The sequence below is a fragment of the Lotus japonicus genome, chromosome 2 (assembly GCF_012489685.1).
Source record: "Lotus japonicus ecotype B-129 chromosome 2, LjGifu_v1.2".
Classification (NCBI taxonomy): domain Eukaryota; kingdom Viridiplantae; phylum Streptophyta; class Magnoliopsida; order Fabales; family Fabaceae; genus Lotus; species Lotus japonicus.
Window position 1 is genome coordinate 20,407,158 of NC_080042.1, and position 121,487 is coordinate 20,528,644.

At 42.0% G+C, this 121,487-nt stretch overlaps 6 protein-coding genes across 6 annotated transcripts; 1 reads left to right on the forward strand and 5 right to left on the reverse strand.

Moving 5' to 3' along the window:
• Nucleotides 1-20,182: 20,182 nt before the first annotated feature.
• LOC130736202 (uncharacterized) lies at nt 20,183-23,400 on the reverse strand. Its single transcript, XM_057588047.1, has 2 exons — nt 21,596-23,400; nt 20,183-20,207 (listed from the first exon to the last, which is right to left on the reverse strand). The coding sequence occupies exons 1-2, from the start codon at nt 23,398-23,400 to the stop codon at nt 20,183-20,185; spliced, it is 1,830 nt and encodes a 609-aa protein (XP_057444030.1).
• A 6,917-nt stretch (nt 23,401-30,317) lies between these two features.
• LOC130737754 (probable beta-1,4-xylosyltransferase IRX10) lies at nt 30,318-37,655 on the reverse strand. Its single transcript, XM_057589604.1, has 8 exons — nt 37,247-37,655; nt 37,014-37,160; nt 36,849-36,913; nt 35,750-35,819; nt 31,756-31,974; nt 31,151-31,294; nt 30,939-31,074; nt 30,318-30,842 (listed from the first exon to the last, which is right to left on the reverse strand). The coding sequence occupies exons 1-8, from the start codon at nt 37,571-37,573 to the stop codon at nt 30,613-30,615; spliced, it is 1,338 nt and encodes a 445-aa protein (XP_057445587.1). The 5' UTR covers nt 37,574-37,655; the 3' UTR covers nt 30,318-30,612.
• Nucleotides 37,656-58,511: 20,856 nt separating this feature from the next.
• Nucleotides 58,512-58,967, forward strand: LOC130736203 (uncharacterized). Its single transcript, XM_057588048.1, has 2 exons — nt 58,512-58,673; nt 58,755-58,967. Exons 1-2 carry the CDS (start codon nt 58,512-58,514, stop codon nt 58,965-58,967), a joined length of 375 nt encoding a protein of 124 aa, XP_057444031.1.
• A 390-nt stretch (nt 58,968-59,357) lies between these two features.
• Nucleotides 59,358-86,441, reverse strand: LOC130736204 (uncharacterized). Its single transcript, XM_057588049.1, has 8 exons — nt 86,427-86,441; nt 84,846-86,324; nt 63,190-63,203; nt 62,080-63,097; nt 61,200-61,979; nt 60,455-61,125; nt 60,073-60,361; nt 59,358-59,974 (listed from the first exon to the last, which is right to left on the reverse strand). The coding sequence occupies exons 1-8, from the start codon at nt 86,439-86,441 to the stop codon at nt 59,558-59,560; spliced, it is 4,683 nt and encodes a 1,560-aa protein (XP_057444032.1). The 3' UTR covers nt 59,358-59,557.
• Nucleotides 86,442-90,474: 4,033 nt separating this feature from the next.
• On the reverse strand, nt 90,475-91,785 carry LOC130736205 (uncharacterized). Its single transcript, XM_057588050.1, has 2 exons — nt 90,999-91,785; nt 90,475-90,899 (listed from the first exon to the last, which is right to left on the reverse strand). Exons 1-2 carry the CDS (start codon nt 91,783-91,785, stop codon nt 90,475-90,477), a joined length of 1,212 nt encoding a protein of 403 aa, XP_057444033.1.
• Nucleotides 91,786-93,061: 1,276 nt separating this feature from the next.
• On the reverse strand, nt 93,062-94,069 carry LOC130736206 (uncharacterized). The gene is made up of 3 exons (XM_057588051.1): nt 93,706-94,069; nt 93,473-93,619; nt 93,062-93,079 (listed from the first exon to the last, which is right to left on the reverse strand). Exons 1-3 carry the CDS (start codon nt 94,021-94,023, stop codon nt 93,062-93,064), a joined length of 483 nt encoding a protein of 160 aa, XP_057444034.1. The 5' UTR covers nt 94,024-94,069.
• Nucleotides 94,070-121,487: the final 27,418 nt, after the last annotated feature.

Consider the following 121,487-nt stretch of genomic DNA (forward strand, 5'->3'; position numbering starts at 1 on the left):
AAATCATTTTTATTAACGTTTAAGCATAGGAGAACTGAAGGGGAAAAATATTTACGAAAGGCGGGGAAAAGTCGACCTTTGTTGTGGGTTTGGAGAGTTATCGGAATTGGGAAAGCCACTAAGGTGAGCTATGGTGATGATTGAAAGTCACCGAGTACGTTAGTACTCTTGGGGAGTGTTGTGGAGCCGTGTTGTATTGACCGACACCTAGTGATCTTGTTGTTTGGGCTGTGTTGTATTGACCGACACTAGACCCTCGTGTAATCTTGTTGGTGGAGTTGTGTTGTATAGACCGACACTAACTCTTGGGTTGTTTTGAGTTTGGGTCGGAGCAGTTTTTGACCATCGAGATTTGATGAGTCAGATGACTCAAGAAGTCATCAAGGGTGATCGCACTCCTTTCATAATTAATTGTCTTTTGTCGCCGAATCGACATATACCTTCGGGTACAGTATATCTATATACCTTCGGGTACAGTATATACCTTCGGGTACAGTATATCTATATACCTTCGGGTACAGTATATACCTTCGGGTACAGTATATCTATATACCTTCGGGTACAGTATATACCTTCGGGTACAGTATATCTATATACCTTCGGGTACAGTATATACCTTCGGGTACAGTATATGCCTTCGGGTACAGTATATCTATATACCTTCGGGTACAGTATATACCTTCGGGTACAGTATATACCTTCGGGTACAGTATATGCCTTCGGGTACAGTATATCTATATACCTTCGGGTACAGTATATGCCTTCGGGTACAGTATATCTATATACCTTCGGGTACAGTATATACCTTCGGGTACAGTATATACCTTCGGGTACAGTATATGCCTTCGGGTACAGTATATCTATATACCTTCGGGTACAGTATATACCTTCGGAGCTTCTCTGAGGCGTGAGACTTCGTGAAAGCATGGAACTTCACTGAAGCGTGAGACTTCGTGAAAGTGAGTAAGCTGCACTGAGGCGTGAGACTTCGTGAAAGCAGAAACTTCACTGAGGCGGGAGACCTCGTGGAGACGGGAACCTTCGCTGAAGCGGGAGACTTTGCGGAGGCGTGCAACTTCACTGAAGCGTGAGACTTCGTGAAGGCGCGAAACTTCACTGAAGCGTGAGACTTCGTGAATGTGTGAGATTTCACTGAAGCGTGAGACTTCGTGAAAGCGTAAGACCCCATTGAAGCGTGAGACTTCATGGAAGCGTGAGATTTCATCGTCGTTTACCCTAGGGCAACGACAGGGAACATTGGTTTAGTTGGATACGTGTGTGTTGGGAGGACGATACATTGTTTGACTAACCTTATCACCTAACTTCATATGTTGAGATTATGATGATTTGATGTTGATGAACATCGTTAGGTATTAATGATTGAACTGTGTAGGAGATTCGAGAACATGCTATGTATATACCTTAGAGTAGGCAATACATAACCTATATGTATATATATACAACATATGTATATATCCCCTTTATCACAAGTTGATTGTATATCTATTGTATTCTGTAAGTTGACCCTAGCGCCTTGGCTTTGTTTGTATGTTTGTGTTTGGGCGGTCGGTCTGCTGCCAGGCGTCTGTCAGCCGGTTCGTGATGATTCGTTGTGCGGGAAAGACCCGGAGCGGAACGATTATTACTGAAGCTTTCGACGAGGACCCGGACTTCATGCCTGATCGAGGGAGGGTCGATGATAGTAGTGTGGGGTATGGGTGGTTAGAGTCTTTTGGAGTTGGTTGTTACTGTAATAGCTCTGATTCGTTTTGCTTTTGGGATCGGGTAGGTTTCCGACGCATGACTTTTCGTGTGGTTCTCTTACTGAGGGATCACAGTGAGTCAGTTGGACCATAGGGGTCTTTGCTTAGGCCATATTGAGGCCGACTCTCTCCTAGTGGTTTGTAATCATAATTTTCTCACTTACACTTCTGGGTCTGTATATATTTGCCTACGGGCACACTACTTTGGAGTCACTGTGAGTGTGTGGGACGTGGAAGTGCAGCTGAGGCTGTACATGTTTATATTTGTTGTATATCGGTTAGTTGAGTAGTTGGGTTTTGTCTTTACTTCCTTATCGTTTTGATTTAAAGGAAAGAAAACGAAAAAAAATTACCTGTTTTCCGCGTAAAGATTATTTTTGGTTACTAAAGTGACACCTGGAAATCGGGGTGTTACAGATCAAGTCTAAGAAGCTTACTCCAAAGTTCATTGGACCGTACCAGATAACAGAACGAGTTGGGCCAGTGGCATATAGGATTGCGTTGCCGCCTTTCCTATCCAATATCCATGATGTACTTCATGTGTCACAGTTGCGGGAGTACATGGCTGATGATTCTCGTGTTCTTGAACCTGACGACATTCAGCTAAAGGATGATCTGACGATGGTGATGCCACCCATCAAGATCGTCGACAGGAGCACGAAGCGTTTAAGGAACAAGGAGGTGTCCTTGGTGAAGGTCGTTTGGAATCAAGCGACAGGCGATGCTACATGGGAACTAGAGAATAAGATGCGGGAGTCACATCCCGATTTGTTTGTAAACCATTAAGTTTCGAGGGCGAAACTATTTTTAAGGGGGGTGGTATTGTAAGACCCTACTTTGATGAATAAAATTATTTATTTTGGAATAAATGATAAAATGTGTCTTGCTGTGAATTGTGAATTTTCCTAGATGCATTGGAGTGTATAGTATTATTAATATTGAAGTGATAATACTCAGGGGTTAGGAAATAATTATTTATAAGGTCAAGGACTTCAAGATAAGTGATTTTGGGTTGCTTGAGGGCCAAGGAGGAGAGCCATACTCGAGTATGTGAAGAGGAGAGAAGAGGAGACTTGTTTTTGACTAGGAATGCAAGAGTTAAGGGGAATATTGAGGGATTATTGCTCATATTCATGGCTGATCAGTTTTGGTCAAGAGAATAATGGAGAATGATGAGCCATTAATACCTTGTCTCTTTTCAAATTGGTGGAAATTTTGTGAAGGCTTACGAGGGGTGTGTATAGCCGCGGGTTTGAGGGTAAAAGGGGGAGAGTTTTCTGATTTTTGAGAGACAAAATGAGCTGAGTGAGAAACCCAAACACAAACCCTCATTTTCCCACACACATTCAGAAGAAAAAAAGAAAGAGTAAGAGAGTGAGAGAGGGTGGCGACTAGAGGAGAGAAAGAAGAAGAAGAAGGAGTGAAAGCAAGAGAGATCAAGAGAGAAAGGAGAGGATCAAGTCAAGGCTGAAGCTGCAGCAAGGAGAGGGCTTCTCCATTCATCTATTCCATCACCATTCTTTCATCTTTTTACCATATTAGTGATGCTTGTATGATGACAAGATCAGTACGTTGATGCTTGGTAAATGACCCTATATTTTATGCATGGAAACCATGAATTTTATGCTAGATTTGACTAGGATTTCACATGATTGTGACGTGATAATTGTGACATGATCAATTCTGGATTTTTGGAGAGTATATGCTTATTGTTTTTGGCTGGACATTGACTTGTGAAGTTGAGATGGAAGGAAGGAAGAGATTTAGAAAACCTTGGACCCTTCAGGGTTCGGCTAAGCCACTTTTGTGGTTGTTGGCAAGTTTTCTTCCTTCCGATTCATGCACAAGTTTATGTGATGGCTTGATTGATGAGGTTGTCATGACTTAAGTGTTGATATGCATGAGAATATGACTATGTGCTTGATATTGCTTATTTGATGCCTGATTTGGATATTGTCAAAAGGTCGCTCATCCAGCTGTAATTCCTTTTGGTGCTGTGATTATTACTGTCATTTAAGTTGCATTATCCGCTGTTGAAAATGTTAAGACTCTAGGTTGACTAATAGAGCCCTAACAAAGAGAATTGAGACTTAATCGCTTGCAAGTAAAATGTGATGTAATTGGAACATAGGTCTAGTGAGGACTATGGACCATGAGAACGATGGTACCGTTAGAGACAAACGGTTACTTGCACGCGAGGGCGTTTTGTGGGTTGTACGGTGTGTCCCCACGTGATTTGGTTGACTGTGGTCACCTTGTGATTCTGTGGGCGGACGGTGTGTCCCCCCATATGATTGAGGGTTGTACGGTGTGTCCCCTCTGAGAATTGTTCATCTGCGGATGATCGTGAATATGGCCATTGGTGTTGAGGTGGTTGTGTGAATGGTGAGGTCGCTAGCCTAACTGAACTTAGGTGACTGACTGAGATGTAACCTAAAAACTATGCTTATTATACCTTGTTATTTATGAGAGTTACATGATTATGTGAATGTTTATATGAGAATATGAGATCTGACCCTGTTATTTGTTTATGTGTTATTCTAGGGGGGGGGGCAGATGGTGAAGGTCAAGAGTACAGTGGTCTCGTGGACGATAGACTTACATGATCAGCATAAGGACAAAGCCTGGCAGACCGACTCTGCCAAGGTACGTCGCCTCTATGTCGGCAGCGCTACGATCACGGGACGTGACCGGCACGGGAACGTCGTCGAGACACAGATCATGGAGTGGGGCAAGGTCAAGATGCCCTTCGCACCATGTCGCTTCTTGCATCCAGGAGATGAGGGTTCTTGCTCGAACTGTCCACAGAGGGTTGCAGGAGGGGAGGTTTCTTCACGGGCGTTCGGGGCACCAGATTGGTGGGCACGCATTGGCGACTTTCCAGCTCCGCCTCTAGAGTCCCTACCAGTTCCTGCTGAGCCTATGGAGGGCTTTGCTCCACGGTACGATGCAGTAGCTGATGCACCTGGGGTTGTCGAGACGGAGGGACATGGAGACGCACCAGAGGTCAGGGCTCCTGTGAAGAAGCGCCAGAGACAGTGCGGTTGGCTCGACGAGTGACTGATGTTGCCATGCTGGGGGTTGAGTGTTTCGTAGTGTTGAACTATCATTTATCAGTCTTTATTTTCAGGGATTTCATTTGATGTAGGGCTTTAGCCCAAGGTTTAATTTATGTACTTGAATTATGGTTTCTTTTACTTACGAGTTATTTTATTCAGTAATGCATTTCTTATTATTTCCGCAAACTTATTTCGTAAAGTTTCAAGAGTTTCGTAATTAATGAACTTTTGTCATTAAAACAAGATTAATAATTGAACGGCGAAAATTCTTTACGAAAATGGTGATGTTTGGTTTACTGTGTGACACTCGAGAAATCGGGGCGTTACACTTCACATCCATTTTCTTTTCTTCTCCTGCAGCACTAAAGTTCTTCTTCTTCTCTTTGCTGCATCAAGCCCTCAACTTGCAGCACATACACTCACCAACATCACCACTCCTTCATGTTCAAATTCTTTGCATTTTGCTGCAGCACAAGCTCACCATCATCACCTTTGTTTCTCCCATTTTCTTCTTCACGTCCCTTTTCCTTCTCTGCAACAAAACACCACCATCTTGGCTCTTCATGTCTCCTCCCACGCGTGACAACAACGCCACCGAGGCCACCCACAACCCCATCATGGACGCACCACATGAACCACACCATAAACCCTTTTCAGCCAAAACAGAGGAACCACGACAATCACCATGGACGGCCACAAGCTCTTCGCCGCCTCAAGCAACCACACCCATGGCCACAAAGAGCCCCTCTGTTTGAGCAATCACCGCCGCTCCGAACAGCCACCAACAACAACCACAGCGAGTTTCAGCAAGCCACCACCATGAGCTCAAAGACCATGAAAAACTCGAGCAAAACAGAGGAGAAGGAACGTGAAAACAGAGGCGAAGTTACGCCGCCGACCCGCCAACTTGTCTCTTCGATTCCGGTGTACTCGGACCTCCATTCACAGCGAGGTTAGTATCGTTGGAACCCTTGCAACGTCCACAACAAAACCCATGTTCCGGATCATCGTTCCGTCGCCGTTGACCGCCGCCGCTGCCGCCTTCGGGAGCTCTTTCCGGTCAACTACGGCGACCGATGAAAAGACGGAGGATACTGCTACGATCCTTGCCGTGAGGAGAGCAAAACCCTATTTTTAATTTCATATTTGGGTCATTTTATTCGACGACTCCGATGACCACCGTCGACCTTCGGCTGAACTTTCTGGGCAAACCGTCGACTCTTTGGGGAAACGGACAGCGGCGTTGAGTTTCTGGCCTTGAAAGGATGAAGGAACAACCTTCCTTTGTGTCTCCGGCGACAGTTTCTCCATCAACCCCGTGAGCCGCAACTTTCTCTCACGACCCTTCGCAGACAAGTTTCTGAAACTTAATTTTCGTAAGCCTTCAACTCTTGTATATGTTTTATCATCGAGTAAGCAAGTTTTAAAGAAAAATAAATATTTTCATTGTTATTGTGAAAATTGAAGTTTAACAGTTGATTAGGGAGGAGTTGCGATTTGTTTTATAAAATAATTTTCGTTTCAAAAGGAGATAAGTACTCTACTAATTGATGTAGCTGTGGACTGAGAAAGAGTCGTTTAACATGCGTTCGCTTTGAGTCAATTGCCTGAAGTCGTAGCTTTAGACCTTCAGTTAGTAGGTTAACTCAAATAGTAATTACGTTATGTGTACTTATGAAGGGTACGAATAGCGGGAGCGCTTGACGACGAAGCTAAAGAATAAAAGGAAGCGAACCGACACGGGAAAGCAAAGATGTGTTGAGATTGGAATTGCAGTTAGTATGGGAATTGGCTAAGGTGATGGCTACTCACTGAGTACTAGCTAATGCTTTAGGTGTCGACGAATTCGACTTTATATATTGTTTATGCACTTGATTGTGATTGACTGGGAAATTTTTTCTGGAGGCTTTGGCCGAGTGAACTAATTAAGACGTGTGTCTCCGATTTCTGAGGCTTCGGCCGACATTGTTGATTATTTATCGCTTGATTTGTTGTTGATTGATTCACATGCTATGTGCTAAATGGTTAATCTAGGATGTGTTGATATATGTGTCATGACTGTTGGATTGTGCTAATTTGATTATGCAATTACACATATATCTGTTGTACGTCAGAGTGAGGATAACGGGCAGTTATGCCACACTCATCATGAGATTTTGGGAAAGTTTGACGGGACGAACGGAGGTTCGGGCCTTGTTATTGTTTTAGTGGATCGAGACCTTCTCTGGGAATTACTTTGGATGATGGGATCTTTTAAACTTATAAGATTAGAGATAAAACTAAATGGAAACTATTTTACAAGGAAAATTCATAATATACTGAACAACCTCTGAACCCTTTAAATAATGATAACAGTCTCAGATAAAAGCTTAGGGTTTGGATATTAGTTTTGGAAAATGAGAAGTGTCGCCGAATCCAAGTTTCGGGAAAACTAACAAGTTTCTGAGTATGTTGATACTCTTTTGCTCGATGAGCAGTTTTATTGTTTGGCTATCTAAAAGATAAGCCGGGAAATTAATAAGTTTCTGAGTACGTTAATGCTCTTTTGCTCGATGAGCAGTTTATTTGTTTGGCTATCTAAAGGATAAGTCGGGAAACTATAAGTCCCAAGTACATTGGTACTCTTTGCTCGCTGAGCAGTTTTTGACCATCGGAATTAGATGAGTCGGATGACTCGAGAAGTCATCACGAGTGATTACACTCTTTTCATATTTAATTGTCTTTTGTCGCAGAATCGACATTTACCTTAGGGTATTCTTTTTAGAGACAATAAGTTAGCTAGAACACGTGACGACGTGACGAGTAAGGTCGGAGACGTTGTTTGGCTAATCACGTTGCATTCATTCACACATTTTGAGGTTTATACACGGTGGGATGCCGGACCTCGGTGGATTCTAAAATGGTCATAAGACCCGGATTTCCACATAAGAACACTGCGGTGATTCTTAGTAGCAGACGGAAATGACAGGCTTGCGGGTATACTGCTGATCTGACTACATTTTGTTTGGTGTAAGAGGCGCCCGAGCGGAAATGGTCCCACTGTGGCCGGTGCTAGGATTGACTCGTTGGTGCCCATCCTTCCGGATTGCATCTTGTTCCTCGTCATCTCATTCATGTACCATGCATACTGACTTAGTTGTCGAGTGTGATTGATACTTGTTAATCTTACCTGATATATGTTAATTGTCAATAATTATAATTTATATTCGATTGGAAGATATACAATTTATAATGCTATCACAAACCTCTAAGCCTAAGTAGCTATCCCTTAAACTTTATCTACTGGGTGTATTATTTATGTAATTCTTTGAGTTGACCCTTGCACCTGTTGTTTGTGTTTTGGCGGACTACGCCCATTGTCAGACGGCGATAGGTGGCGATGTGAGCAGATGCTACTCCATGTCGAAGAACTATAGAAGACTCGAAGAATAGATTCGGGTGTAAGGCTAGAGCCTTTTGGGTAAAGAGCTTATCATTGTTGGTTAAAGCTTATAGGATTATTTTATAAATATTGTTTGAAGTATTGGGTAGGTTCCGGTGCATTGCTATCTTGCGATTCCCCGATGTGGAAATCGTAGGGAGTATATCGGATTTGTGAGTCTTTGCATAATAGATTCCTCGTTGAATCTAATTCTATTCGTTAGGTTTGTAAGTTGGGTTCATCTGTTGTTACCTCCGGGTACTTGCCTTGTTTAAGGCTGGATGTAAATTTATATACAGTTGGGAGTATGCATTTCATGATTTAGAAATACTTTGAAAATGAAAAAAAAAAATACTCGCATTTATAAATCCCTTTTAGAAAATATTGCATATTTACTTTAATAGGTTACTAAAGTGACCCCCGAAAATCGGGGTGTTACACTTCTGCGGAGGGGCCGATGTTAGTAACCATAGTGATGGCTGATAGCTTCCGCAGACGAAAGAACAATGAGTGATGTGGTTGAGAGAGACTCACACTTGAGGGGGAGATTGTTGGAATCAAGTGTTAGAGTCAAGTCCCACATCGGAGATGTAACACCCCGATTTCGGTGGCGTCACTTTAGTAACCAAAATAAACTTAATGCGGAAAAACGTAAATATTTTTTTTTTGATAATAACTAAGACAAGACTGAATTAAATAAAACCCAAATGCGAAAGGCAACAGAACTAATATACAATATATATAGTATCCCCCGCTGTAAATAGCGACCTCGTCACGAGTAACCTCCAATGACGGAAAGTAGAAAAGTGTAACGCCCGTAGGCAAAATGTACAATCCCAAAATGTTAGGTCAAGTGTCAGCAACACAAGCCCTCAAAAATAAGAATAAGTCAGAGCTAGGACACTAACACCCAACCTTAATAGACTCTAATCACCCATCCCCCATACTTCCATCATCGACTCCCATCTGGTCATGCATGAAGTCCGGGTCCACGTCGAAGGCTCAATAGTAGTCATTTCGCTCCGGGTCTTCCCCGAACGACGAGGAATCACGGAAGAATCCACCAACGACATCTGACAAAAAGGGCATACATAGCCCCCCAAACACAGGTAGCACGTGCAAGGGTCAACTTACGGAATATAGGATAGAGAATACAAGACACCAGATAAAGTATAAGGGGTATATATATATATGTTGTCTATATACATATAAGTTCTGCATTGTCTACCCTAAGGTTTAAACATAGCATGTTATCAAATCTCTAGTACAATTCAATCATCAAAGTACATACGATATCTATCAGCATCTACTCATCAAAACACATAACGATGTTTATCAACATCAACTCATCAAAACACATAACGATACAATTAGAGTGCATGATATGTCAATGCAACGTCACTCTCGACGGTTCCAGAAAGAGTAGGCTGGGCACGTTTGAGTCGGTCCTAACACTGGCATTGTGTCGACCATAACTCCCGAGTGTCACTTACAACCTTGACATAGCCGGATCAGTCCTAACCCTGCGGGTCGACTTTTCCCTCCGCTATGCCCGACAATCAACAGGTCGATCCTAACCTCACGGTCGATCATATCCCCCGTCGATGTCCGAATTACCCGAAGGTATAAACTGTACCCGAAGGCATAAACTGTACCCGAAGGCATAAAGAATAGGCTGGGCACGTTTGAGTCGGTCCTAACACTGGCATTGTGTCGACCATAACCCCCGAGTGTCACTTACAACCTTGACATAGCCGGATCAGTCCTAACCCTACGGGTCGACTTTTCCCTCCGCTATGCCCGACAATCAACAGGTCGATCCTAACCTCACGGTCGATCATATCCCCCGTCGATGTCCGAATTACCCGAAGGTATAAACTGTACCCGAAGGCATAAACTGTACCCGAAGGCATAAAGAATAGGCTGGGCACGTTTGAGTCGGTCCTAACACTGGCATTGTGTCGACCATAACCCTCGAGTGTCACTTACAACCTTGACATAGCCGGATCAGTCCTAACCCTGCGGGTCGACTTTTCCCTCCGCTATGCCCGACAATCAACAGGTCGATCCTAACCTCACGGTCGATCATATCCCCCGTCGATGTCCGAATTACCCGAAGGTATAAACTGTACCCGAAGGCATAAACTGTACCCGAAGGCATAAACTGTACCCGAAGGTATAAACTTAACTCGTGATGATTCCTCGAATCATCCGACTCATCTCCATCCGATGGTCAAAACTGCTCAGCGAGCAAAGAGTATCGACATACTCGAAAACTATCAGTCTCCCGGCTTATCCCTCGGATAGCCCAACGACATAACTGCTCCCACAGCACAAGAGTATCAACATACTCAAAACTTCTCAACTTTCTCAACACTTGGATCCGACGACACTTCTCGTTTTCAAAACTAAGATCATCATCCTAAGCTTCCTTTCGAGTTTATTATCATTATTTGAAGATTTTAGAGGTTGTTTAATGTCTTATGGGTTTTCTTTACAAAATGAGATCCTTTTAATCTTATCGCGAATCTTATAAGTTCCCGGGATCTCCAAATCCCAAATGACTCCAGAGAATGTCTCGATCCATAAACACCATAACAAGGCCCGAATCTCATTCGTCCTATCGAACTTTCTCAAAACTCTCAAAATAAAATCGGCATGACCTGCCCGCTATTCTCACTATTCAGAAACTCAGATTTCTTTGCTAAAGCATAAATAACTCAGCACCATCAATCAACATGTCATATATCAACATAATAAGCAATAACCACATAGCACTTAGCATATAAGGCATGCACCACACATCCTAGATTACCCACATAGCACATAGCATGTAAGTCAATCTCCAAAAACATTCAGTAGATGAATCATCTACATTGTCAGCCGAAGCCTTAGAAAACTTTTCCCAGTCAATCACAAACAAGTGCATAAACAATAAATCAAGTCGAATTCGTTGACACCTAAAGCATTAGCTAGTAAGGTAAGTTGCCCTTACCTCTAGTTATTCCAGCGTTCTCCTCAAACGTTCCTTCACAATGAGCTCCTTGATCTTCAGGAAATTCTTCAAAAGAACCTTTAAAGTAAAACCACATAATTCTATCAAAATCTATCGGAAACTAAGCTATCAATGCTCACTAAGGTTACACGAAGTAGTTCATACTCCGAGGTACGATAATCTAGCGCGAAAGGACAAGTTTTCGGAAAAGGAATTTTCCCCCTCCTCCTCTATAGGGCTCGGCCACTTTTCACAATTGTGGGGCTCGATTTTTCTTCGATCAAACTTGGTTCCTATGCTTTCATTAGCCGTAACTAAGGGTATTCTGAACTCGGAAAAATTATCGGATCAAAAACTGTCGCAGGGGTATTTTGGTCATGATTTTTAACTTAGAAATTTCAAAACTGAAATCCCAAAAACCAAATTTTGCAGGGACGTTACTAACGACGTTTATGACAACTAATCCTACTAACACTAAGCTAAGGCGATAGTTTTTAGCCTAAAGGTTGAAGCTTTACCTCAAAAACTCCAAAAATGGGTATTTAAGGCTAAAATTGATTCCGGCGGAATTCCGGCGACATAACAGAAAATCTAATCCGGCAGAAGTGATCTTGGGCGCATAAGGAAGAGGTTTAGAATCAGAAATGAAAGATTCAGGATAGTTTTGCAAAAACCCATAAACTATCGGCTTAGAAAAGTCTATAGAAAAGCTATGGAAAAAGCGATCAGAGGTAAGGATTAGCGACTATACCTCGAAACCTTGAAGCAGCAACTAACGGATCAACGATCAAGCAAGTAATGAAGAAAATTCTTCTTCCTTCTTCCTTGGATGAACTCGCGGCCTTGAGGAGAGAAAATGGAGGAAAATTTGAGTTTTTCTTCCTTTCTTTGCTATATATAAAGGTTGGAAATTCGCGGGAAAATGAAAGTTTCGCGAATCTGATTTTTTCGGCGTCATTCTCCGTGAATTAATAGATATGTTTTGGCAAAAGAATTCCAAAACTATAAAGAGGTCTCCTTGTATTTTTGGCAACTAATGCATAGTCGGTATAAAACTATTTTACCCGATAAGTTGCTTTTTGCATCGAATGTCGGAATAGAAAACTTCCTTCGAAAGAAAGATTGAAATCATCAAGAGAAATGGGTGTACGCGTGTAGAATATTCATTTGAAGCTCTGAATAGAAAAAGTCTTCATCGTCGAGAAATTCTAGGGTTTTGAAATACCAGGGATTCGGTTTCGGCAAACTTCCGATGATTGGAATCGGACGTTCGTAGATCCTAGAGTTTCGCCTTGAAACGATTGTGATATATGGAAAAAGAGAAGTTCTAACATTTCTCTGAAGATTTTTGGAATTAACTTCCATCGTGCCTAAAAGTGAAAATTAGCTATATACTAGGGTTTCTGACCTAGGTTTAAGCGTATATCGATCGTGCTATAACTTTTATCGACTTCGGTACGATCCTTTGACTTTTCCTGAACTTTCTCCTTCATAAATTTATTTCATTTGGTAAACTCTTGTTCAGGTTTCCTTTCACGATACATCAACCCTAATCGTAAATGGAAATCTCTTCCACTGATCCTAAGCTTAAAATCTTGGGTCTTACATTACTACCCTCCAAAAAGAAAGTTTCGTCCTCGAAACTTAGGGTTCAGTAAAAGCTCTGACTATTGTTCTTGATCTTTTCCTCTAACTCCCATATGGCATCGTCTGTGTCTTTGTTCCAAATAACTCTTACTAAAGCACTCTGCTTTCCCTTCGATTGTTTCACTCTTCTAGTCCCAATGTTGACCAACGGCGTCTCAACAGACATATCATCTTTCAACTTGCCGAGGTTTAACTACAATCATCAATGATAACACCACTAAAACTCTTACTCGAATATGATCTCCAGCTTCTGAAGTCAATCTTTACCCTAAGATTCTCATTCCACTTAGCAAAATTCACTCGCTAATCTCTAGCTTGTATCACCGAAATCCATAACAAGTTTCACTCACTCTTAGACTTTAAGCAACTTGTCCAAATATGACAACCTCAAGTGTTCATCTTAATACTAACACTTCCCTTTTCTGTAACTTGATCACCACCTCGTCAATCAACTTCTTAATCTCTCTATCAAATTCTAACCAACTTCGAGTCCTAGAAACTTAAGACAACAATTCATAGACTTAAAACCTGAACCTTCACCAAGTTTGGACCTCTAATGTCCGTTAATTCTTCAATGCTTCCTAAATGAATATCCATTTCTTCAAACTATATCTCCTTCGCAAGAGAACTTATACTTAATGCGAACTTTTTCCTCCCAGCTCGACTAATCCTCGATCCAATCAAGTTAATCTTACCAATCCTTCTATCAAAGTCCATAGCCAGCTCTGATTCCGAATATCACCCCCTCAATATTAAGTTGATCAAGCCTAATACATCGAAGGTGAAATTTAGAAATACCCACTGAAACAGTCAATGAGTTCCTATCATCCAATAGTCACAAATATCCTGACCTCACATCCTCAACGATTCCGCTACGGAACTACACGCCCTTGACATCATACGTATACTATCCATAAGAAATCTCTATGAGATTCATTCTTCAGCTTCTAGCTTCCTTTTAAACGCATCGGTAGAAGACTACTTTCTAAGCTTAGCGTGTCATTCTAAACCTCGTATAACTTCTATAGCTAAAATACGAGCTACGGTCAAATAAGGTATTAATAGGCGTAATAACTATAAGGTCAAAGCTTAGACAGTATAAGTAAGTTAGGTGTGTTTGCACACGCTACGCGAGTAATGGAACATATTATACTGAAATGAGAAAGAATGGTTAGAAGGTTACCGTCGTTCTTGCGCTCTCCTCTGGCTAACTTCTTCGATCCTCCTCCGTCCATGATATAAACTCTTCCCCTAGTAGTGAGGCGCTTTCCCCTTGCAGTGTTAACAGATGGCTCCTTCTTAGGCGCCTTACAATCCACAGCTCGATGTCCCACTCGGTTGCAATTAAAGCATCTTGGTCCAGTCACTGGGCACTTGTCAGCAAAATGTCCAGTCTTCCCACACCTGAAACATGTCACGTCCGTGTTGCCGACTTGATTCCCTGCACCTCCAGTAGCAAGGGTCATCGGTTTGTACTGTCCTAGGGTATAACCTTCCCCCATAGGGCGCTGATAAGGCTTCTTCATCTGAAACCTTCCTTTTCCAAGATTGTCTTGGGAACTCGACCTCATCGGTCCCCCAGTTCCAGCTCCATTCATCCTTCTATTTTTCATCAGCTCCACCTCTGTGGCCTTCTCCACCAAAGCTTGAAATCGTATAATCCCCAAAGGCCTCACTGAATCTTCGATGTCTGCTCTCAGCCCATTCAGAAACCGCTTACACATGTAGCGTTCATCAACATGGTTGTTGAAAAACTGGAAGTGCTTAGCCAATGATTCCAGCTTGGAAGCATACTCAGGTACGGTCATGCTCCCTTGACCCAGGGTAAGAAATTGTGCCTCCCGCTCGTCTCGAGCGCTAGTTGGAAAGTACTTCTCTAGAAACGCAGTACGAAAGGAGTTCCAATTCACCTCTTCGTGGTTAGCCCTCATAATTCCTCTGGTACCCTTCCACCAGTACTCAGCGTCGCCCAGCAGCAGATAAGTTGCCAGGCCCACCTTAGCCCCTTCAGCAGTCTGCAGTACTTCGAAAATCTTCTCAATTTCTTGGATCCACAAATCCGCATTGTCCGGGTCAGTCCCACCCGTGAACTTGGGTGGATCCTGCCTTCTGAAATCATTCAGTCCTCTGTTCTGGTCCAGGGCTACTTCTCTCTGAAGCCGGTGTAGCTCGCGTGTATCCTCAGTAGCACGCCTATGTGCATTGTCATTCGTCTGTACAGTCATTGCTTGGACCAAAGTGGCCACCATCTCAGCAAGTTGGTTAGAGTTCACCATGTTCTGTTAAGTTAAGCAAACAGTTAGTACTCATCATAAGATAGCATCTAGCATGACTATACAATATGATTAAGCAATAACTTCAATCAATTTTTAAGCGAAAAATCGCTTGCAGACAATCAATTTTCACTCTTTGCAGAGTCACACAACCTAGCACAGAAGACCTATTCCCCAACAACTCCCGAAAGACTCGACCGTGCTCTGATACCACAATGTAACACCCCGATTTCGATGGCGTCACTTTAGTAACCAAAATAAACTTAATGCGGAAAAACGTAAATATTTTTTTTTGATAATAACTAAGACAAGACTGAATTAAATAAAACCCAAATGCGAAAGGCAACAGAACTAATATACAATATATATAGTATCCCCCGCTGTAAATAGCGACCTCGTCACGAGTAACCTCCAATGACGGAAAGTAGAAAAGTGTAACGCCCGTAGGCAAAATGTACAATCCCAAAATGTTAGGTCAAGTGTCAGCAACACAAGCCCTCAAAAATAAGAATAAGTCAGAGCTAGGACACTAACACCCAACCTTAATAGACTCTAATCACCCATCCCCCATACTTCCATCATCGACTCCCATCTGGTCATGCATGAAGTCCGGGTCCACGTCGAAGGCTCAATAGTAGTCATTTCGCTCCGGGTCTTCCCCGAACGACGAGAAATCACGGAAGAATCCACCAACGACATCTGACAAAAAGGGCATACATAGCCCCCCAAACACAGGTAGCACGTGCAAGGGTCAACTTACGGAATATAGGATAGAGAATACAAGACACCAGATAAAGTATAAGGGGTATATATATATATGTTGTCTATATACATATAAGTTCTGCATTGTCTACCCTAAGGTTTAAACATAGCATGTTATCAAATCTCTAGTACAATTCAATCATCAAAGTACATACGATATCTATCAACATCTACTCATCAAAACACATAACGATGTTTATCAACATCAACTCATCAAAACACATAACGATACAATTAGAGTGCATGATATGTCAATGCAACGTCACTCTCGACGGTTCCAGAAAGAGTAGGCTGGGCACGTTTGAGTCGGTCCTAACACTGGCATTGTGTCGACCATAACTCCCGAGTGTCACTTACAACCTTGACATAGCCGGATCAGTCCTAACCCTACGGGTTGTAACGCCCCGATTTCTCGAGTGTTACACAGTAACTAATTAACCAATTTTCGTAAAGAGTTTTCGTCGATTCACTTATTAATCTTCAATTAATGACAAACCTTTCATTTTACAAAAACTCTTGAAACATAACCTTTCCAAAAAACACGCGGAAGTAACCAACTTCGTAAAACTTTTTAAATAACCAACTGTAAAAAGTACGAAACAAAGGCCTGAATGAAAATAAAGATTACATCAAAACTTGTTCATTCGAATTTAAGCAATAAAATTGTTCGATACCAACACTTCGGAAACTCTCAACCCCAACAGAAAACAAAAGACTCTCAACCCAAACCCTATTCCTTAGCCTCTTCCTCTTCCTCTAAAGTGTAGTCGTCCTCCAGTATTGGCACGTCACGTAGCATCAACTCCCAAGAATGAGTCATCGCCATTATCTTCACGACCATCTACCCCCCCCAAACAAACACATAGCAAACAAGCAGGGTCAGGTCCAACAAAAGAATGATAATGACAAAATCAACAACAACATATATAATATAAGTACATTATATGTCTTTTATGGGAAAGAGTCAGTTACTAACGGAATCTCACTTCACACAACCCACCAAAACTTCCATGGCCATAATCACGATCATCCGCAGATGAAGAAATCTCGGAGGGGACTCACCGTACAACCCTCAATCATGTGGGGGGACTCACCGTCCGCCAGACTCACCGTCCGTCCACAGAATCACAAGGCGACCGCAGTCAGCCAATCACGTGGGGACTCACCGTACAACCCACAAAACACCCTCGCGTGCAAGGTACCATCGTTCTCATGGTCCATAGTCCTCACCAGACCTATGTCCAATTATTCACATTTACTTGCAAGCGAGTTTATTACACTTTTCTCTTTGTTAAGTCTCTAAAATCAATCCTAGAGTCTTATCATACTCTTTATACAACAACCTTCACAACACAACATTCACGGGTTACAAGGGAATTACGGCTAGGTGAGCGACCCTTGAACCATTAACTCAGAAAATAAATATAATCCACGTAAAGGAACGCAAGAACATTCACTCATGCATAATATATCATCGCAACTTCAACATATTGACAGCAGAAACAACTTTCACAAAAATAGAGCCACAGAATGCATCTTTCAACCAAAAATCACGTATGATACCTTTCTAGAAAGCTATTTTAAATATCTACAACTCTCTAGTTACACACTTGTTCATTTGAGTCCCAGAATTAGGTGATATTAGGCCTTAAAGCAAACTGTCCGGAACAGGAAGACAGCAGGTGTGACAGTTACTAAACACGACCCCCAGATCACATTACTAAACCAAAAATTATGATTTTTATATGTCTGGAAAGATATTTCGAAAATCTACAACTTTCATTTTAATCACTTTTTCATTTGATGACCATAAACAGGTAAAAAGGGGCTCTGAAGTCCGCTGTCCAGTACAGGAAACTGGCAGCGAAACTCCCATGGCTCTATGGTTTTCAAAAATAATTTTCCTTCCTTCCCCTTTGATCATGGCAATCTTGGTACAGCCCCAACAACCCAAATATCTACTCAAAATTTCAGAACCAAACATTTAGCAAGGATCATGTTATAACAAGTGTAAAATAGCACAAAACTTAACAAATACCATGGCAACTCGCATAAAATCATAGATTCAGATCATAAACAACGTTTGAGGATCATATTCATGGCTTTTCAAGAGAAAAATTCCAGCAAGCAAGCATGTACAGGAAATCATGCAAAAACAGTCCAAAACTCAAGTTGTTTCTCATGGCAATTCATGGCATATTCCCTAAAGAACCTACCCATTCCTAGAACCAGCCCTTACCTTTGTCCTTAGGCTTGAAGAAAAGATGAAAGTGAAGAGCAAGGTTCTGGTTTCTCTCCTCTTCTCCCACGCGTGACCTTCCTCTCTCCCTCTCACTCGCAAACTCCTTCTCTCCCTTGCGCGAACACGTCGACGGTGGTGGGGCTTGGGACGATGACGGCTAGGGTGCAAGGGGAAAGTTTCTCTCACTCTTTCTCCTCTGTTTTACGTGTTTCAGAAGTGTTCAAGGTTTCTTTCTTCAGAATAGTGTGAAAAGAAACCCTTTCCCTCCCAAGACCCTTCATAGCCTGCGTCCCCTCTCTTGGGCTAGGGTTTGTTTTCTTTCAAGCCCAACCCAAGTCAAAACCCTTGACCCCATCACTTAAGAACTTACTCAGAACTGAAACTAATCAAAAACCTCAGTCCTTTTTAGTAATATCACGATCACACTCGGAATTGAAAGGAAACACATCAATTAAATCCGCTGGTACTGTACAGCCAGAACCATCGTCACTAAACCGATGATATCTCGAGCTACAGAGGTCGGAATGACCTGATTACACTTCGAGAATTTTCTAGACTTAAAGGGCTACAACTCTCATGAAGGAAGTTTTCCCAAATGAAGTCGTTAAGACCCTCTAAAAATTCGCACAAGTTGACAGTTCTAATCTGCCAGCTATCAAACATTAACTAAAACTTCAATTTTATTCGAACTTCCATAAAATTGTTCCAAATTGAACTTAGGGCCTTACAATACCACCCCCCTTAAAATAGTTTCGCCCTCGAAACTTAAGGGTTTACAAATAAATCGGGGTGTGACTCCCGCATCTTATCTTCTAACTCCCAGGTCGCGTCGCCAGTCTCTTGGTTCCACACGACCTTCACTAAAGGTACCTCCTTGTTTCTTAAGCGCTTTACACTTCGATCGACGATCTTGATGGGTGGCATCACCATCGTTAGATCATCCTTCAGCTGTATATCGTCTGGCGTAATCACATGCGAATCATCTGCCATGTACTTCCGCAACTGCGACACATGAAGAACGTCATGGATGTTGGATAGAAAAGGCGGCAACGCAATCCTATACGCCACTGGCCCAACTCGTTCTGTTATCTGGTACGGTCCAATGAATTTTGGAGTAAGCTTCTTAGACTTGATCGCCCTTCCGACACCTGTCATCGGGGTAACCCGTAAGGAGACATGATCTCCAGCTTGGAATTCCAGCTCTTTCCTTCGATTGTCAGCGTAACTCTTCTGACGACTCTGCGAGATCCTCATCTTTTCTTGAATTCGCTTTACTTCTTCGGTGGTTTGCTGAACCAGCTCGGGTCCAATCACTAAGTTCTCCCCATCTTGATGCCAGCACAAAGGCGTCCGACACCTCCGACCATACAAAGCTTCATAAGGTGCCATCCCGATGCTCGCATGAAAGCTGTTGTTGTAGGTGAACTCAATCAGCGGCAACAACTCATCCCAGCTTCCTTTATTATCTAGCACACAAGCTCTTAGCAAATCCTCCAAGGATTGAATAGTCCTTTCAGTTTGCCCATCCGTCTGTGGGTGATAAGCGGAACTCAATCTCAGCTTGGTTCCCAAAGCTTGTTGCAAAGCCCCCCAGAAACGTGAGGTAAACCTCGGGTCTCTGTCCGACACAATGCTAGACGGTACACCATGCAGACGAACAATCTCCGCGATGTAGATTTCTGCTAGTCTCTCCACCTTGTAGTTCAGATTGATCGGCACGAAGTGAGCGGTCTTCGTCAGTCGATCAACCACTACCCAAATTGCATCAAATCTTCTTCGTGTTAGGGGTAACGCCGTCACGAAGTCCATAGAGATGCTATCCCATTTCCACTCCGGAACATCCAACGACTGTAGTTTTCCTGCTGGCTTCTGATGTTCCACCTTAGCCTTCTGACAAGTCAAGCATGTCGACACATACTCAGCTACTTGTTTCTTCATTCCAGGCCACCAGAAATGAACTTTCAGGTCTTGATACATCTTGTTCATCCCCGGGTGAATGCTCAACCTGCTCTTGTGACCTTCATCCAAGATTAATCTTCGCATAGCTGCGTCATTGGGTACACAAACCCGTCCCTTGCAACGCAGTATGTTATCGTTTCCGATAGCGAACTCCGGTGCCTTCCCTTGAGTAACTAGTTTGCGCCACTCAAGTAATCCTTCATCAGTCTCTTGCTTCGATTTGATCTCATCCAAGAGCCCACTCGACACCGTCACCATCCCGAAACTAAGTTTCCCGGGAGCTATCTTCACATCCAAACTCAGATCTCGGAACGCCTCCAATAATTCTAACTCCTTGACCATCAACGAGGATACATGTATAACCTTTCGACTAAGAGCGTCAGCTACCACATTAGTTTTCCCCGGATGATACTGTAGGTCAAACTCGTAATCCTGAAGAAATTCCATCCACCTTCGTTGCCTCATGTTCAGATCCTTCTGATCAAACAAATACTTCAGACTCTTGTGATCACTGTAGATCGTGAACGTACTGCCATACAGGTAATGTCTCCAAATCTTGAGAGCGTATACTATAGCAGCCAACTCCAAATCATGCGTAGGATAATTCTTCTCATGAATCTTCAGCTGTCGCGAGGCATAAGCAATCACTTTCTTCTCCTGCATCATTACACAACCCAACCCATTGTGTGAAGCGTCACAATAAACATCATATGGTTCTCCTTCCTTGGGTAAAGCTAGTATCGGTGCAGTAGTCAGTCGCTTCTTCATTTCCTGGAAACTCTCTTCACATTTCTCCGTCCATGCAAAAGGTTGGTTCTTCTTTGTCAACTGAGTCAACGGTGAAGTCAACTTTGCATAATGCTTCACGAAGCGTCTATAGTAGCCAGCAAGTCCAACAAAACTTCTGATGTCGCTTGCTGTCTTAGGTTGTTCCCATGACATGATCGATTCAATCTTGCTGGGGTCAACAGCCACACCCTGACTTGATATGACATGACCTAGGAACTTCACCTCTTCCATCCAGAATTCACACTTCGAGCCATTAGCATATAGCTCCTTCTCCCGCAATACTCCTAGCACTTGACGCAAATGCTCTTCGTGTTCTTCTTTACTCTTCGAGTAAATCAAAATATCGTCAATGAACACCACCACGAACTTGTCCAGGAATGGCCTGAACACTCTGTTCATGTAGTCCATAAATACTGCGGGTGCATTTGTAACTCCAAATGGCATCACGAGATACTCATAATGCCCATAACGAGTTCTGAATGCGGTTTTCTGTATGTCAGCCTCCTTGACACGGATTTGGTGATATCCTGACTTCAGATCTATCTTCGAGAAAACAACAGCTCCCCGAAGTTGATCCATCAAATCATCTATCCGAGGCATCGGGTAACGATTCTTCACTGTCACCTTGTTGAGTTGTCGGTAATCCACACACAATCTGGACCTTCCGTCTTTCTTCTTCACCAACAACACCGGTGCTCCCCATGGCGACACACTTGGTCGGATAAATCCCTTGGAAGAGAGATCCTCCAACTGTTTTGCTAACTCCGTCAACTCTGCTGGTGCCATCCGATAAGGCGCCATTGATATTGGTCCTGTACCCGGTATAATATCAATGGAGAACTCTGTCTCTCTCACTGGCGGTAATCCAGGTACATCCTCCGGAAATACATCCACAAAATCTTGCACCACCAAAATGTTGCGTACGTCGCCGTCGTTCTTCGCCTCAGCTACGATAGAGTTTACGAATGCTGGTGAACCCTTTCCCAAGTTGTACGAATTCAAGTAATCCGTAACGCCAGAATCCGGAAATACTACGGCCTTATTAGCACAATCCAACAGAACGTGATATTGTGCCAACCAGTCCATCCCCAGAATCACATCGAGCTCTTTAAGCCCCAAACAGACGAGGTTCGCAAAGAACTTCCGATCCTCATAAATCAACGGGCATTGCAAGCATGCCGTGCGCGTAACTAATCGATCTGCGGCAGGGGTCGTCACCACCAAATCGAATGGTAATTCAGCAGTTAGCAATCCTAACTTTTTCACACACTCCTCAGCAATGAATGAGTGTGTAGCACCAGAGTCAAATAACACCATTAAAGAAGTTTCAGCGATAACACACGTACCCTGGATAAGGTCATCAGTCACAGCAGCTTGTTCCCCAGACATTGCAAACACACGACCTGGAGCAGAAGGTCGCTTTCCCCTGGCAGCATTCAGCACTGGCTCGGCCTTAGCAGCATCAGGACAATCTCTCTCAACATGCCCTGGTTTCTGGCACTTCCAGCACACATACTCCTTCCCACATTCATTTGAATAGTGTCCCTTCTGGTTGCACTTGTAACAGACGACATCGTCCTTAGGAGCACGTACCACATTACTTCCAGCAAAAGGCACCCTATCAGTAGGGCGTTGGTAAGGTTTCCTCATCGGAGCCTTGCCCCTGTCAAACCTACCAGCTTGTCTCTGTCCCTCAAACCGTCCGGTCGGCCTCTGTCCAGAACGGATCGGACCTCCACTGTCATACTTGCCCCTCTGACGATTCTTCATCGACTCCACTTCACGAGCTTTCTCCACCAATTGTTGGAAGACTCTGATTCCCAATGGCCTCACAGACTCCTCAATGTCATTCCTCAAACCCCTCATGAATCGGTTGCATAGGTACGCTTCATCCACTCGTACTTGGAAAAAGCGAAAGTGTTTGGACAGGGTCTCCAGTCTTGCAGCATATTCCCCCACGGTCATTAGCCCCTGTCTCAGGTTGAGGAATTGATTCTCCATGTCTTCCCTGGCAGTCTCCGGAAAGTACTTCTCCATGAAAGCCCTTTTGAAGGACTCCCATGTGATGGCCACATTGTTGGCAGTCATCAGCTGTTTGGCGCTCCGCCACCAGTACTCAGCGTCACCCTTCAGCATAAAGGTCGCCAGATTTACCTTCTCAACGTCAGGTGTATGGAGAGCCTCAAAGATTTTCTCCATTTCCTGAATCCAAAGATCAGCTTTCTCGGGCTCCACTTCGCCTTGGAACTTAGGTGGTCCATGACGATTGAAATCAGTTCTCATGCGGATCCGGTCCTGTGCCAGCTCCCTCTCAGCCCGTTGTGCCCTTCTGGCATCCTCCTCAGCTCTCCGGGTGTTCTCTTCAGCTTCCCGTTGAAGCTGTGCCGTGGCCTGAGCAGCAGCAGTGGCAGCCTGCTGGGTCATCACCTGAGCCAGCTGGGCCATTGCTTGAGCAAGCTGAGCATTGGTTGGGTCCTGTCTCGGAGGCATGATGGAAATCCTGCTTTGAAATAGAACCACAACTCAATGTCAGTGCCCTCAAATTAACAAAAAAAAAATATCTAAGTATACAATAAGTAATCTATCCTAAGTATCACGGCAATGATACTATTCAGACAATCACAGCCACGCATACATCTTAGCACACAAGTCTACCCAATCTCACCGCGAAGCTCCAAAAACATCTTTATCAAAAAAAAACAAAACATCAACGAGTTCGGAAACTCGTAAGCCCAAAACCCTTAGTGCTCTGGTTTCTCAACCGGAGCTCTGATACCACAATGTAACGCCCCGATTTCTCGAGTGTTACACAGTAACTAATTAACCAATTTTCGTAAAGAGTTTTCGTCGATTCACTTATTAATCTTCAATTAATGACAAACCTTTCATTTTACAAAAACTCTTGAAACATAACCTTTCCAAAAAACACGCGGAAGTAACCAACTTCGTAAAACTTTTTAAATAACCAACTGTAAAAAGTACGAAACAAAGGCCTGAATGAAAATAAAGATTACATCAAAACTTGTTCATTCGAATTTAAGCAATAAAATTGTTCGATACCAACACTTCGGAAACTCTCAACCCCAACAGAAAACAAAAGACTCTCAACCCAAACCCTATTCCTTAGCCTCTTCCTCTTCCTCTAAAGTGTAGTCGTCCTCCAGTATTGGCACGTCACGTAGCATCAACTCCCAAGAATGAGTCATCGCCATTATCTTCACGACCATCTACCCCCCCCCCAAACAAACACATAGCAAACAAGCAGGGTCAGGTCCAACAAAAGAATGATAATGACAAAATCAACAACAACATATATAATATAAGTACATTATATGTCTTTTATGGGAAAGAGTCAGTTACTAACGGAATCTCACTTCACACAACCCACCAAAACTTCCATGGCCATAATCACGATCATCCGCAGATGAACAAATCTCGGAGGGGACTCACCGTACAACCCTCAATCATGTGGGGGGACTCACCGTCCGCCAGACTCACCGTCCGTCCACAGAATCACAAGGCGACCGCAGTCAGCCAATCACGTGGGGACTCACCGTACAACCCACAAAACACCCTCGCGTGCAAGGTACCATCGTTCTCATGGTCCATAGTCCTCACCAGACCTATGTCCAATTATTCACATTTACTTGCAAGCGAGTTTATTACACTTTTCTCTTTGTTAAGTCTCTAAAATCAATCCTAGAGTCTTATCATACTCTTTATACAACAACCTTCACAACACAACATTCACGGGTTACAAGGGAATTACGGCTAGGTGAGCGACCCTTGAACCATTAACTCAGAAAATAAATATAATCCACGTAAAGGAACGCAAGAACATTCACTCATGCATAATATATCATCGCAACTTCAACATATTGACAGCAGAAACAACTTTCACAAAAATAGAGCCACAGAATGCATCTTTCAACCAAAAATCACGTATGATACCTTTCTAGAAAGCTATTTTAAATATCTACAACTCTCTAGTTACACACTTGTTCATTTGAGTCCCAGAATTAGGTGATATTAGGCCTTAAAGCTAACTGTCCGGAACAGGAAGACAGCAGGTGTGACAGTTACTAAACACGACCCCCAGATCACATTACTAAACCAAAAATTATGATTTTTATATGTCTGGAAAGATATTTCGAAAATCTACAACTTTCATTTGAATCACTTTTTCATTTGATGACCATAAACAGGTAAAAAGGGGCTCTGAAGTCCGCTGTCCAGTACAGGAAACTGGCAGCGAAACTCCCATGGCTCTATGGTTTTCAAAAATAATTTTCCTTCCTTCCCCTTTGATCATGGCAATCTTGGTACAGCCCCAACGACCCAAATATCTACTCAAAATTTCAGAACCAAACATTTAGCAAGGATCATGTTATAACAAGTGTAAAATAGCACAAAACTTAACAAATACCATGGCAACTCGCATAAAATCATAGATTCAGATCATAAACAACGTTTGAGGATCATATTCATGGCTTTTCAAGAGAAAAATTCCAGCAAGCAAGCATGTACAGGAAATCATGCAAAAACAGTCCAAAACTCAAGTTGTTTCTCATGGCAATTCATGGCATATTCCCTAAAGAACCTACCCATTCCTAGAACCAGCCCTTACCTTTGTCCTTAGGCTTGAAGAAAAGATGAAAGTGAAGAGCAAGGTTCTGGTTTCTCTCCTCTTCTCCCACGCGTGACCTTCCTCTCTACCTCTCACTCGCAAACTCCTTCTCTCCCTTGCGCGAACACGTCGACGGTGGTGGGGCTTGGGACGGTGACGGCTAGGGTGCAAGGGGAAAGTTTCTCTCACTCTTTCTCCTCTGTTTTACGTGTTTCAGAAGTGTTCAAGGTTTCTTTCTTCAGAATAGTGTGAAAAGAAACCCTTTCCCTCCCAAGACCCTTCATAGCCTGCGTCCCCTCTCTTGGGCTAGGGTTTGTTTTCTTTCAAGCCCAACCCAAGTCAAAACCCTTGACCCCATCACTTAAGAACTTACTCAGAACTGAAACTAATCAAAAACCTCAGTCCTTTTTAGTAATATCACGATCACACTCGGAATTGAAAGGAAACACATCAATTAAATCCGCTGGTACTGTACAGCCAGGACCATCGTCACTAAACCGATGATATCTCGAGCTACAGAGGTCGGAATGACCTGATTCCACTTCGAGAATTTTCTAGACTTAAAGGGCTACAACTCTCATGAAGGAAGTTTTCCCAAATGAAGTCGTTAAGACCCTCTAAAAATTCGCACAAGTTGACAGTTCTAATCTGCCAGCTATCAAACATTAACTAAAACTTCAATTTTATTCGAACTTCCATAAAATTGTTCCAAATTGAACTTAGGGCCTTACACGGGTCGACTTTTCCCTCCGCTATGCCCGACAATCAACAGGTCGATCATATCCCCCGTCGATGTCCGAATTACCCGAAGGTATAAACTGTACCCGAAGGCATAAACTGTACCCGAAGGCATAAAGAATAGGCTGGGCACGTTTGAGTCGGTCCTAACACTGGCATTGTGTCGACCATAACCCCCGAGTGTCACTTACAACCTTGACATAGCCGGATCAGTCCTAACCCTGCGGGTCGACTTTTCCCTCCGCTATGCCCGACAATCAACAGGTCGATCCTAACCTCACGGTCGATCATATCCCCCGTCGATGTCCGAATTACCCGAAGGTATAAACTGTACCCGAAGGCATAAACTGTACCCGAAGGCATAAACTGTACCCGAAGGCATAAACTGTACCCGAAGGTATAAACTTAACTCATGATGATTCCTCGAATCATCCGACTCATCTCCATCCGATGGTCAAAACTGCTCAGCGAGCAAAGAGTATCGACATACTCGAAAACTATCAGTCTCCCGGCTTATCCCTCGGATAGCCCAACGACATAACTGCTCCCACAGCACAAGAGTATCAACATACTCAAAACTTCTCAACTTTCTCAACACTTGGATCCGACGACACTTCTCGTTTTCCAAAACTAAGATCATCATCCTAAGCTTCCTTTCGAGTTTATTATCATTATTTGAAGATTTTAGAGGTTGTTTAATGTCTTATGGGTTTTCTTTACAAAATGAGATCCTTTTAATCTTATCGCGAATCTTATAAGTTCCCGGGATCTCCAAATCCCAAATGACTCCAGAGAATATCTCGATCCATAAACACCATAACAAGGCCCGAATCTCATTCGTCCTATCGAACTTTCTCAAAACTCTCAAAATAAAATCGGCATGACCTGCCCGCTATTCTCACTATTCAGAAACTCAGATTTCTTTGCTAAAGCATAAATAACTCAGCACCATCAATCAACATGTCATATATCAACATAATAAGCAATAACCACATAGCACTTAGCATATAAGGCATGCACCACACATCCTAGATTACCCACATAGCACATAGCATGTAAGTCAATCTCCAAAAACATTCAGTAGATGAATCATCTACATTGTCAGCCGAAGCCTTAGAAAACTTTTCCCAGTCAATCACAAACAAGTGCATAAACAATAAATCAAGTCGAATTCGTCGACAATTAAAGCATTAGCTAGTAAGGTAAGTTGCCCTTACCTCTAGTTATTCCAGCGTTCTCCTCAAACGTTCCTTCACAATGAGCTCCTTGATCTTCAGGAAATTCTTCAAAAGAACCTTTAAAGTAAAACCACAGAATTCTATCAAAATCTATCGGAAACTAAGCTATCAATGCTCACTAAGGTTACACGAAGTAGTTCATACTCCGAGGTACGATAATCTAGCGCGAAAGGACAAGTTTTCGGAAAAGGAATTTTCCCCCTCCTCCTCTATAGGGGCTCGGCCACTTTTCACAATTGTGGGGCTCGATTTTTCTTCGATCAAACTTGGTTCCTATGCTTTCATTAGCCGTAACTAAGGGTATTCTGAACTCGTAAAAATTATCGGATCAAAAACTGTCGCAGGGGTATTTTGGTCATGATTTTTAACTTAGAAATTTCAAAACTGAAATCCCAAAAACCAAATTTTGCAGGGACGTTACTAACGACGTTTATGACAACTAATCCTACTAACACTAAGCTAAGGCGATAGTTTTTAGCCTAAAGGTTGAAGCTTTACCTCAAAAACTCCAAAAATGGGTATTTAAGGCTAAAATTGATTCCGGCAGAATTCCGGCGACATAACGGAAAATCTAATCCGGCAGAAGTGATCTTGGGCGCATAAGGAAGAGGTTTAGAATCAGAAATGAAAGATTCAGGATAGTTTTGCAAAAACCCATAAACTATCGGCTCAGAAAAGTCTACAGAAAAGCTATGGAAAAAGCGATCAGAGGTAAGGATTAGCGACTATACCTCGAAACCTTGAAGCAGCAACTAACGGATCAACGATCAAGCAAGTAATGAAGAAAATTCTTCTTCCTTCTTCCTTGGATGAACTCGCGGCCTTGAGGAGAGAAAATGGAGGAAAATTTGAGTTTTTCTTCCTTTCTTTGCTATATATAAAGGTTGGAAATTCGCGGGAAAATGAAAGTTTCGCGAATCTGATTTTTTCGGCGTCATTCTCCGTGAATTAATAGATATGTTTTGGCAAAAGAATTCCAAAACTATAAAGAGGTCTCCTTGTATTTTTGGCAACTAATGCATAGTCGGTATAAAACTATTTTACCCGATAAGTTGCTTTTTGCATCGAATGTCGGAATAGAAAACTTCCTTCGGAAGAAAGATTGAAATGGGTGTACGCGTGTAGAATATTCATTTGAAGCTCTGAATAGAAAAAGTCTTCATCGTCGAGAAATTCTAGGGTTTTGAAATACCTGGGATTCGGTTTCGGCAAACTTCCGATGATTGGAATCGGACGTTCGTAGATCCTAGAGTTTCGCCTTGAAACGATTGTGATATATGGAAAAAGAGAAGTTCTAACATTTCTCTGAAGATTTTTGGAATTAACTTCCATCGTGCCTAAAAGTGAAAATTAGCTATATACTAGGGTTTCTGACCTAGGTTTAAGCGTATATCGATCGTGCTATAACTTTTATCGACTTCGGTACGATCCTTTGACTTTTCCTGAACTTTCTCCTTCATAAATTTATTTCATTTGGTAAACTCTTGTTCAGGTTTCCTTTCACGATACATCAACCCTAATCGTAAATGGAAATCTCTTCCACTGATCCTAAGCTTAAAATCTTGGGTCTTACAGGAGAAGTCAAGGTAAGAGGGAGAGTTTATAAAGAGATTGACCTATAAACCTAATGCCTTAAGGTTTTGGGTTAAGATGTGGTGTCCAAGATCTCCTTGGTATCTCCCCTTGGCTTTGACCCATGGGTCCTTGCCGTGTCTTCCCCAACAAGTGGTATCAGAGCCGATGGTTCGTGGGACCATGGTAACGACTCCTTGTGTCGAAAGTCTTCCTAGCAGTGTGGTTAGGCGGCGAGTTCCATTGAGCAGCGAACTGCGGTACAAGGGTGGATAGCTTCCGCGAAGAGGGACCATGATAATGTGGAGGTGAGTCGCACTTGAGGGGGAGATTGTTGAGAATTCAAGTGCGGAGTTTGAGTCCCACATTGGTTAAGTTTGGGTAAGGAGAAGACTTTATAAGAGATGTGACTCATAAACCTAATGTCTTAAGGTTTTGGGTTAAAATGTGGCGTCGATATCTCTTGGTGTCTTACTCCTCGGCCCATGGACTCCCCTGTCTCCCCAACAAGTGGTATCAGAGTCGATGGTTCGTGGGACCATGGTAACAGCTGGATAACTTCTGTAGAGGCCGATGGTTAGTAACCATGGTAACGACATGGTAACTTCTAAGGAGGGGCCGATGGTTAATAACCATAGTGACGACTGATAGCTTCCGCAGACGAAAGAACCATGGGTGATGTGGTTGAGAGGGACTAACACTTAAGGGGGAGATTGTTGGAATCAAGTGTTAGAGTCAAGTCCCACATCGGAGAAGTCAAGGTAAGAGGGAGAGTTTATAAGGAGATGGACCCATAAACCTAATGCCTTAAGGTTTTGGGTTAAGATGTGGTGTTAAAGATCTCCTTGGTATTTCCCCTTGGCCTTGACCCATGCGTCTCCTCGCCGTGACTCTTCCCAACAAAACTACAGCTGAAATTGAGATCTGATTTAAAGAGAAAAATAACCCAAGCAAGCTCAGGTGCTACAGATTCAAAATGTTTTCAATATTTTATTAACAAAAACATTCCAAACAGAAACCATGTACGTAAACATTACATTTAGATAATTACAGACAAGTATATAATTAAAGTGGAAAAGGAGTGAAAAACATATGGTGTTAAAGATGGTATTTATGTTTGTGAGTTTGATGTCAGTTCAATTAACTATGGTCTAACGTTTAAATAAAGTCACCGATTTTTAGAAAGAAAATTACTTTACTGAAGCACATTACATATTTACATTAGATCAACATGCAAAAATTGTTTTCTAAACCATCCCACCAAATGACGACTTTCCTAAAGTATGACTTTTCCAAAGTTCGAACCTGTGTTATCATGATTACAAGAATTTAGATTGTCTACCACTAGAACCAACACGTTGGTGCGTGTAAAAATTGTTTAAAATAGTAATACTATGCTACACCAAGAAAAAATATATAATGCTAGTGGATGACAAACATGACAACCTAATAGAGACTTTGTAAAGAATCAAGATTGGAATGATAATTACAAAAATATTTTATACAGAAACACTTTCTCACAGCTTGTCAAGGCAAAGAGACAGGGAGTTCCCATTTGGAAAATTCAACCAAGTTCCTGTTCACTAACGAGCCATTGTGCAGCCAAAATGTTTCAGTTGACTGGTGAAATTGCCTCACTTTCCTCTGGAGTTCCCACATAATTCCACGCATTGCCGAACAAGGTTCTAAATCGGAAGCATAGATCCAAAAGCACCTAACTTTTCGACCGCGAGCTATTATTGCTTCTATATTTTGATCTGCACAATCCAAAAAAATTAGATTTAATGCCAAAATGTGCAACAGGGGTAGAATAGAATGCATGGAACTGGGAGATAATGGAAGGGAATCTTGACCTGGAATAGATTCCAGGTACTGCAATAGCTCAGGACCTATTCGATTTGATGGCCATTTTATTGATATCTGACTGTAATCGATGACATTCTGGAATGGCAATTCTATTTGATCCGATATTATAACTGGAACACATTCCTGTTAAACAGAATATGGTCACTTCTTTTCAAGTAAAGCACGTCTATAGGGAAGGAGAAAGGGAAGGGGGACATACCACGAAAAAGGACTCGTAAAAGCGAAGCGTCCAAGATGACTCCCCACGTGGGGCAAGGCAAAACTTTGAATTACGCAAGTGTTCGAAATATTCTTTCCTTCCCAACTTGTTAGCTCCACTGAATTTCAGATCTGGACATTCCAACTGTTTATAGTTATACCATCAATACATGCTGCACAAATTTTTTTGTATCATAATAAAAACTCATCCAATCCTGAACAAGCACAAGCATTGTCATAAGCCAGTCACTACAAGGGACGAGAGATAAAAGTGTACAATATTGAAAAGTACCATCTGAAAATGTGGAGAAACTACTAAGAAATACCACAACAAAAAGAACAAACACAATCAATTTGTAACATTCAATGAACATAAAACTTCTTCAAAGCCCAACAATTGAGATTGGAATTGGAATCAAGTAAATGGAGTTTGGCAGTTTGCTATCTCTGAGCCATCACAAGGTAAAGTTTGCTTTAGCATACCATTTACTGAACACAGGTAAATTTTGTAATTTAACAAAACACAAATTAAATACACCCTGAAAGATAGCATTCTGCTATCTATGAGAAAACTACACTCAACCAAACAGTCACTGAATGATGTACCTTCTCAGGAAATTGTTTTGCAAGCTCTATTAACTGAAGACGGCCAGCTTTTCCTTGTGCACGTCCTAAATAATTTGCCAAGTACTTCCGCTTTGACAGAGGCAAGGGATTGACCACTGTAGATCCAGCTTTAGTCATACCATCATCAATATTACCTGGAATAATTATATCTTTCCATGTATTAAAGGCACTAGTATCTCTCTTATCAGTCCGATCCCCCTATTGAAATGCCAAAGAACAAACTTTAAGTGCAGAGAATCTCATTTTAATTTTAGGCATTAAGCCACTATCTTCTTATGCGCCTCAACAGTCAACAGTTAAAGATATGGGAATATGGAGGTTTTGCAACTACGGGTATTATTTTATATAAAAGGAAAAAGGTTAAAGATTCCCATAATTTTTTAATTTTATCAAACACCAATAGCAACATTTCTGGGAATCGACGTCAAATTCCCATTTATAACTGGCACTGTTGATTTCTGGAATGATATTTTAGTATGCAACTAGAGAAAATACTAGGGGCAGTTTTTTTTCCAAATAAAAAGAAAAGGAGTTCAAGATACCCATAATTTTCTAATTGTATTGAACAGCAACACTTGTGAAAGTTTCCCTCTTAAAAATTTTAAGAAAACCATTCTTCTATTTCGGGATTGAGAATAAAGTTTTTAAGCGATGCCTCCACAGCTCGAGAGGAACCTGGGATTTTCAGTACCTCTACAAGTACTGAAAAATAAGAGGGAATTATGTGTCATTTCTGAGGATGCATCTGACCACCTAGACAACTCAAATCAACTGTTCTAATTAATAAAAACAATATAGACCCATACTGAGAAATACTGGTACACAACATAGAGATGATGATAGGAACCAGCACTGAAGAAGAAAGAAAAACTGAGTTTATTGAAGAATGCTATGAATTTCCAGATTACTAAAGAGAACCTAGTCTCTTCCAATTCCCAATGACAAAGATCCAAAAGAAAAGTCCCCCTTCATCTCTCAACTATTTAAAATACTTCCCTCTCTCACTCTAGAACCAACTCCCTAAATCCAACTAACTATTCTTCTAATTAACTAACTAACCAAGGAAGGGGTTACCTGCATAGAGCTGTCAATTAGGCCCCTGGCCCCAGGGCCAGCCCATTCAGCTCCCCGTTTTGGCCCGCTGGTAAGTGGGGGACTGATCATCCCCAACCCACTCATTTAGTGGACTAGATAGGGCAAGCCCAAGGGCCAACCAACAGCCCCACATTACATTTATTAGTTTTTTATTATTTTTTAAAATGTGAAAGAAAAGGAAATTTTATTGTACATCATCCTCCAACGTCTGATCAATGCATATCCACTAGGGTAAAGAGGAGCAAGAATGAGATACAATTGTGTCTTCTTGATCTCCCACACCCTAACTAATTGACCAATTAACTCCCTCTAGCTTCTCTGTCTACCTAAATATCTAACTGTTCTAACAGCTTCCCAAATAAGGCCTGCTCTTAACTAATAATACCTAACATACAGGGCCTGGGCCTGTAAGCTTTCCCAATTGGGGCATGTTTCTCATAGTACCCCCCAACCCAAAGGTTCACCATCTCATCAACGAAAAGGGTTAGGCATCAAAGGGTTAGGTAAATTCTCAAGAACTGCTGACTCCCAAGAATCCTTACCCTTCAACCCTTTAGCTCCAGCTACTTGATCAGCAATGCCTTATTGCCTATTGGCTTCCCAAAAAGATCCAAAACTGGGAAAGCTATACAACACCAACCTAGATCCCAATTCTGGAAGCATAAAGACCAAGCAATACTTGAAATGTTGGGTAAGTTCCCTGAACGATTGAAATAACTTTCACTGGGGCCCCATTGCAGATGGAGTGACATATTAAAGCAGCCTTTCTTAGCTTGATCTTAATGTCCACCTGCTTGAGTCTCATGATTGTAGAACTTGTCCATGGGGCATCCCACATCTCAAGCTTTCTCTTAAACTGCGTGTACATGATGGGGCTGAACTCGGGATCTGCCAGACCAAACCTTACTGGCTTGTTGCTATAAATAGGGAGAAGGGAGAGGGGGCTAGTCATTTGATTGTAATTAGGACCATCGAGAGGAGAGTATTGGTTCCTTGAATACACGTAAGTTTGCGAGGTTGGAAAGGCTATTTATCAACAGTGAGGCTATATTGCACTAAAGAGTGAACTAGTATGAAACTTGCTTTTGAAAATATTGACCAATCAAAAGAAGGCATGAAGAGAGACCATTACATCAATAAAAAAATCTAACTGTGTTCGTATCAGAAGCCTTCCCCAGACTTATGTCTATCATCAAAGTGTATCTGATGGGCTCTGTCATGTGCCTCCAATGAAAGTATCCCGAAGAAGGATAAAAGGAACAAGGAATGGGAAACGATGTGGAAAACAGTGGAGGTTAGTCTATTAATAGTAGTGATGAAATTTTGTTATGCTAAATCTTAACAAACTGAACATGTGGCAGCAGGAACGGGGAACAGAAGCTGGGATCGGTGAAGGGGAGGAGATTATGAGGGAATAGAAGGGGGTATAGAAGGTAGGAAATCATTTGAGTAAATGTTGGGTGGCTTCTTCCAGGGCAGAGATCTGAGATCTTTTCATTCTTTCCTAGTTTCTAATTCTACTGCAGTCTCTCCTTTGTAACCAAAGCACTCTTCTCTGGAATTTTATCTATCAATTCCATGGTAAATTCAGTTCGTGTTTTCCTATCAGTGTCCTTCTGAGACTAATCCGTCTGAAATATCCTGAATTCAATCTTCAGAGTTGGCAACTTGGGGCCAAGTTTGAACTTTGAACAGCAGTAGCTTTCCATGTCCCATATTTGTGAATTCTTGTGTTGGGAATTAGACCAGAATCCAACACAATATATTTATAAACTACAGGTCCATAACCAACTGCCTTTCCCAAGACAATTTTCGATGTAGTAGATGACCTTCAACCGTCATAGGCCCTTTGCTTCTATCCCAAAGAACATAAATTATTTGTTTTCGCGGAAGGCATGAGAGCTGCCTACCACCTTGGGGTAGTAGTTCACTTAAACAGTCAACACCCTATGATAGGATTACTATATCAAACCATGATTACAATCATCTATCATCCTCTCTATGATCAGACTGCAAGATGCTGGTTCAAAATATAGGGATTAACAGAAATTTGAGAACCTGGATTCTCCCACTCAAAACTAATTGACCAACTAACTAACTCCCTTTAGTTTCCCTGCCAATACATATAATAGCCTAACTAATTAACTATTTTATCAGCTTACCTAACAAGGTATCCACTTAACTAACAAACAATGCCTACGTAATAGTGCCTATCCTACTTGATTACCTACCCATCTGATGTAAGCCTTCCAATTTGGCACTTTTTCCTAACAGATACCCACAAAAGGGGGTGCTATTCCAGCTTTACTTATTTATCATTCCAAACCTTATGAACAGAATTACCATCATTAACAACATGACAACACAAAATTCTAGAACCACATACTTCAGTTAAATTTACTTTAGCAGTGGAAGGTTATTATTTCATGAGAGCTTTTGAACTTTTCCCTAGTTCATAAGGAAACAAACAAAAGGAAAACTCTAAATCAAAACAACCAAAAAGAAAATAAATGTTTAAAATGTACTCACTTTATTCTTTCTAGAACTTTAAACCTTTGCTCAATATTTATTTTAAAAAAAGTAACAAAGTGAAGATAAATAATAAATAGTCTCATATAAACGGTTCATTTCTTCTATGCATGTATGTATGAACTCCATTCAGCTTTTTCAAGCATTTCCCCATTGTTATATCTACATTGCTTCACATGCATTACATTTGCTACTTTGTTCCCCAGCTAGTTCTAAACAGTACATAATTCCATCTCTTACATTGTTGAAGCCACAATTTATTATAGTTCGGTTCATACACAAACATCACTTCAGTTGCTCCGGTGAGAAGACAAAACTAATAAAACTGTGACAAAATGTGAAAACTCACCTCTGGGGTAAGAATAATGGAGCGATTTATATATGTTGCCCAGGATTTGAACAAGTGAGCTCCAGCACCACTGAACAATGAGATCATCGACAGTGCCAAACAAAACATCAGTTACAGAAACAATCATATTGGTGTTTTTTCCTATAAAACCGACAGACATGGTAGTTAAACTCTAGTTTTAACTCTTGAACTCTTACGATTTTACGATCCTAGGTAACCAAGACGAGTTACATAGCACGTAAACTCACTCTTTGATAACCAAAAGAACGGCCACTTGCTTTTTCACAATTCAAGAAAAAGAAAACAAAATGCTAGCAATGCACTCTTTTCTACACTCTTTAGTATGCTCTTTATGATCGATGTATTTTCTCGAAAGTCAAAATACGTTAGTCTCGTAAATTTATCGCTTTTTAAAAGTATGACCTTTGAAAAGAGGATTTAATTTACATGCACTGACAGCGTAAAAGTTTTACACGTGGATCCAATCATACATTTACCAATTTAAATTCAAATTCAAATTCAAATTCAAATTCAATCATGATCTGGAAAATTGATGGATTTTATTTGGATGACTGTGTAAAACTTTTTTACATTGTCAGTTTATGGTTATTAAACTCTTTAAAAGATAGGCCACTCATAAAGAGTGTACTCACTCCATTCCTATTCATATTTATAAGAGACATGTAATTTTTTGGCTATATATCTGTCCATGTAAAATAGTTAAAGATAGCATTAATCATCATTTTCTTAATTAGACTCTTATGTCCCCCTAATAATTGTTAAGTACGGATAAAATAGGAAAGTGAAAAACAATTCCAACAAATTATAGTGTGTTTGGCTAAAAATTGAGACTCACTTAAAAATACATTCAAGCCATGGAAGCTAAGACTTCCTTTCTTCCCTTCACGTTTCCTCCCTTGAAGTTCATGTTTTACTATTTCAGTTCCGTCTACGCATAGGAAAAGACGCTCTTAATTATACTTCTGAGTTGTGTATATTCTCTTTTCTATCCAGATACAAATAGAAATGGAGGTAATAATGAAATAACGTGATGCTAGTATTCTTAGTATGGGAAATAACCAAAACCTGCAAATTTTACCTGGGGAAAACAAAGATATGGTCTCGGCCTCCGGATAACCGAAAATATGGCATTTGGCTTATCACCTAAGAATTCAAAAACAGAGAAGCACTTAAGGTAAATAATTTCTACTATGCATCTAAAACAACCCAAATGAGAGAATTCAACTGTGGAAATGCTAGTTACTTTCACATAGGTATGATTAATTTCCTTGTCATTAAGACCACCCATCATCCGCGCACATTTAACATACGATGGCACAAAGAACAGATCTGCTTCCTCCTTCTTCCGCGTCCGGTACCTTGATTGCAAGAGCAGCTTGTGTATTTTCACCTATAAATTAATTAATTGACATTAGTTGCAGTCCTAATTAGCACAAAATTAGCATGATATTGAAAAATTGAGGGTATGAAATTTACCTGAGAACCCCATTGGCCTTTCAAGCAAGCTTCCTCGGTGATCTTACCGTCCCTTCCGCGCATGAGTTCGTTCAAGCCGTCGATCTCGTTGGGGTCGTACACGTAGATCTTGAGGGACGGCGGATCTTCAGGGAGGTTTCGCGGTGTGCGGACGGTGGTGGTGGCGGTGGTGGAGAGGGTGCAAGGGGAGTCTAGGAGCCTTGTGAGGAAGAAGGTCGCGGCGACGAGGAGTAAGGCTCCGATCTGGTGCGAGCGAGTGCACTGATGCTGGTGGTGGTGGTGAGATGGCATTGTTCTCTGTTTGTTGCTGTTGTTGGCGCTCCACATTGTGAAGCACTGTGCCTAGCGGGGATGCGGTGGTGAAGCAGAGAGATTCAAGAAACAGGTGGGTGCAGCATACGCACCGTTTTACTCCTAAGTGAAACTTACATACAGTTGCCTAGGTGTTGGTGGTACTGTTGTCTTGTCCAACGAAAATGTGACAAGTGTATTAAAAAAATTCACTTAAGTGAACCGTTACTGTTATCGTGAAAAAAAAAACTTGTAGTAAAGGAAATAAAGACCCACTTCTACTCTCTCCATGTTTCACCAGCACTACTAGATCAAGATAGAGAGGTAAAAGTGAGAAGAAGGAAAAAGAAGAAGAGAAAAAGAGAGAGAGTGGAAGGAGGAGAAGGAAGCTGGCGATGAAGATCTAAAGATGGAGAGCCACCAGAACCTGGGAGGCCTGCGACTTTGATGGCGCAGGCAACCACCGCGGTGAGCAGCAGCGAGGTGGTGGGCAGCGGTAATTTCGGGCACGTACGGCGGCGGCGTGGAGCTCCTTCAGCGACAGGTTCAAGGGCTTTAGCGGTGGCTCTTATTTCCCATTAGAGTCTTCTCAACTTCCCCACTCTCCCTGTCTGCTCTGCTCTGTTCTGCAATTCAAAATTTCTGAATCCATGTCTAACGTTAATGTCGAAGCAGTTATTGATACACAGAAAGTTGATGAATTTGGCTAAAAAATCACAACCCCACTTCGAGTGTGCTCCAAAAATTTGATCTTTTTAAGGTTACAAGTCAAGAATTTGAACAAGGTTTAGTGATGAATTTTTTTGAATAATCACACCCCCGCTACGAGTTTGCTCCAAAAATTTGATCTTACAAGCCAAGAATTTGAACGGCGTTTGGAAGAGAAGGTGGATATGAGCAACATTGACTATGAATGGTTGATTATGTTTTGCTAAAGAAAGAAATTTAATTAAGAAGTATAATATATTTGTGTGATTATTATTTTGTGCAGAGGAGGCAACAAGAATAGGTTAAGACATACAGGTGAAGGTATGAAAAACGATAGAAAGGGGGGTAAGAAACACAAGTAAAGTGCTTAAGATAAGAGATGAGAAAAGCACACAAGGATTTTATCCTGGTTCACTTGATGAATCACTCAAGCTAGTCCAGTCCACCCGTGAAGGTGATTTCTTCCTTCTTAGAATGAAGGCAATTCACTAATCAGAGATTTGTTACAACTGCACTTGAAACCTACAAGTGACTAACAATACACTGACTTAGCTCACACTAAGATTCATTCTCTTAGTCTTCTCTAGGATCCGATCAACCTTGATCTCCTAAAGGTAAACTAAACAACTGTTTAAAGAATATTGTTTACAAAGAAGTTGCTTCTTAAAAGCTTGTAGTAAACACAATGAATTCGATGAAGAAAGATTGCTTAGAAGATTTGAATATTGCTTGCGCGTATAAGTTTCTTCAACAACATCTTTCAGTCTTCAGCCTCTATATATACTCCAAGGATTAGGGTTTGAACATTGCATGGGAATGCTACCGTTGGAGGGCAGATCTGGGATTTCCAGCTTCTGCTGTGGCTGAGAATGTTAGGTTAGGTCGTCAGGATAGTACACTTGCTTTTGTACTTTGGATAGTGACGTGACCTTTAACCTTGTTGACTTCTGATCAGAGGAATTCTTCGTGTTGGAACTTGTGAAACTTGTTGATCAGAGTCAGAGGGAAGCATGGATCCTCTGACCGTTGTACCTTCTGATTCTGAACTCAGAGGAGAAGTACTTGGTCTTCAGAGCCAGTTTGCTTCTAGACTTCAGAGTCTCCACTTTTCAGCTTCTGGATCTTCAGAGTCTTCTAAACCATCAGAGCTTCTGAACCTTCAGAGTGTCTGGATCTTCAGAACTTCAAGTGAGCTGAGTCCATATCAGAGCTTGATTAACTTCAGATCTTCTGAAGCTTTTCTACTGTTCAGATTGAACATAGAGATTGCGAAAGCGTTGCTAGGGTTACTCTTTAAGCAAAGTGCTTCTGATTTGTGTGAGATTATGTCAAGGTCAGAGGCTGTTAAGAGCACACTCAGAAAACACGTTAGAGTACCATAATTGTTCATACTAAAACGTTAACTTGTAATCATCAAAACACAGAGTTGTACTACACGATCAAAACTTGATCTTACAACAGGTAGAAAAGAATACAAGTACGGGGAGAATGCCAACAACTCATGAGGGATAATAGTAGGAATAAATGGGTGTTGGACCCTCCTTAGGTTGTGTGTTGTTGTTTGATTGTGATGATTGTCTGAGTTAAAATCCTTATACTTGATCTGTAATGATATGTGATAGTTGTCATGATATATGATTTATGAATGTGTGATGCAGGTTTAATGATGTTTATGTGTGATAATAGTGATGTATGAATGAGCATATAGTTATGTTGTTGTTTTGATTTGATTATTGAGTTGTGATACAAATGGTGCGCTCATTCTTGATGTGATGCTGATGAGGAATACCCCGAATTTGAGATGGCAAAGGAACCCTATTTAGTGAAGAAGTGGTGCTTCAAAAGATTCTATGACCTCTGATTCTTATTCTGAAATACTTTCTAAAAACGCTTTGAAAATGACGCTCGAAACTTCTTTAAAATTCTCCCTTGAAAATGCTTTGGACAAATGATTTGAAAATGTGATTTAGAAAATGATTTTTTTAAATGATTTTTGAAGAAGAATCTATGAAACTGTTTTAAAGAAGAAAAAGTTCTAAATAAGGTATCCAATTGCCTAAAGACTCGGGTGGAGTCTTAGATGTTGTTGTTAAGGAAGGAGTCCTGAATGCCGTGGATTTAGGAAATGTTCCTAATGGATGTGGAATCAGAGGATGTGGTATTCTTGTGGTGTGAAACATGCATCACTTGCATTGGCCTCGATTAGATGGACGGGGGGTTGGTAAAAAAGACAGTTGATCCCAACTTGGACCGTCTTAAGGGTATCGGGCGTGAGGTATGTGGTATTTGGGTGTGGCTAGGTGGGATTCTCCAAAAGCTGTTTGAGGTTTATCCCATCACGAGCCTAGTCATTCCGCAGGCCCCTGATGATCATCATGGTCGGTCAAGAGGGGTTCGATGAGCAGTTTCGAACTCTATTCCCGACGACTTTCCGAGGAGACACGATGAGTTGTTCCCCGTATGGGCCCACATGCATAGTAGTGTGTGCATTGCATATATTGATGTGATTGTGAGAAGTTCATTTTTATTATGTTGTTCTCCTGTATGATTGTGTTGAATTGCTTCTCACCCCTTTGTTCTATGTGTTTTCTCGTTCTCTCATTTATCTTTAGTGGATGATCAAGAGGACGTGAAGACAGAGCGCTGAGGATCGCGTGCGCGAGGTTGGACGAGCTGTGTAGCTATTAGCAGAGTCAGCTATCGTGTGATTGTGCATACTTGTGTGAAGTCTAGTTTGTAGTTGGTTGATAATAGCATGTATGTAAATAAAGGGTATCAGATCCTTCAATCAACTTGTCATGTCAGACTTGTGGGGTCGAGTTTATTCTCCCCTCGTATAACATAAATATGACTATGTCATGATCATTACCCGTATGATATGAATCAGAAGTTTGTGTGTTTATTTATCTTGTGAAATTTGATCTTTGTTTTCTTTAATTTATTGAATGCTTAATACATATATTACTATTATTTATTAGTATGTCTGTGGGAAGGGAATGAGTCAGATCGCCACATTTAGACAAACTGATCGGTTTCCAGTGGGCATTAACCACCTCAAACCGGATCAAAAGAGCCAACCTTTCCATACATAGGACAAAGAGATACGACGGCAGAGGGAGGTCATATAAGGATGGAAGAAAAACACCTAAAACGAGCTGAAAGAAACACAACTCAAGATGAGGTCATATAAGGATGGAGAAAAGCCAATGTCCAGCAAAGTATCCCTCAAAAAACTCCTCTTCACTCGGTCATAAGCTTTCTCCAAGTCTATCTTCAACACTACCCAATGATAAGCGTATAATTGATGCACTTTATGTTTATCTTTGTAAGCTTCATTATGTACATTCTTGTGCTTAATTGTTATGACTTAGCCATGTTTTGACCATTAGTGTTTATTTGGATTATTCATGGAAAAGAGCTTAATTCTACACTTTTAGTTTCTGTGACTGTTTTGCTAGAACAGGTTGAACCTAGAGCTACAAATATCGAAATAGGGCGAATAATATGTCGTTGGAAAGCTAACTCGAAGCCCTACAACTTTCATGTCCAGCACAATTGAATAACAAGCTTATAACATGGTCAAAATGGCCTTACAAAGTTGCTGTCGCTAATCCTACGAGTCTGGAACAGTCTGCACTAAAATGATCATATCTTGGGCTACAGAACTCCGAATTAGGATCCAATTGAAGGCCCGCGAAGCTGACTTAAAGAGTTACAACTCTCATGTTTACCTCCATTGAAGATTCATACTTCTTGTGGGACCCGCAAATGCCTGATTGTTCAGCAGTTTACTCCTTTATGTGGGCCCGATTTTGTGAAGATTTAGAAAAGATTTAGATAACAAAAATTTTTACTTGATGAACAAGTTTATTTATTAGTATAAATAAGTGAGTTTAGGCTTTTGTTAGACCTCACCACCTCACCATCACACCACCTCACCTCCTCCCCTCTCATATCTCTCCCTCTATTCTAGTATGAGTTGCTAAACTCCCTAGTTAGTCTTAGGATTTTTAATATTCTTGTGTTTGCAAACTTGAGGTTCTGTTCTTAATGCAAATTTCTTCTTTATTAATTCTCTTCATCTCTATTTCTAATCTAGGGTTTGCTTAATTCCGTAGCTTTAGAAATAAGAGTTGATGCATGTTCGCTTAGTTCATGTTAGTTCGTAATTGTTTCTTAATCGCTTAGTTTAGGAAACTGTGAATTGATTTTTGCTTAGTTAATCAACTCTCACGAATTAGGGAAACAATAAGGAATAATGTAAGACCCAAGTTTTTAAGTTTAGAATAAGTGAATAAAATCCTATTCACGATTAGGGTTGATGTATCGTGATGGGAAACCTGAACAAGAGTTTACTAAATGAAATAAATTTATGAAGGAGAAAGTTCAGGAAAAGTCTAAGGAGTGTATCGAAGTCGATAAAAGTTATAGCACGATCGATAATCGCTTAAACCTAGGGCAAAAACGCTAGTAAATAGCTAATTTACACTTTAAGACACGATGGAAACTAATTCCAAAAATCTTCAGAGAAATGTTAGAACTTCTCTTATTCATCTATAGACAAGCATGTCGATACAAAACCCTGGAATGTACGAACGTCAAATTCCAATACTCGGAAGTTTGCCGAAACCAAAACCCTGATAGTTCAAGAAACCTAAAATCAACGGACGATGAAGACTTTTTCTATTCGGAGCTTCAAATGAAGATTCCACACGCGAGCACCCATTTCTCTTGATGTTTTCAATCTTTCTTCAGAAGGAAGTTTTCTCTTCCGACATCCACTGCAAAAAGTAACTTATCGGGTAAAATAGATTTACACCGACTTTGCATTATTTACTTCAATTCCAAGAAAACCTCTTTTGAGTTTTGGAATTCTGTCGCCAAAACCTATCTTAGAATTCACGGAGAATGAAGCCGGAAAAATCAGAATCGCGAAACTTTCATTTTCCCGCGTTTTTCCATCCTCTATATATAGCAAGAAAATGAGAAAAATAGCAAAACTTCACCATTTTATCTCCCAAAACCCGCGAGCTTCACCAAGAGGAGGAGGAGAAGAGATTTTCGCCATTTCTTGCTTGATCGTTGATTCAACAGTTGCTACTTGAAGGTATCGAGGTATAGTCGCTAATCCTTACCTCTGATCGTCGTTTCCGTAGCTTTTCACTATGTCTTTCTGTGCTCTTAGTTTTGAGGTTTTTGCAAAACTATCCAGATAACTTCATCTTTCTATCTAAACATCTTCCCTACGTGCCCAAGAGCATGTTTAGCGAATAATATTACGCCGATTCTCGAAAAACTATCGTCGAGTTTCAATTCTGCTTCAAATACCCATTTTGGGACAAAGTTTCGTCCTTTGGGCTGAAAACTATCGCCTTAGCTTAGTGCTAGTAGGATTAGTCGTCATAAACGTCGTTGGTGACGTCCCCATCCAATTTGCTTTTCGAAATTTCAGTTTTGAAATTCTGAGCTAAAAATATTGACCAAAATACCCCTGCGACAGTTTTCGATCCGATAATTTTTCCGAGTTTAGATTAACCTTAGTTACGACTAATAATAACCTAGGAACCAAGTTTGATCGAAGAAAAATCGACACACACAATTACCATGTGTGGCCGTGAGCACCCTAGGAGGAGGAAGAAAATTCTTTTTCGAAAACTTGTTCTTTCGCGCTAGATTATCGTACCTCGGAGTATATGCTACTTCGAGTAGCCCTAGTATCTACTGTTTGCTGAGTTTCTGACTCATTGTGATTGATTTCTGTGGTTTTGCTCTAAAGGTTCTTTTGAGGAATTTCCTGAAGAGCAAGGAGTTGATTGTGTAGGAACGTTCGAAGAGAACCCTGGAGAATCTACAGGTGAGGGCGCTTCTCACTGAAGTATTAGTTAATGCTTTAGGTGTCGATGTATTCGACTTGATTTACTGTTTATGCACTTGTTTGTGTTTGATTGGGAAAAGTTTTCTGAGGCTTCGGCTGACAATGTAGATGATTCATCTACTGACTGTTTTTGAGATTTGAATTACATGGTACGTGCTAAATGGTTAATCTAGGATGTGTGATATGTGCTTTATATGCTAAGTGCTACGTGGTTATTCTAGGATGTGTTGATATATGTGACATGCTTGTTGACTGTGCTGATTTATCTATGCCATTTCACATATGTCTGTGGTACTGAGGAGTGAGAATAACGGGCAGGTCATGCCGATTTTATTTTGAGATTTTGGAGAAAGTTTGATAGGACGAACGAAGATTTGGGCCTTGTTATGGTCTTAGTGGATCGAGACACTCTCGGGGAGTTAATTGGGATTATGGAACCTTGAAAACTCATAAGATTTGCGATAAGACTAAATGGAAACTATTTTATAAGGAAAATTCATAAGACATTAAACAACCTCTAAATCTTCAAATAATGACAACAAACTCGAAAGAAAGCTTAGGATTCAACTCTTAGTTTTGGAAAAGGGGAAGTGTCGTCGGATCCAAGTGTTGAGAAAATTAATAAGTTCTGAGTACGTTGATACTCTTGTGCTCGAGAAGCAGTTGTGTTGTTGGGCTATCTGAGAGATAAGCCGGGGAAACAGGTAGTTTCCGAGTATGTTGATACTCTTTGCTCGTTGAGCAGTTTTGACCATCGGATGGAGATGAGTCGGATGATTTGGAGATCATCATGAGAGAATGTGTCGTTGTAAAGGATTGTCTTTTGTCGCAGAATCGACTTTACCTTAGGGTATGTTTTTAGAGACAATAAGTTAGCTAGAACACGTGGCGACGTGTCGAGTGAGGTCGGAGACGTTGTTTGGCTAATCATTTTGCATTCATGCACCATTAATGAGGTATTAACACGAGACGGACTTCGGACCTCGGTGGATTCCAAAATGGTCATAAGACCCGGATTTCCGCGTAAGAGCGCTATTAGGCGACTCTTAGTAGCAGACCGAAATGGCAGGCCTTCGGGTTTTATGCTGATCTGACTACCGTTGTTGTTGGAGTAAGAGGCACACGGGCCGAAATGGTCCCACCGTGGCTGGTGCTAGGGCTGATCCGTTGATGTCCATCCCTTCTGGAATGCATTTGGTTAACTGGGTTAACCGGCATTTGCATTTCATGCAACATGCATACTGACTTAGTTGCTGAGTGTGTTTGATACTTGCTAATCCTATTTGAGGCATGCTATTTGTTATTACTGTCGTTTATAATCATTGTGGAATATGCAACCCTAGGATGCTATCTTTAACTTATAAGCCTAAGCGGCTGTCTCTTATCTGTACCTATTGGGATTATTATTTACATAATTCTTTGGAGTTGACCCTCGCGTCTTCTGTGTGTGCTTTGGCGGACTACGCCCTTTGTCAGATGTCTTTAGCGGATTGGTTCACGATGGTCCACCCTTCGGGGGGGACTAGATATGAGATGATAGATCAGGATGACCCCGGCTCGTGGGTGGTCGACCCCGCTAGCCATCGAGCGACGTACTCGGGGAGGATCATGGAGGATCGCGTAGACAGCGGAGGACACTTGATGGAAGGAGTGCTGAGGAGGTGCACTGTAAGTTTCAACTTGCCGCCCGGCGTGCACTGCGGACCAGGAGTAGGAGCACCACCACCACCGTCATCTTCTGATGATGAGGACCCCTTAGAGGAGGAGCCTGTGGGAGTGACTTCTTCAGAGTCCAGCTCACCCACGGTTGCTATTATTGACGATCATGGTTCGGGCCCTAAGCCCGTGAGGCCAGCACCGGAGCGCATCGCGGTTGCGAGAGGAGGACGGATAGTGTTTATAGACTTGGTCGTTCTGGATTCAGATTCGGACGACGATCATGCTAGCACATAGTTTTGAGTGCTGGTGTGAGCTCCTCGAGATAGGATTAGTGTAGGAGTGGAGTCTTAGCTCTAACCGTCATTGTTTTCTTTGGGGACAGGGTAGTTTCCCGCCTATAGCTTTTTGTGTGGTTCCTCTACGGGGATCACAGAGAGTTGGTTGGGCTAGGAGGTCTTGTTTAGGCCGATTGGGCTAACTTATTCTCATTTTTGAGGGTTTGTGTTGCGGACACTTAACCTTTCCTGTTGGTTTGTACATATTGCCTACGGGCGTTACTTTTCTTACTTCCCGTCACTGGAGGTTTACTCGTGACGTGGTTTGCTACTTACAGCGGGGGCTGTCATTATTATTGTATATTAGTTCTGTTATCTTTCGTTGTCTAGCTTTATTTCTTTCAGTCTTTGCTTGTATTATCGAAAAAAAATATTCACGTTTTTCCGCTTAAAGTTTCCTTTTTGGTTACTAGAGTGACGCTACCGAAATCGGGGTGTTACAAATAATTAATCTTTTGTAGCCAATGAAAGTTTGTTGCACTTGAATGTTATAATTCGATGACTAACACTTTCTCTTATCTGATTTAAATCTCTTTTAATTTATGTTTGCTTACTTTTCAATCAAATCAACGAAACCCCCTTTTTAATTGCTTTTTTTACTCTAATATCAATTATTACTTCACCGAGTCCTTGTGAGAACGATCCTGGTGTTCAGCACCTTGTACTGCATTCAAAGCAAAAATACTTTGACACGCACCCGCGACAGTTCGTTCGTCACCCAACCCTTCCTCTGATTCAAGTATCTCATAGAGTGGAAAACCTTATGAGCCACAACCACATTGTTAGAACTTTGCCTCCCTGTGATAAAGCTACAATGTTTCAGAAAGCTACAAGATCATTCAGGTATCCCTTTAGACGGTTAACAATGACCTTCACCATCATCTTGTAGATAACATTGTAAAGGTAAATAGGTCTATACTAACGAAGACTAGATAGCCTATCAATCTTTGGAATAAGCACTAGAAGCGTCTCATTGATTTCCCTCACCCTTCTGGGCTCATGGTAACAAGCTAGAGAGGAAGAAGAGAGGGTTCAAATCATCTGCCCTGGGAGACTTAAGCGACCCCATGCTAAGGAAAGTCTCTCTTATCTCATCTGAGGTAAACAAATCCTGAATTAGCTCTAGATCCCTCCTCGGTAGAGGGGGAAAAGAGCCACAACGAAGGAAAGAAGGGGTTCTAATTGCTTGCGTGTATATATTTTGCAAAAAGTCCACCGTCAAACAATGAAAGACATCCTTATCAGTGACCAAGGACCCATCCTCCCCAATAAGAGCTTCAATATGATTCCTCTTCCCACGCACCGTAGTAGCCGTATATGTAACACCCCGATTTTGGTGGCGTCACTTTAGTAACAAAAATAAACTTAATGCGGAAAAACGTGAATATTTTTTTTTTCCGATAATAATAAGGACAAGACTGAATTAAATAAAACCCAAATGCGAAAAGCAATAAAACTAATATACAATATATATAACAGCCCCCGTTGTAAGTGGCAACCTCGTCACGAGTAACCTCCAGTGACGGAAAGAAGAAACATGTAACGCCCGTAGGCAATATGTACAAACCAAATATAAAGGTGAAGTGTCCGCAACACCATCCCTCAAAACTGTAAATAAGCTGGCCCATCGGCCTGAAAAGACCTCCTAAGTCCAACCAACTCTCTGTGATTCCCGTAAAGAAACCACACAAAAAGCTATAGGCGGAACTACCCTATCCCCAAAGAAACAAATGATGTTCAGAGCTAAGACTCTACTCCTACACTAATCCCATCTCGAGGAGCTCACACCAGCACTAAAACCTACATGTTAGCATGATCGTCGTCCGAATCTGAATTCAGAACGACCTAGTCTATGTACACCATCCGTCCTCCTCTCGCTACCGCGATGCGCTCCGGTTCCAGCATCTCAACCCTAGTCCCCCCCGAAGGGTGAACCATCGTGAACCAGCCCGCCAAAGACATCTGACAAAAGGCGTAGTCCGCCAAAGCACACACAGAAGACGCGAGGGTCAACTCCAAAGAATTACGTAAATAATAGCACCGATAGATACAGATAATATAATAGCCACTTAGGCTTATAGCTAGTGATAACATCCTAGGGTTGCATATTCCATAATGAATATAAAAGACAGTAATAACAATTAGCATGCATCAAATGGGATTATCAATTATCAATCACACTCAGCAACTAAGTCAGTATGCATGTTGCATGAAATGATATGACGGTTAACCCAGTTAACCAAATGCATTCCGGAAACGGATGGACATCAAACGGATCAATCCTAGCACCAGCAACGGTGGGACCATTTCTGCCCGCGTGCCTCTTACACCACACAAAGGTAGTCAGATCAGCCGTAACCCGTAGGTCTGCCATTTCGGTCTGCTACAAGAGTCGTCTACAAACGCTCTTACACGGCATTCCGGGTCTTATGACCATTTTGGAAACCGACGAGGTCCAGAGTACGTCCTGTGTTAATACCTCATTAATGTTGCATGAATGCAGGATGATTAGTCAAACAACGTCTCCGATCTCACTCGACACGTCGCCACGTGTTCTAGCTAAATTAATGTCTCTAAAAGCTTACCCTAAGGTAACAGTCGATTCTGCGACAAAAGACACATCTTCACAACAACACATAACTCATGATGATCTTCAAATCATCCGACTCATCTCAATCCGATGGTCAAAACTGCTCAACGAGCAAGAGTATCAACATACTCGGAAACTATCAATTTCCCGGACTTATCCCCAGGATAGTCCAACAACACAGCTGCTCCAACAGCACGAGAGCATCAACATACTCAATACTTCTCAACTTCCTCAACACTTGGATCCGACGACACTTCTCGTTTTCCAAAACTAAGATTTGCATCCGAAGCTTCCTTTCGAGTTTGTTATCATTATTTGAAGATTTAGAGGTTGTTTAATGTCTTATGAGTTTTCTTTTCAAAATAATATCCTTTTAGTCTTATCGCAAAATCTTATAAGTTCTCGGGATCTCCTAATCCCCAAATAACACCAGAGAATGTCTCGATCCATGGAACACCATAACAAGGCCCGAATCTCATTCGTCCTATCAAACTTTCTCAAAACTCTCAAAATAAAATCGGCATGACCTGCCCGCTATTCTCACTTTTCAGAATCACAGATTTCATTGCAAAAGCATAATTAACTCAGCACAATCAACCAACATGTCATATATCAACATATTATGCAATAACCACATAGCACTTAGCATATAAAGCATGCATCACACATCCTAAATTACCCACATAGCACATAGCATGTAATTCACTCTCAAAAACATTCAGTAGATGAATCATCTACATTGTCAGCCGAAGCCTCAGAAAACATTTTTCCAATCAAACACAACAAGTGCATAAACAGTAAACAATGTCGAAAGCATCGACCCTAAGCATTAACTAGAGATTCAGTGAGAAGCCCTCACCTGTAGGTTCTCCAGAGTGATCTTCGAACTCTTCCTCACAAGCAAAGCGTTGCTCCTCAAGAAATTCCTCAAAAGCACCTTTAAAGTAAAACCACAGAATTCTATCAAAATCTATCGGAAACTAAGCTATCAATACTTACTAAGGTTACACGAAGCAGTACATACTCCGAGGTACGATAATCTAGCGCGAAAGGACAAGTTTTCGGAAAAGGAAATTTTCCTCCTCCCCCCTTAAAGGCTCGGCCACTTTTGGTAATTGTAGGGCTCGAATTTTCTTCGATCAAACTTGGTTCCTATGCTATCATTAGCCGTAACTAAGGGTATTCTAAACTCGGAAAAATTATCGGATCAAAAACTGTCGCAGGGGTAATTTGGTCATGATTTTTAACTTAGAATTTCAAAACTGAAATCCCAAAAAGCAAATTTGACAGGGACGTCACTAACGACGTTTATGACAACTAATCCTACTAGCACTAAGCTAAGGCGATAGTTTTCAGCCCAAAAGACGAAGCTTTACTCCAAAAATGGGTATTTGAGGCATAAATTGATTCCGGCCGAATTTCGGCGACATAACGGAAAAACTAATCCGACAGAAGTGATCTTGGGCACGTAAGGAAGATGTTTAGAATCAAAAATGAAATATTCAGGATAGTTTTGCAAAAACCTCAAAACTATCAGCTCAGAAAAGTCTAGAGAAAAGCTATGGAAAAAGCGATCAGAGGTAAGGATTAGCGACTATACCTCGAAACCTTGAAGTAGCAACTGATTAATCGACGATCAAGCAAGGATTGAACAAAAGCTCTTCTTCCTTCCTCTTCAATGGAGCTCGCGGATTTGGGAGAGAAATGGAGGAGTTTTTGTGATTTTTCTCACCTTTCTTGCTATATATAGAGGTTGGCAAAACGCGGTAAAATGAAAGTTTCGCGAATCTGATTTTTCCGGCGTCATTCTCCGTGAATTATAAGTTATGTGTTGGCGAAAGAATTCCAAAACTAAAATGAGGTCTCCTTGTATTTTTGGTAACTAATGCAAAGTCGGTGTAAAACTATTTTACCCGATAAGTTGCTTTTTGCATCGGATGTCGGAATAGAAAACTTCCTTCTGAAGAAAGATTGAAATCATCGAGAGAAATGGGTGTACGCGTGTAGAATCTTCATTTGATGTTCCGAATAGAAAAAGTCTTCATTGTCGGGTGATTCTAGGGTTTTGAAATACTAGGGTTTCGGTTTCGGCAAACTTCCGATGATTGGAATCGGACGTTCGTAGATCCTAGAGTTTCGCCTCGAAACGATTGTGATATATGGAAGAAGAGAAGTTCTAACATTTCTCTGAAGATTTTTGGAATTAACTTCCATCGTGCCTATAAGTGAAAACTAGCTATATACTAGGGTTTCTGACCTAGGTTTAAGCGTATAACGATCGTGCTATAACTTTTGTCGACTTCAATACGATCCTCAGACTTTTCCTGAACTTTCTCCTTCATAAATTTATTACATTTGGTAAACTCTTGTTCAGGTTTCCCTTCGCGATACATCAACCCTAATCATCAATGGAATCTCTTCCACTTATTCTAAGCTTGAAAACTCGGGTCTTACAGTATAGAAAAAACGTGAGATGCAATAAAGTAACACAAGAAAGGGGGGTTTGAATTGTGTTCTTGAAAATTACTTTTTAAAACTTTGTTTTATGAAAAGAATATTAGTTCTTAGGCAAATTGTTTAAGAGTGACTTTTCACAAACTGTTTAGTGCAATGGACGTAAAACAGTAAACAGAACAGAACGATCAGCACATAGAGATTGGGCTACGTCCAGTACTTGGCCACGACCAAGATTTTCACTAGCAAGTATCAAGGACTTCTCCAATACAAGTATTATCCAGGACTTCTCCAAGTATTATCACGGACTTCTCCAAGTATTATCACGGTCTTCTCCAAGTATTCTGCAGGACTCCTTCTATAAGTATTCTTCTCCTAAATCTTTACAAAGATTTATGATACTCTACAATGGTTCTCTTCTTTCAAGAGTGAGGGTAGAGACTTTATGGCACTGGAACTCTAAGTGTTTGGATTTAGATTTGACTATTGAATTCACTTCAGAGTTACTACAATAATGTGAAGAGAATAAAAGATGTGACTCTTTTAAGGTACGAGGTTTTCTCTTCCACTGGGCAGAATTTATGACTTGTGTTTGACACTTGGGAATATCTGCTCAAGCTTTGAATGCTGTTGAGAAGTTTGAATATGAATGCTTGAATGCTTGGATTCTCAGAGTTAATTCTTCTATCTTCAGATCTTCAAGAGTGGCTTAAATACTCGCTTGCTAGTGTTGTAGCCGTTGTGAGATTATTTCCGACCGTTGAGATAGCCGTTGTAAGGTGAGATCGGACCGTTGATTCAAAGGCTTGGTTGGTGGCTTCATTAAATGTTACTTCTGAAGCAAGTCTATCCTTTAGCTCAAAAGGTGATGTTTGTCAGCTAGTAGGTGGTGGTAGACTTTGGGCTACTTTTCAAATATGAGACAATTTGGCAATTTGATGTTCACGTCTTGTCCTTTTTCCTCGTTGGTCAACGTGCCTTTTGCTAAAGCAAGCTTGTCTTCATCTGATTCAACTTGAACGAGATTCAAACTATTGTCATTAGATATGAATGTGGGACAATTGCTTGAAATCAAATTGATTCTTTGGCGCTCAAAATATTGCTTGGCAAATCTGACTAGTGATGTGTCATTAAACGGTCAGATGGTACGATAGTCACAAAATCCTTCTTGGTAAGTGATAGAACGTTGTAGCCTATTTCATATGGCAATGTTCTCCTGAAATAAAATATATTGTTAGTGAATGAATTTTAAATGATCCTTCTATTTATAAAATTGTTATGATCAAAATATGATTTTTAAAACGTTATGATGCGTTTGAACTAAACAATCTCCCCATTTTCGATAATGACAATTTTTATAGAAAGAGATAATTGAAATGGTAAACTCCCCCTGAGTTTAATAAGATTTTCGAAAAGATATTTTGAGCTTGAGAGTTTCAGAAAGTAATAAAGTTTTATGTGTGCTTTAAGTGTACTCCCCCTAAGTTTAATAGTATGCTTTACGTTCGATAGCCTTATTAAACACCTTCATCCTAACTCTTTCTCTCTTCTCCCCCTTTGGGATTATTAAAAAGAGACATGCATAGAAAGAAGATATAACTTAGAGAATGATAGATAAAGGTTGCAGGAAATAAAGGACCAAATTGTTCAACAATGTAAATAACATAGAGTGAGTTTGAAAGAGAGTGGCCATTAGCCAAAACGGTTCACGATCAGATCAAGCTTGGCCGCCAAATTAAGGAAGAGGTTGTTCATCTCATTCTTGTACTCTTCAAAGTCACTTATGCGAACATATTGAGCATCCAGAGGTTGATCCACATTGCCTTGCTCGTCTCCTTGCTCAGTGTCTGTAACACCCCGATTTCCAGGTGTCACTTTAGTAACTCAAAAATAAACTTTACGCGGAAAACAGGTATTTTTTTTTCTTTTTAATAAAGCGATAGAAAAATAAAGACATAACCCAGCAAACTAAACTAACCGATGTACAACATATATAAACATGTACAGCCTCAGCTGCACTCCCACGTCATGCGCACTCGCAGTGACTCCAAAGTAGTGTGCCCGTAGGCAAATATATACAGATCCAGAAACGTGAGTAAGAAAGTTATAATTACAATCCACTAGGAGAAAGTCGGCCTCAAAATGGCCTAAGCAAAGACCCCTATGGTCCGACTGACTCACCGTGATCCCTCAGTGAGAGAACCACACAAAAGCCATGCGACGGGAACCTACCCTGTCCCAAAAGCAAAACGAATCAGAGCTCTACACAAAATATGACGCCTGCCTAAACCTACCCTCCCAGTACCGCTCAAAGCTCCTCCTCCTCCTCCTCGTCGCTAGGGGAGTAGCTGTCAACGTCGGGGTCGGAGTCAGAGTCCGAGTCCACAGCGAACTGAAGTTGGCAAGTTGAAGCTCAGCTCCATGCGTCGTAAAGCTCCCTTCGTTAGACGTCCACGCTTGTCAGTACGGTCCTCCACGACCTTTCCCCGGTGCGTCGCCCGATGACCCACAAGACAGATCACCCAAGCGGTGGGGGCATGTCGGTCAACCAACTCAAACCTGATCCCCCCGAGGGAGAGAACATCGAAACCCAATCCGCCGTCGACATCTGGCAGCAGGCCGACCGCCCAAACACAAACATGAAACCAAAGCCAAGGCGCTAGGGTCAACTCACGGAATAGAGTAGATATACAAACAACATGTGATTGGGGGATATATATATATATATATATGTTATTATATGTATATAAATATATTCCTAGCATGTTATCGGCTCTAACAATAATTCAGTAATGCAAACAACACACAATTCCAGTCAGGGTGAATGTATGCGTGAAATGCAATTCAATATGACCCGGATAGTTGTTTGGGATGGGCACCACGAGTCTTGTAACACCCCGATTTCGGTGGCGTCACTTTAGTAACCAAAAGAAAAACTTAAGCGGAAAAACGTGAATTATTTTTTTTCGATAATATGATTAAAGACAGAAAAATTAAACATCTCAACGAAAAATAAAGGAAACTAATATACATCTACAAATATATACATGCCCAGCTAATACCAACCATGTCGCGAGTAACCTCCAGCGACGGGTGACAGAAAGAAAGTAACGCCCGAAGGCAATATGTACAAACCAAGGTAAAACCTGTGTCCGCAACACCCTACCTCAAAAACTGAGAACAAATTGGCCCAGTGGCCTAAGAAAAGACCTCCTAAGTCCAACCAGCTCTCTGTGATCTCCATAAGAAAACCACACAAAAAGCTACCGGCAGGAAACTACCCTGTCCCAAAACTGAAAGCATGACGGTCAGAGCATCGACACTACTCCTACTCTAATCCCAACTCGAGGAGCCCACACTAACACTCGATCCTACATGCTAGCGCGGTCATCGTCCGAATCTACATCCAGGACGACTAAGTCGACATACACAACACTACCCTCTCTATCCACCCGGATGCGCTCCTGCACTGGTCTCTCGGGCTCGGGGCCCGGACCAGGATCCTCGATGACAGCAGCAGTAGACGAACTGGACTCCGTCGAAGTCCCACCCACTGGCACCTCCTCAGAGGGGTCTTCATCATCCGAAGATAATGGTGGTGGTGGTGGTCCTCCCAAGCCGGGTCCACAATGCACGCCGGGCGGCAAGTTGAAGCTCACTATGTGTCTCCTCATGACCCCCTCCGTCAAGCGTCCGAATCGGTCAACACGGTCCTCCATGATCCGACCGGTGTAGGTCGCACGGTGGCCTATGGGGTCGACCACCCATGCACCTGGGTCGTCCTGGTCAAGCATCTCGAATCTGGTCCCCCCCGAGGGGCTGACCATCGTAAACCAATCCGCCATACTCATCTGACAATGGCGTAGTCCGCCCAAGCACACACAGAAGACGCGAGGGTCAACTCCAAAGAATTATATAAATATTAAAGCCAGATATATAAATGGGATAATAATTATTATTAGCCTCTCAGGCTTATAAGCTTAGGGATAACATCCTAGGGTTGCATGTATCACAATACATATAAAATATCATAATAACAATTAGCATGCCTCAAATAGGATAACAAGTACCAATCACACTCAGCAACTAAGTCAGAATGTATGTTGCATGCAATGCAATGCTGGTTAACAAGATGCATTCCGGAAGAAGGATGGACATCAACGAGACGGCCCTAACACCAGCCACGGTGGGTACCTTCCTGCTCGCGTGTCTCTTACACCACACAAAAGTAGTCAGATCAGCAGTGAACCCGTAGGTCTGCCATTCCGTCTGCTACTAAGGACCACCGTAGTGTCCTAAATATGGAAATCCGGGTCTTATGACCATTTTGGAATCCACCGAGGTCCGGCATGCCACCGTGTATTAACCTCAAAATGAGTGCATGAATGCAAGTGATTAGCCAAACAACGTCTCCGACCTCACTCGACACGTCGCCACGTGTTCTAAATAACTTAAAGTCTCTAAAAGAATACCCTAAGGTAAATGTCGATTCTGCGACAAAATGAATTAATCAAAAGAAGAAGAATGTACCTTGGAACTCATGGTTCCCGGCTAAACTTTTAGATAGCCAATCAATAAACTGCTCATCGAGCGAAAAGGTACCGAAGTACTTGGAAACTTATAGTTCCCGGCTAAACTTTAGATAGCCAAACAATAAACTGCTCATCGAGCGAAAGAGTACGAATGTACTTGGAAACTTATAGTTCCCGGCTAAACTTTAGATAGCCAAACAATAAACTGCTCATCGAGCGAAAGAGTACGAATGTACTTGGAAACTTATAGTCTCCGGCTAAACTTTAGATAGCCAAACAATAACCTGCTCATCGAGCAAAAAGAGTATCAACATACTCAGAAACTTGTAAATTCCTCAACACTTGGACTCGACGACACTTCTCATATTTTCAAAACAAATATTCAGGCTCTAGGCTCTTATCTAAGGTTGTTATCATTGTTCAAGGGTTTTAGAGATTGATTAATGTCTTATGAATTTTCCTTGAGAAAATAGATTTCTTTTAGTCTTATAATACTTCCTATAAGTTTTCAGAGATCCCCATGATCCCAAGTAATTCCCTGAGAAGGTCTCGATCCATTAAAACATAACAAGGTCCGAACTTCGTTCGTCCTTTCAAACTCTCTCAAAATCTCATAAAAATTCGGCATGACTTGCCCGTAATCCTCACTTTCCAGAAACATAGGCACGAGTGGAATAGCATAAAATGAAACAGCTCAATCAATAAGCATAAACAGCATATTCCAACACATCCTAATTAACCATGTAGCACATAGCATGTGAATCATTTAGCACACAATATCATGGCATCAAGTACTCAACAAGTTCGGCCGAAGCCTCAGAAATCATTTCAGACATTTAGCAATTAGGTGCATAACACATAAATCAAGTCGAATTCGTCGACACCTAAAGCATTATCTAGTAATTCAGAGAGTAGCCCTCACCGGTGGGTCTTCCAGCTTCTTCCTCGCAAGTTCCTTCACGCTCCTCTCCTTGATTTCCAGGAAACTCCTCAAAAGAACCTTAAGCAAAATCACAGAAATCAACACAATGAATCAGAAACTCAGCAAACAATAAGTCCTAGGGTCACACGGTACACTACAACTCCGTGGTATGACAATCTAACGCGTTAAGACAAGTTTTCGAAAAGTCGGATTTTCCTCCCCCCTTGGTAAAGCTCTCGGCCACTTTCCTTAATTGGGAGGGTCGATTTTTCTTCGATCAAACTTGGTTCCTAGGTTAACAAAAGCCGTAACTAAGACGGTTCTAAGCTCGGAAAAATTTTCGGATCGAAAACTGATATAAGGGTAGTTTAGTCATTATTTTCAGCTCAGAATTTCAAAACTGGATTTTTGAAAAACAAATTGGATGGGGACGTCAACAACGACGTTTATGACGATTAATCCTACTAGCACTAAGCCAAGTCGATAGATTTCAGCTTAAAGGTTGCGACTTTGCCTAAAAATGGGTATTTGGTGCAAAAATTGATCCCGGCGGCATTTCGTCGACATCTGACAAAATCTAATCCGCAGAACACGCTCAGGAGCATGCAAGAATAAGTTTAGACACTGAAATCGGCTTATTTGAACAGTTTTACAAAAAGCTCAAAACTTTGAGCACAGAAAGACATAGAAGAAGTCGACAGAAACGACGATCAGAAGAGAGATATAGTTTACCTACCTCAAGGTCTTCGATTAGCAACGATCGGTGAAGCAAACGGGCAAAGATTCGCGAAAAACACTTCCTCCTCTTCTCCTCTAGCTGGCCGCGGGTTTGGGGAAAGAAAATGGGTAAGTTTTTGCAAAAAAATCTAATTTTCAAGCTATTTATTGGTTTTGGAAAATGCGTAAAAATGATTTTTTCGCGATTCCGATTTTTCCTGCGCGTTCCTCTGCGAATTCTAAGATAGGTTCTGGCGACAGAATTCCAGAACTCAAAACAGGATTCTTGGAATTAAACCAAACGATCCAAAGTCGGCATGAGTCGGTGTAAGTCGGTTTATCCCGAAAAACTACTTTTTGCAGTGATCGTCGGACGAGAAAACTTCCTTCTGAAGAAAGATTAGGAATAACGAGAGAAATAGGAATCGCGGGTGGAATCTTCATTTGAAGCTCCGAATAGAAAAAGTCTTCATCGTCTGTCGATCTTAGGTTTCTCGATCTATCAGGGATTCCGTTTCGGCAAACTTCCGAGAATTGGAATTTGACGTTCGTACTTTCCAGGTTTCCGCGTCGAACCACTTGTTTATGGACGGAAAAGAGAAATTCTAACATTTCTCTGAAGATTTTTGGAATTAGTTTCCATCGTGTCCTAAAGTGTAATTTAACTATTCACTAATACCTTTGACCTAGGATTAGGCGTATGTTAGTCGTGCTTTAACTCTTATCGGTTTTTCGATAAAATTCTTGGACTTTTCCTGAACCTTTTTCCTTCACAAATTTATTTTAATCAAATAAACTCTTTCATTTTAGGCTAAAAAGCAGTTTTTGCCCCTGATGTTTCAGTTTTGTGCAAAATATACCCCCACCCTATTTTTGTCATTGAAACTACCCTCCATGTTATTAAAAGGTCCACCGGTTACCCTTCTGTTAGCCTGACGTTAATTCACTAACGGAGAAGCTGACGTGGAATTTTTTTTTATTTTTAATAAAGCCACGTGGATTAAAACAATGAAAACTAAAAAAAAAACAAATTGATTTGGGGCCCGGTTTGTAAACCCGATTTGGGGATTTAGGGTTCAAATCCCTAATTAGCAACCCATCATCGTGTTCATCGACGAGAGAGACAGGTTGAAAGAGTGAGGGAGAAAGAGCAGTGAGAAGGAGCGATCGGTAGAGGCTGAGATGGGTGGAGAAAGCCATATCTCGGGATGTAGCTCTGTGACTACTGGGTCTTCTCGGAGGAGGGTTTTCTGCAAGTGTGGAGTTCAGGCACCGTTGGTCACTACTTGGTCGAACGAAAATGGCAACATTGGAAGGCGCTTCTATGGGTGTGGAAAGTTCCAGGTAATTTCTCTTGCTAATCTTGTTCCTAATTGTTATTGCAATTCCTCCACCTAATGCTGCTCCTAATTTTACTCTTGACAGGAACAAAAGATGAGGCAATGTGATTTTTTTGTGTGGTATGATGAGAATGAAGGCAACCCACGTGACAAGAAGATAATTGCAGGCCTTCTTCGTAGAATTGAGGGGATGAAGAAGAGCCAAGTTGTGTTGATGAAGTTTTGTGTTCTAGGATGGTCCTTTTGTGCAGTTCTGTTGATTGTAACTGTGTCACTAATGTTGAAACTGATGAAGTAGAATTTTAGGGTTTTAGGGTGTGAAGGAATTATAGTGTTTAAGTGTTGTGTTTTGTGTTCTAGACTGTGGAGGAATTGTAATGTCTGGTTAATGTAATTGTTGAAATGTAATGCAATGAGTTTGCAAGTTTGAATGACAATATTGATACAGAATTGATATTGATACTGAAAAGAGAATGGATACTTAACTAACAGTATCAAAATTGTACACTTAACTAACAATATCAAAATTGTAATGTTGGGTTAATGTAATTGTTGAAATGTAATGTAATCTGCAAGTTTAAATGGCAATATCAGAATGGATACATAAAGATGCAGAATTGATATTGATACTGAAAAGAGAATGGATACATAAAGATGCTTGAATTACAAGGCCATAAAGGTCCACACTTAACCAAGCTTTAAATTGTCTACATTTAAACTGGAACAATAAAGGTCTACACTTAACTAATAGTATCAAAATAAAGTGCAGAGTTACAAGGTCATACAAGGCCATACCAAAATATCAATAATCATAGGCCATACTAGTTTGGCTTCCCAAGTACATAGAAACAAAATACAAAATGCAGAAACAACAAAGCACTTTCCCATTCAGCTTGTGCTCTCTTGTGTTCCTAGTCCAGCTCTTGATCTCTTTCTTCCCCTTCTAGCTACACCAGCTGGTGGTAATGAAGCTGTAATTGTGCTACCTTGAGAGTGTGGTTGTGATGCATTTGGCTGACTTCCATTAGCTTGAGATTGTGGTTGTGATGCATTTGGCTGACTTCCATTAGCTTGAGATTGTGGTTGTGATGCATTTGGCTGACTTCCATTAGCTTGAGATTGTGGTTGTGATGCATTTGCCTGACTTCCATTAGCTTGAGCTGTCATTGGCTGAGAAGCAGTAGGCTCACTTGCTTTAGTCTTCCTCTTTCCTTTTGCAGCAGGCTTGTATGTAGGCTTTAGAGGTGCATCAGCAGTCCTTGCACTTCTTGTTCTAGGTTTTGGGTGAGTCTTCTTTGAGTTTTGCTGCAAGTGTGACATATGGTAATTAATGACAAGTATTACCTTGTTAAGTGGATTACATAGAAACTTCAGACATTAATTCTCAAAGTTAAGTGGATTACCTTGTTCCCCCCTTTCTCTATTTCCCTATCCGCACCAGTTTTCCCTCCACAAGTTCTTATATTGTGACCCCACTTTCCACACCTACTGCACTTAACCTTGGTCTGATTCCTTGCAAGCTTGTAGGGATTCCTGGGCTCATCATTCTTTTTGTTTCTTTGAGTCTTAGGTCTTCCAGGTGCCCTTCTCACATATGGTGGATTTAGTGGTGGCAGATCACTGACAGGCCAGAGCATGGGACCATTGTTTGGTTCAATTATATATGCATAAGTGGACAGAAAAGTATCTCTCCTACAAAACAAAACAATAAAATTGTGAAGTCATTATGATGGCAGCATTACCTATAGTATACCAACACAAATTAACACAAGGCTAAACCATTACCTATAGTAGTTGTCCACATATTCTTCAGGGTGAGTACGGTTATGCCACATGCAAGGAATAGCATGGCAGCATGGGATACCTGTCAAATCCCATCTCCTACATGCACAATGATTTTTGGCCAGCTCCACACGATACTTGTTAGTCCCATCTGTAACCTCAAATTTTGAATTAAGGGTATCACCATTCCAATGTGGTGCCCAGTTTTGTGCTGCTAACTTGTGAGCCTCCAATTTCTCCTGAATCATGGGGCATATGTTTCCCTTGTACCTCAACATTAAGTCCCTCTGCTTCACAATCCGAGAGCTGATGTAGTGCTTTAGGCCTTCAATGAGTGATATGATGGGTTTATCCCTGTGTTCCAGAATTGCCATGTTGAAAGCTTCGCACATGTTGTTCACTTGCAGGTCACACAAAGAATGAGTACTAAAATGTGCTTTTGCCCACTGCTTAAGAGGTATCTCACATAGATCCTTCCATGCTTCTTCATTCATCTCCTTAAGCTTTTGCATTGCCCTGTCAAATTGAGGCACAGTGCATGATCTAGCAGCTGACCATAGTGCATTTTTCATTTCCTCTCCTGGATACTTCTTTCTCCAGTTTCCATAAACATGCCTAACACATACTCTATGGTCCACATCTTCACTCAATGCTGCTAAGGTGGGAACCAAGCCCTGAAATATCAAAGAACATAGTCAAATACAATACAAACATAGTCATATATAATAGAAGCCTAGGGAAAACAGACCTTCTGTTGATCTGAAATAAATGACCACCTCCTTGATTGTATTGTGTTCAGATCATCCAGTAATAGGGACACAAACCATTCCCATGAATCTCTAGTCTCAGCCTCAACAACAGCAAAGGAAATTGGGAACATCTGGTTGTTCCCATCCTTACCAACAGCAGTAAGCAGCTGTCCACCATAAACACCCTTCAAGAAACAGCCATCCAATCCAATGAGTGGTCTGCAGTGTCTTGCAAAAGCCATTCTGCAAGCAACAAAGCACACATAAATTCTCTGGAACACAGGGCCATCCGCTCCCATCTCACTTTTGATAATCACAGTGCCGTTTGGGTTGCTCCTCAATAGCTCATTAGCATAACTCCTTAGATGTTTATATTGTTCCTGCTCTGCCCCATCAATCATCTTTTTGGCTGCTGTCCTAATTCTTGATGCTTGAAATCTATTCAGCACTACTCCCCACCTAAGCTGGCCTTCAGCAACCACAGAATTGCACTTCATTCCAGGGTTATGCCTTATTGTTTGCATCAATTTCTTGGCAAGTAGCTTAGGCCTGGCATGGCGATTCTTGGAGGTCCTATAGCATGAGTGCTCATCAACCAGTGAGACAATCTGCCAGAAATTGTTCTGCTCATACTTGGAAAGCCTGCAATAAAATGGACACTCACCCTCGCATTTAATGACAACCCTTTTGCTATCACTCTTCTCTAAAATTACATTCTTCCTCCTTTGAAGAGCATACTCTTTAATAGCTGTTTTAAAGAGTTTGGAAGTAGTAAATTTCTGCAACAAAAGACAAGTTAGAAAATGTTCTTTTGTAAAAATGTACTTAAAACAGCAAAGAAATGTTCTTAAAACAGTAAATGTCAAAGAAGAATAATACCTGCCCAACTACAAACTTAACCTCTGCACCATCTGGAGGGAGTTTGAAAATTGGGAACTTTTTCCTTTGCTGACCAATTTCATCATCACTGTCAGGTGGTGTTTCCAAGTCATCAGAAGCTCCATCCTCATTTGCAAATTCATCCAAACAAGCTGGATTTTTATCCTTGGTAGCAACTTGGTCTTCATCTACTGAACCAAAGGTTGGAAGGACTTTGGACCACTCCCACTTCTCATCAAAGTCACTGTCATCTAAACTGATCTCACTATCATCTTTTCCATCAAGTCCCTCACCAGCTACCTGACAATCCTCATTAAGAATCTCATGTTGTCCTTCATCAAGTCCCTCACCAGCTACCTGACAATCCTCATTAAGAATCTCATGTTGTCCTTCATCAAGTCCCTCACCAGCTACATCACAATCCTCATTAAGAATCTCATGTTGTCCTTCATTAACTGCCTCACCAACTACCTCACAATCCTCATTAACAATCTCATTTTGTCCTTCATTAACTCCCTCACCAACTACCTCACAATCCTCATAAACAATCTCATTTTGTCCCTCACCAGAACCACCCTGGCCATCATTAAGTCCCTCAACAGAACCCTCACCAACAGAACCCTCACCATTCTCCTTAACTCCCTCACCCTGACCAGCTTGTGTGTATTCAAGGAACTGAAAGTCATCTACAAGTTCTGGTACTTCCTCTACTAAATGCTCAACATAAAAGTCAACTTCACTATGTCCCTTTACATCATTCAGAAAAGCCACCACATCTCCATCATCCCTAAATGGCTTACAACCACTAGAAAGTCCAAAATCAGGGTGTCTATACCATATATTAAATGAGACATACCCCAACCTTTTTACAACTTTGCCTAAATCAATGGAATTTATCTCATCTACATCCCATTTGTCAACAGTAAAACATATACCATTTAAATAATCCAGACTAGGTTCTGACACAAACTTGCCACTATGCCAGACATGGACATTTACTAAATTTCTAGCAATGGGCCTACAAATAATGTAAACAATGTCAAGATTACATTCAATATCCCAATAAATTAAGCACCACAACTAGATAAAACCAGATAAAGACATCACTACCACATAGAGACAAACTAAAGTGATAAAGAAATTGACAAAGAATCTTGAAAAGGTACCTACCTAAACTTGAAATTGTCTGGAAATTTCTCCCCCCACCAAGAGGTAGGGTCATATGTTGGCTTTTCGCATGTGCCATGCTCAGGGACCACATGCTTCCCCTTCTTCTGCCTCGGGCTCCCCCTTCCTTTACCTCCTCGACATCCACGATTTGAAGACCCACCAGCCATGTGAGAATGTCGAATTCAACCAAGTTTTGGGACGGCTCTTTCTCCCTCAGCTCCACGAATTGCCTTCTCACTGCTCTTTCTCCCTCACTCTTTCAACCTGTCTCTCTCGTCGATGAACACGATGATGGGTTGCTAATTAGGGATTTGAACCCTAAATCCCCAAATCGGGTTTACAAACCGGGCCCCAAATCAATTTGTTTTTTTTTTAGTTTTCATTGTTTTAATCCACGTGGCTTTATTAAAAATAAAAAAAAATTCCACGTCAGCTTCTCCGTTAGTGAATTAACGTCAGGCTAACAGAAGGGTAACCGGTGGACCTTTTAATAACATGGAGGGTAGTTTCAATGACAAAAATAGTGTGGGGGTATATTTTGCACAAAACTGAAACATCAGGGGCAAAAACTGCTTTTTAGCCTTCATTTTATTCGCTTATCCAAAGCTTAAAACTTGGGCCTTACATTACTACCCTCCAAAAAGAAAGTTTAGACCTCGAAACTTAAGGTTCAGTAAAAAGTTCTGGATACTGTTCCTTGATCTTTTCCTTCAGCTCCCACGTCGCATCACCGGTGTCCTTGTTCCAAATAACCTTCACTAACTCGATCTCTTCTCCCCTCAACTGTTTTATCCTTGTGTCACCAATGCTGATTGGCGGTGTCTCGAAAGACAAGTTATCCTTCAACTCAATGTCATCCAGCTCGATAACATGTGTCGGATCAGAAATATACTTCCTCAGTTGTGACACATGGAATACATCGTGAATGTTTGATAGGAAAGGCGGTAGTGCGATCTGATAAGCTACCGGTCCTACCCGACGAGTAATCTGATAAGGTCCAATGAACTTTGGCGTAAGCTTTCTTGACTTGATTGCTTGTCCAACTCCTGTAGTCTGGCTAACCCGCAGGAACACATGGTCTCCTTCTTCGAATTCCAGGGTTCTACGCCCTTGATCTGCATAACTCTTCTGTCTACTCTGAGAAGTCTTCATCTTCTCCCTGATCTATTTGATCTTCTCAGTCGTCTGTTGGAGATGTTCTGGTCCTACTAACAAATTCTCTCCATCTTGATACCAACATAAGGGTGTTCTACACTTGCGGCCATACAAAGCCTCATACGGTGCCATACCTATGGTCGTATGAAAACTGTTGTTATATGTGAACTCAATCAGCGGCAATAGGGTATCCCAACTGCCCTTGTTGTCTAACACGCAAGCTCGTAGCAAATCCTCCAATGATTGGATAGTTCTCTCAGTTTGTCCATCAGTTTGTGGATGATAAGCAAAACTTAATCTCAGCCTCGTTCCCAAAGCATTATGAAGAGCTCCCCACAAATGTGAAGTAAACTTCGGGTCTCTATCGGAAACGATACTTGTTGGCACTCCATGAAGTCGTACAATCTCATCTATATATATCTCTGATAGCTTTTCCACGTTGTACGTAGTCCTCACGGGTATGAAATGAGCCGACTTAGTCAATCGATCCACGATTACCCAAATTGAATCATACCCTTTCTGAGTCCTTGGCAACGCCACGACAAAATCCATCGATATGCTATCTCATTCCCATTGAGGTACATCCAAGCTCTGTAGCATACCTGAAGATTTCTGATGTTCCACCTTCGCCTTCTGACAGGTTAAACATGCAGCTACATACTCCGCTACTTGTCTTTTCATTCCTGGCCACCAAAAATTCACCTTCAAGTCCTGATACATCTTTTTCATCCCAGGGTGGATGCTCAACTTGCTTTTGTGACCTTCGTCCATAATCAACCTCCTTAAGTCAGGGTTGTTAGGTACGCAAACTCTACCCTTACACCGTAGGATATTGTCACTTCCTACCTTGAATTCCGGGTCCTTACCCTGAATTACCAAATTCCTTTATCCGAGTAAAAATTCATCTTGTAACTGTTGGTCTCGGATTTCCTCCATCAATCCATTGGTAATTCTGATCATTCCAAACCTCAGTTCTCCCTCGGATACTCTTACATCTATACTCAAATCTCGGAATTGTTCCAGCAGTTGCAGCTCCTTAACCATCATTGATGAGATATGCATCTTCCTGCTCAATGCATCAGCAACGACATTAGCCTTTCCAGGATGGTATTGTAAGGTAAAATCGTAATCCTTGAGAAATTCCATCCAGCGTCGTTGTCTCATGTTCAACTCCTTCTGGTCGAACCAGTATTTTAAACTCTTGTGATCACTGAATATGGTGAAATTGCATCCATATAAGTGATGTCTCCAGATTTTCAAAGAAAACACAATGACAGCGAGTTCTAAGTCATGAGTCGGATAGTTCTTCTCATGAGTCTTCAGTTGTCGCGAAGCATAAGCCACCACCTTCCGATGCTGCATCAGCACACATCCCAAACCTTGATGCGAAGCATCACAGTACACTTCATACGGTTCCTCTGGTTGCGGTAAGACGAGTACAGGTGACGTCGTCAAACGTTCCTTCATTGTCTGAAAGCTAGTTTCGCACGCTTCGGTCCATGCAAAAGGTTGATCATTCCTCGTAAGTTGAGTTAAGGGTCCAACGATCTTGGCGAAATTCTCGATGAAGCGACGATAGTATCCCGCCAAACCGACAAAACTCCTGATCTCAGTCACGGTCTTTGGCCGTTCCCATGACAACACAGTCTCTACCTTTGCTGGGTCCACAGCTATACCTTCTTTAGAGATCACATGGCCCAAGAATTTTACCTCTTCGAGCCAAAATTCACACTTAGAAGGGTTGGCGTACAGCTTTGTCTCTCTCAACACTTGTAAAACCTGACGCAAGTGCCCTTCATGATCTTCATCATTCTTTGAGTAGATCAGAATGTCGTCGATAAACACCACGACGAATCGATCCAAGAACGGATGGAAGGTCCGGTTCATGTAATCCATGAAAATGGCAGGTGCGTTTGTCACCCCAAATGGCATCACTAGATACTTATAGTGCCCATAACGAGTTCTGAATGCCGTCTTCTGGATATCCTCAGTCTTTACTCTGATCTGATGGTAACCCGACTTCAGGTCTATCTTTGAGAATATCGCAACTCCTCGTAGTTGATCCATCAAATCATCAATTCTAGGTAGCGGATACCTATTCTTGACGGTCACTTTGTTCAGTTGTCGATAGTCGACACAAAGTCTAGATTTCCCATCCTTCTTCTTCACCAATAAGACAGGTGCTCCCCAAGGTGAAACGCTTGGTTGAATAAATCCCTTCGACAGAAGATCTTCAAGTTGAGACTTCAACTCCACCAATTCCGCAGGTGCCATCCGATATGGTGCAATCGAAATCGGTCCTGTTCCCGGTACGACGTCAATAGCAAACTCAATGTCGCGTATAGGCGGCAAACCAGGTACATCGCCAGGAAAAACATCCGCGAAGTCTCTCACAACTGGAATATTACTAACTTCCGGATTCCCTTTACTCTCCAAGTTTAACAAAACGGAATACTCTTGAGATCCTTCATTCAGAGAGACGCTAATATGATTGGCGGATAGATACTCGGAAAGATCCGAGTCAGGAAATACCACTCTCTTTCGGCTGCAGTCCAGAAGACAATGATAGTGGGACAACCAGTCCATCCCTAGGATAACATCTAGGTTCTTGAGGGTTAGGCACACTAGGTTAGCATGGTAAACTTTATCTCTATAGGTTACTGGGCAATACATGCATGCAGTATTAGCAAGCAAAGTTTTGGCAGGTGTGGTAACTATAAGATCGAAGCTCAAAGCAATAACAGGAAGTTTTAATCTAGTAGCACAATCCCTAGAGATATAAGAGTGCGTTGCTCCGGAATCAAAAAGTACGGTTAGGAGATTACCGTCAATCTCGCAGTCTCCCCTGATCAGACCATCAACTCCTTCAGCTTCTTCACCATCCATGGTGTAAACTCTTGCCTTAGCAGCAGGACGCTTCCCACGAGCAGTGTTGACAGCTGGTTCTGTTTTGGGTGCTCTGCATTGACCGGCAGTATGCCCCAACTTGTTACAGTTAAAGCATTTGGGCCTCATATCAGTACAAGCATTGGCGTAGTGCCCAGGCTGCCCACATCTGTAACAGGTCATTTCCCTGTTCACAGTCTGACCTCCAGAACCACCAGCAGTACCCACCATGGGCCTATAGGATCCTGAAGCAATTCCTCTACCAGCAGGACGTTGATACGGCCTCCTGCTCTAAAATCTCCCTCTGCCTTGAAAATTTTGAGAGCCCGACCTCATCGGCCCTCCTGTTCCAGCACGGTTCAGTCTCTTGTTCTTCATTATCTCCACTTCCGTGGCTTTCTCAACCAAAGTCTGGAAACGAGTGATCCCCAACGGTTTCACCGAGTCTTCAATATCGGGCCTCAGCCCATTCACAAAGCGTTTGCACATGTAGGGTTCATCAACCCCGTTGCGGAAGAATCGAAAGTGCTTGGCCAACGATTCCAGCTTCGCAACATATTCTGGAATGGTCATGCTACCCTGACGAAGAGTCAAAAATTGTGACTCTCGTTCGTCACGAGCACTATCTGGAAAATACTTTTCCAGGAAAGCAGCACGAAACGAAACCCAGTTCACTTCCAAATTGTTTGCTTCCATCATTCCTCTGGCGCCTCTCCACCAGTACTCAGCATCACCCAACAGTAGAAAGGTTGCCATTCCCACCTTGGCTCCCTCAGCAGTTTGCAATACCCCAAAGATCTTCTCAATCTCATGGATCCAGAGATCCGCTTTGTCCGGGTCAGTACCCCCCGAGAACTTAGGTGGATCCTGTCTCCTGAAGTCATTCAGGCCTTTGTTCTGGTCCAGTGTCACTTCCCTCTGGCGTTGATGCTGATCACGTGCCTCCTCAGCAGCACGCCTCAAAGCATTATCGTTTGCCTGTGCAGTCACAGCTTGGGCCATAGTGGCCATCATCTCAGCTAATTGGTTAGCGTTCACCATGTTCTGCTAAGTCAAACAAACAGTTAGTACTCATCATAAGATAGCATCTAATATAACTATACCATATGATTAAGCAATAACTTCAAGCAATTCTAAGCGAGCACTCGCTTGGCAGACAATCAATTTTCACTCTTTGTAGAGTCACACAACCTAGCACAGAAGACCTATTCCCCAAAGACTCCCGAAAGACTCGACTAAGCTCTAATACCACAATGTAACACCCCGATTTCGGTGGCGTCACTTTAGTAACCAAAAGAAAAACTTAAGCGGAAAAACGTGAATTATTTTTTTTCGATAATATGATTAAAGACAGAAACATTAAACATCTCAACGAAAAATAAAGGAAACTAATATACATCTACAAATATATACATGCCCAGCTAATACCAACCACGTCGCGAGTAACCTCCAGCGACGGGTGACAGAAAGAAAGTAACGCCCGAAGGCAATATGTACAAACCAAGGTAAAACCTGTGTCCGCAACACCCTACCTCAAAAACTGAGAACAAATTGGCCCAGTGGCCTAAGAAAAGACCTCCTAAGTCCAACCAGCTCTCTGTGATCTCCATAAGAAAACCACACAAAAAGCTACCGGCAGGAAACTACCCTGTCCCAAAACTGAAACCATGACGGTCAGAGCATCGACACTACTCCTACACTAATCCCAACTCGAGGAGCCCACACTAGCACTGGATCCTACATGCTAGCGCGGTCGTCGTCCGAATCTACATCCAGGACGACTAAGTCGACATACACAACACTACCCTCTCTATCCACTCGGATGCGCTCCTGCACTGGTCTCTCGGGCTCGGGGCCCGGACCAGGATCCTCGATGACAGCAGCAGTAGACGAACTGGACTCCGTCGAAGTCCCACCCACTGGCACCTCCTCAGAGGGGTCCTCATCATCCGAAGATAATGGTGGTGGTGGTGGTCCTCCCAAGCCGGGTCCACAATGCACGCCAGGCGGCAAGTTGAAGCTCACTATGTGTCTCCTCATGACCCCCTCCGTCAAGCGTCCGAATAGGTCAACACGGTCCTCCATGATCCGACCGGTGTAGGTCGCACGGTGGCCTATGGGGTCGACCACCCATGCACCTGGGTCGTCCTGGTCAAGCATCTCGAATCTGGTCCCCCCCCGAGGGGCTGACCATCGTAAACCAGTCCGCCATACTCATCTGACAATGGCGTAGTCCGCCCAAGCACACACAGAAGACGCGAGGGTCAACTCCAAAGAATTATATAAATATTAAAGCCAGATATATAAATGGGATAATAATTATTATTAGCCTCTCAGGCTTATAAGCTTAGGGATAACATCCTAGGGTTGCATGTATCACAATACATATAAAAGATCATAATAACAATTAGCATGCCTCAAATAGGATAACAAGTACCAATCACACTCAGCAACTAAGTCAGAATGTATGTTGCATGCAATGCAATGCTGGTTAACAAGATGCATTCCGGAAGAAGGATGGACATCAACGAGACGGCCCTAACACCAGCCACGGTGGGTACCTTCCTGCTCGCGTGTCTCTTACACCACACAAAAGTAGTCAAATCAGCAGTGAACCCGTAGGTCTGCCATTCCGTCTGCTACTAAGGACCACCGTAGTGTCCAAAATATGGAAATCCGTGTCTTATGATCATTTTGGAATCCACCGAGGTCCGGCATCCCACCGTGTATTAACCTCAAAATGAGTGCATGAATGCAAGTGATTAGCCAAACAACGTCTCCGACCTCACTCGACACGTCGCCACGTGTTCTAAATAACTTAAAGTCTCTAAAAGAATACCCTAAGGTAAATGTCGATTCTGCGACAAAATGAATTAATCAAAAGAAGAAGAATGTACCTTGGAACTCATGGTTCCCGGCTAAACTTTTAGATAGCCAATCAATAAACTGCTCATCGAGCGAAAAGGTACCGAAGTACTTGGAAACTTATAGTTCCCGGCTAAACTTTAGATAGCCAAACAATAAACTGCTCATCGAGCGAAAGAGTACGAATGTACTTGGAAACTTATAGTTCCCGGCTAAACTTTAGATAGCCAAACAATAAACTGCTCATCGAGCGAAAGAGTACGAATGTACTTGGAAACTTATAGTCTCCGGCTAAACTTTAGATAGCCAAACAATAACCTGCTCGTCGAGCAAAAAGAGTATCAACATACTCAGAAACTTGTAAATTCCGCAACACTTGGACTTGACGACACTTCTCATATTTTCAAAACAAATATTCAGGCTCTAGGCTCTTATCTAAGGTTGTTATCATTGTTCAAGGGTTTTAGAGTTTGATTAATGTCTTATGAATTTTCCTTGAGAAAATAGATTTCTTTTAGTCTTATAATACTTCCTATAAGTTTTCAGAGATCCCCATGATCCCAAGTAATTCCCTGAGAAGGTCTCGATCCATTAAAACATAACAAGGTCCGAACTTCGTTCGTCCTTTCAAACTCTCTCAAAATCTCATAAAAATTCGGCATGACTTGTCCGTAATCCTCACTTTCCAGAAATATAGGCACGAGTGGAATAGCATAAAATGAAACAGCTCAATCAATAAGCATAAGCAGCATATTCCAACACATCCTAATTAACCATGTAGCACATAGCATGTGAATCATTTAGCACACAATATCATGGCATCAAGTACTCAACAAGTTCGGCCGAAGCCTCAGAAATCATTTCAGACATTTAGCAATTAGGTGCATAACACATAAATCAAGTCGAATTCGTCGACACCTAAAGCATTATCTAGTAATTCAGAGAGTAGCCCTCACCGGTGGGTCTTCCAGCTTCTTCCTCGCAAGTTCCTTCACGCTCCTCTCCTTGATTTCCAGGAAACTCCTCAAAAGAACCTTAAGCAAAATCACAGAAATCAACACAATGAATCAGAAACTCAGCAAACAATAAGTCCTAGGGTCACACGGTACACTACAACTCCGTGGTACGACAATCTAACGCGTTAAGACAAGTTTTCGAAAAGTCGGATTTTCCTCCCCCCCTTGGTATAGCTCTCGGCCACTTTCCTTAATTGGGAGGGTCGATTTTTCTTCGATCAAACTTGGTTCCTAGGTTAACATAAGCCGTAACTAAGACGGTTCTAAGCTCGGAAAAATTTTCGGATCGAAAACTGATATAAGGGTAGTTTGGTCATTATTTTCAGCTCAGAATTTCAAAACTGGATTTTTGAAAAACAAATTGGATGGGGACGTCAACAATGACGTTTATGACGATTAATCCTACTAGCACTAAGCCAAGTCGATAGATTTCAGCTTAAAGGTTGCGACTTTGCCTAAAAATGGGTATTTGGTGCAAAAATTGATCCCGGCGGCATTTCGTCGACATCTGACAAAATCTAATCCGCAGAACACGCTCAGGAGCATGCAGGGAATAAGTTTAGACACTGAAATCGGCTTATTTGAACAGTTTTACAAAAAGCTCAAAACTTTGAGCACAGAAAGACATAGAAGAAGTCGACAGAAACGACGATCAGAAGAGAGATATAGTTTACCTACCTCAAGGTCTTCGATTAGCAACGATCGGTGAAGCAAACGGGCAAAGATTCGCGAAAAACACTTCCTCCTCTTCTCCTCTAGCTGGCCGCGGGTTTGGGGAAAGAAAATGGGTAAGTTTTTGCAAAAAAATCTAATTTTCAAGCTATTTATAGGTTTTGGAAAATGCGTAAAAATGATTTTTTCGCGATTCCGATTTTTCCTGCGCGTTCCTCTGCGAATTCTAAGATAGGTTCTGGCGACAGAATTCCAGAACTCAAAACAGGATTCTTGGAATTAAACCAAACGATCCCAAGGTCGGCATGAGTCGGTGTAAGTCGGTTTATCCCGAAAAACTACTTTTTGCAGTGATCGTCGGACGAGAAAACTTCCTTCTGAAGAAAGATTAGGAATAACGAGAGAAATAGGAGAGCGCGGGTGGAATCTTCATTTGAAGCTCCGAATAGAAAAAGTCTTCATCGTCTGTCGATCTTAGGTTTCTCGAACTATCAGGGATTCCGTTTCGGCAAACTTCCGAGAATTGGAATTTGACGTTCGTACTTTCCAGGTTTCCGCGTCGAACTACTTGTTTATGGACGGAAAAGAGAAATTCTAACATTTCTCTGAAGATTTTTGGAATTAGTTTCCATCGTGTCCTAAAGTGTAATTTAACTATTCACTAATACCTTTGACCTAGGATTAGGCGTATGTTAGTCGTGCTATAACTCTTATCGGTTTTTCGATAAAATTCTTGGACTTTTCCTGAACCTTTTTCCTTCACAAATTTATTTTAATCAAATAAACTCTTTCATTTTATTCGCTTATCCAAAGCTTAAAACTTGGGCCTTACAAGTCTGCCCGACACAGGCCTAGTGTCGACAACCCCAACCATCAAAGGTCGTGCCACTCTGCCCGCTATGCCGAAGATACACCCAGGGGTTCTTCGATGAAGGCATTCCCCAACCTTCGTGAAGCTTTCCCGTTCTTCACCGAGGCCCAATCTTTCGATCGTACAAACCTCGAATGATGCATGATGCAATATGATTAGCCAAACATCGAATCGTCCTCATAACACAAGTGTTTAGCTTAAAACCCAATTTCAAAACCCAAGAGTTTAGTGTCGGTCAATACAACAAAAACTCCAACAACAAGAGTACTAGAGTACTCGGTGGCCGCCCGTCTTCACCGTAGATCGCCTCTGTGGCTTCCACCAATTCCCAGTAACTTCAAGACTTGTCGACATTTCCCCGTCTTTCGCAATCATTTTCCCCTTTAGGTTCCCTATGGTTCATTCGTTACTGAAAACGTCTCGAATTTAATTAGTCAGGTTATGAGTTTAATTCTTTGAAGACTAAGTTCTCTAAGGTCTTTAGTTTCCAAGATTCTATTCATTCTAAGTTTGCCAAAATCCCACCAAATGTAACCCCCCCCCCCGGGGAAAGTCTAAGTATATAAACGATAGCTAAGTCTCAAACCTTGTGTTTGGACTTGCCTAGGGTTGTTCATTCAACCCAAAAGATCAAAAGGAATCAATTCAGTGATTCTTCGCTCCGAAGTCGCGTCAATACGCACAATTCAATACAACATCAATATCATAAGTTATGAAAACAGTCATAACAATAAATCATCAACATAATGAAGGTATGAAAAACAGTAGAAAGGGGGGGGGTGTTTGAATAACGTTTTCAAGATAAAACTTCCACCTTAAAGATTTTGACAAATCTTTCGAGAACTTAAGTGCTAAAGATAAGAGATAGAAAAGCACACAAGGATTTTATCCTGGTTCACTTGATAAATCACTCAAGCTACTCCAGTCCACCCGTTAAGGTGATTTCTTCCTTCTTAGAATGAAGGCAATCCACTAATCAGGTAAGAGTTACAACTGCACTTGAAACCTACAAGTGACTAACAATTACACTGACTTAGCTCACACTAAGATTCACTCTCTTAGTCTTCTCTAGGATCCGATCAACCTTGATCTCCTAAAGGAACTAAACAAACTGTTTATCAAAGAATTGTTTACAAGAGATTTGCTTCTAAAAAGCTAATAGTAAACACAATGAATTTCAGATGAAAGAAAGCTTAGAAGAATTTGAATTTGTCTTGCGCGTATGTGAATGCTTCTAGCCGCTTCTTTCAGTCTTCAGCCTCTTTTTATACTCCAAGGATTAGGGTTGAACGTTGCATGGGAAATGCTACCGTTGGAGGGCAGTTCTGGAAAATCCAGCTTCTGCTGTGTCTGAGACTGTTAGGTAGGTCGTCAGGAAGGTACAGTTGCTTTTGTACTTGGATAGTGACTTGACCTTTAAACCTAGGAGACTTCTGATCAGGGGAATGCTTCATGTTGGAACTTGTGAAGCCGGTTGATCAGAGTCAGAGGGAAAGCCCAGATCCTCTAACCATTGTATCTTCTGATTCTGAACTCAGAGGGAAGTACATGGTCTTCAGAGTATCTTGCTTCTGGACATCAGAGTTTCCACTATTCAGCTTCTGGATCTTCAGAGTCTTCTACACTATCAGAACATCTGAACCTTCAGTGTTTCTTGGTTATCAGACTTTCTGGATCTTCAGAACTTCTAGTGACTGAGTCCACATCAGAGTTTGTATAACTTCAGAACTTCTGAAGCTTTTCCACAGTTCATACTGAACATGGTGAATGCGAAAGCGTTGCTTGGGACACTCTTTAAGCACAGTGCTTCTGATTTGTGTGAGATTGAATAGAGGGCCTGTAAATAGCACACTCAGAAAAACACGTTAGAGTACCACAATTGTTCATATCAAAAGGTTAACTTGTAATCATCAAAACATAGAGTTGTACTACTAGATCAAAACTTGATCTTACAATCTCCCCCTTTTTGATGATGACAAAACTAAGATTTTTGATGAACAATTCTTAAATAATAAACTGAATTCACTCAGAGTTTAGGGATATAGAATAAAACTTATCCTGATGTGAATAGTTTATCTTGCTCATTCTGAATTCAAGTCACTGCTTGATTCTGAGCTTAGCTCCCCCTGAATCTAATACTTGATGAAAACGTTAGTAAAGTCTAGATTCTGAGCTAAATAATATAAGAGTTCAGAGTAAAAAAAAACTTATGACATAGATGAAAATAGAGTAATCAGAGCGCATAAGTAATCAGAGTCAACGAACAAGGTATCAGAGTCTTGGGTATCAGAGTCAAATTAGAATCACTTCAGAAGAAGTGAAATGTATTCCTTGTATTTGCCCAGTGACATATCTATGGTCATAAAGGTGGAACTCTTAAATTCTCCAAAAGAAAAATAAATCACACTAACACATCTTACACATCAAAAACTGGGTGTACTCCCCCTTTTTGTCATAAACAAAAAAAGTAGGGTGTGAAAAACTTAGCTTGAAGTACAAGGTACTCCCCCTTAGAGAAGGTCTAAGTTTGAAGAAAATTAAAACGATGCGAGAATCAGAGTTAGGCGAATTAAAGAGAAGAGTTAATGCACAAGAGGAACGCTTACCACCGGCCAAAAGAGTAAAGAGAAGGATCAGTTACCAAGAACTTAACCTCGAGAAACTGTAGGAGCATTAACTTTCAGAGAGAAAGTGAAGCCTATATAAAGCGTTGGAGAAAGGGGTAAGCTTCACACCATCATAACAGAGAAAAATGGCATCATACATGATCGCATTAGAGGAGCTGAGAAAGAGAGCCTTTGAGGAGGACATGTTCCTCAACATTAGGCATCCAGAGGGTACAACAACCATCTCATAGCTAACACGGACACTGCTGGAGGAGGACCTGCGTCCAGAAGGTGCAAGAACTCAGCCAGCTTGAGCTGAAACTGCTGGAAGAAAAAGAGATCTTGGAAAAGAAGCTCAAGACTTCAGAAGAGATTCTGGAGAAGGATGAGCTAAAAGATAGGCTCAACAACATCCAGTATGCACTAGAGCGTCTGGAGAAGGAAAGGTCAGAGCAGCGCCAGGAGTGCAGAAGAATGAGGAGGGATCCTCCATTCTAGGATTTTAGGAAAAAGAAAAACATGTATGATGTAAATGCAGTTTATGATGAATAAAGAAAATTTTGCAAACATAATGTCACATATATATATGGATGATGTGCAAAAATAAATAACGAAAAGATATAAAAAAATAATAAATAAGGAAAAACTTAAAGAAAAGAAGACTAGGGTAAGAAGAAAAGTGAAGAGGTCCTAAGACTAGGGTTTATCAGAGCGACGCAGAAGTTCCATCATCATGTGCTTTATGTCTATCAGCATAGACTCATGAGTATCAAGACGTTGTTCCACAATGTCGAGTCTGGACGAGTTTGGCTGTGTAGAACTGGAAGGAACATTCTGAGCAGCGTGAGGAGCTGGAGTGGAAGCAGAAGCAGCAGGAGTAAAAACTACTGGTGCAAGTGCTTGGTATCTAAGAGCTTCAGCCTCAGCTTCAAGTCGTTCTGCCTCTAATCTGGCTTGTTCAGCTTGAGCTGCTGCTTGACGTGCAGCTTCTTCTGCTTGTTCTTTCTTTCTATTAGCTTCTTCAATAGCTTCAAGTAGCTTATGTCTCTGTTCTTGTTCATGATGAGCCACCCTTCTAGCAAACCTTTGCTTTGCAGCCTCGATCCTCTGACTTCCCTCTGCATTCAGGAGCTGCATCATAACTGGATCTTGAGCCACTAGCCAAGTGCTCAGACTGTTCCACTCTTCAGCCACATATTCAGCATTCTCGCTTAGGTCAGTCTGACCTTGCACATTGCGTAGCATCAATGAAGCTTCATGATGAAAAATATTGATGCACTCAGAGAGAGATGTGGGTCGGAGGTGAGTGTAGGGAATTATAGAGAGGTTGGTTTCAGGAGAGGTTGGGTGATTGCTGCTGTGAGCTTCAGAGGCACCTTGCGGAGAGCCAATGTTAAACATTCGAGCATTTGGTTCAGAGGTTCCAAGGTGAGGTTCTGAAGTTTCAACCAGAGGATGGGGTGATCTAACTGAGGAGTGGTTAGACACAGATTGTTCTGGTTCAGGTTCTGGTTGAACTGGCTCTTGTTGGTCAGGGGCAGGGTGAGCTTGTTGAGCCAAAGGGTCTGCCTCATGTAAAGGATTGGCCAAGATAGGTTCATCTGGGTCTACTAGACGTTCAGGTCTAGGGCCAGGATATCTCCTAGGGCTTGGACAAGTGAGATAATACTCTTCTAAGGTAGACACCTTTTCTTTTCTAACTTCCATGAATTTTCGAAGGGATTCAGAGTTGTTGGAAAGAGAAGAGTCAGCAACATTGGTTGGGAAGGATACAGGTATATAGGCTGTGGAAGAGTTTGTATCAGTGGTTCGGGGAGCCAGACGTTCTGATGCTCTTGGGACAGAGTGATCAGAGGTTCTGGGTCCAGGTTCTGTTTGGTTAGGCTCTGGTTGTTCATGGATGATCGGTTCAGAAGTTAATGGGTTATACTGGATGGTGATGGGTGAGGTTGGATCAGAGGGTCCGGTGGGTTGATTCTGAAGCATATTCCAGAGAGGTGCTTCATTGGGAGAAGGTTGAAAAAATGAAGACCTTGGGGAATGTGGTGGAGAGGTGGTTTGTGCAGCTGGTTGGGACTCAGGAATGGGAGTGAGTGCATTTGAAGATTGTTTGAGCAAGGCAGAGATGGGGAGTGCATCAAATAAATTCAAATCATCATCAGAAGCAACTGCAGACTTACTTGATTGTGCTGATGATCTAGTCACTCTGGCAAGAGTTTCAATCCTTCTGATCACTTCAGCAGCTGGTTCCACCCGAGTAGGCTTCACCACAATTCTGACCTGCTTCTTCTTCTTCTTGGGAGAAGGAGGACCATCCTCATTATCACCATCATCACCATCATCTGGCTTGCTGGTTTCATCATGTTTTCTCTTGGATTGACCAGCCTTCTTCCCTTTGGTCAGAGGGACATCTGATTCCTCAGAGGATTCTTCTAGGATCATCTTCCTCTGGACCTTCTTCTTGAGAGGAGAATCAAGCTCTGGTGCAGGAGGCAGCATTCTGAAGAATTCATCAACATCAATCTCAAAGCCTTGACTCCTTAGATCATCAATGAAACACCTGATTGCTTCAGGGTTGTCTGCCTGGGTCCACAAGGGAAAGTCATTTAGAGGGACTCTTCTTTTTCTGATTTCAGAAGATGTGTCTTCATGGGCAGGAGCAATCTTCTTTTTGACTAGACCCATCTTCTTCAGAGAATTTGCAGTAAAGACATCACTGACAATGGTGGTCAAATCCTCTACGCATCCAGCATTGACCAGATCTTGAATGAGGTCACTCTCAATGAAGAGATCAGACAGCAATCTCCCAAAAGGGATATACTTGATTGCTGATTTGATGGAGGCAGTAGTCCTTGACTTCCGGATACATTCCTTCAGATAAGAGAACAAGAAGTAGGGGAGGCAGATCTTCTTCTTGTCTTGGATGAGGAACAACATCGCCTTCTGGCAGAAGTTGATATAATCTGGGGAACTGCCCTTTGGTCTTTGGTTGATGCAGTTCAGCAGAATCTTGTGCCAGATTCTGAGCTTGGGATGAAGATCCATCACTTTATAATTAGTCTTGCCCGGTTTGTAATTGGTGTACAGGGCCTTGTTGATTGTATCCTTGGTGCTGGGTTTCAGCTTCGATTCTGTCAGTTGAAATCGATACCCACGAGCAGTTGCTGGACCCAGCAGATTTACGAAGGATTTCTCTGTAATGATAATTTTTCTTCCAAGAATGTGAGATACCACCTGAGTGTCATCGCAGTCAGCGTGCTTCCAGAATTCCTTGATCAGTTTGTCATACACCGGTCCTCGAAGCCTGTTGAAGTAATTTTCCCAGCCTTGAACTTGGACTTCAGGACGAAGATCATACCCATTTGTAGCAATATTGTCAAGGTCGAATCTCCATTCTGCCAGTACTTGAAGTTCCTCAGGAGCATATACGCAGTGAACGGCACAGCCCCGTTCTGCAATCGGAATAATCTGCTCTTGAGCTTGACCTTGATCTTGATTCGGATTCTCAGGACCCCTTTGACCTGTAGCTTGACCAACTACCATATGAGGGAACTGGGTTGCATCTGCAGTAGCTCTTCTGGTTTGACTCACCATTTTTGGAGCGGTTGAAGGTTTAGGTAGAAGATGAAGGTTGAAAGATGAAGAGAGAGCGAGAGAGAAATCAAGGGTAAGCGGTTTTGAAATTGCAGAAGAGAGAGAGAGTAAAAACCGAAAGTGAAGGAGATCGTGTGTGTATAGTGGGTTTTGACAAATAACCGTTGTTGATTCAAAAAGCAATTTAAAATCAACGGTTGAAAATTAAAGATAGATAGTAACAGTAAATACACATATCACACACAGGAGAGAAGCACATCTACACGCATCATGACAGACTGTCACACGGGCACAAGGAACTATGCATCAGAAATACTGACACACGTGTTGCTGTCTCAGCTTCAGAGTCAGTACCAATGGGTACGCACACTCTGATTGAGTTACCTTCTGGACTAGACATCTTCTGATCAAGAAGTATCATAGTCAGAGGTTCTGATCCATCTTCACTCTGGACAGAAGTCCATGTTCAGATTTTTCAGAATAAAATTAAATCTATCCTCTGCTAAGGGCTTTGTAAAGATATCTGCCCATTGATGGTCAGTATCAACAAACTTCAGAAGAAGTACGCCCTTCTGTACATAATCTCTAATAAAGTGATACTTTACCTCAATATGCTTAGCCCTTGAATGTAGGATAGGATTCTTACTCAATGAGATTGCAGCAGTGTTATCACAATAGATTGGGATATTGCTCTCAAGGATCTGATAATCCTCCAGCTGATGTTTCATCCAGAGCATCTGAGTGCTGCATATTGCTGCTGAGATATATTCCGCCTCTGCAGTTGATAGTGCAATGGTTGATTGCCTCTTGCTTGCCCATGAGACTAAGTTGCTTCCCAGAAATTGACAATTTCCAGAAGTGCTTTTTCTCTCTGTTCTATCTCCAGCATAATCAGCATCACAGTAACCTGAAAGCTTATACTCTGATGTTTTCTTATACATCAAGCCAAGGTTAGTGGTGCCTTTCAGATACCTTAGGATCCTCTTAACAGCAGTTAAGTGGGTTTCCCTTGGATCTGATTGGAAACGAGCACATAGATGGACACTAAATAATATGTCTGGCCTAGATGCAGTTAAGTATAGAAGTGAACCTATCATGCCACGATAGAGCTTCTGACATACTTTACCACTTTTATCTTCTTTCTCCAAAATGCATGTTGGATGCATTGGAGTCTTGGCCACTGTAGATTCCAGCATATTGAACTTCTTCAGTAGTTCTTTAGAGTACTTGCTCTGATGGATATATGTTCCTTCTGGTGTTTGATCAACTTGTATTCCCAGAAAGTACTTGAGTTCTCCCATCATACTCATCTCAAATTCAGCCTGCATCATCTTAGAAAATTCTTTGCATAGAGATTGATTAGCAGAACCAAATATAATATCATCAACATAGATTTGCACAATTAAGATATCATCTTTATAAGTTTTGCAAAAGAGAGTTGTATCTACTTTACCCCTTACAAACTCATTCTCCAGAAGGAATGAGCTGAGTCTCTCATACCATGCTCTGGGAGCTTGCTTCAGACCATAGAGTGATTTCTTCAATTTGAACACATGGTCTGGTTTCTTTTCATCTTCAAAACCTGGGGGTTGATGAACATAAACTTCCTCTGAAATATAACCATTTAGGAAGGCACTCTTCACATCCATCTGATGAAGAACTATGTTGTGATTTACTGAGAAAGAGATCAACATTCTGATTGCTTCTAGTCTTGCTACTGGAGCAAATGTTTCTGTGTAGTCTATTCCTTCCTGCTGACTGTAACCTTGAGCAACTAGCCTTGCCTTGTTTCTGACTACATCTCCTTTCTCATTCAGCTTGTTTCTGAACACCCATTTTGTTCCAATTACATGGACACTCTCAGGCTTCTTCACCAAGCTCCAAACATCGTTCTTGGAGAATTGATTCAATTCTTCTTCCATGGCCAAGATCCAATCCTTGTCCTGAAGAGCTTCATCTATGGACTTGGGTTCAATTAAGGACACCAATCCTTTCAAACTAAGCAAGGTCTCTTCAGAGGGTCTGAAGGCTGATATGGTTCTGACTGGTTCGTCTTTGTTGCCCAGAATCAATTCCTTAGGATGAGCTGCAGTGATTCTGCTCTTCTTCAGAGTTTGTGAATCAGAGGGACCAGCTTCTTCTTCTGGTTCATCTTCCTCTGGCTCAGCTTCCTCTGGAGCTTTGCCTTTGTCAGAAACATTAATGCTTAAATCTGCAAACTTCTCAACTAGCTTTGACTGGTCAGAGTCAAGCTTATCGTCAAATCTAACATGAATAGATTCTTCAATAGTCTTAGCATCAGTATTATAAAATCTAAAACCTTTAGATCTATCAGAGTAACCAAGTAATAGACATTTAGAAGATTTAGCATCAAATTTATGCAATCTATCCTTAGTATTAAGAACATAACAAACACAACCAAAAGGATGAAAGTAAGAAATGTTGGGTTTTATGTTCTTCCACAATTCATAGGGAGTCTTATTCAGAATTGGTCTCACAGAGATTCTGTTCTGAATGTAACATGTTGTATTTACTGCCTCTGCCCAAAAATGCTTAGCCATGCCAGTTTCTTGGAGCATGGTTCTAGCCATCTCCTGAAGAGTTCTGTTCTTCCTCTCAACAACACCATTTTCTTGAGGAGTTCTGGGACAAGAGAAATCATGTGCAATTCCATAGGAATCAAACAGACTCTCAAACGTGTCATTCTCAAACTCTCCACCATGGTCACTTCTGACACGCACAATCCTACAAGCCTTCTCGTTTTGCACTTGGGCAATGAAGGTAGAGAAAACAGCATGAGACTCATCCTTGCGGGTTAGAAACTTTACCCATGTCCAGCGGCCATAGTCATCAACGATAACCATCCCATATCTCTTGCCACCTATAGACTCAGTTTTCACTGGTCCAAAAAGGTCGATATGCAGAAGTTCCAACGGCCTTGAGGTTGAGACAACATTCTTTGCCTTGAAAGGGACTTTAGTGAATTTTCCTTTCTGACATGCTTCACAAAGAGCGTCTGAAGCGAACTTCAGATTGGGTAAGCCCCTGACAAGGTTTAGCTTGCTCAGCTGAGAAATCTTTCTCATACTGGCATGCCCTAACCGTCTATGCCATACCCACTGCTCTTCATTAACAGAAAGAAGGCACTTCACATTCTGAGCCTCTAACTCAGATAATCTGATCTTATAAATGTTGTTCTTCCTCTTGCTGTTAAACAGAACAGAGCCATCGATCTGACTTACAGCCCGGCAGGACTTTTGATTGAATATAACATCATAACCCTTGTCAGCTAATTGACTTATAGACAATAAATTATGTGTTAAGCCATCTACCAATAACACATTATCAATGCATGGACTACTATCTACACAAATAGTACCAGTACCAACAATTTTACCCTTTTCATTTCCTCCAAAGCCAACTTCGCCTCCAGGCTTAAGTTTGGGATGGGCACCACGAGTCTGCCCGACACAGGCCTAGTGTCGACAACTCTGCTCGGGTGTCGCTTACAAACCCATGCATAGTCGGATCAGCCCCAACCATCAAAGGTCGTGCCACTCTGCCCGCTATGCCGAAGATACACCCAGGTGTTCTTCGATGAAGGCATTCCCCAACCTTCGTGAAGCTTTCCCGTTCTTCACCGAGGCCCAATCTTTCGATCGTACAAACCTCGAATGATGCATGATGCAATATGATTAGCCAAACATCGAATCGTCCTCACAACACAAGTGTTTAGCTTAAAACCCAATTTCAAAACCCAAGAGTTTAGTGTCGGTCAATACAACACAAACTCCAACAACAAGAGTACTAGAGTACTCGGTGACCGCCCGTCTTCACCGTAGATCGCCTCTGTGGCTTCCACCAATTCCCAGTAACTTCAAGACTTGTCGACATTTCCCCGTCTTTCGCAATCATTTTCCCCTTTAGGTTCCCTATGGTTCATTCGTTACTGAAAACGTCTCGAATTTAATTAGTCAGGTTATGAGTTTAATTCTTTGAAGACTAAGTTCTCTAAGGTCTTTAGTTTCCAAGATTCTATTCATTCTAAGTTTGCCAAAATCCCACCAAATGTAACCCCCCCGGGGAAAGTCTAAGTATATAAATGATAGCTAAGTCTCAAACCTTGTGTTTGGACTTGCCTAGGGTTGTTCATTCAACCCGAAAGATCAAAAGGAATCAATTCAGTGATTCTTCGCGTCAATACACACAATTCAATACAACATCAATATCATAAGTTATGAAAACAGTCATAACAATAAATCATCAACATAACCAATATCAAAATCATACATAAGTCGAATTTATCGACGCCTATCATGCAATCTTAGCTAATATGTAAGTTGCCCTAACCTCGAGTTGTTCCAGCCTCGCGGTCTAGGTTCTCCACACACAGTTGCTCAGTAGATCCCAAAGTTCCTTCAGCTGAACCTCGGAGAAAAACAAAGCAGAAATCCATACAAAATCGATTAGCTCGATCACACACAACTAATTAACGATATACAAAGCATTTAAAGCTTCAGAGTACAACAATCGAACACGAGAGGACGAGTTATCGAAAAACGGAAAACTCCCCCCCCACTAAAACATGCTCTCGGCCACAAGAGGAAAAGGGTTCCAGCGCTTTTTCTTCGATCTAATTTAATTACAAGGTAGTTTTAGGGTAAAACTAGGATAAAAAAACTGTCGGAAAAATTTTAGAACAACCGGGTCAAAATACGGCTATCCAGGGGCGTTTTGGTCCAAAATAAAAGCTCAAAAACTCAAAGTTAAAATTTCGGAAAACAAATTTGATAGGAACGTTCACAACGACATTTGTAGCAACGAATCCTAAAGGCACTAAGTCGGATTGCGACTTTTCGACATTAAAGTTTCAATATGTGCGCAAAAAGGGTTTTTACACAGTTTTTCAGATCTCTGACAACTCGATCGAAATTGGCAAATATCGGCGAGTGTTCTAGGTTGTTGGGCAAGTATAGAAGATATCCCAACAGAAAAATTAGGAAAATCAGACAGTTTTACGAAAAGCTCGAAACTTTGAGCACAGAAATAGCTAAAGAAACGTGACGAAAAGAATGATCAGAGCTAAGAATCAAGCTAGTTACCTCGATGCCGTGAATTAGAGACAAACAGCTCGAAGATCGGTCAAGAATCGGCGAAGTTCTTCTCCTCCCCTTGCTCCCTCAAACCCGCGGCCTCAAATGGTGAATGGGTAAGATATTTTGTGATTTTTCACTATTTATATGAGAGTGAAATCGCGGGAAAATGAAAATTTTGCGATTCCTATTTTTGCAGCACGTTCATCGGTGAATTCTAAGTGAGATTCTGGCGACAGAATTCCAGAACTCAAAACAAATCTCTAGAATTAGGGAAAAACGATCCAAAAGCGGTGTAAGTTAAATTGCCCCAAAAAACTACTTTTTGCTGTGAAGGTCAAACGACAAAACTTCGTTCTGAAGAAAGATTGGAAACGTCGAAAGAAATCTGGCAACGCGGATGGAAACTTCGTTAAAAGCTCCGAATAGAAAAAGTCCTCATTCAGTGATTGAATTTAGGGTTTTTGAAGCAAAGAAATTAGCGTCGTCGGACTTCCGAGAAGTGAATCCTATCGTGCGTACAGTCCAGGGTTCCGAAATGAAACACTGGTTGAAGGAAAAATAAAGAGAACTTCTTATTTTTCCAAGGATTTGAAATATCGCTTAAACATTGCTTTAAGAGCGGAATTAGCCTATTCTGGACACTCTCGCCATAAGGCAGGTGTGCAGACGACTCGCACTAACTCCTAAAACGACTATGGTACTATCCTCAAGCAATTCCTGAACTTTCTTCTTCATTGAACTTTCCCAAACTGTAAACTTCGGTCACGCTTACGCTGATTCTACGCGTGAGTCGGAAATTAAACTTTAAATCCAGTTCTGCAAATCCGGGTCTTACAGTGTCCACATCAGAAGGAATGATCTCTTCTTCAGCATGTGTATTGTTCAGAGGGGATGAACATTCACCTTCATCATACATTTTACCTTTGCCTTTGACAACATGAAGCTTCTCCGGACGAAGAAGAAACTCTGGAATGTTCCTTGGTAGGAGAACATAAACCCAGTTCCCCAAGATCATGAGTAGAGCAGTGACTCTGTTCAGTAGAGAATAGAACAGTGTGCCAACATATCCTTCTGTGACACAGAGTTGCCATTCATTCCAGTCCGGTACCTTGGTGGCTTCTACATGAAACTTGTAGCCAACATCTGAGGGTTTCTTCCAAGAAAAGGATACGGAACGGTTGGGTGATTTTTCAATTTTCTTGATCAACTTTTCTTGAAAAGCCTTGGAGGAAGCCTTGGACGTTCCTGCAATGCGTCTGCGTTTAATGGCAGAGGACACTAGCGTCTGAAGACGCCTTTTTCTCACTTGAGAAAGGGTGCAGAGAGTGGCTGGCTTGGAGGTATGATTTGTGGGGCTTTCAAGTGTGGAACCTTGTTGAGGCTTTTGAAAGGGTAGGTCAATTTGTGTTGTCAAGGTTAGTGGAAAGAAATTGAACAGTTGGGATCTTGGTTCGTTTTGTTGAACAATGTGTTCCTCATCAGAGGAATCCATAGCTGTGACAGGAGAAAATTTTGGTGAACTGTGATCAGTGGGATTCACAGTGAGGTCTTTTTGGTTTGGAGTAGGGGAGAGTTGTTTTGGTGAGTGGTGTGGTGGAGGTGAGGTCTTGTGAGGATCATAAGAATCATCTAACAGTGAATTAACAAATTCTTGATTTGAGATTTCAGCGTTTACCTCAAAGTGTGGAAATTTGATGTCCAAAGTTTTGGCAATGGTGGAGTGGATGAGAAAATCTTCTTCATTCTTGGGTTCATCAGGTTCATTTGCAAGTGTCTTCCGTTTGTTGTATTTGGGTTTCTGAACAGGTACAGTGGGTTCATCATTGAACTGCTTCCTCAAACGCTTAAGCTTCTTCTTCTTGGGTTCTGCGATCGTGCTGGCAGGTGACCCTTGTCCAGATCTTGTTCTCGAAGCAACTGGATTTGAGTCAGACTGTAGAGGAACTCCGCCCTTAGTGATCTTGATTAAACGTTCCTTGGTGCGTACATTTGACACTTCCCTGGACTGTTCTGGCTCGTCCTCAGGGAACGGTGCAATACGCAAGGCAGGATTCACAGTTTGCTTGTTTGGAACCGTTCTTGCTTGTGCATCCAAATCCTTCAAGGTCTTTACCTTCTGTTTGACACCTTTGTTTGCTTGTTCTCTTTCTCTTTCAGCTCTTCTCTTCTTGGCAAGAAATTCAACTGGAATTTCTGAATCATCATATTGAAGATTCATTTTGCCAACATCTTCTAGCTTGATAGGAGTGGGCCAAATGATATCATCCTCTATCCTTTCCTCTTTGTTATCCAGAAAGGCTTGTGTGATTCCTTTCTTCTCAAAAATGACAGTCAGCAGTGATCCAAAAGGAAGAAATCATTTTCCCATGTCCAGAAAGTTGATTAAATAACTCCAGATTAAGTGAGCAGGATTTACCTTCACCTTTTTCATGATTTTGTAGATTGCATATCTTGCATGGCATTGACGTGCCCTCTTGCACCATCTTTTGGTAGGACCACCTTGCTGATGACTGCATTTGTGAACTTGAGTTCTTCTCTTGTTATAGGCTCTTCTTGATCCTTCCAAATGCACCGGTAGTCTTCAGTGCTTGACCACAAATTTGGATTGTACTTTTCGCCTTGATCCAGACTTACACCAAGAGCATCAGCGACATCTTTCCGTGTGACTTCAATGATTTTGTTGTAGGCCCTTGACTTGATTAACTCACGGTTTTTCACCACAGCGCAATCAAAGAATTCCTTGACCAAAGGCACATACACTTCCCTTTGAGATACAATGTAGACACTCTCCCAGTCTTGATGAAGAAGGTCTGGGAGACCATCCATCTTCACGCAAGCAAATAGTTTCATGTCTAAGTATCTTGGTGAAATAAGTGCATTGTCACCAAGCTTTTCAGTTTTCACAGCACCGATCTCTTTGTTTTGTACTGATCTGTACAGGGAAATCTTCTCAGATATTTTCTTCAAGATTTCCATCTCCTCCTTGGAGTGTGGTAGCTTTCCACCTTTCTTAGAAGGGGCCTTAGTGGCGGTTGCTAGAACTCCTGCCATTAGGTTAGGAATAGGAGAGGTTTGCAGAGAGAAAAGGGATTGCTTTGCTTAGAGGAGAGAGAGTCTATTTTGCAAATGAGATAGCGTGAGGTAGATTGCAAAAATCTTGGGTGGATATGTTGATTTGGAATATGGAATGACGGTTTTGGAAACAAGTGCAAAAAGGCGGTTTCTTTTGAAGAGGAAAATATTAAACAAATGTGTTGTGGTTACACGCGCGATAAAGGCTGACACGATAACAGTTGAGCATTGAATGTGATGTGACTTTTCAGAAATGAAAAGTTGAAGCACGTGTCCCTGATATGATGACGTTGAACTTTTCACAATCAAATTTTCATGAGTCACTGAACAGTGGTAGTCAAGAGAATCATGGTACGATGCAGCATGTGAACAGTATAGTTGAAACTTGTGAACTGTACTAGTTCATTCATCGAACGATACCTGCACAAAAGTATATTTGCATATATATATATATATATATATATATATATATATTCAATTTGCGTAATGCATATTGGTTCTTTCCCTTAGGTCAGAGAATCTTCCTTCCAGTAGAGGTTTGGTCAGGATGTCAGCAAGTTGATCTTCAGTATGAACATATGACATATCAATATGTCCTTTCCCAACTAGATCTCTTATGAAATGATGTTTAATTTCAATGTGCTTTGTCCTTGACTGTTGAACTGGATTCTTTGCAATGTTTATAGCACTTGTGTTGTCACAAAGTAGAGGTATGTGATTTTCATGAATGTTGTAATCTTCAAGTTGATGTTTGATCCATAGAAGTTGAGTGCAACATGAGCTTGCTGCGACATACTCAGCTTCAGCAGTGGATAGGGATATGGTACTTTGTCTTTTGCTAGACCAAGAGACTAAACAGTTTCCTAGAAAGTGGCATCCTCCACTAGTGCTTTTCCGTTCTACCCTGTCTCCAGCATAGTCAGCATCACAATATCCACTTAACCTGAAATCACTACCTTTCTCATATAAAAGACCAAGATTAGCAGTACCTATCAAGTATCTAAATATGCGTTTAACAGCACTAAGATGAGATTGTTGAGGGTTTACCTGGAATCTGGCACATAGACAAACACTGAACATAATGTCAGGTCTGCTTGAGGTATGGTACAATAGAGATCCTATCATTCCTCGGTACGATGTTGGATCAACGGGTGAACTTTCATCATTCTTGTCTAGGACTGTATTTGGATACATAGGAGTGCTCATCTTGCTTGAATTGTGCATGTTATACTTCTTGAGCATATCTTTGATGTACTTAGTCTGATGTATGTAGATCTTGTCTTTTTCTTGCTTGATTTGAAGACCAAGGAAGAATTTCAGTTCTCCCATCATACTCATCTCGAAATCGCTTTGCATGAGGGTTGAAAATTCCTTGCATAGATTATCACTAGTAGCTCCAAAGATGATGTCATCAACATACAGTTGTACAAGGATGTAGTCATCATTTAATTGCTTTCTGAATAGAGTGTTGTCAATCTGCCCTCTTGTGAAACCGTTCTTCATGAGGAAGCTACTCAGGCGATTGTACCAAGCCCTTGGAGCTTGTTTTAGACCATAAAGAGCTTTCTTGAGTTTGAAAACATGCTCAGAAAAGGATGGTTCCTCAAAGCCTGGAGGTTGTTTCACATATACTTCTTCTTCTATTACTCCATTTAGAAATGCACTTTTGACATCCATTTGGTACAGTTTGATGGAGTGTTGACATGCAAAGGCTAGGAGAATGCGGATTGCTTCAATTCTGGCTACTGGAGAAAAGGTTTCTGTGTAGTCAATTCCTTCTTGTTGATTGTATCCTTGAGCTACAAGTCTTGCTTTATTTCTAGTCACTTTTCCATTTTCATCCATCTTGTTTCTAAACACCCACTTGGTACCAATGATTGATTTTCCTTTTGGCTTGGGTACAAGTGTCCAGACTTCACTTCTTTCAAATTGATTCAGTTCTTCTTGCATAGCCAGAATCCATCCTTCATCTTGTAGGGCTTCTTCTACGGCCTTTGGCTCAATTTCTGAAATGAATGCACTGTTGGAGTCTTCTCTGAAAGCTGACATTGTTCTGACTTTTTCTGAGACACTTCCAATAATTTGTTCTGGTGGATGGTCTGATTTATATTTCCAATCCCTTGGCAATGAAATGCCACTGGAAGTCATGACTTGATCGAACTGTTCTTGAGTTTCCAAAGGTGAAACAGTGGACTGTACTGTGGGTGAGTTATCTGAGGGTTGAGCTTCTTTAGAGATTCCATCATCCTCAGGACCAGAGAGGTCAAGATTTAGAAAATCTCTTTCTAAACGATCAGTTGAATCGATTGAATGATCATCAAACTTGACATTGATGGATTCTTCTACTGCTTTTGTCCTTGAGTTGAAAACTCTGTACGCTTTGGAATGAGTAGAATATCCTAAGAGGATTCCTTGATCAGATTTGTTATCGAACTTTCCAACGTTGTCTTTAGTGTTGAGAATGAAACATTTGCATCCAAAGGGATGAAAGTACGAAACAGTTGGATGTCTTCCACGCCATAGCTCATACGGAGTCTTCTTCATCATAGGCCGCATGGATATTCTATTCTGAATGTAGCATGCAGTTTCAATAGCTTCAGCCCAAAAGTACTTAGGTAGAGAGGTCTCACTTAGCATTGTTCTCGCCATTTCTTGAAGTGATCTGTTCTTCCGTTCAGCAACACCGTTCTGTTGAGGAGTTTTAGGAGCAGAGAATTGATGAGTGATGCCTTCTTGTTCACAGAACTGTTCAAATTCTTCATTTACAAATTCTCCTCCTCGATCACTGCGGATTGTTGAGATGCAGTACCCTTTTTCGTTCTGTACTCTCTTGCTGAAGATCTTGAATGCTCGGAAGGTTTCATCCAACATTATCTTCACCAATGATGAGTCCCTTTGGGTTTCCTCCGAAGGTAACTGTTCCACCATTTCTTTTAGTTTGGATCTTTGGGAACATAGACTTTTCTCCCGTCATGTGACGCGGGCATCCACTGTCCAGGTACCATTGTTGGTGTTTCCTTCGTTCTGTTAAGTAGGTCTGCAACAGATATAATTGAATCTTTAGGTACCCAGATTTTCTTGGGTCCTGAGGGGTTAGGGGTCACTTTTGCGGGAACGTTCTTCTCATAAGAGGATTTTCGTTCAGCTCGCTCAATCTTACAGTTCACAACAAATTTGTTTTGATCAATCTCATATGATATAAAAGATATATCAGACATGCATTCACTAGATGAAGTTGATTCACTATCAAATCCTAATCCACTTTTATCATACAGTTCACGACTATTTCCACACAGTTTAACTAGGTTATCATGTCCTATAGTAAATGTGGATAGATCATCTATTAGCACCTTAATTCTTTTCTTTAGAGAGGTTATTTCCTTAACAGAGTCTTATTCTTTTAATGCAATATTCTCTTTAACTACATGATCTTTCTCTAATAAAACTTTTTCATGCTCAAGTTGTAGTTTAGCAAACTGTTTCTTCAAAGCTTTATATTTTTCAGATAAATAGTACGAATGCTCAAGTAATTCATTGAATTCTTCTTTAAGTTTTTCAGGTTGTACCTCATCATCCTCTTCATCATCTGAGCTTTCTGTGGATGCCATAAGAGTAAAGAGTGCATCGTCATCTTTGTCTTCATCTTCATCTTCTGAACCGTCCTCAGATTCATCCCATCCAGCAGATAGTGCTTTCTTCTTCTTGTAGAAGGGTTTCTTGCCTGATTTCTTTGCAAGTCTTGGACAGTCAGGTTTGATGTGTCCTGGCTTCTTGCACTCGAAGCAGGTGATGTTACTTTTATCCATGCTTGAACCACCTTCACTTTTGTGAGTGAATGGTTTCTTCTTCAGGCTTGAATCACTTTTGTTTTCTTTTCTTGAAATGCCTTTTCCTTTTTGTTGTTTGATCCACATGCGTTTGAATTTTCTGTTGAAGAGCGCTTGTTCATCGTCTGACATTTCCTCTGAGGATTCTTCTTCTTCAGATTGTTCTTTTGTTTGGATAGCCTTTGAACTGTTTGCTTTGAAAGCAATATTCTTTTGCTTCTTTTGTCCTTCGTCGTGAGCCAGCTCTATCTCATGGACCTTTAGGGATCCCAAAAGATCTTCCAATCTCAAGGTGCTGAGATCTTTAGCTTCTTGAATGGCTGTGACTTTAGGTCTCCATCTTCTGGGAAGGCATCTTAGAATCTTTGTGATTTGATCCACATTTTCGTACTTGCGATCAAGATTTCTAAGCCCATTGACAATAGTTTGGAATCTTCCAAACATGTCATCAATGCTTTCACTTTCCTTCATTTTGAAGGTTTTATATTCAGCCACAAGTAGACTTACTTTGGCTTGTCTAACATTTGCTGTACCTTCATACACCAACCCTAGAGCTTCCCAGACTTCTTTAGCTGTTGCTAAGCCATCAACCTTATCAAACTGAGATTTGCTTAAAGCACACAATAGAAACAGCTTAGCTTTAGCGTTGAGTTGATAATCCTTGCGTTGTGCTTCTGTCAGTTGGTCCTTCTTTATAGGTTCTCCAGCATCATCTTTGTGAACGATGTTGCCATTTTCAATGATGTCCCAAAGCTTGTAGTTTGAGGACTCAATGAATAGTTGCACGTGGGTCTTCCAGTAAGGATACTCAGTTCCATCAAAGAATGGAGACTTGTTGGTGGATGAGCCCGTAGCTATTGCTAAATCTTCTGCCATGGATCTTTACTCTACACCTGTTAATATGTTAGTTTCTAGAGACTAAGCTCTGATGCCAATTGAGATGCAATAAAGTAACACAAGAAAGGGGGGGTTTGAATTGTGTTCTTGAAAATTACTTTTTAAAACTTTGTTTTATGAAAAGAATATTAGTTCTTAGGCAAAACGTTTAAGAGTGACTTTTCACAAACTGTTTAGTGCAGCGGAAGTAAAACAGTAAACAGAACAGAATGATCAGCACACAGAGATTTATACTGGTTCACCCTAAACGATTGGGCTACGTCCAGTACTTGGCCACCACCAAGATTTTCACTAGCAAGTATCAAGGACTTCTCCAATACAAGTATTATCCAGGACTTCTCCAAGTATTATCACGGACTTCTCCAAGTATTATCACGGACTTCTCCAAGTATTCTACAGGACTCCTCCTATAAGTATTGTACAGGACTTCTCCTAAATCTTTACAAAGATTTATCATACTCTACAATGGTTCTCTTCTTTCAAGAGTGAGGGTAGAGACTTTATGGCACTAGAACTCTAAGTGTTTGGGTTTAGATTTGACTATTGAATTCACTTCAGAGTTACTACAATAGTGTGAAGAGAATAAAAGATGTGACTCTTTTAAGGTACCAGGTTTTCTCTTCCACTGGGCAGAATTTATGACTTGTGTTTGACACTTGGGAATATCTGCTCAAGCTTTGAATGTTGTTGAGAAGTTTGAATATGAATGCTTGAATGCTTGGATTCTCAGAGTTAATTCTTCTATCTTCAGATCTTCAAGAGTGGCTTAAATACTCGCTTGCTAGTGTTGTAGCCGTTGTGAGATTATTTCCAACCGTTGAGATAGTCGTTGTAAGGTGAGATCGGACCGTTGATTCAAAGGCTTGGTTGGTGGCTTCATTAAATGTTACTTCTGAAGCAAGTCTATCCTTTAGCTCAAAAGGTGATGTTTGTCAGCTAGTAGGTGGTGGTAGACTTTGGGCTACTTTTCAGATATGAGACAATTTGGCAATTTGATGTTGACGGCTTGTCCTTTTTCCTCGTTGGTCAGCGTGCCTTTTGCTAAAGCAAGCTTGTCTTCATCTGATTCAACTTGAACGAGATTCAAACTATTGTCATTAGATATGAATGTGGGACAATTGCTTGAAATCAAATTGATTCTTTGGCGCTCAAAATATTGCTTGGCAAATCTGACTAGTAATGTGTCATTAAACGGTCAGATGGTACGATAGTCACAAAATTCTTCTTGGTAAGTGATAGAACGTTGTAGCCTATTTCATATGGCAATGTTCTCCTGAAATAAAAGATATTGTTAGTGAATGAATTTTAAATGAGCCTTCTATTTATAAAATTGTTATGATCAAAATAAGATTTTAAAAACGTTATGATGCGTTTGAACTTAACAAAACAGGTGTTCCGATCCAAGCCTCATAGTTTTTTTTAGTCAAGTATGTTGTTTTTTCAATATTTTGGTCAACTATTTAAATGATAGGGTGTGGATTTCCCCTGACCTAGCTCACATATCCAAAGGGTTGTAAGTGGTCAAAGCTAGCTAATGTTATAGGGCATGGTAGGCTGAAAAAGTTAGGGCCATAAAGAGGCTTGGTTGGCTGGCCATAAGGCTATGAGCCAAATTGACACCTCTAACAATGCAAGTAAGATTTCAACTAAGGAAAATGCTAGTTACTTTAACATAGGTATGATTAATTTCCTTGTCATTAAGACCACCCATCATTCGCGCGCATTTAACATACGATGGCACGAAGAACAGATCTGCTTCCTTCTTCTTCCGCGTCCGGCACCTTGATTGCAAGAGCAGCTTGTGTATTTTCACCTATAAATTAATTAATTGACATTAGTTGCAGTCCTAATTAGCACAAAATTAGCATGAAATTGAAAAATTGAGGGTATGAAATTTACCTGAGAACCCCATTGGCCTTTCAAGCAAGCTTCCTCAGTGATCTTACCGTCCCTTCCGCGCATGAGTTCGTTCAAGCTGTCGATCTCGTTGGGGTCGTACACGTAGATCTTGAGGGACGACGGATCTTCAGGGAGGTTTCGCGGTGTGCGGACGGTGGTGGTGGAGAGGGTGCAAGGGGAGTCTAGGAGCCTTGTGAGGAAGAAGGTCGCGGCGACGAGGAGTAAGGCTCCGATCTGGTGCGAGCGAGTGCACTGATGCTGGTGGTGGTGGTGAGATGGCATTGTTCTCTGTTTGTTGCTGTTGCTAGCGCTCCACATTGTGAAGCATTGTGCCTAGCGGGGAAGCGATGGTGAAGCAGAGAGATTCAAGAAACAGGTGGGTGCAGCATACGCACCGTTTTACTCCTAAGTGAAACTTACATACAGTTGCCTAGGTGTTGGTGGTACTGTTGTCCAACGAAAATGTGACAAGTGCACTAACAAAATTCACTTAAGTGAACCGCTACTGTTATCATGAAAAAAAACTTGTATTAAACCCCAAAAAAGGCTTTGACCTGCTGGCTATTGGAAAGTCTCCGTTTACCCCGAAGTGAATAAAGTTGGTCCCCGCCCTTCTTAACGAGACCAACTCGTGTGTAAACGACCATCTCGAAGGCGGGCTTGATGGAATAAATAAAGTTCCCTATTCGAAGGGTCTCAAGCCCAGCCCAGCAGAAACTAATCGAGCTCCGTTTGATCTCCCAGAAGCGGAAGCTGAATCAGTTGCAGGCTATAATGTGGAATATGCGCGGGATGCGATCCTTAATAGTCCATTGTTGGCTCTGTTATACTCAATGGACGAGGTAGTAGTAGATCCAGCCTCGTCTTCCTAACGGACACTAAAATGCTAACCTAGGGCTCGGACTGGTTACTACATAGCCCTTTCACCAATAAGCGATTGGCGGATGGTGCTAGACCCGTAAGACTTGCTATCGACTACTAAGAAAGAAAGACCCACTTCTTCTCTCTCCATGTTTCACCAGCACTACTAGATCAAGAAAGAGAGGTAAGGTTGTGTTTGGTAGGAAATAGATGGAGAAGAGATTGAGGGAAGAGAGAGAGATAGGAGAGAGATCATTAAACCACCCTTGTTTGGTTCCCATTTACTATAGATGAGAGAGAGATAAAGGGGGTGCTTTTTCCACTTTTTCCTTTCTTCTCAATTTGAGAAGAAATCCTGTCACGTCCTTTTATTTATTTATTTTTTCGTGTTCTGTGCATTTAGTGGCGGTTTTAAACCGCCACTATCTGCAATTATAGCACTTCTTCACATTTAAAAATGGTTATTTAACAAAAGTTAATTTTTCTCTCTCTCTCTTGCACCTCATTCTTTCTCATCTCTCTCTCTCATTTATCTCGATCATACCAAACAACCTATAAATCTACTATATTTCTCACCTATTTCTCTCTACTCAACTTCTCTCCTCTCTACTCTCTCTTCTCTATCTCTCTCTTCTGTACCAAACAGAGCATAAAAGTGAGAAGAAGGAAAAAGAAGAAGAGAAAAAGAGAAAGAGAGTGGAAGGAGGAGAAGAAAGCTGGCGACGACGATCTAAAGATGGAGAGCCACCAGAACCTGGGAGGCCTGCGACTTTGATGGCGTAGGCAACCACCGCGGTGAGCAGCAGCAAGGTGGTGGGCAGCGGCAGTTTCGGGCGCGTACGGCGGCGAGGTGGAGCTTCTTCATCGACAAGTGCAAGGTTCTTTAGCGGTGGCTCTTATTTCCCATTAGAGTCTTCTCAACTTCCCAGTCTCCCTCTCTGCTCTGCTCTTTTCTGCAATTCAAAATTTAAGAATCCATGGCTAATGTTAATGTCGAAGCAGATATTGATACACAGAAAGTTGATGAATTTGGCTAAAAAATCACAACCCCACTACGATTTTGCTCCAAAAATTTGATCTTTTTGAGGTTACATGTAAGACCCAAGTTTTTAAGCTTAGAATAAGTGGAAGAGATTTCCATTCACGATTAGGGTTGATGTATTGAGAAGGGAAAACCTGAACAAGAGATTATTTAATGAAATAAATTTATGAAGGAGAAAGTTCAGGAAAAGACTAATCTTCCACCCTTGGAACACTATAGGAATAAAATTTCCAAAAGTCTTCCACCCTTGGAACACTGTAGGAATTTAGTCCAAAAATCTTCAGAGAAATGTTAGAACTTCTCTTATTCCATATATCACAATCGTTTCGATGCGAAACTCTAGGATCTACGAACGTCCGATTCCAATCATCGGAAGTTTGCCGAAACTAAAACCCTGATAGTTCAAGAACCCTAGAATCAACCGACGATGAAGACTTTTTCTATTCGGATCTTCAGATGAAGATTCTACACGCGTACACCCATTTCTCTTGATGATTTCAATCTTTCTTCAGAAGGAAGTTTTCTCTTCCGACATCCACTGCAAAAAGTAACTTATCGGGTAAAATAGTTTTACCCCGACTTTGCGTTAGTCACCTAAAATACCAGGAAACCTCTTTTGAGTTTTGGATTTATGTCGCCAAAACCTATCTTAGAATTCACGGAGAATGAAGCCGGAAAAATCGGAATCACTCTTATATTTTTATCTTAACTCTGAGTTAAATCCTCCGATATCTAAACAAAACTGTACCGGTTTACAAAATATCTACTCATTCTTATCCTATCTCTGATAAATATCTATTCAACCTTATCCGATCTTTGATATATATCTACTCATTTCTTGGTTAATGGATCATTTTAATTTGCTCAAAGTGATCATAATTTATATTTTACTATTTCATAAAGTTCCTCATAATTTTTAGTATAGTTATATATCCATTATATATTTTTCTCTTAACTTTGTGAGCTAAATTCTTAAGTGTATAAATCAATTTATACCAGTTTACAAATATCTTTCCTAAATATCTAAACATCCCTATCCTCTCTGATTCTTTTCTTTTCTGGCAGCACCCATAAACACACGCACACCACGGTCCCTCTCTTTCTCTCATTCTCGTCGACTGTCTTGCTCAATTCTGACTTTTCCTTCTTTCTCTTCATAATTATCTTTCTTTCTTATTCTTCTTCTTCTCTATTTCTATATATATATATATATATCTCACCATCCTTATCCCCCATCCACTGTCATACTCGACACACCCATTCCTTTTTCTTCATTTCTTCCATGCCAACTTCATCACCATATATGCTGATTTCTTCTTCTCCATTACGTGCAATCACCAGCCACCAACAACATCATCTTCTTCTTTATTTTCGTGAGCCACCCCCATGAAACAACTATGGCTTCCACCTTGCTTTCCTCTCTTGCAGCAAGTCACCACACCACCATTTCTTTCTCTTGAAGCAAACCACCATCACCTTCTTGTTCACTACGAGGCCACTGTAAGACCTGGATTTTCAGAACAAGCTAGTTTCCGACTCACGCGTAGAATCAGTGTAAGCGTGACAGGAGTTTGATATTTGAGGAAGATTAATGAAGAAGAAAGTTCAGGAATTGCTTGAGGAATGTTGCGTAGTTGTTTTCGGAGTTAGTGCGAGTCGTCTGCACACTTGCCGTAGGGCGAGCGTGTCCAGAATAGGCTATTTCGCTCTTAAAGCAACGTTTTGAGTGAGATTTCGAACTCTCGGAAAATTTAAAGATTCTCTTTATTTTTCCATCGACCAGCGTTTCATTTCGGAACTCTGGACTGTACGCACGATAGGTTTCACTTTTCGGATGTCCGCCGACGCTAATTTCTTTGCTTCGAAACCCTATTTTCGAGCAATGGATGAAGACTTTTTCTATTTGGGACTTCTAACGAAGATTCCGTCCGCGTTGCCAGACTTGTTTCGACATTTCCAATCTTTCTTCTGTTGGAAGTTTTGTCGTCTGAGCATCACAGCAAAAAGTAGTTTTTCGGGACAGACTAACTTACACCGCTTTTGGCGTTTTGGATATCGTTTTTCCCAAATCTTAGATATTTGTTTTGAGTTCTGGAATTCTGACGCCAGAATCTCTCTTAGAATTCCACGGTGATCGTGCTGCAAAAATCGGAATCGCGAAATTTTCATTTTCCCGTGATTTCGCCTGCCTATAAATAGGCGAAAAAGCAAAATCCTCTTCATTTTCACCATTTGGAGCCGCGAGATTCAAGGAGAGGAGGGGAGGAGAGATTTTCGCGAAACCTTGACCAATCTTCGTGCAGTTCGTCCCTACTTCTAGGTATCAAGGTAACTAACACGATTCCTACCTCTGATTGTTGTTTCTGTTGCGTTTCTGAAGTCGTTTCTGTGCTCTAAGTTTTGAGCTTTTTCTAAAATTGTCCGATTTCTCTGATTTCTCGCTTGGGTTATGTTCCTTATGTTCCCCTGAGTCTAAAACCTCTGTCAGTAAACTCTGATTGCGATCCATTTGACCGGGATCTGAAAAACTGATTCAAAACCTTTTTGTCTCACATTTCGAAACTTTATTGTCGTAAAGCAATAATCTGACTTCGTGCCTTTAGGATTTGTTGTCACGGATGTCATGAGGATCGTTGCTGTCAAATCTGTTTTCAGAACTGATAACTTTGAAGTTTTGAGCCTTTATTTTGGACCAAAATGCCCCTGCGTAGTCGTATTTCGACCCGATTGTCCGAAAATTGTTCTGACAGTTTCTTTGCCTTAGTTTTACCCTAAAACTACCTTGTAAACTGATTTGATCGAAGAAAAAGAGCCGAAGCCCTTTTCTCCTTATGGCCGTGGGTTATTTCCTAAGGGGGGGGAGTTTTTCGTTTTCGAAAACTTGTCCTTTCGTACCCGTTTGTCGTATTCTGAAGCTTTGATGCTTTGTCTATCGTTTATGTATTTTTTTGCGATCGAACTAATCGATTTTGTTTGAATTCTGCTTTGTTTTTCTCCGAGGTTCAGTTGAAGGTACTTTGGAATATTCAGAGCAACTGTTTGAGGACAACCTTGATTCCGAAGCTGGAACAGCTCGAGGTTAGGGCAACTTACTATATATTAGCTATGAATGCATGATAGGCGTCGATCAATTCTACTTATGCTTTACTTTGATGTTGATTATGTTGATGAACTGATGTTGTGATGTTGTGCTTTGTTGGATTGTGCGTTTTGACGCGACTTCGGAGTGGACATTCATTGATCTGGTGATCTTTGATGTTTCGGGTTGGATGAGAAACCCTAGGCAAGTTCAAACGAGGGGTTTGGGACTTAGCCATTTGTTGGGATTTGTTGGTTTACTTAGACTTTCCCCGGGAAACTTCTTTTGGGTGGTTGGTTTTCGGAAAACGTAGAAGGATTAGAATTTCGAAAACTAAAGACTTGGGAAACCTAGATTTTGAGAAATAAACTCATAACCTGACTAATCTGAATTGAAATCATTTTTATTAACGTTTAAGTATAGGAAAACTGAAGGGGAAAATATTTACGAAAGACGGGGAAAAGTCGACCTTTGTTGTGAGTTATTGGAATTGGGGAAAGCCACTAAGGTGAGCTATGGTGATGACTGAAAGTCACCGAGTACTTTACGTACTCTTGTTGATGGGGTTGTGTTGTATTGACCGACATTAATCCCTTGGGTTTTCTTGTTGTTGGAGCGGTGTTGTATTGACCGACACTTAGCGCTCTTGTTGTTTGGGCTGTGTTGTATTGACCGACACTAGACCCTTGTGTATTCTTGTTGGTGGAGCTGTGTTGTATTGACCGACACTTACTCCGAGTTGTGTTGTATTGACCGACACTAACTCATGGGTTTGTTGAGATTGGGTTGTGAGCTAAACACTTTGTGGTAAGGGCGATTCGTTGTTTGGCTAACCACGTTGCATTCAATCGGGTGAATAACGAGAATGGTTCACCTGTGCATATCATGGTGAATAACGGGAATGGTTCACCTTGCATTAATGATGAATAACGGGAATGGTTCATCATTCGGTGAATAACGGGAATGGTTCACCAAGGATGAATAACGGGAATGGTTCATCCAGGATGGATTTCATCCAGGATGGATAACGGGAATGGTCCATCCATAGTGAAAATGCTTCACTTGTGGCGAACGGGAACGCGTCACAAATCCGGATTCATATTGTGCATTTCACGCATACATTCATGCTGACTGAGACTGTGTGCTGTTTGTTTATTGAAGCAATGTTAGAGCCATAACATGCTAGGATTACTTATATGCTTATATAACAACTTATATATATACCCCGTCACATGTTGAGTGTATATGTACTTATTGCTGTGAGTTGACCCTAGCGCCTTGGCTTTGTCTGTATGTTTGTGTTTGGGCGGTCGGCCTGCTGCCAGATGTCGATGGTCGACGGGTTCTCGACGGTCTCTCCGGGAATGGTCCATCCATAGTGAAAATGCTTCACTTGTGGCGAACGGGAACGCGTCACAAATCCGGATTCATATTGTGCATTTCACGCATACATTCATGCTGACTGAGACTGTGTGCTGTTTGTTTATTGAAGCAATGTTAGAGCCATAACATGCTAGGATTACTTATATGCTTATATAACAACTTATATATATACCCCGTCACATGTTGAGTGTATATGTACTTATTGCTGTGAGTTGACCCTAGCGCCTTGGCTTTGTCTGTATGTTTGTGTTTGGGCGGTCGGCCTGCTGCCAGATGTCGATGGTCGACGGGTTCTCGACGGTCTCTCCCTCGGGGGGGGATCAGATATGAGCTGCTGGATCGGGATGCCCCCACCGCTTGGGTGATCGATGTAGCGGGTCACCGGGCGACGTATCGGGGAAGGGTCATGGAGGACCGGACTGACGAGCGTGGACGTCTGACGAAAGGAGTTCTATGGCGCATAGAGTTGAGCTTCAACTTGCCGACTTCAGATCGTTGTGGGTTTGGCACTGGGAGGTTAGGTTTGGGCAGGCGTCATGTTTTGTGTAGAGCTCTGATTCGTTTTGCTTTTGGGATCGGGTAGGTTTCCGACGCATGACTTTTCGTGTGGTTCTCTTACTGAGGGATCACAGTGAGTCAGTTGGACCATAGGGGTCTTTGCTTAGGCCTTTTGAGGCCGACTTTCTCCCAGTGGATTGTAATTATAACCTTTTCACTCACACTTCTGGATCTGTAACCATTTGCCTACGGGCACACTTCTTTGGAGTCACTGCGAGTGCGCGTGACATGGGAGTGCAGCTGAGGCTGTACATGTGTATATATTTGTGTGTTGGTTAGTTTAGTGGTTGGGTTTTGTCTTTACTTCCTTATTGTTTTGATTTAAAGGAAAGAAAACGGAAAAAAAAAAATTACCTGTTTTCCGCATGAAGTCTATTTTTGGTTACTAAAGTGACACCTGGAAATCGGGGTGTTACATTGTGGTATCAGAGCTTAGTCGAGTCTTTTGGGAGTCTTTGGGGAATAGGTCTTCTGTGCTAGGTTGTGTGACTCTGCAAAGAGTGAAAATTGATTGTCTGCAGAGCGATTTTCGCTCTAATTGCTTGCGTTACTACTCAATCGGATTGAGTGGTTTGTCTAGTGCTACCGTATGGTTAGTACTAATCGGACGTTCGATGGGATATAGGATGGTGGATCTTAACCGGATGGCGGAGGCTGCACGTGAGCATCACCAACGATTGATGGCGACGGCGATGTATCAACAAAGAGGAATGAACCGAACAGGAGCTGGGGGACCAATAAGGTCAGGATCCCAAGGCTACAACGGAAGGAAGAGCTACCATAAGTGGGGACCATATCAGCGTTCCGAGGGAAGAAATCTTATCTCAAGAGAGTACAAACCGACGACTGCTGATACTGGGGGAAGCCAGTTGGTGACAAAGGAGTGACATGTTTTCGTTGCAGAAAGTTTGGGCATTTTGCTAACAAATGCTCAGTGATTGGACGGAGATGCTTCAAGTGTAACCGAGAGGGGCATCTAGCTGTGAACTGCAAGACCAAAGAAAGTCTATGCTTTAATTGCAACCAACCGGGACATTTCTCCAGAGATTGTAAGGCACTCAAGGGCGAATCATCAAGGAATGTTGGGAAAGGAAAACAACTTGCTACAGAGGAAAGGATTCATATCAAGGGAGGAGCAAGAGTTGAGGAGTCGAACGAGGAAGAACGTGGGAACGATGGTAATATTTTAACTGTTCTCGTATTCTAGAATAACTTACTCTTTTCTCTTCGAAGCGAGTGTGACGCGCATAACTTGTATTTACTACTTAGACTATGATCTTATGATTATTATCCCTAGTAGGACCTTATTCGAAGTTGCTCGTGATTTAACTATAGAGGTTACACGAGATCTAGAATAGCACGCGGAGCTAGGGAGTTGTTTTACCGAGGCGTCGATAAGGAAGCTAGGATCTCAGGGGAATTCCTTATGGGTACGATACGTAGGATTTTAGGGCGTTTAGTTTTGAAGCGGATTCGATGGAGGATCTTTCGGCAAAAGGATTCATTCGACCAAGTGTATCACCGTGGGGAGCGCCAGTGCTGTTAGTCAAGAAGAAGGACGGAAGGTCGAGATCGTGGGTGGATTATCGACAATTGAACAAGGCGACGATCAAGAACAGATACTCGTTGTCGAGGATAGATGATTTGATGGACCAACTACGAGGGGCTACCGTATTTTCCAAGATAGATTTGAGGCCAGGCTATCGTCGGATCAGAGTGAAGATTGAGGATATACTGAAGACTGCTTCCAGGACACGTTCAGGACACTACGAGTACCTAGTGATGCCGTTTGGAGTGACGAATGTACCTGCTATTCTCATGGATTACATGAACCGCATCTTTCATGAGTTCTTAGATCGGTTTGTGGTGGTGTTTATTGATGATATATTGATATATTCGAAGGACGCGAAGGAACATGAAGGACATTTGCGCCAAGTTTTACAATTGTTGAGGGAGAAGGAGCTGTATGCGGACCCTTCAAAGTGTGATTTCTGGCTGGAGGAAGTCAATTTCTTAGGCCATGTTATCTCAAAGGAAGGCATAGCTGTGGACCCAGCGAAAGTGGAGACTGTTTTGGCTTGGGAGCAACCGAAGATGGTGACAGAGATCAGAAGTTCTGTGGATTTAGCTGGATATTATAGACGCTTCATTGAGGGATTTGCCAAGATTGTTGGACCTTTGACTCAATTGACGAGGAAGGATTAATCTTTTACATGGATTGAGGGTGTGTGGTTCCGTAGCGGAATCGTTAGGAACTTGATATCAGGATAATTGTGGTTACTGGATGTTAGGATCTCATTGTCTGTTCCAGTGGGTTTTTCTAAATTTCCACCTTCGATGTATTAGGCCTGATCAACCTAATATTGAGGGGGTGATATTCGGAATCACAGCTGATAATGGACCTTGATAGAAGGATGTGTAAGATGAATTTGAATTGATTGAGGATTAGTCGGATTTGGGAGGAAAGTTCGTGTTAAGCATTTGATTGTGAAAGATTAAGATTTAAATCTTTGGAAGTCGATGAGTGTCGTATAGACGTTAACTGGTTAGTTCGTGTGATTACTCCAAGTAGAGGTAGACCAAGTCAAGAGATTTAGTGCTGGAAAAGTATTAAGTAGTTTCTCGGAAGTTATGAAGTCATAGGTTATGTGATTGCTGAGGGGAGTTGTTAGAGACTAAATAAGTTGGATTTAATCATGTCTTAGATGATACCTTGATGGTAGCGAGATTGAGAAGAATTAGCTCTGAACTAGATTGTTATAGTCGAGTTCGAGGAATAAGTTTTGCTAAGCGTTTGATTAATATGTGGAGACATTATAGTCTTAAGAGATGAATTTTCGCTTGAAAAGTGTTGAATTAATGATTAAGTTGGAGAAAGAAAGTTTTAGCATAAGTTGAATACTTGAGGTTGTTGATATGGATTCCAAAGAAATATGCTGAGATTACTAAGTGAGATATACTAAGTTGGATTGAAATCTTAGGGTTAAGATTGAATCTTGAGAGTCGAGAATCACGTACGAGTAGGAGATCTTATGGTTGTAGGTGTGACAATAGGAGTTGAATCTTAGAAGATTGAAGACCTGAAGGTGAGTTTCGGGTTAAGACCATTGAGGTGTAATATAAGAGTGATCTTGAAGTAAATGAATCTTGGGTTGTGTAGGGTGATAAGGTTGGTTATAAGTTGGTGATCGATTGATGTTGATCATGAGGTTGTAGACATAATGAGCCATGTGATATGATTTGAATGATGTTAGCATAATAAGTTGTGGATGTGAAAGCATGACGACACTGGTCAGGTCGTTTGGGTAAGTGAAGGAGTTATAGTTTTTAAGAAACGGATATCCATTTAAGAAGTATTGAAGGATTAAAGGTCATTAGAGGACCAAACTTGGTGAAGGTTTAGGTTTTAAATCTATGAATGTCTGTCTAAGGTGTGTAGGACTCGAAGTTTGTCAGAATTTGATTGAGAGATTAAGAAGTTGAGTGACGAGATGGTGATGGAGTGACAAAAAGGAAAGTGTTAGTATTAAGATGAATACTTGAAGTTGTTATGTTTGGACAAGTTCCTCAGAGTCTAAGAGGGAATGAAACTTTGTTATGGATTTTGATGGTGCACATTACGGGTAACAAGTGAATTTTGCTAAAGTTGAATAAGAATCCTAGGGCTAAGGTTGTCCTAGAGAGCTGAGATTCCTGTACACATAAGAGATTTGGTGGTGTTAGCGGTTATGGTAAGAGTTAAATCTCAGAATGTTGAAGGATCGGATGATAAGATGGCTAGTTAAATCCCTTGAGGTATAGTTATGATGTAATCTACTAGAGGATAAGTCTCGATTTATGCGAAGTGTTAGGGATTTCAGTAAGTGTAAGTAGGTTTGAGTGAGGGAAGTTTTGAGGAAGGAGACGATAATAATGGATTATTAGACATTAAGAGAAGGATTATCTTATAAGTTGTTGATAGATTGATGTTGAAGGGGATAAGATTAGTGAAGGACAAGAAATAAGGACATAGGTCGAGGTTTAATTCGAGTAGCGACTAAGTAGAAGTTTGATTTCTTGGTGTTTGTAAAGATAGTTACGAAGTTGGAGGTGTTATAATGGACTAGCAGTTTTCAAGGGGATGAAACGTCTAGAAGTTATCGAACGAACAAGTGGAGTTTTGGACTGTAGATGAAGATCATGAGGACAAGTTGAGTATCTACCTTAAGATGACAGAGAGGCACCGAGTTTAAGAAGAATTTCGGACGACCGAAAGTAAAGAAGTAAGTGGCTAAGATGGTGCGACTGCACGGAATGCCAACCGGTATCATTTCAAGCAGAGGTCCGACGCAAGTAATCGAGTCAGACGACATGAGGTTGAATGATGTTTTGTCTTTTGAGACGCCGATAGTTAGCAGTGGGGATAGAAGAGTGAAACAGTTAAGGGGAAGGCAGATTGCTTAAGTAAAGATTTTGAGGAACAATGACACAGGCACTACTACATGAGAATTGGAAGATAAGATCGAGGAACTGTATTCCGGACTTTCTCCGAACTCTGAGTTTCGAGGACGAAACTTTCTTTTTGGAGGGGAGTATTGTAAGACCTGGATTTTCAGAACAAGCTAGTTTCCGACTCACGCGTAGAATCAGTGTAAGCGTGACAGGAGTTTGATATTTGAGGAAGATTAATGAAGAAGAAAGTTCAGGAATTGCTTGAGGAATGTTGCGTAGTTGTTTTCGGAGTTAGTGCGAGTCGTCTGCACACTTGCCGTAGGGCGAGCGTGTCCAGAATAGGCTATTTCGCTCTTAAAGCAACGTTTTGAGTGAGATTTCGAACTCTCGGAAAATTTAAAGATTCTCTTTATTTTTCCATCGACCAGCGTTTCATTTCGGAACTCTGGACTGTACGCACGATAGGTTTCACTTTTCGGATGTCCGCCGACGCTAATTTCTTTGCTTCGAAACCCTATTTTCGAGCAATGGATGAAGACTTTTTCTATTTGGGACTTCTAACGAAGATTCCGTCCGCGTTGCCAGACTTGTTTCGACATTTCCAATCTTTCTTCTGTTGGAAGTTTTGTCGTCTGAGCATCACAGCAAAAAGTAGTTTTTCGGGACAGACTAACTTACACCGCTTTTGGCGTTTTGGATATCGTTTTTCCCAAATCTTAGATATTTGTTTTGAGTTCTGGAATTCTGACGCCAGAATCTCTCTTAGAATTCCACGGTGATCGTGCTGCAAAAATCGGAATCGCGAAATTTTCATTTTCCCGTGATTTCGCCTGCCTATAAATAGGCGAAAAAGCAAAATCCTCTTCATTTTCACCATTTGGAGCCGCGAGATTCAAGGAGAGGAGGGGAGGAGAGATTTTCGCGAAACCTTGACCAATCTTCGTGCAGTTCGTCCCTACTTCTAGGTATCAAGGTAACTAACACGATTCCTACCTCTGATTGTTGTTTCTGTTGCGTTTCTGAAGTCGTTTCTGTGCTCTAAGTTTTGAGCTTTTTCTAAAATTGTCCGATTTCTCTGATTTCTCGCTTGGGTTATGTTCCTTATGTTCCCCTGAGTCTAAAACCTCTGTCAGTAAACTCTGATTGCGATCCATTTGACCGGGATCTGAAAAACTGATTCAAAACCTTTTTGTCTCACATTTCGAAACTTTATTGTCGTAAAGCAATAATCTGACTTCGTGCCTTTAGGATTTGTTGTCACGGATGTCATGAGGATCGTTGCTGTCAAATCTGTTTTCAGAACTGATAACTTTGAAGTTTTGAGCCTTTATTTTGGACCAAAATGCCCCTGCGTAGTCGTATTTCGACCCGATTGTCCGAAAATTGTTCTGACAGTTTCTTTGCCTTAGTTTTACCCTAAAACTACCTTGTAAACTGATTTGATCGAAGAAAAAGAGCCGAAGCCCTTTTCTCCTTATGGCCGTGGGTTATTTCCTAAGGGGGGGGAGTTTTTCGTTTTCGAAAACTTGTCCTTTCGTACCCGTTTGTCGTATTCTGAAGCTTTGATGCTTTGTCTATCGTTTATGTATTTTTTTGCGATCGAACTAATCGATTTTGTTTGAATTCTGCTTTGTTTTTCTCCGAGGTTCAGTTGAAGGTACTTTGGAATATTCAGAGCAACTGTTTGAGGACAACCTTGATTCCGAAGCTGGAACAGCTCGAGGTTAGGGCAACTTACTATATATTAGCTATGAATGCATGATAGGCGTCGATCAATTCTACTTATGCTTTACTTTGATGTTGATTATGTTGATGAACTGATGTTGTGATGTTGTGCTTTGTTGGATTGTGCGTTTTGACGCGACTTCGGAGTGGACATTCATTGATCTGGTGATCTTTGATGTTTCGGGTTGGATGAGCAACCCTAGGCAAGTTCAAACGAGGGGTTTGGGACTTAGCCATTTGTTGGGATTTGTTGGTTTACTTAGACTTTCCCCGGGAAACTTCTTTTGGGTGGTTGGTTTTCGGAAAACGTAGAAGGATTAGAATTTCGAAAACTAAAGACTTGGGAAACCTAGATTTTGAGAAATAAACTCATAACCTGACTAATCTGAATTGAAATCATTTTTATTAACGTTTAAGTATAGGAAAACTGAAGGGGAAAATATTTACGAAAGACGGGGAAAAGTCGACCTTTGTTGTGAGTTATTGGAATTGGGGAAAGCCACTAAGGTGAGCTATGGTGATGACTGAAAGTCACCGAGTACTTTACGTACTCTTGTTGATGGGGTTGTGTTGTATTGACCGACATTAATCCCTTGGGTTTTCTTGTTGTTGGAGCGGTGTTGTATTGACCGACACTTAGCGCTCTTGTTGTTTGGGCTGTGTTGTATTGACCGACACTAGACCCTTGTGTATTCTTGTTGGTGGAGCTGTGTTGTATTGACCGACACTTACTCCGAGTTGTGTTGTATTGACCGACACTAACTCATGGGTTTGTTGAGATTGGGTTGTGAGCTAAACACTTTGTGGTAAGGGCGATTCGTTGTTTGGCTAACCACGTTGCATTCAATCGGGTGAATAACGAGAATGGTTCACCTGTGCATATCATGGTGAATAACGGGAATGGTTCACCTTGCATTAATGATGAATAACGGGAATGGTTCATCATTCGGTGAATAACGGGAATGGTTCACCAAGGATGAATAACGGGAATGGTTCATCCAGGATGGATTTCATCCAGGATGGATAACGGGAATGGTCCATCCATAGTGAAAATGCTTCACTTGTGGCGAACGGGAACGCGTCACAAATCCGGATTCATATTGTGCATTTCACGCATACATTCATGCTGACTGAGACTGTGTGCTGTTTGTTTATTGAAGCAATGTTAGAGCCATAACATGCTAGGATTACTTATATGCTTATATAACAACTTATATATATACCCCGTCACATGTTGAGTGTATATGTACTTATTGCTGTGAGTTGACCCTAGCGCCTTGGCTTTGTCTGTATGTTTGTGTTTGGGCGGTCGGCCTGCTGCCAGATGTCGATGGTCGACGGGTTCTCGACGGTCTCTCCCTCGGGGGGGGATCAGATATGAGCTGCTGGATCGGGATGCCCCCACCGCTTGGGTGATCGATGTAGCGGGTCACCGGGCGACGTATCGGGGAAGGGTCATGGAGGACCGGACTGACGAGCGTGGACGTCTGACGAAAGGAGTTCTATGGCGCATAGAGTTGAGCTTCAACTTGCCGACTTCAGATCGTTGTGGGTTTGGCACTGGGAGGTTAGGTTTGGGCAGGCGTCATGTTTTGTGTAGAGCTCTGATTCGTTTTGCTTTTGGGATCGGGTAGGTTTCCGACGCATGACTTTTCGTGTGGTTCTCTTACTGAGGGATCACAGTGAGTCAGTTGGACCATAGGGGTCTTTGCTTAGGCCTTTTGAGGCCGACTTTCTCCCAGTGGATTGTAATTATAACCTTTTCACTCACACTTCTGGATCTGTAACCATTTGCCTACGGGCACACTTCTTTGGAGTCACTGCGAGTGCGCGTGACATGGGAGTGCAGCTGAGGCTGTACATGTGTATATATTTGTGTGTTGGTTAGTTTAGTGGTTGGGTTTTGTCTTTACTTCCTTATTGTTTTGATTTAAAGGAAAGAAAACGGAAAAAAAAAAATTACCTGTTTTCCGCATGAAGTCTATTTTTGGTTACTAAAGTGACACCTGGAAATCGGGGTGTTACAGCCACCATAACCATCCTTCTTTCTTCTGCTACTTCACGCAAGAAGCAACCTTCGTGAGCCTTCCTCTATTTTGGACAGCCACGACCCTGCTTCTCCTTCCACCGATAGCAACCAACACCACCATTAACGCACCACAACCATGGCAGCCCCACCACTATCGTGAAAGCCACCAACACCATGCCATACTTCAGCTTCTTCACCACCACCATGAACAAGGTAGCCACGGCCACACACCACTTCTGTCCAAGCGAGATCGACAACAATTCTGAGGCTACAACGCTTCATTAATGGTTGAAATCAACTTCTGGGCAAGGTTTGATGGATTTGGGGCGAAGAGGGTGAGAACGACGAAGAACAGAGGAGAAAACAAAGTGCCACCATCGCCGACATCGCAAACTTTGACCTTCGATTCCGGTGTACTCGGACCTCCGCTCACAGCGAGGTTATTACCGTTGGAACCCTTGCAACGTCCACAACAAGACCCATATCCCGGATCGTCGTTCCGTCGTCGTCGACCGCCGCCGCTGCCGCCTTCGGGAGCTCTTTCCGGTCAACTCCGGCGACCGATGGAAAAACGGAGGATACCGCTACGATCCTTGCCGTGAGGAGAGCAAACCACTATCTTCAATTTCGTATTTGGGTCATTTTATTTGACGACCCCGACAACCACCGTCAACCTTCGGCTGAACTTTCTGGGCAAACCGTCGACTCTTTGGGGAAACGGACAGCGCCGTTGAGTTTCTGGCCGTGAAAGGATGAAGGAACAACCTTCCTTTGTGTCTCCGGCGACAGTTCCTCCGTCAGCCCTGTGAGCCGCAACTTTCTCCGGCGACACTTCGCCGACAAGTTTCTAAAACTTGATTTTCGTACGATGAACGGAAGCACCTTGCATCAAAGCTACACAATGGAAGGAATCGAGCCGACGTAGGCAAACAAAGATGTAATCGGATCGGAGTTGCACCTTAGTATGGAAATTGGCTAAGGTAAGGGCAACTTACCTTGCTAGTTAATGCTTTAGGTGTCGATGAATTCGACTTGATTTATTGTTTATGCACTTGTTTGTGTTTGACTGGTAAAATGTTTTCTGAGGCTTCGGCTGACAATGTAGATGATTCATCTACTGAATGCTTTTGAGATTGAATTTCATGCTAAGTGCTAAGTGGGTAATTTAGGATGTGTGGTGCATGCTTTATATGCTAAGTGCTACGTGGTTATTGCATAATATGTGGATATGTGACATGCTGGTTGATTGGGCTGAGTTATTTATGCGTTTGCAATGAAAGCTGAGTTTCTGAGTAGCGAGAATAGCGGGCAGGTCATGCCGATTTTATTTTTAGAGTTTTGAGAAAGTTTGATAGGACGAATGAGATTCGGGCCTTGTTATGGTTTTTCATGGATCGAGACATTCTCTGGAGTCATTTGGGATTTGGAGATCCCGGGAACTTATAAGATTTGCGATAAGATTAAAAGGATATTATTTTGTAAATAAAACTCATAAGACATTAAACAACCTCTAAATCTTCAAATAATGATAATAAACTCGAAAGGAAGCTTAGGAGGAAGATCTTAGTTTTGGAAAACGAGAAGTGTCGTCGGATCCAAGTGTTGAGAAAGTTGAGAAGTTTTGAGTATGTTGATACTCTTGTGCTGTGGGAGCAGTTATGTCGTTGGGCTATCCGAGGGATAAGCCGGGAAATTGATAGCTTCCGAGTATGTCGATACTCTTTGCTCGCTGAGCAGTTTTTGACCATCGGATGGAGATGTGTCGGATGATTTGGAGATCATCATGAGTTACAGTTTATGCCTTCGGGTACAGTTATGCCTTCGGGTGCAGTTATGCCTTCGGGTACAGTTATGCCTTCGGGTACAGTTTATGCCTTCGGGTGCAGTTATGCCTTCGGGTACAGTATGCCTTCGGGTACAGTTTATGCCTTCGGGTACAGTTATGCCTTCGGGTACAGTTTATGCCTTCGGGTACAGTTATGCCTTCGGGTACAGTTTATGCCTTCGGGTACAGTTTATACCTTTGGGTAATTCGGACATCGACGGGGGATATGATCGACCGTGAGGTTAGGATCGACCTGTTGATTGTCGGGCATGGCGGAGGGAAAAGTCGACCCGTAGGGTTAGGACTGATCCGGCTATGTCAAGGTGGTAAGTGACACTCGAGGGTTATGGTCGACACAATGCGAGTGTTAGGACCGACTCGATCGTGCCCAGCCTACTTCTTCTGGAACCGTCGAGAGTGACGTTGCATTGACATATCATGCACTCTAATTGTATTCGCTGAGATTTGGATGAGTTGATGTTGATAAACATCGTTAAGTGTTTTGATGAGTAGATGTTGATAAATATCGTTAGGTGTTTTGATGAGTAGATATTGATAAATATCGTTACGTGCTTTGATGATGGAATTGTACTAGAGATTTGATAACATGCAATGTTTAAACCTTAGGGTAGACAATGCAGAACTTATATGTATATATACAACATATATATATACCCCTTATACTTTACCTGTTGTCTTGTATTCTCCACACTATATTCCGTAAGTTGACCCTTGCACGTGCTACCTGTGTTTGGGGGGCTATGTATGCCCTTTTTGTCAGATGTCGTCGATGGATTCTTTCGTGATTCTTCGTCGTTCGGGGAAGACCCGGAGCGGAATGACTACTCCTGAGCCTTCGACGTGGACCCGGACTTCATGCATGACCAGATGAGAGTCGATGATGGAAGTATGGGGGATGGGTGTTTAGAGTCTACTAAGGTTGGGTGTTAGTGTCCTAGCTCTGACTTATTCTTATTTTTGAGGGCTTGTGTTGCTGACACTTGACCTAACATTTTGGGATTGTACATTTTGCCTACGGGCGTTACACTTTTCTACTTTCCGTCACTGAAGGTTACTCGTGACGAGGTCGCTACTTACAGCGGGGGATGTTATATGTATTGCGTATTAGTTCTGTTGCCTTTCGCATTTGGGTTTTATTTATTTCAGTCTTAGTTATTATCAAAAAAAAAATATTTACGTTTTTCCGCATTAAGTTTATTTTGGTTACTAAAGTGACGCCACCGAAATCGGGGTGTTACATTACAAGCCAAGAATTTGAACGGTGTTTGGAAGAGAAGGTGGATATGAGCAACACTAACTATGAATGGTTGATTATGTTTTGCTGAAGAAAGAAATTTAATTAAGAAGTATAATATATTTGTATGATTATTATTTTGTGCAGAGGAGGCAACAAGAATAGGTCAAGGCGTACAGGTAGCAAAGAATACAAGTAGGGGGAGAATGCCAACAACTCAAGAGGGATAATAGTAGGAATAAATGGGTGTTGGACCCTCCTTAGGTCCTTGTGTGTGTTGTTTGATTGTGATGATTGTCTGAGTTCCAATCCTTATACTTGATCTGTAATGATCTGTGATAGTTGTGATGATATATGATTTGTGAATGTCTGATGCAGGTTTAATGATGTTTATGTGTGATAATAGTGATGTATGCATGAGCATATGGTTATGTTGTTGTTTTGATTTGATTATTGAGTTTTGATACAGATGGTGCGCTCATTCTTGATGTGATGCTGATGAGGAATACCCCGAATTGGAGATGGCAAAGGAACCCTATTTAGATAAGAAGTGGTGTTTCAAAAGATTCTATGACCTCTGATTCTTATTCAGAAATACTTTCTAAAAACGCTTTGAAAATGACTCTCGAAACTTCTTTGAAATTCTCCCTTGAAAATGCTTTGGACAAATGATTTGAAAATGTGATTTAGAAAATGATTTTTTTAAATGATTTATGAAGAAGAATCTATGAAACTGTTTTAAAGAAGAAAAAGTTCTAAATAAGGTATCCAATTGCCTAAAGACTTAGGTGGAGTCTTTGATGTTCTTGTTTAGGAAGGAGTCCTGAATGCCGTGGATTTAGGAAATGTTCCTAGTGGATGTGGAATGGGGTATTCTTGTGGTGTGAAACATGCATCACTTGCTTTGGCCTCGATTAGATGGACGGGGGGTTGGTCAAAAAGACAGTTGATCCCAACTTGGACTGTCTTAAGGGTACTGGGCGTGAGGTATGTGGTCTTTGGGTGTGGCTAGGTGTTCTGTGCTAGAACAAAGAGAGGGAAGGTAGTACCCAAGTGGTGAGAATGCTTAGAGAGAGAGGCTCTAACCACTTAGAGAGAGAAAATGTAACTGAATTTCAATGCTAAAATTATTCAAATGAGCTAAGAGTCCCTTACAATTGGTATTTCCCCCTATTTATAGAAGTGGGGTTGGGCTTTGGCGCCTTTATCCAGCATAAATGGGCTAGTTGGGCCTCGGGAAGGGTGGCCCAATGTCATGGCGCGTTCCCTGCCTAAGGTCAGGTTCCCTGGGCGAGGGACCCTGAGGTCTCGCCTAGTCCACAAGTCCACAAGACACCGAGATCGAAACATGAGAGCTAAGTGTGTCTTTAAGTAAGAAATAAGGCGAAATCCCTAAGAATACTGACTAAGACCTAAAAAACCTTAAAAATCTAGAAGTGAAAAACAATGGCCTGATAAATAAAGCCTTCACAACCAACACTTTGGATCTCCAGCCGTGCCCTCCTCTTCCGGGCGATCCAAGTCCACAAGCAGGCTTGTGGCGAAGGCTTCTAGTCCGCCCGCCTCAACATAGTTACGCACGTGCCTTGAATCGTGATACTCTGTCGCGTGTTGTGTCCATCCCACGTGTCGAGCCTTGAAGTGACGCCAGGGTCAGTGAATCCCCAAAATCTCAACCGCTACCTTTGACATGTCCCTTCCAGTCACATCACAACTTTGACAATTTGAATTTCAACCAATAGGCAGCAACCGTTGCGGCTTTCATTTAATGCGGCACCCCCGTTTCCCCAAAATCCGTGTCACGTCTCCTGAGGTAATCATTCCACCTTTTCCATAATGAGGCACGATCTCCCAACTGTCTCTTATCCTAACCTTTAAATTCAACTCCTTTCTCTCACTTGCCACTTTTGAAACCCTCCACAGCCTTGCAAAGTTAACCAAGCTATTACCTCAGCATCTTCCCCTCTTCCATCTCAGTTCCTTTCTGCAAAAAGATGACTCCTCAACGCCGCACCAAAAGATCCTCACGACTCCAAAGCCCCGCTCAAACATCCCGCGCCCCGGCCATTCCTCCTCCTGCCGGGGGGCATCCTCTTCATGAAAATGAAAAGAATGCCTTCTGGCACAAAATTATTTCTACCCTCCCTTTGTCCGCTACCAGAGAACCCGTTATGAAAGCCATCTGCCAACCCTCCGAGTTGTCCACCGACAAATCCATCGCCGAGCTGGCCCGCCGAGTCGGAGGGTTATGCCATGAAAAATCTCTCGAAGATGTCCTTATTACCAGCCGGGGCTTGAGCAGTCGTCGCCCCTGGAAGTGTCGCACACTCGAGCAAGGCGCGGAAGAGCCCCACTTCTTCTACGTTTATGAGTACTTCTTTCTTGACCTGGGGATCAAACTACCCTTCTCCCCCTTTCTTTGCCAGGTTTTGAGAGAAATTAACGTGGCCCCAAGCCAACTTCATTTGAACGCCTGGGCCTTCGCCCGATGCTACGAGATCCTGTGTGATGCCATCAACCTTGAAGCCAAAACCTCCCATTTCTTTTACTTCTATGGCGTGGAGCCAAGATCCTTGAAAGCTGAGGCTCCCGGGTGGGTATCCCTGAAGTCCTGGACGGGTGGACAGCGTCTCCATCCTTATAAGAGTAATATCAAGATGGGGCCCGGGCGCCTATATTTTCGCGTAATCGTGCACCGCTCCTATCCTGAAGCTTTCACACGCCGGGATGGGACTGCTTCATTTCCTCTTTACTGGACTGAGGTTCCCTGCGACGTTCCTCCGCCACCCGACACATCACTGGATAATGAAGACAAAGCCATCCTCGGCTTCCTCGCTGGGTTCCCCATCCTGGAATGCTCCCAGTTGCTCGAAGCCGCTCGCGAAAACACACTCCACACCCTCCTAGAAGGGATTGACTTTACTGCGACCGCACTACAACGCGCCTTAACTACCGATCCACTCGAGTTTCCTCCAGTTTTCAATACCCAGGTGAGCAAGAGGAAACGCGTCGCCGCAGGTTCTGACGTCGAGACTGCCGCTCTTCCGTCGAAGAAAGTCAAAGGATCTTCCTCAGCTGACCCCGTTCCCGGCCCAGCTGGGACTAATGAGGCTACACCGGGTGTCGCCCCATTGCAACCTACTGACGACCTAGCTCCCAGATTCCCTGGTGATGCCGCTCCGCCTTCCCCCCCGAAGAGGTCCCAGAAATCCAAAGAAGTTAACCCTGGTTCAGAGGGAAAATCCGGGGTCGAGGCTTCCAAACCCCGAAAGTTGAAAAAGAAAAAAGGCGAGAAATCTTCGACTGGTGAAGCATCCGCCCCACGCCTGGAGAAAAAGAAGAAAAAGAAAGACGAGAAACCTCTAGCTGACGAAGCGTCCGCCCCACACCTGGCGAGCGAAGAGACGCCGAAGCACTTGGGCGGTGCTGAGTCCTCACCTTGTCCGGAGGGGGTTTCCGCTGGTTAACAACCTTCTGAAAATTCTCCCCAAACAACTCCTTCTCCTGATCCAATCGAGGCGGACCCAGCTGGAGCATCTCTCGCTCGACCGGCGAGCCCTCAGGACGAAGGTGCAAACTCCCAAGGGTCGCCAATCTTTTGCTCCCCCAGTGCTGAAACTAACCATGCTATTTCCGGCGACCAAACGGGACCTTCAGCGAGCCAACAACCTTCCCTCATCGACTTTATGTTGTCTAACGCCTCCCTTGGCAATATGATAGCAGCCGAGATTCCTGACCTTGATATCGCAGCGCATGAAGCCCTCAACCACCTCTTACGAGCGGGGTGCCTCTTTGCCCAACTATCCCTAGACTCAGCTTCCTCCGCAGAAGTGGACAAACTTCAACAAGAGGCTGACAGTTACCGCGTGGCCACGCAGGAGGCTCACAAAGAATGGGACAAGTTGTTGACCCAAGTGGCATCTCAAACGAGGAAACTGACCAACGTGGGCATTGAGATCAACTACTATGACGAGGACATGGCTTCTTGTAAGGAAAGGACAGATGAATTGGAGTTGGATTGGCATGAACTTCAGCAAGAAGTGAAGGCGAAAACGGAGTCAATCAACGTCGGGAAGGCCACTTGTATCATTTAAGGCCAAGAGATGGCTTTCCTTCAGAGCGAGTTGGGAGCGCCGAATGAGGCCCTGGTTGACGTGAGGTCGCAGCTTGAGGCAGAAAACCAATCCCTCGCAGATATGGACTCCAAGACCAAGACCTCTCAAGCCAGGTTGGTAGCTGACGTTGCTGCTGAGGTTGTGGAAGAACGTGGCCGCGGCTTCTTTCTTGCCAAGGCTCAAGTTCAACATCTCTATCAAGGAATTAACCTTGATGGAATGAGAGCTTTCAAGAAGATTACCCTGCGTGGGCTTGTTGGTCCTGACGATCCTCCGGGCTTCACTGCCGAGCATTTCACTGCTGCTGAAATTAAGAGGGAAAAGTCGCCAATGTAAAGATAACTATGTCTATGTTTTGTCATCTTTTGTAAATATCATATTTTGTAATGGATTAATGTTGTTATATTTTTCTTTATTTTGACTTCGTCTTGCGTCTTTCCGTCGCCATTTAGGCAATTTTTTAGGAATTTTCGCCTTGCGTTCGTGTAGCGATTTGAAGGTGAGCCGAAGAAATTAGGACTTTTGCTCATTTTGAGGCTTTCATTCACACCAATATTTTCCGTAAGAGCAGGTGTGGCCTTGGCTGTTTCATCCCGCCAAGGGCTTACACTGCTGGGGGCCCAATGACCATATGGGTTTACCCAGACTTATGCATAGTTTATTTTCTCGCCCATATTTCCGGGAGGCCTCGTATTCCCAGATTTCGGGGAGACTAAGGGGATAAGGGACCCATCCCATTTTGGGGATGAGACGCTTTACCGAACACATCGCCAACGAGAGGTCAGCGTTTCGCGCCGGACTTTCCCGGACCTTCGGGGAATTTTTCCCACCGAGCGAACGTGACGTGTTAGTTGAGTTGCTATTTGGATAGCATCGGTTCGCGCCGGACTTTCCCGGAGCAATCCCCAAGGAGGTGTGTGTAAGATCAAGTTTTGATCGAGTAGTACAACTCTATGTTTTGATAATTACAAGTTAACATTTTAGTATGAACAATTATGGTACTCTAACGTGTTTTTCTGAGTGTGCTATTTACAGGCTCTGACCTCAATTCAATCTCACACAAATCAGAAGCACTGTGCATAAAGAGTGACCCAAGCAATGCTTTCGCAACATCTATGTTCACTCTGAACAGTAGAAATGCTTCAGAAGATCTGAAGTTATACAAGCTCTGATATGGACTCAGTCACTTGAAGTTCTGAAGATCCAGACGTTCTGACAACCCAGACACTCTGAAGGTTCAGATGCTCTGAAGGTGTAGAAGACTCTGAAGATCCAGAAGCTGAATAGTGGAAACTCTGATGTCCAGATGCAAGATGACTCTGAAGACCATGTACTTCCCTCTGAGTTCAGAATCAGAAGAAACAACGGTCAGAGGATCTGTGCTTTCCCTCTGACTCTGATCAACCGGCTTCACAAGTTCCAACATGACGCATTCCCCTGATCAGAAGTCTCCTAGGTTTAAAGGTCAAGTCACTATCCAAGTACAAAAGCAAATGTACTATCCTGACGACCTACCTAACATTCTCAGCCACAGCAGAAGCTGGAATTTCCAGAACTGCCCTCCAACGGTAGCATTTTTATGCAGCGTTCAAACCCTAATCCTTGGAGTATAAATAGAGGCTGAAGTTTGAAAGATGCGGTTGGAAGAATTACACACGCGCAAGCTATATTCAAAAACCTTCTAAGCATTCTTTTATCTGAATTCATTGTGTTTACTATTAGCTTTTCAGAAGCAAATCCCTTGTAAACATTCTTTCTTAAACAGTTGTTTATTTACCTTTAGGAGATCAAGGTTGATCGGATCCTAGAGAAGACTAAGAGAGTGAATCTTAGTGTGAGCTAAGTCAGTGTAATTGTTAGTCACTTGTAGGTTTCAAGTGCAGTTGTAACCTTTACCTGATTAGTGGATTGCCTTCATTCTAAGAAGGAAGAAATCACCTTAACGGGTGGACTGGATTAGCTTGAGGGATTTATCAAGTGAACCAGGATAAAAATCCTTGTGTGCTTTTCTATCTCTTATCTTTAGTACTTAGTTCTCGAAAGATTTGATAAAATCTTTAAGGTGGAAGTTTTATCTTGAAAACGTTATTCAACCCCCCCCCCCCTTTCTACCGTTTTTCATACCTTCAGTGTGTCCTATCATTGTCCCGTCTTTCGAGACGCTATTCATTGACTCATATTGTTGAGGATTATTGATATCTGATTTGACGTTATATTGTCAAGGTTGTTGACATCTGATTAGAGGTTATAGTTTGAGGTTGCTGTTATTTGATTTGATGTTATATTGTTGAGATTATTGTCATATGATTTGATTCTATACTGTGGAGGTTGTGGATATCTGAGTTGTTATATGCTGTTAAGTTGATGTCTGAATAAATGTTACATGTTAAGTTGTTGATATCTGAGTTAATATAGAGGTTGTTAAGTTGCTGATATCTGAGTAGAAATATTGTTGAGGTTGTTGATAGTTGATTTAAATCTATATTGTTGAATATATGTCGTCATCTATCTTGAATTAGGTTGCTAGCGTATGTGCCATGTTATGCACTTATATCTGAATATCATGTTTTTCTCTTTCACACGTGGTAATGGCATGGAGTTAACCCTTTCTATTTGCTACTTGTTGTTTGGGCGCTTAACGCTATTAGGCGATGGAGAATCTTCGATGGAGCTTGACCTTCGTACGCGTCGGAGAGGAGAACTTGAAGAACTGTGGAAGACTTGAAGAATATAGTCAGGGGTAGAGTTAGAGCCTTGAGCTAGAGAGCTAACCATTATTGGTTTAAGCTTACATAACGATTTTAGAAATTTATATTTGGGGTTTCGGGTACTCGCCTTGTTCAAGGCTTGATGTAAATCCCTTTATAGTTGGGAGTATACATGACATGTTTTGGAAATACATTTGAAAAGAAAAAAAAGTATACTCGTGTTTATAAATCATTTGGAAAATATTGCATATTTAATTTAGGCTAAAAAGCATTTTTGGTCCCTGATGTTTCAAGTTTGTGCAAATTCTGCCCCTATCTATTTTTGTCGATGTTTCTACCTCTTATGTTTTCAAACAGTGCGTCGTCTACCCCTCCGTCAGGGGTAGATGATGCACTGTTTGAAAACATGAAGGGTAGACGATGCACTGTTTGAAAACATGAGGGGTAGAAACATCGAAAAAAATAGAAAAGGGGCCGAATTTACACAAACTTGAAACATCAGGGGCCAAAAGTGCTTTTTAGCCTTTAATTTAATAGGTTACTAAAGTGACACCTGAAAATCGGGGCGTTACATCAGACATCAAGGTCGTGTTGGGATTGCCACCTTCGGGGAATTTTTCCCACCGGGCGACTGTATCTTTTGAATTAGGAGTATTGCTGGTGAATATCCTTTTTGTATTTCATTTGTAAAAGACTTTTTGTACATCGAGGGATGCCTCATTAAAAAACTCCCGTGTCGGAGAAAAAGAGTGCATCTTTATTTTTGATCCTACTGGCTTTGATCCGACCCTTCCGCTGCGCTCTCGCCCTTGTCAACGAACTTCCCTGTCAAAGTATCGTGCCCAGAACCTCATCCTTTGTTCCTGACGTGCTTGCCACCCACTCCACGCCGCCGCGGATTTGGCGTTCTTGTCAGCGGGTTGTCAATTCGCTCTCTTGCATGCTCCTTTTACCTTTCTTTCCCCTGAAGACCTCTCCTCTCGCCGATTTCCGATGCCTCGCCCTGGCCTTACCTTTATCCTTGATGCGGTAGGTCAGGCCTCCTCGCCATGCCTCTAGCTTATCCCAATCCTGTCCAAACAGCTCTGTTCTTTTCTTCCCGCCCTCCTGGCGTTGGAGAATTCTCAAGTCCGCCCCTGGGCTCACCGCCCTTCTTTCCCCCTGCAGGCTCGGTCCCTTGCTTATCAAAGCTGGTGTCCTGAACTGCGGAAGTTCCCAAAATTCCATATCTTTAGGGCTCCAGCTGAAGAGGTCAAAATTTTCCTCTACCAACTTTTCCAAACTTCGTTCCTGTTCAGACGTGAGCCTGGGCTCAATTGTCAACACTCCTCTACTGAATTTGTACCTTTCTAGATCATCAACTATCCCTGCCCAGCGCTCCTCTGCTCTAATGTCTGTGAACGGTCCCTTTCTTTTTCTTTCCTCAACCTCTTTTGCTTGCCTTTGATTCTTCCGTTGTCTCTTTACCTTTTCCCCGACAATCTCTCCTACCCGGCGCTCCTGCTTACCCCTCTTGTTCTTATTTCCCTCTTGAATCTCTATTTCATGGCACCGATGTCCCTCGCCAGCTCCTTTTTTGCCGTACATGCTGAGGCAGTTATTGTAACATTCTCTGGCTCGCCTTTGGTCGACTGCAATCTTTCCCACTCTTCCGCACATTAGCGAATACTTAACCGCCAGATGAGCCGTGGAGATTACCGCACAAAGACGGTTAAGTGTGTTCCTTCTTATAATGACGTTGTATGAAGCTACGACCTATATCACGAGGTATCTTACACGAAGGAGCTTGGCATTCTCATCAATCCCAAAGATTGTGTCCAAATCTATGTATCCTCGCACCCAAACTTGCTCGCCCGAAAACCCCACCAGAGTCCCTGTATAAGGCATTAAATCTTTATCCGTTAATCCTAGTTGATCGAATGCGTCTCCGTAGATGATATCAGCAGAGCTGCCTTGGTCCAGAAGGACTCGGCTGACGTTGAAACTATTGATTCTGATCATGACGACTATAGGATCATCCTTGTGCGTCTTAACTCCCTCAAAGTCTGCCGTTGAAATTACTATGTCGGGATGCTGGAAACCGAAATGAGTCTCGTATTGTTGCACCGACGTCATCGCCCTAGCGTGTCTTCTCCTTGTTGAGGCCGTTGCACCGCCCCCGCTGAAACCACCTGCAATCGTATTTATTGTGCCAACCGGTGGTTCAAGATCTTTATTAAAGGTTTCCTCTGCTCCCTTCTTTCATGCAGCCAGCGTCTCCTTTTTGTCAGTAGTCGGCGTTTGGCGACGATCCTCCCGCCGGCGTTCATCTTGTTGGCGAGACCCCCTGTACCTATTCCCCTACTGTCGCTCTCCTTTCCAACGGTCGCCACGTTCATTCAGCTGCGACCGGCCTGCTCGGATGAGCCTCTCGATTGTATTCTTTAGAGTAAAGCAATCCCCTGTGTCATGTCCTGCTGATCGGTGGTACTCACACCACTTGTTCTTGTCCGTCGTTGCCCGCGGCGAGTCATTCCTTCTTTCGCCCTCCTCAACTGCATGCGTCGCCTTAACTTAACGTAGCAGCTCTGTCAGGTGGGCGTTCAAGCTTTTTCCTGCCTCCTCTCGGCGACGAGGGTCAGCCTGATGCCAGGGCCGGCATCGCTCAAAATTTTCCTTTTTGGGATACAAAGATTCCCTCTGTGCCTTTTTCCCCAGTCCGAACCTTCCTGTCCCGTCTTCTGCTTCCCTCTGCTTTCTCCTTTGCTTGGCTTGTCCTCTGGTGACACGTC

Bases quoted from the DNA above. Each gene is read 5' to 3' on its own strand.
- LOC130736202 (XM_057588047.1), bottom strand. From the start codon at position 23,400: ATGCCTCCGAGACAGGACCCAACCAATGCTCAGCTTGCTCAAGCAATG. The intron at 20,208-21,595 runs GTTGGTGAAGAA...CCAATGACGCAG, and splicing joins CCATGGGGAGCACCGGTGTT to CTATGCGAAGATTAATCTTG.
- LOC130737754 (XM_057589604.1), bottom strand. From the start codon at position 37,573: ATGTGGAGCGCCAACAACAGCAACAAACAGAGAACAATGCCATCTCAC. The intron at 37,161-37,246 runs GTAAATTTCATA...ATTAATTTATAG, and splicing joins AAGGCCAATGGGGTTCTCAG to GTGAAAATACACAAGCTGCT. The intron at 30,843-30,938 runs GTCAAGATTCCC...TGGATTGTGCAG, and splicing joins GTACCTGGAATCTATTCCAG to ATCAAAATATAGAAGCAATA.
- LOC130736203 (XM_057588048.1), top strand. From the start codon at position 58,512: ATGGGTGGAGAAAGCCATATCTCGGGATGTAGCTCTGTGACTACTGGG. The intron at 58,674-58,754 runs GTAATTTCTCTT...TACTCTTGACAG, and splicing joins ATGGGTGTGGAAAGTTCCAG to GAACAAAAGATGAGGCAATG.
- LOC130736204 (XM_057588049.1), bottom strand. The intron at 60,362-60,454 runs GTAATGGTTTAG...TTTGTTTTGTAG, and splicing joins TATGTGGACAACTACTATAG to GAGAGATACTTTTCTGTCCA. The intron at 59,975-60,072 runs GTAATCCACTTA...TCACACTTGCAG, and splicing joins TAGAGAAAGGGGGGAACAAG to CAAAACTCAAAGAAGACTCA.
- LOC130736205 (XM_057588050.1), bottom strand. From the start codon at position 91,785: ATGGCAGAAGATTTAGCAATAGCTACGGGCTCATCCACCAACAAGTCT. The intron at 90,900-90,998 runs GCATGTGGATCA...ACAAAAGTGAAG, and splicing joins CTTCAACAGAAAATTCAAAC to GTGGTTCAAGCATGGATAAA.
- LOC130736206 (XM_057588051.1), bottom strand. From the start codon at position 94,023: ATGTGGAGCGCTAGCAACAGCAACAAACAGAGAACAATGCCATCTCAC. The intron at 93,620-93,705 runs GTAAATTTCATA...ATTAATTTATAG, and splicing joins AAGGCCAATGGGGTTCTCAG to GTGAAAATACACAAGCTGCT.